This window comes from Pogoniulus pusillus, chromosome 3, assembly GCF_015220805.1.
Source record: "Pogoniulus pusillus isolate bPogPus1 chromosome 3, bPogPus1.pri, whole genome shotgun sequence".
Lineage (NCBI taxonomy): Eukaryota > Metazoa > Chordata > Aves > Piciformes > Lybiidae > Pogoniulus > Pogoniulus pusillus.
In genome coordinates this window covers 30,087,767-30,221,664 of record NC_087266.1, presented here as the reverse complement: position 1 = coordinate 30,221,664, position 133,898 = coordinate 30,087,767, and the positions used below count along the sequence as shown (strand labels likewise).

The 133,898-nt window shown below is 44.0% G+C and overlaps 4 protein-coding genes across 14 annotated transcripts; 2 read left to right on the top strand and 2 right to left on the bottom strand.

The window, feature by feature from the left end:
- Positions 1–18,402: 18,402 nt before the first annotated feature.
- On the top strand, positions 18,403–53,411 carry THSD1 (thrombospondin type 1 domain containing 1). The gene is made up of 5 exons (XM_064173702.1): positions 18,403–18,605; positions 25,556–25,696; positions 30,489–31,454; positions 43,475–43,633; positions 48,882–53,411. The coding sequence occupies exons 2-5, from the start codon at positions 25,639–25,641 to the stop codon at positions 50,249–50,251; spliced, it is 2,553 nt and encodes an 850-aa protein (XP_064029772.1). The 5' UTR covers positions 18,403–18,605; positions 25,556–25,638; the 3' UTR covers positions 50,252–53,411.
- Positions 49,208–86,043, bottom strand: LOC135191419 (fibrinogen-like protein 1). 3 transcript variants are annotated; one of them, XM_064173722.1, is made up of 8 exons: positions 62,874–63,002; positions 61,583–61,670; positions 60,098–60,308; positions 58,899–59,058; positions 56,936–57,033; positions 56,767–56,855; positions 55,770–55,960; positions 51,043–54,747 (listed from the first exon to the last, which is right to left on the bottom strand). In XM_064173722.1, the coding sequence occupies exons 2-8, from the start codon at positions 61,652–61,654 to the stop codon at positions 54,525–54,527; spliced, it is 1,044 nt and encodes a 347-aa protein (XP_064029792.1). In that variant the 5' UTR covers positions 61,655–61,670; positions 62,874–63,002; the 3' UTR covers positions 51,043–54,524. The 3 variants fall into 3 exon arrangements, with proteins under 3 accessions (XP_064029799.1, XP_064029792.1, XP_064029782.1); XM_064173729.1 differs by lacking the exons at positions 51,043–54,747; positions 61,583–61,670; positions 62,874–63,002 and adding exons at positions 49,208–49,291; positions 85,903–86,043; XM_064173712.1 differs by lacking the exons at positions 61,583–61,670; positions 62,874–63,002 and adding an exon at positions 85,903–86,043.
- Positions 86,044–86,808: 765 nt separating this feature from the next.
- Positions 86,809–105,796, top strand: LOC135191402 (phosphatidylinositol 3,4,5-trisphosphate 3-phosphatase TPTE2-like). 3 transcript variants are annotated; one of them, XM_064173681.1, is made up of 19 exons: positions 86,809–86,880; positions 87,690–87,763; positions 90,056–90,133; positions 92,095–92,142; positions 92,519–92,680; positions 93,045–93,158; positions 95,901–96,000; positions 96,730–96,793; positions 97,303–97,367; positions 97,934–97,994; positions 98,848–98,929; positions 99,016–99,104; positions 100,250–100,311; positions 101,231–101,311; positions 102,316–102,421; positions 102,977–103,074; positions 103,413–103,508; positions 103,973–104,043; positions 105,543–105,796. In XM_064173681.1, the coding sequence occupies exons 2-19, from the start codon at positions 87,714–87,716 to the stop codon at positions 105,643–105,645; spliced, it is 1,530 nt and encodes a 509-aa protein (XP_064029751.1). In that variant the 5' UTR covers positions 86,809–86,880; positions 87,690–87,713; the 3' UTR covers positions 105,646–105,796. The 3 variants fall into 3 exon arrangements, with proteins under 3 accessions (XP_064029751.1, XP_064029740.1, XP_064029760.1); XM_064173670.1 differs by having other exon boundaries at positions 93,039–93,158; XM_064173690.1 differs by lacking the exons at positions 92,519–92,680; positions 93,045–93,158.
- A 7,414-nt stretch (positions 105,797–113,210) lies between these two features.
- SLC25A15 (solute carrier family 25 member 15) lies at positions 113,211–132,110 on the bottom strand. Of its 7 annotated transcripts, none has more exons than XM_064173608.1 (8): positions 131,579–132,110; positions 130,926–131,035; positions 129,010–129,137; positions 121,378–121,636; positions 116,668–116,805; positions 115,254–115,423; positions 114,106–114,263; positions 113,211–113,252 (listed from the first exon to the last, which is right to left on the bottom strand). In XM_064173608.1, the coding sequence occupies exons 3-8, from the start codon at positions 129,062–129,064 to the stop codon at positions 113,211–113,213; spliced, it is 822 nt and encodes a 273-aa protein (XP_064029678.1). In that variant the 5' UTR covers positions 129,065–129,137; positions 130,926–131,035; positions 131,579–132,110. The 7 variants fall into 7 exon arrangements, with proteins under 7 accessions (XP_064029678.1, XP_064029696.1, XP_064029700.1 ...); XM_064173626.1 differs by having other exon boundaries at positions 131,698–132,110; XM_064173630.1 differs by having other exon boundaries at positions 131,941–132,110.
- Between the last annotated feature and the right edge of the window lie 1,788 nt (positions 132,111–133,898).

The following is a 133,898-nucleotide window of genomic DNA, read 5'->3' as shown; positions in this document are numbered from 1 at the left end:
TGGAGGGTGAGGTTAGAGAGATGCATCTCAGACAGCAGCCCCAGCGAGAGTGGTGCTGAGTGTTTATCTAATGCTCTTATTTCTTGTTCCTATCCTTCTCAGCAAGACTGCAAGCAAAGTAGACATCACCATTGTTTTCCTTTTACAGCCTATAATCTAGTTCTTCTCATCAAAACATTCTAGCCTGCTTCAAACTGGCACATAGTGACAGATGAACTTCACTTGATCATCTCTTTATTTTGGGACATCAATGGTGACTACTCTCTGCCCATTTTTTTTCCTATAAGTTTTGTGTTTCCTGATAATAATTTGACTGGTGTCATAGTTCCTGCACTTGGTCATAATACTTCTGGGTGGGACAGTAAGACTTGTAAAAGTAAGATGACATCTTTCTCTGCTCAAAACATGTAGGCAGGAGCACCAACTAACTGAATGTGACAGTGGGAGCTCAAGAATAGTTAAGCACTCAGTATGATCACCAGATCTTTGTAAAGTGATGAGTGCCAAGGAGGGAGCTGCACATCCTGTGAAGCATGTCCTACAGTCTTTATTCCTAGCTAGGTAATTTTATGGGAGCTACATTAAAACACGAATCATTTGCTAAAGGCCAGCTTACTCAGAGATTGCTCAGTGGTAATGGCCTGTCTTCAGGCTTGAAGTACTCTCAATTTGTGTGTTATCTGAAAGTTTGAGCAGTGATAATGTAATGTACTCTTTTAGGTCTCTCACATAAGTTGTAAAGCCTAAACCATCCTTAAATATTTAGGTAAATACATCCTGTATGAAGACGATACATTAAAAAGCCACTGTGAGACCACATTTTGAGTCAACATTTAATCTCTTTAGTGTATGCTGTGCTAATTTTGCAGAAGTCTCCTGAGTGGAAACATGAAGGGTCATCAAACCAAATGTTTTATGGAAATGTTAAGTGTTATTATAACACTGCTTCCTTACTCAACAAACTTGAAACTTTAATACATTTTTCACCAGCCTTGGTTAAATAGCATTGGTGATAGTACTCTCCCTTTTTATTACCAACTTTTCCGTCCTTGTGGCTGTAATTGAGGTAAGGCTGACTGGTTTCTATCAGCTGGGGCTGCTCTTACTCTACAAACCAACCAACCAAATAAACTCCCACACATGAGTATTCATTCTGAGACCTCCACAGCATCTCCAGACTGACTGGAAAAATAACACTATCACAGAATTTTAGAGGTTGAATGCAAGTTTTTCTAGAACCAATGATTTTAAGTTGTTTAACTGGAGCTGTCCTTATTTTGTATTCTCAGACTTGCATTGGGGCAGGAAGGGTTTTTGTTAACATCCCAGAAGAGGGCTCCATCATCTGTTTTCCACTCCAAAACAAGAGAAATATTTATTGAACACTCATGTTTCTTTTGCACTCCAATTGACAAGTCAGTGTTTTCACATAGCAGTAGGTCAGTAGAATTGCTACCATTCTTTTGTTTCCAGTGTTTTAAAATCAGAAAAATCTTAAATCACTCAACCCTGCTGGCTGCAGATCTCATTTTCTTTGAAGTTCTTTACAAGTTTTATGATTCTGATTCCTCTAATTCCTAATGATTTTACCGTTTCTCTACTTACTGAATTAAAATGGTTTCTGTAGCATGCTAGTTTGAAAGTAGATAGAATGTTTTGGTGAGAAGAACTAGATTACAGGCTGTGAAAGGAAAACAGTGGTGATGTCTACTTTGCTCACAGTCTTGCTGAACAAGAAATAAAAACATTACATAACACTCTCGCCATTTTTTTTTTCTCTCACTTGAGCTAATGGCTGAGCAACATCTTACTCTCTAACTTCACCCTCCATTTGGGCTAACCCCCCTTGCTTCATAACCTCTTGGCCAAACCTCTAATCTTCCTTGGGACTGGGGTAAGGTAGAGAGGGGTAGGGGGAAGGTGAAGGGGTGGTTGAGAGCCCCTCCTGGGGACTCAGGTTTCTGGGAGGGGAGCTGTGTTTCTGTATTACCTTTTACCTTGTATATTTCTGTATATAACTGTATATACTGTAAATATCTGCTTGTACATTGTGCTAGCTGTAAATAAATAGCTTCATTCATATTTCCAGAGCTGGCTGAGTCTAGTCTGGGTGATTTCTAAAGTGTGTGGGGGGTGGGGAGCACCCAAACAGTCACATATTTTTATTTGGCACTCCAATGAGGGGCAAATTTATTTTGAGTGATTGTTAATTAATTCTGGGAATCAGAATTAAGCTAATGAAGCAGATGTTTTACTTAGTGGGGGCTATTGTGTGGCCTATTTTCTGTTTTCTTGTGTACAATTGGATCAAAGCCCAGATTGGTTATTTCTTGCTTAATGTAATTTCTAAGAAGGTCAAAGCTAAACTTATATATGTCTTCTGGACCTAGAGGGATTTCATTCTTGGGTATGCTGGTTTTAATGTCCCTGGAAATTTTACTAGTAACATTACAGGGGTATTTTCCAATAATATTACAGGCAATGAAAGTACTTCTACTGCTTTATCTACAGCACTCATGAGAGTTATTCTATCTAAAACTGAGATGCCAGACCCTTATTCAGAATTTAATTCATGTCAGACTGTGGTATTTCTGTCAGGTATGAATTTATGTCTTGTAATTTTGATTTTCATATTAATTCTGGCCTTATGTAAGAAAAAATTGAGTGTGATGCCTGTAAGAGCTAGGAAGCTGTCTGTGTCCAAAACGAAAGGGGCAGTGTCACATAAACAATATACCACTGGAAACCAAAACAATGATAACTCAGGAGCACAGCAAGGAACTACACCACCCTCTCCAGATTCTGGGAAAGCTGGCAATGTTCCTAGTGGGAATGATAACATGGCAGGATTGGCAGGATTCCCAGGAACACAGGTGACTACTCAAAGCCAGGATGTTCCATCTACTAATAACACTAACTCAGCCAGTTTGAATCCCCATCCAGCAGACGACAAGAACCCTTCTACCTCTAAGGCAGATCTGAACTCACAGGCCTCAGGCCAGACCCCCAGTGATTCAAACCCTCCAGTAGACATGTCAAAGTCTTTTGCTGCGCAGCACGCCCTTTTGGTGCCTGCTAAGGCAAAAGCTAAGACGCCACATTTGACAAAGTGTGATTCAAAAGAGGATGTAAGAGAGGGGACCTCTGGTGAGCAAGAGGAGGAAGAGGAGACAGAATCATAGAATCAACCAGGTTGGAAGAGACCTCTAAGATCATCCAGTCCAACCTATCCCCCAGCCCTATCCAATCAACTAGACCATGGCACTAAGTGCCTCATCAAGTCTTTTCTTGAACACCTCCAGGGACGGTGCCTCCACCACCTCCCTGGGCAGCCCATTCCAATGGCAAATCACTCTCTCCATCAAAAACTTCCTCCTAACATCCAGCCTATACCTCCCCTGGCACAACTTGAGACTGTGTCCCCTTGTTCTGTTGCTGGGTGCCTGGCAGAAGAGACCAACCCCCACCTGGCTACAGCCTCCCTTCAGGTAGTTGTAGACAGCAATGAGGTCACCCCTGAGCTGCCTCTTCTCCAGGCTAAACAGGCCCAGCTCCCTCAGCCTCTCCTCATAGGATTTGTGTTCCAGGCCTTTCACCAGCTTTGTCACCCTTCTCTGGACACGTTCCAGTACCTCAACATCTCTCCTGAATTGTGGGGCCCAGAACTGGACACAGTACTCGAGGTGTGGCCTGACCAGTCTTGAGTACAGGGGAAGAATAACCTCCCTTGTCCTACTGGCCACACTGTTCCTGATTCAGGCCAAGATGACATTGGCTCTCTTGGCCACCTGGGCACACTGCTGCCTCATCTTCAGCCTACTATCAGTACCCCCAGGTCCCTTTCCTCCTGGCTGCTTTCCAGCCACTCAGTCCCCAGCCTGTAGCGCTCTTGGGGTTGTTGTGGCCAAAGTGCAGAACCCTGCACTTGGCCTTGTTAAATGTCATCCTGTTGGCCTCTGCCCACTTATCCAGCCTGTCTAGGTCCCTCTGCAGGGCTCTCCTACCTTCCAACATATCAACACCTGCTCCTAGCTTGGTGCCATCTGCAAACTTACTGATGCTGGACTCAATCCCCTCGTCCAGATCATCAATAAAGATATTGAACAGGACTGAGCCCAGCACTGATCCCTGGGGAACACCACTAGAGACAGGCTGCCAACTGGATGTGGCACCATTCACCACCACTCTCTGGGCTCTGCCATCCAGCCAGTTCCTGACCCAGCACAGAGTGAATCTGTCCAAACCATGAGCTGCCAGTTTGGCTAGCAGCTTGTTGTGGCAGACAATGTCAAAGGCTCTGCTGAAGTCCTGGTAGACTACATCCACAGCCTTCCCTACATTCACCAGGCAGGTAACCTGATCATAAAAGGAGTTCAGGTTGGTGAGACAGGACCTGCCCTTCCTAAACCCATGCTGACTGGGCCTGATCCCTTGGCCATGCTGTAGGTGCTTTGTGATGGCACTCAAGATGACCTGTTCCATCACCTTGCCTGGCACTGAGGTCAGGCTGACAGGTCTGTAGTTTTCTGGCTCCTCCTTACGACCCTTCTTGTGAATGGGTATCACATTGGCCAGCTTCCAGTCTTCAGGAACCTCTCCAGTGAGCCAGGACTGTTGACAGATGATGGAGAGTGGCTTGGCCGGCTCAGCTGCCAGCTCTCTTAGCAACCTAGGATGGATCCCATCTGGTCCCATGTACTTGTGAGGATCCAAGTGTCTCAGCAGGTCCCTTACTTCTTCCTCATCGATTAGAGGGGGACTATACTGGACCCTGACTCCATCCACCACTTCAGGAGTCCAGCTGTCCTGGAAACAACCTGTCCCACTATTGAAGATTGAGGCAAAGAAGGTGTTAAGCACCTCTGCCTTTTCCTCATCCTTTGTCACTATATTCCCCTCTCTATCTAATAAAGACTAGAGGTTGTCCTTGGCCCTTCTCTTGCCATTCACATATTTAAAGAAACATTTTTTATTTTCCTTGACAGCCGTGGCCAGCCTGAGCTCCAAGTGGGCTTTTGCCTTTCTAATTTTTTTTCTACAAGACCTAGCAACTTCCTTGAACTTTTCCTGGGACACTTCCCCTCTTTTCCAAAGGTGATATACTCACTTTTTAATCTTTAATTCCTTCAGCAGCTCCCTGCCCATCCAGTCTGGCTGCTTCCCTTGTCGGCTCATCTTCCGGCTCAATGGCACAGCCTGCTCCTTCATCTTATGCTAACATCTTGGCTAGCAGGTTTCTATCAAGGAGTGATAATGGAAGGTCTTTCACTGTTGGTGAATTTACTGACCAGCTCAGGCAGATAGAGGACAGCTTATCACATTCTGCCCTAGTCTCTGCCATAAACACTATGACTACAGAGATGAAGGGGATGAAAGACAGCATGAAAGAACTGAAGGAGGATCTTAAAACCTCAATTTCCAATCTGGCAAAGGATACCGTCCCTGCATCATCTGAATGGGTGCATGTTTCTGCGCCCACCTCCTGCAAGGCAGTTCCAGCCCAGGAGGAGACAAATTCCACCTAGACATCAGCAATCACGTACGTCACTGTGGATAATTCTGCGTGACCAATACGGTGAGAACATGAACAAGTGGGATGGTCAACCTACTTCAGCTCCTTCAAAGAGAGTCACGGAACTGCAGAGTGGCAGAAACAGAGGCAGCAATGCCAGAAAAGTAGCTGTCACTTCTTCAGCTCCCCAGAGCAACTGCAATTATTCCAACAATTGCAATTTCTCTCACAACAACACCAATCATTGTGTACACCCCACATGCCATGTTCAGCATTAGGGGTGCCCTGCCTCCAGCCAGGAGGAGGAAAGGGATAGTGGAGAGAATCGAATCTATTGGAATGTATTCATTAGGTGGCCTGGCAGTTCAAAAGTTCGGAAATACAGGGCTTTAGTTGACACAGGTGCTCAGTGTACTTTATTGCCATCCAATTGCAAAGGGACAGAGTCTGTCACTTTAATTAACTTTAATTTGCTTAAGAAACTTATTTCCAAAGTCCCCCAGGCAGCAGTCCTTAAGAACAAGGGGGTCCAGGATGGTTGGACCTACTTTAAACAGGAGCTCTTGAAGGCACAGGAACTGGCAGTTCCCATGTGCTGAAAGATGAGCCAGCGGGGAAGGCAACCAGCCTGGATGAACAAACAGCTCCTGAAGGAATTGGGGGAAAAAAAGAGGCTGTATCACCTCTGGAAGGAGGGGAAGGCTTCTCCTGACGTGTTTAAGGAGGTAGCCAGATTATGCAGGAGAAAAATTAGAGAGGCTAAGGCCCAGCTAGAACTTAGGCTGGCCACTTCCATGAAAGATAACAAAAAGCACTTTTATAAATTTATCAATGCTAAAAAGAAGGGCAAGAAGAGCCTCCACTCCTTACTGGACCTTACTGGAGGGGAACACTATAACTGATGACGAAGAAAAGGCTGAGGTCCTGAATGCCTTCTTCGCCTCAGTTTTCAACAGCAAGGAGGGAGGAGGAGGCAAGTGGCCTCTTGAACTGGGGGATGGGGTCGGGGAGCGGTGTGTTCCCCTGGAAATTCATGAAGAATTAGTTCAGGACCTGCTGAGCCATCTGGACACCCACAAGTCCATGGGACCAGATGGGATCCATCCCAGGGTGCTGAGAGAGCTGGCAGCTGAGCTGGCCAAGCCGCTCTCCATCATTTTCCAGCAGTCCTGGCTCATCGGAGAGGTCCCAGGAGACTGGAAAATGGCCAAGGTGATCCCCATCCACAAGAAGGGTCGGATGGAGGAACCTGGGAACTACAGACCCATCAGCCTGACCTCAGTGCCAGGGAAACTGATGGAGCAGGTTATCTTGGGGGTGATAAGAGCGCACCTGAGGGATGGCAAAGGGCTCAGATCCAGCCAGCATGGGTTTAGGAAGGGCAGATCCTGCCTTTCTAACCTGATCTCCTTCTATGATCAGGTGACCCGCTTGGTGGATGTGGGGAGGCCTGTGGATGTGGTCTATCTGGACTTCAGCAAGGCCTTTGACACTGTCCCCAACAGCAAACTGCTGGCTAAGCTATCAGCCCATGGCTTGGATGGCAACACTCTATGCTGGGTTAGGAACTGGCTGGAGGGCCGGACCCAGAGAGTGGTGGTGAATGGTGCCACATCCAGCTGGCGGCCAGTCACTAGTGGTGTCCCTCAGGGATCAGTGGACCTTTGGAATAGCAACTGTAGAAGCTGTTGGAGACAAATTGAAGTTGTCTGCTAGGCCTGAGCTCTCAGATGAGTCTGCAGTTGTTGGGCAGCATAATGTAGAGGATGTGAAGTTGCCAGTTGCCACCCAAATTGTACACCACAAGCAATATAGAACAAACCGTGACTCTTTGGTGCCCATACATGATCTGATTCGTCGTCTGGAGTGCCAGGACGTCATTAAAAAGACCCATTCACCTTTCAATAGTCCCATATGGCCTGTGCGAAAGGCAAATGGAGAGTGGCGACTTACAGTTGATTTCCGCGGCCTAAATGAAGTGACTCCGCCCATGAGTTCTGCTGTGCCGGACATGTTAGAACTCCAATATGAGCTGGAATCCAAGGAGGCCAAATGGTATGCAACCATAGATGTTGCTAATGCTTTCTTTTCTGGGCCCCATCCTCTTTAACATCTTCATAGATGATCTGGATGAGGGCATGGAGTCAGTCACCAGCAAGTTTGCAGATGACACTAAGCTGGGGGCAGATGTGGCCGAGTTGGAGGGCAGAAGGGCTCTGCAGCGGGACCTTGACCTCCTGGACAGATGGGCAGAGTCCAATGGGATGGCGTTCAATAGCTCGAAGTGCCGGGTGCTGCACTTTGGCTACAACAACCCCATGCAGAGATACAAGCTGGGGTCGGAGTGGCTGGAGAGCAGCCAAACAGAGAGGGATCTGGGGGTGCTGATTGATACCCACCTGAACAAGAGCCAGCAGTGTGCCCAGGTGGCCAAGAGAGCCAATGGCATACTGGCCTGCATCAGAAATGGTGTGGTCAGCAGGAGCAGGGAGGTCATTCTGCCCCTGTACTCTGCACTGGTTAGACCACACCTTGAGTACTGTGTTCAGTTCTGGGCCCCCCAGTTTAAGAGGGACATCGAGATGCTTGAGCGTGTCCAGAGAAGGGTGACAAGGCTGGTGAGAGACCTCAAGAACAAGCCCTACGAGGAGAGGCTGAGGGAGCTGGGATTGTTTAGCCTGGAGAAGAGGAGGCTCAGGGGTGACCTTATTGCTGTCTACAACTACCTGAAGGGTGGTTGTGGCCAGGAGGAGGTTGCTCTCTTCTCTCGGGTGGCCAGCGCCAGAACGAGAGGACACAGCCTCAGGCTGTGCCAGGGGAGATTCAGGCTCAAGGTGTGGAGAAAGTTCTTCACTGAGAGAGTCACTAGATACTGGAATGGGCTGCTCGGGGAGGTGGTGGAGTCGCTGTCCCTGGGGCTGTTCAAGGCAAGATTGGACGTGGCACTTGGTGCCATGGTCTAGCCTTGAGCTCTGTGGTGAAGGGTTGGACTTGATGATCTGTGAGGTCTCTTCCAACCCTGATAATACTGTGATACTGTGATACTACTTCCGGAATCACTGGTGGATCTCAAGAGTTAACTAAGTTGCAGGCTGAGATAAGTTTAACTGGCGAAGAGTGGAAGAAACATACTATTGTAACTGGTCCTGATGTGCCTTGCATTCTGGGAATTGACTTTTTGAGACAAGGTTGTTTCAAAGATCCTAAGGGTCACAAATGGGCTTTTGGAATAGCATCTGTAGAGATTGAGGATGGTAAATGGAAATTGTCCATTAGACCTGAACTTTCAGATGAATCTGCAGTTGTGGGACATCATGACATAGAGGATCTGGAGATGCCAATTGCTACCCAGACTGTGCACCACAGGCAGTACAGAACTCTTTGTTGCCCGTTCATCAGCTGATTCGTCAACTGGAGAGTCAGGCTGTCATCAAGAAAGCTCATTCAGCTTTCAACAGTCCCATCTGGCCTGTGCGTAAGCCTAATGGAGACTGGAGGCTGACAGTTGATTTTCATGCCCTCAACGAGGTGACTCCACCCATGAGCGCAGCTGTGCCGGAACTCGAGTACGAGCTGGAATTGAAGGAGGCTAACTACCATAGACATTGTTAATGCTTTCTTCTCTATTCCCATAGCAAAGGAGTGCAGGCCTCAGTTTGCATTCACCTGGAGAGGAATCCAGTACCAGTTCAACTGTTTGCCTCAGGGGTGGAAACACAGCTCAACGATCTGTCACTGAGTCATCCAAAATGTACTGGAGAAAGGTAAAGCTACAGAGCACATACAATTCATTGACAACATCATTGTGTGGGGCCAAACCACTGAGGAATTCTTTGAGAAAGTTAACAAAATCATTGACAGTCTGTTGCAAGCAGGTTTTGCCATTAAGAGAGACAAGGTCAAAGGACCTGCCAGAGAAATTCAGTTTCTGGGAGTGCGGTGGCAGGATGGTCGCCATCACATTCCACAGGATGTGATCAACAAAGTCTCCACCATGGCAGTTCCCACCAATAAGAAGGACACTCTGTCTTTCCTGGGTTTAGTGGGATTTTGGAGACTACACATTCCTGGATTCAGTCAAATTGTCAAACCTCTGCATAATGTGACTCATAAGAGAAACAATTTTGAGTGGGGACCCGAACAACAAGCAGCCTTTGATCAGGTCAAGCGAGAAGTAGTTCATGAAGTGGGCCTGGGACCTCTGTGATCTGGTCTGGACATTAAAAACATTCTGTATACAGCTGCCAGTGACAATGATCCAACTTGGAGCCTTTGGCAGAGAGCTCCAAATGAGACACGCGGTCGTCCACTTGGTTTCTGGGGTCGTAGCTACAGAGGTTCAGAGGCAAATTACACCTCAACAGAGAGAGATACTAGCAGCCTATGAAGGAGTGAAAGCAGCTTCTGAAGTGATTGGAACTGAGTCCTAATTGCTTTTAGCTCCCAGATTGCCAGTTCTAAACTGGATGTTCAAGGGCAAGGGTTCATCACCGCATCATGCCACAGATGCAACCTGGTCTAAATGGATGGCTTTGATAACCCAACGAGCACGAATGGGGAATCTTGATCAACCTGGTCTGGTGGAGGTGATCACCAACTGTCTGGAAGGCACAGACTGTACCAAACCTCCAGAGGAGAAAATAACCGGTGCCGAAGAAGCTCCTCCCTATAGTGATCTCTCTGATCAGGAGAAGAACTATGCTTTGTTCACAGATGGCTCCTGTCATCTTGTTGGGAACAAGCGAAGATGCTCTTGATGTGGCTGAACGTGAAAATTGGCCTATCCTTTACCTCTACACCGATTCATGGATGGTAGCCAATGCCCTGTGGGGTTGTCTAAGGGACTGGAAGAAGAATGGCTGGCAGAGGAAAGGAAAGCCTATTTGGTGTGCTGATCTATGGCAGGACATTGGTGCACGGCTGGAGAGAATTCCAGTGAAGGTGCGACACGTAGACACATGCCCAAGAGCAGAGCCACTGAGGAACACCAACACAACCAGCAGGCAGACCAAGCTGCTAAAATTTCTCAAGTTGATGTAAACTCTGATCTTGACCTTGATTGGAAACACTGAGGTGAACTGTTCTTAGCTCAGTGGGCCCATGACTCATCTGGACATCAAGACAGAGATGCAACATACCGATGGGCATGTGATAGGTCAATTGACTTGTCCATGGATGCTATCACCCAAGTCATCCATGACTGTGACACTTGTGCTGCTATTAAGCAGGCTACGCAAATCAAACCCTTATGGTATGGTGGGAGATGGTCAAATTACAAGTATGGAGAAGCCTGGCAGATTGACTACATCACCTTACCTCAATCTCGTTCTGGCAAGCAGTATGTGCTAACGATGGTAGAAGCCAGCACTGGATGGTTGGAAACGTATCCAGTTCCACATGCTACTGCACGTAACACCATTCTTGGCTTGGAGAGAGAAATCATGTGGAGACATGGAACTCCAGAGAGAATCGAGTCATACAATGGCACTCATTTCAAGAACAATCTTGTGAAAAACTAGGCCAAAGAGCACGGAATTGAGTGGATCTATCACATACCCTACTATGCACCAGGTTCAGGGAAGATTGAGTGCTAGAACGGTTTGCTGAAAACCACCCTAAAAGCCATGGGGGGTGGAACTCTGAAAAACTGGGGCAAACATTTAGCACAAGCTACCTGGTTGGTAAATAGTAGAGGTTCAGTAAACAGAGCAGGACCTGCACAATCAGATTTGGTCCAAACAGTAGACGGTGATAAAGTTCCTGTTGTATGTGAAAAGAATCTGTTAGGGAAAACTGGATATTTTCTCCTTTGGGCAAAGGGAAACCTGTCTGAGGGGTGGTGTCTGCTGAAAGTCCTGGTCATAGCTACTGGGTAGTGCAGGAGAATGGTGAAATCCAGTGTATTCCACAGAGAAATCTAACCTTAGCTGAGAGAGTTTGAACTCAGAGTGTATAATACAAGCTGTTAGGAGTTTTCTGTTCTGGGTACCATTGGCATCCAACAATGAAAGAATCTACAAGAGAATCTACTGTACATGAGCACGAACCCAATGTCACCTGGGAGTCCCTGTTCTCATCTCATCTGTGAGGAGACAAACTGTTCTGAGCTTTTGAATCACCTACATCTGAGATAGCTGGAATGAAGTGTGAACTGAACTTGTAATATTCATTAGTGTAAATATTGGTTTAGATTAGATCAGATCTCAGCAATATTCTGAGTGAAGTAGACAGGAGTGGATTGTGTTAGTTTGAAAGTAGATAGAATGTTTTGGTGAGAAGAACTAGATTACAGGCTGTGAAAGGAAAACAATGGTAATGTCTACTTTGCTCACAGTCTTGCTGAACAAGAAATGAAAACATTACATAACACTCTCGCCATTTTTTTTTCTCTCACTCTCACTTGGGCTGCTGGCTGAGCAACATCTTACTCTCTAACCTCACCCTCCATTTGGGCTAACCCCCCTTGCTTCATAACCTCTTGGCCAAACCTCTAATCTTCCTTGGGACTGGGGTAAGGTAGAGCGGGGTAGGGGGAAGGTGAAGGGGTGGTTGAGAGCCCCTCCTGGGGACTCAGGTTTCTGGGAGGGGAGCTGTGTTTCTGTATTACCTTTTACCTTGTATATTTCTGTATATAACTGTATATACTGTAAATATCTGCTTGTACATTGTGCTAGCTGTAAATAAATAGCTTCATTCATATTTCCAGAGCTGGCTGAGTCTAGTCTGGGTGATTTCTAAAGTGGAGGGGGGGGGGGGGGGGGGGGCGAGCACCCAAACCATCACATGTAGTTAAATTATTAGTATTCTTGTCAGTTCTCCAGTCAAGACTGTCATCTTTTCAGTAAGTATAATTCTTTTCTTAATTTCCAAAAGGACATGTTTCTCCTTGTTTCCATCTTTCTGAAGTTTCCTCCTAACCCACCAAATATCTGTATTATTGTTTTGGCCCTCACCTTGTTCATCCACAACAGATGACTAGCTTGTATCCCAGCCAGCATTATTCTGGGGGTTTCATAATTAATTCTGCTTTGCCAGTGCAAATGAGGACAAATATGAATGTCTTGGGTTCACATGCAGGTTCCCAGAGACTCTAATAAATTTAATAGACCCAATGACAATTTATAGAATTTATAGAGTGCTCTCCCCTCTTCCCCCTCCTTTTCCCAAAGATAGGGAGAGAGAAAGAGGTAAGCACACCCAAATAAATCAATCTCACTCGATTTGGAAGTTAAAAAGGAAAAGCTTAACAATAACTTAGAAAAGGTATTGGAGGTAGGGGAGTTTACAAAGGATAAGGAAGGGAAAACAGCAAAATACAAAAAGGGATGGATACAACCCGAGCAATGTGATGGTGTCTCTGCCTCATGGCTGCCACATGGTGTGCTGGTATGCAGTGTGTGTGGGGGGGTCCAGAGAGAGCAAAGAAAAAGAGGAAGAGGAGCAGGAAGCTCCTCTGTTTTATAGGACAGGAAGTGGGGGGAGTGGGATAACCATCACCTGGAGTATTGCCCACCCCTGGGGAGGGGCCAAGACCCCTAGGGTCAGGTTCAGGGTTACTCCCCCTGGAGTGTTAACCCTATACAATGAATTTCTCTTTCTGAGTCAAGACATTATTACTCCCTTTATTATGAAGCTTGAGGTCATTTTTAATAGCAGCAAGAGGAGACTTATCACATGTTTTTCACAGACAGAAATCACACAAAATGGCACATTTCTTCCCCCTACGTAGAGCAGAGAGGTTATTTGGTATTCAGCCATTCTGCTTTCACACCTGGTGGTCTGTAGACAGTATGTGCTACTACATGATCTTGGATTCATGCCAACAGAAGAAAAAGACATTTTGTTCCTAACCTAACTGCGCTGGCAGGGGGGAAGAGACACAAACTAACACACACCTTACGCCCACTGAAAACCACCAACACAGCTCATGTGGTGGTGGTGCCCTTCATTAGAAATACTCTTTTGTCTGGATAAAATCAGCCACATTAGTTGGTTTCAGCTCATGACTGGAGTCAATATGGTTGCTCTGGTCTAGCTAAAAGCAGCGGGCAGCTTCCCTCAGTCCCTGACACTGCCTGTCACTACCCATGCAAGTATTTTCTGCACAGCTGCCAACGATTAGAAAACAGGTTATTCCAATTGTGTGGCCCAGGATGCTTTTCTCTTCCTGATCTTCCCATCAAGTCTGACTTTCGTGTTCAGCCATGTGGGCCACTTCAGCACAGCAGCAGCTAGCTGGGATCTGTGCTCAGGTGGCATCCATCTTCACACACCTTGCTTGTTTATCACACCAGTGGCTAGTATTACAGGTCAGCAATTAAAGGTCAGTCTGTCTGTATAGGGTTAACACTCCAGGGGGAGTAACCCTGAACCTGACCCTAGGGGTCTTGGCCCCTCCCCAGGGGTGGGCCACACTCCAGGTGATGGTTAGCCCACTCCCTGTCCTATAAAGGAGAGGGGCTTCCTGCTCCTCGTGCTCTGCTCTTGGTTTCTTCGCTCCCTCTTGCCACATGCACGCTACACACAGCTCTGCCTGCATACCAGCGCACCACGTGGCAGCCAGGAAGCAGACAAAACCACCATCGCACCACTCGGGCTGTATTTATCCCCTTTTGTGTTTTGCTGTTTTCCCTTCCCTATCCTTTGTAAACTTCTCTATCTCCAATACCTTTCTAAGTTATTGTTAAACTTTTCCTTTTAACTTCCAAACCGAGTGAGATTGATTTATTTGGGTGTGCTTACCTCTCTCTCCCTATATCTAATCCCTATCTTTAGGAAAGGAGGGGGAAGAGGGGAGGGCACTCTGTAAATTGTTATTGGGTCTATCAAATTTCTTAGAGTCTCTGGGAACCTGCATTAGAACCCAAGACAATTTATTGATATAGGGAGAGAGAGAGGTAAGCACACCCAAATAAATCAATCTCACTCGATTTGGAAGTTAAAAGGAAAAGTTTAACAATAACTTGTAAACTTCCCTACCTCCAATACCTTTCTAAAGGATAGGGAAGGGAAAACAGCAAAATACAAAAAGGGATAAATACAACCTGAGTGGTGCGATGGTGGTTTTGTCTGCCTCCTGGCTGCCACGTGGTGTGCTGGTATGCAGGCAGAGCTGTGTGTAGCGTGCGTGTGGCAAGAGGGAGCGAAGAAACCAAGAGCAGAGCACGAGGAGCAGGAAGCCCCTCTCCTTTATAGGACAGGAAGTGGGGGGGAGTGGGCTAACCATCACCTGGAGTGTGGCCCACCCCTGGGGAGGGGCCAAGACCCCTAGGGTCAGGTTCAGGGTTACTCCCCCTGGAGTGTTAACCCTATACACTGTCTTTGCATCTTCTGCTCTCTCCATTAATTTGTTCTCGACATCATGGTTGTGGGCTAAATGACTATTTGTCTGTTCCCTCTTTCTCCCATCCCTTCTGTCATTAGCTTTTCACTCTCCAGGGAGACCAGCTCTAATGGCACAGAAGCCAGTAGTTCATCCACTCCTAGCCAGATGCCTCAGAGACCAGCTTTGCTGAAGTATTTGAATGAAAAATATGTTCCTGATGAAATTTGTATGGCACATTAACAAAGACAGATCTTAGTTCTTACCATCACAGCAGGTGTATTATGTGCTAACATAATCCAGTGTTCTTCAAAGGGCTTAATAATGTAGCCTGTGTGTTTATCCTGTGCTTATCCTCCCATTATCTGGGGGCTTTACAATTTTCTATCATGTAATCATAGGAGTGACTTGGGGTTTTTAAATTGCTATTTTTTTGTGTTCTGTCCCCTTTTGGAAATGTTGACACACAGGGTCCAAAAGAAGGCACAAAGTGGGGGTGCAATGATTAGAGCTGCAGTTTTGAATTTGTTTCTGGCTTTAGAATTAGAGCATCATCTCAGCAAATCAGTTTACTCTGGCAGAAGAATGAAGACAAAGCTTTTTCTCATCAGGAATGGGAAACAAATAACCCAAAGCTCACTCATAAAATGCACCAAAGCCATTGGACCAAAGGCACTGTAATAAGTGCAAAATACTGCCTTATGAGTAAAACACCTTGCCACATGTTGCAGACGCTTTCCTGCTGTGTGGATTTTACTTTCTCTTCTGCACTGTGACAGAGGAATGACATTACATTTTTAAGAAGCTGTGTTCATAGAAGTAAAAAAAAAAATAGGCAAAACAATCACCAGTATAAGATCTTTCAGATGTTAATCGTAGGCAGCAAGAGAGTCTGGAGTTTCAATCCTGGGACTTCAGCAGACATTTTGGAGCAGGAAGAGCCAGTCACTGCATGTTTGTTCTCCTCTGAACTTCCCCACCACCTGTAATCTCCTTACAGCATTATTTTCTGTATTACCATATGTGATTTGTTACCTGTTTTGTTCAAACCAAATCCAGTACCACGGTGCATCCACTTGAGTCAACTGGTACCTTATGTAATCAATATGAAGAGATCCTGGCATGTCTGTGCACCTTAGGCCCTCCACAGTGGCAGTGCCTGGAGAAAAATTCTTGCCGACAGATAATTTGCACACACCAGGACTGGGCACGGGAAAGCTCCTCAGCATTTATAGGAATCACAAAATGGTTTAGGTTGAAGGGATTTTAAAGGTCATCTAGTCCAACCTCTCTGCCATAGGCAGGGACACCTTCCACCCTATCCAACCTGACCTTGAACACTTCCAGTGACTGGGCATTCACAGAATGGATGGGGCACAGGTTGTTCTCTGTGCAACCCGTTAACAAAGTCTTACCATTCTCACTGTAAAAAATGTCTTCCTTGTGCCCAATCTAAACCCCTCTTCTTTCATTTTGAGATTGGTGCCCCTTGTCCTATCACTACAGGCCTGGTAAAAAGTGTGCCCCTGTCTCTCCTATAAGCCACCTTTATATATTGAAAGAAAGGGTTGAGACACAGAAGGATTTGTGCAGACACATCTTCTATGGTAAAGTGTCTGATGGACAAATGTAGTGGCCTTCACTTAGAAAACTGGACATGTGCATCCCTTCTCTCATAAAACATCAAACACTGAACAAAATCTTACAGACACTAAAAAGTTTGGTTAGGAAACACTGTGCACCCCTCTGTTAAAAAGGGAGAATGTAGGAATTTGGACAAGTTAAAATGTTTAAAAACAACCTGGAAAATCTTTACTATATGAATAGCTCACTTTTTGCTGTCTGAGTTCCTCAGCAAGTGCTTTCCCAAAGGTTTTGACAGCACTCCAGGTGGCAGTGCACCTGTGAAGCATTAACCGCTGCATGGACCAGCTAGCACATGGAAAAGGCAATTAGCGCAGGTTGATCAGAGACCAGTAGCAATGGAAAGGCAGACTATGACCAGGACTATAGCAACCCTATCGTCTGCTCCAGCTTAGCATTCAAATGGGGTAGGGATAGTATAGACTGGGGAAAGTATAGGCTGGATGTTAGGAGGAAGTTCTTCACAGAGAGAGTGATTTGCCATTGGAATGGGCTGCCCAGGGAGGTGGTGGAGGCACCGTCCCTGGAGGTCTTCAAGAAAAGACTTGATGAGGCACTTAGTGCCATTGTCTAGTTGACTGGTTAGGGCTGGGGGATAGGTTGGACTGGATGATCTTCGAGGTCTCTTCCAACCTGGTTGATTCTATACTCATGTTGCACAGAACTTGTATTTTCTTGGTCATACATGTGACAGAAATTAATTAGGAGCAGTGTTTTGTTTCATTTTTCATTTTGGGCACCAAAAGTTTTGTCCAACCAAAAGCTGGACAGCATAATTACTTCCTCTTGAGTTTTTATGTCATGCTTATGCTTATTGTAGCTGAAAATGGGAAAGATTCATTACATGTCTCACCAGCTGATTTAAGAGCCCCTTTGAAATCCTTTTGTACCATTGTGGGCAAGCAGGTATCCACCAGTTGGTATTTAAAAACACACACTCCATGACAGGGAAATAAATTTAACCATACTTTGAAGAAGTGGATGAGTCTGTTGCATAAAAACAGATGGAGAGTTCTTTTTAAAAGAAGACTCTTTTCAGGATAGTTGTATCCTGTCATAACAGTCCTGGAGTATTACACATAAACACTGGCACAATAAATACCCATGCATACATGACCTTTGCCTGCGGGTGGGCACGGTGAGGAGATGGAGCTGCTCTTTGCCATTGGTGAGATTGTTTGATGGCTCATCTTTGCTACAAGTTGACTGAAAAACAGCCTCTCGTCATCTGCTCTCTTCACAAAACAACTACCAACACCAACACCTGCCTCCAGCATAGGCATGGACCAATGCTTTTACCAACGCCCATCAGGAGAAGGCTGATTTTATGGTGAGAACTCCACACTGACCATAAAGGAAAGAAGCTTTCCAAGAGTAGCAAGAAGTGGAGCCAGCCACGCATCTGTGGAGAAACTGGAGCTTGTGCAGGTTTGAAGGCCTGACCTGCCTTCTGAGTGGCGCTTCTACTCACACTGAGGCTGGCCAGCTTCATCATGACCGAAGGTAAGTTCCATGACCATTCATCCTGGAGCGATACAACCCGCCAACACGGTGTAAAAAATTGTCCAAGGACGGGATACGACAAAACCCTCAACACGACTGTCCAGCGGGGCGGCTGAGCCGAGAGCACCAATAGCGAAGCACCTTGACGCGTCCCTCCCTCGACGGGCAGCGGCATTCAAGTCCTCGCAGAGATCCCTCTCCCACAGAGGCGGCCACACCCCGGCAGCGGGCGGGAGGGCGTGTGCGGGCGGCGCGGTTCCGGCAGGGCCGGGCCGGGACGGACAGGGCAATGCCTCGCCGCCAGGGGCGCGGGCTCCCCTCGCACGGCGCCTGCTGCCGCCGCCGCCCCGGTGACAGCCGCTCTGAGTGCCGCGCCGCCATTTAACCCTCCTCCCGCCTAGGTGCTGCCTGCGCTGCCAGAGGTGAGTGTGCACGCTACCGAAGGAGGGCTCTGCCGGCGTTTCCTCAACGGGAAGGATCACGCTTCAGCCCCATCCCTACGTTCCTGTCCCCCTGGCTTTTCGTCCATGGAAAGAATCACGCTTCAGCCCTGTCTCTGCGTCCCTGTCCCGCTGGCGACGCCGGCCGCTCCGCTCGCGCAGAGCTGCGGGGAGCGGCATAGAGGTGAGCGCCGGGCGGGCAGAGGGGGAAACCGTAGTCCCCTTGCCCCGCGACCCGGCCAAAGATTCTTTAGGCAGCGGGGCGGGGGCGGAGGCCGTGCGATCCCGAGTCTCGCTGAGGCGACGTCCGCGGGATGCGAACGGGTTACCCCGCGGCTCTGTTGCCTTGCCGCGGGTGACGACAGGTTCGGCCCGTGAGGGAGTCCTGGACTGGGAGCGGGTAGAGTGGCGTCCAGCCGCACAGACTGGAGAGAGCTCGTAGGTCGCTTACGAGGGGTGCTGACAGAACTGTGCAGCGTCTGCCGCGGTGTTACGTGCGATTTTAAAACATAGGGGTGTGACTTTAGGTTTCCGATCGCGTCTCCCCTTGAGTCTCGGACCGTCCCGCCTGGGAGCCCTGGTGTTCTAGCACTCCCGAAGTGCAGGTAGCACCGACGCTGGAAAGTAGTTGTTACGTTTTTGTCACTCCGAGATTATGATAGGTGGGATTAGTTTTAGCTCTTTTCAGTATGTTTAGTGATTTCTGCTTTATAGGAGTCGCTATACAAAGTGGAACTGTATAGTTATGTGACAAAATCAGTGTAAAGCACTGGAGGCAGCTTCCCAAGTCTCATTTTAATACTGATGCTTCATGGCATTTCAGATCTGCTTCTCAAATATATTTATGATTATTTCAGCTGTTTTGTATATATATATATATATATCTATATATCTATATCTATATATATATATATATATATATATATATATATATATATATATTCTCTGTAGTATGATCTTTAAGATAAACTCAACTAAAAGAAGTGTTCCAGAAAGAGTGAACAATATATGTTTGTGTGTATGTACATATATATATATATATATGTATAAATCTAGAGGGGAAAGGAAAGACTGATTGACTGCATTCCATCTCTTATGCTATAAGAAATGATCTAATGTAGTTAATTCTTTACGTTCATTATTTATTATTGCCTTGACACCTTCCCAAATCTCCTTATGCTCAATAAAGTTATCTTCACTGTATGTTTTCCAGAGTAAATCTCACCCATATAGTCAATGTGCTGTAGCCCTTAGATTTCAAAGGATGGCTATCACTGGCTAGCTAGCTCTTGAATTGCTGAGTTAATATCAAAAGGAGTTGAGAAATTACAGAATTTTGTGAGATCAGAAGCCAAATATTGGTGAAAATAGGCTTTACCAGCTAATTATTGTTTTTTTTCTTTCACACAGAATCTGGTGCTGTTGGTTTCAGCCTAGTGAATTTAGATGCATAATTTTAATAAAGCCATTATCTGACAATGTAAAAGTCTCTGATGTGTACATAAGAGTGAAAGACGCCTTTGAGGATGTCAGCTCTAGCCCCCTGCTGTGGCAGACATCATACACACACTTTTCTTACTAAACTCCATATCGTCCAAGAAGTGGCATATTTTTGGCCCCAACCACTCTGACTGGTCAGCAGTGATTAGATTTTGATAAACTGTGATGCACACCTGAGGTGCTTCTCCTTTAATGTTGAAGCAGGAAGGATTATACGGGATGTTCTGAAATTCCCAGCAGGTGGTAACACTTCAAGAGCTGCCTAATCCCACTGCAATAAGCAAATGCTGGTTGAAAATAATTAATCTCTTTTCTGCCATACAGATAAAATATCTTGAATTTGCAGAAATGTTGCAGATAAGCTTTTTTTTTTTTTGCTGTTTGGTATCCTCCAAGCAAAATGTGGGGAGGATTTAGGGGCTTTCAAGGTTTTTCTATCTCTAGCCTATTTTACTGTTAACCAGAATTATGCAAACTTCAGGTTGCAAATGTGACTCAAGACTATGTATTAATGGGCATCTATTAAGGAAATTGTTTTTCATCTTTGATTCCTCCCCTTTCCCCACATACTGGCAACATTTTTCTCACTTTAAATTCCAATAAATGCTGTTACTTTTCTGACAGCGTCACTCCAAAACCCTGGCTGGTTGCTGTGTTCATTAGCATGGCTGGGGGAGGTGCAGCTGCTCGTACCACTGGTGGGGTGGGAGGAGGCAGGCTGGCTCTGAGAGTATCAGTCCTCAACCTGACTCCTTCCCTTGGCTCTTCCTGCCTTGCTGTCATGTGTGCTTTAGGTTCTGAGGGGGGTCCTGGGCCATAGCTGGGTCCATTGTCACTTGAAGACAAGGAGAGCACAGGGCTAGGCATGGAGGAGATATGAGTGAGGACAAGCTTCTTCCCAATTCCTGAAGGAGAGTGAAGCGAGGGCAGGACAGGTCCTCGTTCTTTCAGGAGATTTGCAAAGAGGAGGAGAACTAAGGGTCCATGGATGAAATGGGATCCATCAGTGGCACTCTTCTTTGCGCGAATGAGGCTCCAGAGCACAGAGGTTTTGAGTGTCATCAGTCTGTGTACTCATTAAACTCAGTATTTGGTCATGGAGCAGCTGATTCATTCCTCATGGCCCTTTCTTATCTGCAGGGCTCATTTGCTTCTCATCTCCTTTATGAAGAGGGAGTAACTGCTAAATGCTATGTTGTTACATCTGATGAAGCTGATAACTGGTTAGCTGCGCTAAATCAGCAGGTGACAGAATTTAGACAGAAGAGTTAGCTCATTTGTAAAATGTCATGTCTGCTTTGTGGCCATGGATACTGCTGCAAAAAGCTGTAAATCCACTTGGTTTGTGATCTCTTATGTCTCTGTTCTAATTTAAATTCCCAGAGACTCAAATAAATTTGATAGAACTAAATAACAATTTATAGAGTGCCCTTCCCTCTTCCCCCTTCTTTTCCAAAAGAAAGGAATTAGAGAAAAGAAAAGGTAAGCACACCCAAATAAATAATTCTCACTCAATTTGGAAGTTAAAAAGTTTAACAATAAATTTTAAAAGGTATCTGAGGTAGGGAAGTTACAAAGGTATAGGGATGGGAAAACAAATACAAAATGTATAAATACAACCCGATTTTGATGGTAATGGCTTTGTCCACCTCGTGGGTGATGGCCACGTGGTAGAAGAAAGAGAACCAGGAATAGGATGGTGATGCTGCTAAGCAGGGAGGCAGGGAGGGCAGAGAGAGTGAAACAGAAGTCCCCCTGCTTTTATGGATCTTTAGACAGGAAGGGGGAGTGAGCTAACCATCACCTGGTGGTGTTCAGACCCACCCCTGGGGAGGAGTCAAGGCCACCTAGGGTCAGGTTCAAGGTTATTCCCCCTGGATGGTTAACCATGTACATCTTATTTTGGATTTGGTGGGGATTTTTTTTTTTTGTTTATACACCAAAATGATCACAAAATACTTTGATTTTAATGATGTAGGGAAATAGTTACATTATTTGATTAGATGAATGTGCATGTCTCAAATGGCAAGTAAATATCACTTACTCTGTAACTTCTGTATTTGGAAAAGAAAAGGTAAAAATTTGTGCATAAGGTTGTACATTAAATGTTTGGTTCTCACATGGTTCCTGGCACTGTGGTGACTATCAGTTCACGGTGGATTTATTCTTGTAATACCCATACCAGGTAGTGAGGTGCTCTTTCCAGTGGAAAGCCATGACATGGGAAAACTGGGTGATGTGACCAAGATCGCATAGGAAATATGCTGCAGAACAGGAACTTGTAGTTTTCTTGTCATTTGCATTACACACAAAGCCTCTTGGTCTTCATTTCCAAAGCACTTTATGGTTTACCCCCTCCTCATCTGTCATTTCCAATTCCCTTTGGAGAGGAAGTCTTCCACTTGCAGTCAGCCCATTACACTATCTCTTGGAAGAAGAAAGCATCTTTTTATGTTGCTGTGCTTCTGCTGTGTCTCACAAAATAGAGCCTTAGTCCATGCTTGTCCACGACAGCAATAAATTAAAAAAAGCCAATTATTCAAAGTCTCATAGCTTGCTTTGTTCAGTCATTTTTTTCATCTCATTAAGCTAATGAACTTGAGGTAGAAGATCTGAGTAGAGCAGAAACCATTTAAGATGTACTGTCTGCCTTGATGAGCAAATTTTTTTTTTAGTATGAAACGTGGAAAAGTAATAGAATGGGGGACAGGAGGCAAAAAGGTGAAGAGCTTTGAAGAAGACCCAAAAATGAAAAGAAATCTGGGAAGAAATTGGCTTGCAGAAGACTGAGAGGAGAGGGAAGTCTGAACCAAGCTTAGAGGTCAGCATAAGAACTGTGCAAAACTGGAATGGCGAGAAAGGAGGGAAAACTGAAGAGAGAGGAAGAAACCTGTGAGGAAAGAGGGGAGATGAAGAGGGGCAATACTACACCAGCAATTCTAGTATTCAAAGCTGCTATTAGAACTGATCTAGCAAAGATGCAAAAACTCAGGGGGTCTTCATGGAGGCACTTAGACCAGAGCTTTGCTCAAAGCTAGGGCTATGTTGTAGCTGGCAGTCTGAAGCAGCTGTGTGTGAGGTGGGAGGGCTCCCACTGTGGTGCAGCGATGGCAGAGACTTGTAGAGGGTGAAGTAGCCCCGGGCTAGGCTTCCAGAGGTACCTATGTCATTAACAGAAAGTTAGTCTTGGTACTATTTCAAATACTCCAGTTATAGCCTGGGTGTTGCCCTCACTGCACCCTGGAGTCCTTTCCTAAGCTAGCCAAGATAACACGGAGGGAAGGGTGAGAGCATTACTGAAACACCCAAGGGCCCTGGCACTGGGCTCTGTCAGCAGGCTTGGTTAGAAAGAGTCTTTGTCCTGAAAAGTCTATGCTATAAATACAAAGCAGAAGAGACAGACTGGGAAGGAGAGGAGCAAATTAATGCTGCAGCTTGCTGGCACTGTATGCTTGGCCATGGCAGGAACAGGAGCATAAATCAGGTCTCCTGTGCCTCTTGCTGACTCCTTGATTCATGATCCACGCTGCCTTTCCCTCAGTAGGGCTGATGTGCAAATTCAGATATAAGGCAACTGTCTGGAGAGTCCTCTCCTGCACAGGCTTTTTTCTTTCTTCTCAAGGATTTATTTTCACTTCCATAGCTTCATTTCCTCTGCAGTGTGTTGCTCATTAGACTGAGATTAGGATTATTTGAATTCACCTGTCAGTGTGTGACTCTCTGAAAGAAGTATTTGTAAAATCCATTTAAAAAATACACAGCTAGGAAATCTAGAAACAGAAAAGACTTGTGAAATCATTGAACACAATCATGGTTGTGGCCCAGAAAACGCTTTTAAACCTCTTTATTTCAGAGCCGTTTACAGGAATGCTGTGCTACTTCTGACAACACTAGAAGTCAAGGCATCTATTGCAATTACTTGGTTTTTAAACAAAGCCTGCTTTTTCTTCCTTGGACCACTTTGGTTCTTTGTTTTTACTAACGATCAGCAATGACATAGGAAAGGAACGATGTCCTTGATGTGATGCTGTGCCTGCTGCCAGTAGCGGGGACAGTTACAGAGCTGCTGTGGGAGGCAGGCTGGCGCTCCACTGCCCTTTCCTAGCAGCCCGCCCCTGACTTCAGGCATGAGGTTTGTCTTCCTGTAATTTACAGCATATCAAGTGAAATTGTGGGTGGTGGTGCTATCACTGTCCCTATCTAATTTTTTCTGGATCCTTGTCAAGTTCATGAGCCAGATGATGATTATTCCCTTCAGACATGTACAGCTATTATTGAAATGGACTTTTGCTGAGCAGAGCCATGCTGTTAGTCTTTTCTTAGAAGTTATTCTCTCCAGCCACTTGGCACAGAGAACAGTTTAAAAAGCTTTCAAAAAACATGTCTGCTGTCTCTTAGTTCAACAAGTTTAGCAATGTAATTGTTGAAATATCTCATTTGTGGTTACTAAAGTCATAACTGATCTTTGCCATACCTGGTTCCTATGTTTTCCCTTTATGCTCTGCAGTTTTGTTCACTCCTAAATTCTGCCTCCTCCAGTGTTAGTTTTCTCTCATAGATTTAGATTTTTTTGCATGCTTGCGTGATGGTGAGCACGATAAGACTGGCTTGCTGGCACTCCTGTGCAATACAAAAGAACAATTCTTATGTTTTGAAAATGGTTCCTTTTTGCTTTTTGAGCTAGATTTTCTCTTTTTAGATTCTTCCCTACTTCTGTTCCTGAAGCAAACTGCTGATTTTGCTGCTGTCATTGTTCTCCCAACCTGTTTTATGTGATTGTTAAAAAACTCAGGAAGATTACTTTAAAGCATGTGAGGACAAAATTGTGAAACTTACCAGAAGAAACTCTTGAATTTTGTTGGTTTAACCAAGGCTACAGAGAATGTAAACCTCAAAAATTATGGAGGAAAAGGAGAAAGTTAGTACTTTCTCTATCTGATCATTCTGAATGACATAAAAGGCGTTTATAGATCTCTTATAAATCTAATAAGGTAACTCAATTTATCACTGAACGTGAATAACAGAACAGTTTGAGGACCAAAATGGTAGTTCTTTGCTGAGTCTTTTTCATGCTTGGAAGCAACTGATAGTAAGTGATAAGAATTGTTTTGTCATTGGAACAGGTTGCCCAGGGAGGTTGTGGATGTCCTCTCCCTGGAGGTATTCAAGCCAGGTTGTATGAGAAACAGTCTAGTGGCAGGTGTCCCTGCCACTGCCAGATGATGTTTAATGTCCCTTCCAACTTAAATCATCCTATGAATCTGTGAGTTGTGCAGCAGCAATAAATCTCTAATACTGTTATGTGCTGAGGTCAGTTACATTTTGTACAAAATACTTATTACCTGCCCTAAGTCTTGATCTTAATATGAGACATGAAGAACAGCAGTTCCTTCAGTGCAAAGGATAAATTGTTGTCTTTGTTGTTCTGCCTCAGAAGCTGATTTTTCAGGAAGGATTTTTTTTGTGTGGTGAATTGTAGTCATGATTACTCAGATTCATTGATACAGTATTAGTAGTTGTTAAGTAAATGGGAGAAGTGTTGATTAATAGTGTTCTGGGTTTTTTTACTTATAGATGGGATTTTATGTATTTTATGAAGTGAAGGCAACAAGCTGTCATTTTTTTTACTTTCAGGTGTTCTTGGAAAAAAAGTGTCTGCACTTTGGAGCTGAATAAGGACATGAGGAGTAAAAGGACCCAGGATCTCACTGGTCAGAATGAAACAGATGTTGAAAGATTTTTCCAATCTATTGTTAGTGGTGCTCTGTGACTACGGTGAGTATTAGAGCTCTCTAGGGAACACTGAAATGTATATTCACAAAGTGGTTTGGCATGTTGCTCTTTCCAGGTGATCTCTTGAAATCAGATGCCACAGAAGCTGACACTGGTAGGTACAGATTATATTCTATATCTTACACAATATTTAGGTGAAAAATGCAGCTTGCAGAAACTGGCCTTTTGGATCAGAGTGGCAGAAGCCTTTCCTGCTGTAATTTTACTCACAAAAATAAACAAGATAAATGAGCAGATTCCTGTGGGTATCGAACTGGCTGTGTTAGAAGCAGTAACTTTGACTCTGCTCCCTTGTAACACTCATTTAATAATATTTAATGAACTTCGCTGAAGGAAGACCTAGCTTAGCTATTCTTACCAGAATGGGTAGAACTCTGCCACACAACTGCTTGCTTCATTAACTATAAAAGGAACTTGTGGTGGTTGGCTGAAATGCATCTACAGTACAGGCAAATTCCCATTGAGTAAGCCTCTATCTGATGGATTTAGAGAATTTTTGAGAACAGCAATGTCCTTCCCTCTGACCATGTAAGAAGCCAAAGGGTGAAATTCATATTCATTCCATTTTAGTCGTGTAAAATTAGGCAGCTCCAACGCATCTGCAGTCTGAGATGCGTGGAATGAAAAAGCACTTCCTTCTCATCATCAGCTGCCCAGAAGGGAGGTTAGACATCTCAAGTTTGAGTTAGATAACTGTAAGATGTCTTCAAGTAAATAGAGAGTAGATGTGCAAGGGGTATTAATTTCTTACTGTGCTGTGAATTCTACATTTTGAAAATGGGGCTCTTAGTTCCTAAATAATACATAATTAAAAAAAAAAATTCATTCTTAAGTTAAAAGCAAGCATTGTTCTGTCAGCTGTAGCATGTTGCCAAACTATGCTGAAGGATTAAGTCATACACTGCTGAAATGTCTGTAGCAAGGAAAAAAGTGGAAAAGGGGTTGTATAGTCCCTGCTTACGTAATGAGCTCTGGTAGCAGATCATTCACACATCAAACAGCCGAAGATGCCTTATGAAAGAGATAAACAGACCAAAACCGTATGCCATTTACTGTCCGTGTATGAGTGAAAAAAATCTGTTCATAGTTAATGACTGAATAATAAATGTACTGTTACTTGTGCCTTTGTGCTTGCTCTGCCTCTGCTCTAGATCAAGGGATCACTGGAAGGTGTAAAGAATATAGAATTTCCTTCTTTTAAATGAACCTGATTCGAGCAGAAGTGGAGACACTTGCCTGTGGCTTTTAGTATAATTTCTTCTTTAAATAAGACAAAGTTAGCTAGCCAAGTTAGGACTACTCCATTGAGTGCAGAATGCAATGAAGACAAGTATGAAGTTCACTTAACCTAATAAGTGACGTGGGCGATTGTAGTATCCACTGGTTCTTAGTGTGCCAGTCCTTTAGACATTCACAACTAGTTGACTCAGAGGTAAAAGCTATTATTCCTGAACTTTATAGAGCATGGCACAGTAAGTAATTACAAGGTGCAGTTAAAGAGATAAAACTCTGCTGCAAACTTTAGGTGCCTTGTTTTCAGTTAAAGGATAATTCATATTTCAGAAAATGTTTTCCAAACAGTTCTGCATGTACACATCTTTGTGTATCACAGGGGCACATGATTTTTAGATAATTGTTTCACTCACATACTTCTCTGTTTCTGACTATTTTCTAATGATCCAATGTGCTCTGGAAAAATTACTGTAATGCTAAAAATAGCCCTAACATAGAGCAAACCAATATTTTAATTTCTTATCAGTTTTTTTAATATGCTTGCTCTTAACTCTTTGCTCCTGGTGGCTAATGACCCCACAGCAAAACCTAATGTGGCTTAAACACCATCAAAAATAAATTAATATCAGAACAGCACCCACAAATAATTCTTCTCACTCTTCAGTGAAAACAAGATTTTTCCTTTTGATCTTTCATAGAGTGAGTTCTTACAAAGACTCCTCTGACAGATTGTTGGCACAACATTCAGGCTCCATTCAGTGGGAGACCATTGCAATAACAACTGAAAATATACAAATGCACTGCAACTTGCCTCTGTCTGTCTGTCCAAACAAGTGGGACCAAGTTTTGATATGTGTCATGGTCATGCATGCACAGTAGACTGGAGGGCAGCTGAAGAAACTTGTGGAAGCTGGCTGCTTCTAACTGGTGCCTTTTTGAGTATTGTGAAAAAAACGCTGAATTGGTGGTACATGTGTACAAAGTTCCTGTGTTATTAACCAAAGATGGGGGAAAGGATGCTGTGAACTGGAGTGTGCCAGCCAGAGTTGTGTAGTGCTGTAACTGCATCCTTCAGTAATGCTCACTTTCCTCCCTTCCCCAGTGATCCGAGATTGATGTGAGCTACATAGATCTCCCTTGGCCTCTCTCCAATCCTTACACACACATCCACAGTGGTGTTGCATCTTCTTATCTGAGCCATTCCAAGTAAAAATGAGTGCAAGAGAGTCAGGGCAGTCATAAAAGAGAGCAAGAGCAGTAGAACAGTAGGTACAAATGTCAGTGCTTTTCATTAATGTAACTTTAATATTTTGCTGTAAGTTTAAATCTTGAAGTTGAAGTTTTTCCTTCTGGATTTTTGCCATGGTCTGGTTTCTTTTTACCCTACAGTATTTCAGCTAAGTTGAAGCTAGTCCGTTCCTTTGTAGTGAAATGTGTAATTTTGTCCATGTTCAAAGAAACAAAGCCTCAGCAACTTGCAACCATTTCACTGGAAAACTTTTAACATGCCAGTGGGAACTTCATGTTTGTTTGAATGCTGACAGTGGCCTGGGATGTGTGTGGGATGTATAGGCTGGATGTTAGGAGGAAGTTATTCAAAGAGAGAGTGATTTACCATTGGAGTGGGCTGCCCAGGGAGGTGGTGGAGTCACTGCCCTTGGAGGTGTTCAAGGAAAGACTGGATGAGGCACTTAGTGCATTCAGGGTCTGATTCCTATTCTCTGAGTGTCCAAGTTGAGATTAAGTTTGTTGGGATGCTGTGTGCTCACCACAGATTGGATCAATGAGATCCTGCTTTGGATGCCTGAAGGACCATTACATTTCAAATCAGATCTTGGGTTTCTTAGGACACCTGCAATCAGCTGATACTTGACAGTTTTCACCTTTGTGGCTGTGCCTTGATTCCCAACACACTAAACAAGAACAGTGACCTCCTCTCATCTTTCAGGAATATTTCTAATGCATAAATGAACTATAAGAGCACAATAGAAGAGTCCATGGGGGAAATGAATAATTCTGTTATCAGGATGGATTTTGGATGGTGTGCAGTCAATAATGCGTGGGACCACCCATGGAAGAATGAGAACAAAAGAGCTCTCTGATAATGAGCACCATGTATCTGCGAAAAGAAGCAGCATCTTGTGGAAATGCAAATGAAAAGCTCGATTATAGTACATATATGTAAGACTATATGTGTGATTTACACCTGTAAGGCTCTGTGTGACACTTTCATTCAGACTTTATGGATGTGATTGGAGGTGGTTATTTTAAGGACAATTTTAGACCATTCTTGTGAATACTGTACCTCACTCTGATTGTAAATTGCTATAGCTGGTCAGATTAATTTCTTCCTGAAAATTTTCCCTGCCTACAAGAAAATGAATCCAAGGTGACTGACTGAAGTTGAAGCTTAGGGTGGTAGGTGTCTAATATTAATGTGAGATGAGTCCTGCTGCTCCTGACTGCTGAGTGCTTGCCTTGGCAGTTCCAGTGTTTTTCCAGCAAAGCTTTCTTTGAGGTAATCTTAAGACATGTCTAACAGATTTAAAAAGTCAAAGTATTGTTAGTCAGTACTGCTTATGAAGGGATTGCTTTAACTGGAGTTTTAAAATTCTGTATCACCTGCCATCCAAGCCCCTGCCCAGACAATTAATTAAATAAAGATGTCTTACAGCACATTCTGTTTCTGGGATAGAGGGAAGTAGTTCTTGTTTTTCAGATAAACTTTCTATGTCTGAAATCCTTACATTTCAGGCAACACAGAAAGGCTAGCTGAGCTGAGAGTAGAAATGTGATCTTCCTAATTCATTGCTTTAGATATCATCTATCCCCACTAGTTACAGCATGTCTCAGGATAATTTGGCAACTTGTATGAACATGATCATGCAAGAAGTGTGTTTAAAAGACTCTGTCATTTGTAATGATGTCATTTAGACATGTTACACCATATCTGAGACAATAAAAGTGCTGCAGTCACCATCACTCTTATTTTCAGCTCTTTCACTCAAATGTCTCTGCGATGTAAATTAGTAAAATGAAAGATTCATAGGACAAAACAAGAGAAGAGGCTTCAAAAAACATAATGCAGAACTTCCTATTTTATTTAATTTGGGGGACATTTTTCCATGCATCTGTATTAAGGAATTACTGTCCCTTTTTGGTTGATTGGTTTTGGGTTTTGGTGGGGTTTTGTTTGTTTGTTTGGTTTGGGTTTTTGTTTGTTTGATTGGCTTGTTTTGGTTAAAATGCAGCTGAAGTAAGTGGACTTTAAGAATCTGTAAATGAACCTTCCTGAACATGTTACTGCAGTGAACTTTGAACTGCTCCCAAACCACATTCCTGCACAAAGGAGAGGTGATGAGCTTTAATTGCTACAGCTAAGATTGTTTTGATTTTTTTTTTTGTGAACTGATACACTTTAAAAGTTTGAGAGCTGCTTTTTAAATACCTTCTTCATAAATCTTTGTGTTCTTCTATAGAGTAGATAAGTAATTAGTTGTCTCTGATTCTTAATACTGATGTGATGCTGCTCTAATTTCAGTTCTTGGCGAGATGGAGTATCTCCTGTTGAAGCACCCAGGTCATGTAGCCTTCAGCAATGACACAGTAACTGTGGAATATCAGTACTACAGAGGTGGTAATGTGACAGCAGAATATCTGTCCATGCTATTGCTGGATGCCAGCACCAACAAGATAATTGCCAGAAAACAGCTTCCAGCAAATCACTCCCAAGGGAGGGTAGAGTTTGAGTGTTTCCATTTCAAGAGTGCTGGGGACTTTTTGTTCAAAATGGTCTCTCCCAGTGATGACAGCAGCACTGCCCAGTGGAGCAGAAGAAGCATTTCTAGCCTTCATGTGGAATGGCCTGTATTTCGCATTGATTTGAACAAGAGTTCAGAAGTTCTTGGAAGCTCCCTTCAGGTTGGACTTTTTACAAATGAGCAGCTATGTGCCATGAATGAGACAGTGGCTTCACTGGACGTGATATTCACCAGCACCCTTTATGAATTTGGAAGAGTAAGCTCTGATGAGACTCTGGGCATTAGAACTAGAAAAGGAATCCTGCTGTCTAGGTTCCAGTGGGTAGAATTTGATTGCCCACCTGTTGGTCAAGAAACTTACATCACTGTGATACTGAAATCATTAGAGACACAGTCCATTATTGCATCTATGGGACCCATAGATCTCCTCCACAAATTTGGATATAGGCTGGTCGTGCTACCAGAATCTACATGCAAAACATTGGTTCAGGTTTTTGTAGTTTCTCCACCATGCACTTCTATCAGTGGAAAAATTGTTGTCTATAAAGAGGCTCTCAAGCATTCTAGTCAAAGAACAACTTGGCTGTATGAAGACACTCTTCACCCAGGAGACAACAGGACAGAATTTAACTGCAGTTTGTTTGATGTGGGGAAGAACAAATACTGCTTTGACCTCCTTAATTTCTCAAACCGAAGCTTTTTCCCAACAAGAGTTAAGGAGTGTGTGATGATCCAAAGGAATATGGGTTTGTACTGATGCTGTCTTCTCTTAACCACTATCAGCACTCTTTCCAGCCAACTTGGGTAATAGTAAATAGGTTGAAGTGTGATAACCTGTACTGAGTAGCATCTTTTTAGTTCTCTTACACCAGACAAAATAGTTATATTGTCATATGCGGATGGGTACAAACTGGTGTAGACTGTTAAGTAGAGGCGTACACAGATGTTTGTTAACAAATGACACCATGGTAGCTTAAAACTTAATGCCAAGTAAAACCATTCTGGGCATCCTGAATGATATATCTGTCTAGTCTGGGTGAAACTGAAACTTGAGTTTCTCAGTGAGATAGGAAGCTATTCCAGTAGATCTGGCCCACTGGAGACACTTAAAGAGAAGATTGGTCCTACCTGCATCTAAGTGTCTAAAAGCCAAAGCCATTGTGTAGCTTTTTAGTCAAGAGAGACCAGTATCTCACAAAGGTGATTCATAGGTGTTGTGGAGGCAGGGAATTAATGTGAGTGAGTCAGGAATTTTATAAAAAAATAGAGTTATTTTATTTTCCCAAAAACCCTCCCCCAAAACTATATACAGAAATTAATTTAGTTTTAATTACCAGATTCAGTTCCTTTGAGAAGATCTACAGGATGCCATAGGTAATCTGACTATTTTGGGAGTCAGAAGTTGGAAAAGGCTTTAGCTATTAGTTAATAGCGTTTCCCATGTAATAGTAAAGCTGAGCCAAAATAACTCACGGTCAGGCTGACTTGGTCCCGCGGCCTGTGCTCTCGCTCTCTTCTGATGCCATAGAAGAGTAGTTAAGGGTCGTTAAGGTTTGCACAAAAGACGTTAATGGGTGAAGCAGGCCTTTGGAGCGTTGGACTCTTACTGTATCCAGGCCAGGCGAGAGGGGGGAGAAGTCTCAGGCAGGCACGAACACTCAGGCAGGAACGAACTCCAAGGAAGTCCCCCAATATTTATACCCTCTCTAGACAAAGAGAAGAGTTACCACTTCCTTAGGCGTGAAGAGCACAGCTAATTACCCCTCATGCCGGAAGGGCCCCTTGCTCTCCCCCTTCACGCCTGCAGGGCAAGGCGGGGTGCAGGGAAACAGGCAGCTTTTCTTCTCCCATTCAAGCCACAGAGGGAGAGGAATTTAGGGGTATACAGGACTCCAGGACAATAGGTATAGAAGATATACGAGCTGAATTTTTGCCTGAGTGTCTTTTTCTCTACACTATTTGCCACAGTGTTCAGAGTCCTCTGTTACATACACAAGTTTTGCTGAGATGTGTCAGGATTGGGCTACAACAAAAGACAACTATTACGTCACTTGGACAGCTTGTGAGTTTTTCAAGAAGCCTTTCATGACTTCTATCTCCCGCTTAAAACAGACCAGAGTGCATTTTCTGACTCATGAGACCACCTATCAGACCATTCATACAACTAAACTTTTCCTCCCAGGAAAGATTAGAATCATACAAACTGCCAACTAGGGACAGTCAGTGGTCCATATATTCCTTTGCGCCATGACTGGACATGGTCTGGGAGAGTGCTGGAAGGCAGAAGAGAAAACCAGGTCCAGTAGTATGAACAATCATGGTTAAGAAGCAATCACAGTTAAATACAACCACAAGACAGAGATTGGCCCCATTCCTCAGCTCTGTTTAAGAAATATGTATACATTCTATTTGCATCTATATGTCTTATACAGCTGCAGCTTCAGAGGTGGCAGTCTGTAGTTCATAGGTGGTAGAATCTACAAATCACAGTAGCATGTCAGGGGAAGCAGGTGAGCCAAATGATCTTGTTCCCTATTTATGGAAGGCAATCACAGTGAAGGCCAGAAGTATGGCCATCAGGTTGAGGAAGGTGATTCTCCCCCTCTACTCCTCTCTGGTAAGCCCCCACCAAGAGGGATGTGGACATGCTGGAGCATGTCCAGAGAAGGGCCATGAGGATGATCAGAGGGCTGGAGCACCTCTCCTATGAGGACAGACTGAAAGAGTTGGGGCTGTTCAGTATGGAGAAGAGGAGGCTCCAAGGTGACCTTATTGCGGCCTTCCAGTATCTGAAGGGGGCCTACAATAAGGCTGGGGAAGGACTTTTTAGGATATCAGGTAGTGACAGGACTAGGGGGATGGAGCAAAGCTGGAGGTGGGGAGATTCAGACTGGACATGAGGAGGAAGTTCTTCAGCATGAGAGTTGTGAGAGCCTGGAATGGGTTGCCCAGGGAGGTGGTTGAGGCCTCATCCCGGGAGGTGTTTAAGGCCAGGCTGGATGAGGCTGTGGCCAGACTGCTCTAGGGTAGGGTGTTCCTGCCCATGGCAGGGGAGTTGGAACTGGATGGTCCTAGTGGTCTCTTCCAACCCCGACTGATTCTATGATTCTGACTCTAAGGACGGACTGTACATGCACAAAGGGATTTGGTTTGTTTTGTGTTGTGTTGCTTACACCCTGGAATAGAAGAGTAAATGTTTTCATTGAGAGCAGGCTTGTGTCCATAGACAATTAATTAGTCTTTCCTATCTGCACACTTCAAAGAGTTTGGGTTGGAAGGTTTGAGATGTACACTATTTTCTACACCTCCCTACCCTGGTATCACTGAAAATGAAGTGCAAGAACTCAAGCCAAAAAAAAAAATCATTGTGCTTCATGGGCAGGTATGTGAATGGGTAGTCAGAAAACCAGGAATGCAGGACATATACCACAGCACCCAGTCCAGACACAGTCTAATTAGGTTCTTAATATCATTTGGTCTTACTTTGTACTGTTAAACTGTTAGCTGCTTAATTAACACTCTGTAGTAAAAATGACCTCTGTTTTCTCCACATGCCAAACTCAGTGTGTAGTTCTCTTCATCTTAACTTCCCATCTGCATTCTCTGTTGGCACTCTCTCTCTTCCTTTGGCTTTCTACTTGAAAATGAAAGGATATTATTTTCTTAATCAAGATAATTCTCAAGGAAAAAGGAAGAGAGAATTCTAACTCTTTCTGTGTGCTTGTGTGGTATGTGGTATGACATAATCTAGATAATTACCCTAACAGATGAATACCTAGGATATGACATATATATGTTTCTGTGCTCAGTATTTGACTGTTTTAATTGAGGAGAACCACCTTAAGCAATAACTCCCTGCAATCTGCTTTGTTTCCTTGAGTTCCTTGATAGCGCTATCCTTACGACAGCAGTGAAAAGAATCAGGTTATGCCTATGAAGAATGGAGTTGAGTCAATAGCTGCCAAGACAGAAGTGTCAAATCTACAAAGCTGATCAAAGTGAAACCAAACTGTGTAGCTGTAAATAAAATGTCAGCCTGAAATTAATTAGACTGCAGCATATCTGACTTTGTGCCTGTATCTGTGAGACTTCAAAGCCTGCAGGCAACATTTGAAAAGAGCAGGAGAGCAGGGCGTGCTGGGACAGACACATCAGCCTGAAGCCATGACAGGTAGAGCGAACCTGCACTGCTTGCGATGGTCATCCACTCACCAGCTGTTTCAGAAAGCCATCTCCTGAACCCACTCACCCTGCTGCAGGTCACTGTGATATAGTCTGAGCCCTGATAGCTGTCTATGTAAAACATGGGGCTGCTGCACAACAGGCACCTCTCCTCAAGTCACTCTGCTTCCTGCACTCAGTTTAAGGCAAGGAGAGGTGATAAATCCTGTAGTCTGAGCAGCATGGGCTGTCATTTTTCATCCAGTTACCGTGGTGTTAAGCCCCACAGCTAGTCATTCAACTGCCACATCCTCCAGAAAGTTCTCATCTGTTATTGAAGGCATCACAAAACAGACCTTTGGGGTAATTTCTCTCAATACTGTGCTCTGATTTTTTTTTTTTTTTGAGAGGAACTCTGTGTGTTGCTTAACTGAGTCTCATCTTGCTTCATCCTCTAGTGATTGGCTCTTACTCCACTGCTCTCTGCTAGAGAAGACAGCTGTTTCCTATTCGCTGTCTTCCCTCGAAGATGTTTGTATATCCAGATCATCTCAGTCTTTCCAAATTGCCTCAGTGTTCTTTTTACTGGAAAATAAAGAGTCTTTAATTGGAAGGCATTTTCTTCAGGATTTGATTAGTTTTCAGTTTCTTTTAGGTTCCATTTCCTTTTTTTTTAAGCAGTCCTTTTTATTTGATGACAGGGTTATCAGCTTTGAGTGCTGTGTTCAGATGTCCTCCTCACTGATGGTGCTTGAACAGTAGCACTCTCTTTATTCCTACCTCTGCTTTCATTCCACTTGTTACATTAATTCATTTTGCCATAACTTTTACCCTGTAAACATGGCTTGATCTGCTTCTGGGTATGACCTTTCAGTATGTAACCTACCATTCTGCAGTTACAACTTCTATTCCTTCTTCCTACATTTTGCATTTTACTGATTTATAACCTATTTTGCCTAACTTATACTGACTTAGCAAGTACCCTACGTTGCTCCATACAATTGTATGGATCTACTTGTCATCACAGGAGTGACATTTTCTCGGTAATGGTTTCCTATTTATTTTCATGTCAAATAAGCAAGCATTGCACAGCTCTGAGCCTCATACTAATCCCTCTGGAATCTCTCCACATGCATTCCCACTCAGTGATGAGTTTGTACTGACAATTACATATCAAATCTGTCACTCAGCCAGTTCTTACTTCATTTAGCATATTCTCTATTGTTATGAGGCAAAGATATTGTCATGTAAAAGTTCAGAGCTCCTAGATGATTAAAATAATCTTCAACCAAACCACAGAGGATGATATAAAAGAAGATAATTTTTCCATACCCATTTTCCATAGATCAAGCTTCAGTTGTATCTCTGACCCTTTGTCAGCCTTGCTCTTTACTTCTCATTCTGGATAGGTTTAGTACATCCTATGGAACAGGAATTTGGCTTGTGTCTGGAGTAGGTAGGAGAAGGCTTCTGCTGGCATGGATCATGTCAGGACAGCATCTCTTCCAGCCTGGGCCATCAGGTTCAGAGGGAGTGTTGCAAAAATCTTGTGCTGTCTAAGACTTAATATGTCTATTAAGGGTAGGCAGTATGTCTGTGAAATGTGAGCCAATACTTGTGTAGCCTTTTGTAGATTCCAGTTGAAGGACCTGTGAAGAAATAACAGCAAGATATGAGTCACTTCATCTCAGTGAGGTGCTAACTGTTTCACACAGGTGACTTTAGAGTCACACAGCTATTTTTTTTCCCTGTGTTTGACTTGTTTATTTGAATGTATAAGGTAGGAAATTTCATTAAATCATCTTGCCCAGCAACAAACATGTTGCAGGCTCATTCTTTTCAATGCTTTATCTTGTACTTTGCTTCTCTGGGTTTTAGGTATCTCCATCAGCAAGACTTCTGCTCTCCTTAGAAGAATGTTCTGTGTCCTAACCTAAATCCCACTTGAAACATTCAGGATGAGACTAATAAAATCAATAAGTAACAATACAGCATAGAAATGGGCAATTTTTTCTGTACTTCCAGTATTAATTAACTTTCCTTTGCAGTTCTTGGTTACGCTCTGGAGACCAGTTTCAGTGTGACTCTCAGTGAAGTCTCTTGCGCTTGCTGACAGCAGAGATGTATTTTGTTCATCTGACTTCTGCTAATGTCAAAAGCTATAGGGAGGTCAGCAGGCCATAAGAAGTGCAGCTTTTGTCAGCAAAGGGAAAGGGGAAGGTAGAGGAAGACCTTTAAGGAAAAAATGTCAGTAAAGGAAGAAAGGAGCAAGTGCAGTACCTAGGGGTCAAGCAGAAATGTACATTCCATTAAATACTTGCTTTTTTAGTAAGGCTGTGTGAATCAGACTTGCTTCTTATCTGTAGGAAAATCTGGGAACCAAGTAGATGTATTGTCTGAATGTATATCTGGCCTACTCACATTCGTTTAAAACCAGGCAAATGCAGAGGATCCAGGTATGCCGGGCCTGATTTGTACTCCTTTCACTTCTGCTGTATCTGTGCATGCTTCAGTTCCACCCTCCCAGCATTGCAGGATTAAATTGGGTGTTTCAAACTCACTAGGATAGCTCTTAACAGCCTAAAAAAAAATAGGCTGTGCCTTCACAGTTCTTAGAGATCCCTTTTTGTGGGGAAAACATTGTAATTTGCTTAGGTAAAGTCTGAATTTTCTTCCTTTAAAGGGATCCTTGTCCTTTTATTGTCCAAATTAGTAACCTGTTGGAGCATGCCACCACTTCAGTGTGCCCAGTCTTCATTTCCATGGAAGCAGAGAAACACAGAAAAGTTGAGAAGGGTATTTTCCCAGATCTTACCCCAACACTACTATAATGTGTGTACGCCCAGTCTCAGGACCTTGAAACTGATCTTAGCTTCCACCCATACACTGCAATCCCCAGTGCATTTATGCAGTGATGTTAACCCATAGCACTGGTTCTGTGGAAGGGCTTAGAGCTATTGTTTATGTCAGGCTGGAAGGACGATGTTGAGCATCCCTTGCTGACTGTGCTGTTGGGTAGCGCTGAATGCTCTAAGTCTTGTGAACACAGAAATTTGAGGGGAGATACTTATGCAGATGTTGTGGAGGGGGATTTCTCTATGCCTCTCTTAGTATGGGGAGGTGAGAAATTAATTTGAGGAGGTATTAATTTTTTATAAAATTATTTATTTAAATTAATATTTACAAACTCTTGCCACCCCCAACCACTATGTAATTAAGATCTATTGCATGGTTATGAGAACAATTAGGATATGATATATTTACGTACAAGGATTTTAATCAAATTATCAACTATAGACAGAGAGAAAGATTCCCTTAGGCTTAATGCCTGATTGGGAGCTATGCTGTTTGCCCAGCAGGGGCTGAAAGCTGTGTCTGCTCCAAGGCAGAGGTAACTTATTTTACAAAGGAATTAAAGCTTATTTAAATGTGTTGCCCTTAATTATTAATCATTAATCACCCTCCCGGGATTGTGTCACGGTCTGTGCCCAGTGTTCGGGTCTTTGTGAAGCTGGCTTCTTCCCGGACTGCAGGGGAATGATGAGTGTTCCCAGTCTCTGGGGTAAACAGGGTTTCTCTAACCTTCTCTCCTGGTGTGAAGCGGTCTCTGCCTCGATGCTGCTGCTTCTTCTGGATGCTGCGTGTCCAGGGATGGTCAGCGGGCAGGATTTCCAGGTGCAGGAGGAGGATTTGTCCGCGCAGCTTCTGGTACGGTCTTCTCACAGCTAGCAGGCTGTGCTTATGGGTTTGCAGACAATCTGGAAGGTCTGCTGACCTGATTCTTCAGGCCAGAGCAGTGGGCATGCAACATGTGCCAGGCTGCTGGGAGATTGATCTCCGTGGATAATTAGAGATAGCTCTAGGCTTAGGCAGGGGGCTATCAGCTCCCCATATATGTATCAAGTGCAGGCGTAAGTGTGCTCTGCATCCAAAAGGTTTGCAGACAGGTTAACTGCGAGTCGAGATCAATGCAAGAGGTCTGAGCCTCAGTGAGTATGCAAGTGAGGGCCCGATCCTGTGTCTAGGCCTTGCAAGCAGGTCAGGGCAGCCAGATTCTGCTATATGGATCAGAGAGCTGAGCTTAAACAGCAAAGTCTGAATACTCTGAACACGTGGTGCTCCTTTGCACCCCTTTTTATAGACTCTGGGCCAAGATTCGTGGCCCTTTTAGGCCATCTAAAGTGACCAATCAGGTTGGCAGTAAGCCAAACTTTACCTTAATAGGCAGGAGCTGTTTGTCTGGACCCTCCCAAATATGGGGATCACCTGGGCGGACCCCAGGGATACACGGACTGTGTGTATGTTACACAACCTGTTTACTACCATGGGTCCTGGCAGAAAAAACATGTCCAGGCATGGAGATGCATAGGGAAGCCTCAGTTTTGGGGCTGCAGCCCCTCCACCACAGCAGAACAACAATTAAGAGAGTTAATTGCATTTATCTTTGATGTTGACAAATCCGCCAACTGTCAGCTATTTCAAACAATTCATCAGTTAGATGTCTTCACATTGATAATTGATTCCTCAACTGCATGTGAAAAGCTTCACACTTATTAGAGCTAGTTTGCAGTGCCTGCCTTCTGGTTTTTCCCCTGGCAGTTTGGATCTGTTTGTCTTAAATGGAGGTTAATCATTTGGCTTCCTTGGGGGAGAATAAAATATGCTTTGTTTTCTTTAACATTCTGGTAATTGCAGGAGGTTGCGGAACAAGTTGCAGGAGTTTAAATCTCCTGTCTTTTATGGGAGTTAGAGCATTTCCTGCTCTCTTAAGGTGCATATGCTTAGCCCCAAAGATATGGATGCCAAGTGTTTTTTGCTAAGGAATTCTGTGCCCTCAGCTGAAGCTGAAGCCAGCGAAAAGTGCCCTGAAGCAATAGGCATGTCAGAGGTTTGACGTCAAAGTTAGAAAATTACCCACCTGAAATGTTCTTCTATGTTGAAGCCTGCAGACACCAATGTTGAAGCTGCCAAACACCCTTCCCTGTCACCAGTGTTAGCACTGGAGGCAAACAGAACCTTCTTGGGTCTGTCTCTTTAGCTGAGTGTAATTAACAGAAATTTCAACAAGCAGGGAATTTGAAGAGAGGGAAATGAGCCAGCTCACATACTGGAAATTATAGAAAGTACTCACCAAGCTGCTCACATAAAGTAGCTTATGAGGAGGTAGATGCTTCTCCAACTAACCAACCAACTCTGCCAGTGGTGAGTGACACTGCTGAAGTCTTTCATGATACTCATATGAAGAAATGTGTTATGAGATCCCCAAATACAGTGATACTATGTGGTATTCTGGAGGAGGCATCAGTGAGCCCCTGAAGCCCTTGACTGGCTGTTGATTATGGTCATTTTTTTCTTGCTGCCCTTAGTAAGAGCTCTGCTCACTTGCTGATGTGATTTTGCAGCTGTCCAGGGTCTGTACCTTTGAGGGATTCCTTACCTAATGGTGGTTTTGGGATCCCAGTGCCTTTAAAAAGACCACAAAGACAAAGGCCTCCAAAAAAGACAGAGTCCCAACAAACTTCCTCAGTTCACCACCTCCTTGTCATCCTCTGACTCGCTTTTCTCCTGACATCACACACCATCTGGTTTTACTCCTTTTAACACTTCAGCAGGAGTTAGCACGCAGTTTGCAAAAGATCATCCCTCTGTCTGTTGTAGCAGACTTCCAGCTGCAGAAATAGAAGGGTGAAAGCAAAGAGGTGCACAAAATCCATAAAGTGAAAGGCAGTCTGAGATCACAGATTTCACAATATTGTGGTAGAGTCAGTGGCAAACAGCTAGGGAGGTCACTTGGTGTTGCGTAGGCTTACAGCTGTAGCACCAAGGTGTCTCGCTGTGGCCATCTCTGCTCTGGATTGGGCAAGACAGATGCACTCAGCCATGCAAGCACACACGTATGTGAGTATGTGCCCACACATGCTTTACGGGCTTGGCTAACAGCACAAGCATAAGCTCAAAACTCCAGGGCCCCATCCTGCAATGCAGCTGTCTGCCTGCGTGCAGGGGAGCAGCTCTGCTGGTTCTGTTATGTTGTTCACATTCATGTTATTCAAGCAGGTGTGCTCACAAGAAAATTGTAGGACAAGATCTGAAGCAGTTGAAATTTCATGTGTATTAAAAATGCAGCTATATTTATTTTTGCTAGAGGTTTTTTAAAGTAAAACACTATGAACAATGCAGCAAACAATATAACACAAAATCTTCAAGCCATTTCCAGTCATAAAACAGAGCCATAGAATCATTGTTTGGAAAAGATGTGTAAGATCATTAACTCCTGTCATCAACCCAACACCACCATGCCCACTTAGTGCCACATCTCCACGTTTTTTGAACATCTCCGTGGATGGTGACTCCACTAGTTCCCTAGGCAGCCTGTTCCAATGTCTGACCACTCTTTCAGTAAGGAATTTTTTCCTAATAGCCAATCTAAACCTCCCCTAAGAAGGAAGAATTGGTGTGCAGATGATTGGACTTAGGGCAACAGGCCAATAGATGCCAGGTTACCAGAGATACAACCTGGGAAGAAATAGGGTCTGCAATCTCTCAAGTGATAAAACTAAGGAAAACAGAGCTTGCAAGTACCATCCCTGTAATCAGAGGCTGGAATGTGTTGTTGGCTAAACAGTATACAGAGCCAGCAGAGACCTTGAAAGGCTCCGCAGAGGACAACCATCTGAAGAGGGAGCTGAAGATGATGAAGGCTCCCCTCGCTAGGGGGTTATGCAACCACTGAAGCCAACAATGCGCATGGGCAGTAGGGAAAGTCTTTATGTAACAAACTGTGAAATAAGGGAGGAGTTTGGTTCTTCTTGGTTCGGCCTTCCAGGACATGCTGGCCACACATCACACAATTCTGAACGCATAGAAACTGAAAGCATAGGTGGCTGAGCTGTGAGCAGCACCAGTCTCACCAGAGTAACAGGTGCTGGTCCACGATGGGTATGGCTGCCTTTCAAGGTGGCAGCTGACCAGCTCTGCTATGTACATTTCTTGGGAGCTTTGCTGGCCAGTGGGATAGGGTGGGTATAGCCTACCCTTCAATTAATAGAGCTACTTGGCATTATTTGTCATATCTAATTCAGCATTGTAGTTTCTCCCATATACCCTTCCCTCTATGGCTGTAGCATGTGAGCCATAAGTATTGTGGTTTCCAGTATACCTTTGTTGTTATGGTTTTAGTGTTTAAGCTATAATAAAGTATTGAAACTGTACCTGGAGGGGGGTACTCATGTGTGAGCGTGTTCCCTGGTCCCCAGAAAGCTCACTGAAACACTGACACAACTTCAGGCTGTTTCATTTCATCCTGTCACTAGTTACTTGGGAGAAGAGACCAATCCCCACTTCACTACAGCCTCCTTTCAGGTAGTTGTAGAGAGCAATGAGGTCTCCCTTCAGCTTCCTCTTCTCCAGATTAAATGGTCTCAGTTCCATCAGCCAATCCTCATAAGACTTGTTCTCCAGGCACTTCACCAGCCTTATTGTCCTTCTCTGGACACGCTCTAGTAACTCTGTCTTTATTGTAATAAGGGAACACAGTCATGCATCTCTGTCTAGGTCTTTGGCATCAACTGATTAGGAGCTCAGGGGCATGCTAGCCATGAAACAATTGTATAACAAAGTTAAAGATCATGACCTATGTTGGCAGGACCAATACCATAAGTTATTTAAAAGACCGAATTCTAACAAACCTAATTTGCCTTCTCCACTCCCAACTTTATCTGTGGGTGCTGAAATTGAGTTTTCTTTCTAGCAGATTTCAAAACCAGGCCACCAATTCAATTGACCTATAGGAGGGTCCTCAGGGTTTTTGTCGTTTGAGATTGCACCTGGATTTGTGCTTTATTTGGGAATTTAAAGTTGTGTTCCTGCTTCATAGACACAGCTGTCAGCAGGAACGTTCTTTCTGAGTTCTCACTGCTGTAAACCTTGGGTGCTGAACACTGGATGAGGATGTTGTCTAAACCAAAAGAGGGATTTCATTACACATTAAAAAAATACTGTTTAAGGTAGCATTAGAACCTGATTCTGCCTCCACTTAAAGTAAATACATGAACACACAAAATTTTATCTTAATTGCCTAATCATAAGCAATAAAACAAGAGGGATCTGTAAGCTGTCAAATGAATGAGTCAATAATACATTTGTGTGCTGAGAAGATAATGAAGAGGTAAAAACAATATTGCTCTTTCATTAGGCCTTGTAGGTTTAGTTTCCTTTCATAGTCATATAAATCAGGAGTAACTACACTTAAGTCAATGAAGTTATCCTGCTATTTGTCAGGCAGGAATTGGATTAATATGTGAATTACATACCCATTCTAAAGATTTGTGGATTAATTTCCATTTACTGATGTTCCAGGCAGATCCTGCCAGCCTCAGTCAACTAACCTCTGTTGCTGGCTGGCGCTGCAGTGAAAAAGAAGAAACATTGCCTCGGTTTCTGATGGGAACAAGAACAGGTCTCTGAGTCTTGCTTGCTCCTTCAGTGTTGGTGTTGTTTGGTTATTTATTGTAGGTGTTGTTAAATAAGAGAAGACAAATGGCTATGTTTTTGAAGGTAAGAAGGCAGACATGTTCCTCACTGCTGTGACCTTGTGTGTTTGCAGAAACGTGGAGTCCATGGCAACCCTGGAGCCCCTGCAGCGTCACCTGCGGGGATGGTGTCCGGGAGCGTTTCCGAGAGTGCCTCACCTCCTCACCGGCAAAACCAGGCTGTGCTGGATCACCAAGAGAGACTTCCTTGTGTTCGCTGGAGGAGTGTTTGTGTATGTAGCCCTGTTGTCCTCTTCCCCGTGGTTGTGTGTCTGTCCTGTCAAAAGCAAAGGGCCTCTTATTAGAGGGGCTTTGTAAAATGGAAACATCCAATCTCTCCTTCAGTCATATTCATCTGAGTGGGTGTCACATTCCTATAGTTGATGGAATTGTATGCAAGCCTACATATGTTTGTGGGACAGTTGGAGATAGGGCTCCAAGGCTTAGGAAGACTTCTGTAATGTCATGGAAAGGGTCTGAAATTTCCAGCATGGCCAGTGTCTAGGGTTCTAATTTAAATTCCCAGAGACTCTAATAAATTTGATAGAACCAATAACAATTTGTAGAGTGCCCTCCCCTCTTCCCCTTCCTTTCCCAAGGGGAGAGATTAGATATAGGGAGAGAGAGAGGTAAGCACACCCGAATAAATCAATCTCACTCGATTTGGAAGTTAAAAGGAAAAGTTTAACAATAACTTAGAAAGGTATCTGAGATAGGGAAGTTTACAAAAGGTATAGGGAAGGGAAAAATAATAGCAAAATACAAAATGTATAAATACAAGCCAAGTTTGTGATGGTGGCTTTGTCCGCCTTGTGTCTGCCACACGGTGTGGTGGCATGCAGGGAGTAGAGAGAGGTGCAGGGCGAGAGAGAGACAAACTGGAAGCCCCCCTGCTTTTATGGCACAGGAAGAGGGGGAGTGGGCTAACCATCACCTGGTGGTGTTCAGACCCACCCCTGGGGAGGGGTCAGGACCCCTAGGGTCAGGTTCAGGGTTACTCCTCCTGGAGTGTTAACCCTATACAGCCAGGAAGTGGAGAAGCGCTGCAAGAGAGAGCTTGTGGCTGGCAGAATATGTTCTCTACCAAAAGCCAAAGACTCCAGACCGTGACAACCCATTAAAAACTGAAATTTTATTAAAAGGGGGTTGGTTGCAGCTAGGATCATAGAATCATAGAATGGTCTGGGTTGGAAGGCACCTCTGAAGGTCATCTAGTCCAACCTCCTCTGCAGTAAGCAGGGGATGATGTAGGGGTTCTCATTCTGAGAGTTTCTTCAGGTGGCAGTGGCAGTGCTAGATCTCATGTTGCTCCAGTGTGCTAGTTTGAGACTAACTGGAATATTTTCATGAGAAAAATTAGATTATAGGCTGTGAAAAGGAAACAATGGTGATGTCTACTTCACTCATGGGCGTGCTGAGATGTATAAAAACAAGAAAACAAAACACAGATAAGACAGAGCGGGAGTGTCAGAGTGTGTGGGTCTCTGTTGCAGCTGGTGCCTGTGCTTTTTCTCCATGGGCTGCTTCTTTGTAACTGGTTCTTCTGTTTCTAACTCTCCTTGCCAATCCTCCAACCTCACCTTGCACATAAGGCATACACTGTGATAAGGTAGAGGGGTGGAAAGAAGGTGGAAGGGTGGTTGGGAGCCACTCCTGGGGACTCTGGTTTCTGCAAGGGGCGTTGTGTTTCTGTATTACTTTTAACTTGTATATAGATGTAAATATTGTAAATATCTGCTTGTATCTTGCACTAAGCTGTAAATATAAAGCTTCATTCCTTAACTTCCAGATGGCTGAGTCTAGTCTGGGTGATTTTGTAAGAATGATGGGGCATCTAACTCCCAAACCATCACATCCAGCCTGCCACTGCTGTTTGCCACTGGCAGGGCAGGCTGTCTGGTTCTGGAGTGTGGCAAGTAACTGCAGATACAGTAGACTTGAGCCTCCTATAAGGCAGAAGAGGTTTACAGCAGCTGCATGGCCCCTGTGAAGCTGGATGAGTGTGCCAGCACTGGTGCTTGCAGACAGTGGTGAGGGGCAGGAGATATGGTCCCTTTTGATGGGGTGGTGGTGCTCAGTATATGCAAAATTACACTACTTGCATATTCCCTGCTGAAAAAGAGGATGCTGATGTAAAGAGGTCCATCTGCTCAGAAACTGTCTGATTACATTCTTCCAATGCCCTCCTGTCCTATGGAGCTGGAATGGGGAAAGAAAGTTGCCAGGGTCAGTGCAGGCTTCTAGGCTCCCAGACTGTTATTTAACATATAATTTAAGCTATTAAAAGGTGAGCAACAACTTACCCTTTCATTTGTCTGGTTCTATGAAGTTCCTTGTCCTGGCAAAAGTAGAATGTGGAGAACTGAAATGGAGCCAGTTGAAAAATAGACAGTTTGGGGATCTGAGGAAGTTGTTTATCACGTGATCACTGCAATGCTTGTGCCACTGAAAATGGAAGGGTAGCAGAGAGGGAGGATGTGTAGCTGGAGCAGGAAGAGAGAAGTCCTGCTTTTTTCTGGAGGTGTTGTCTTGAACTGTCTTCAAGCTGTTTGTTGAATGAATTCTTGAAAGTATACAAGCAGGACTGAAATGTATTGTGGAGCACTGTAAGAAATGGGTTTTGAATAAGAGGTTGGGTGAAAGGAAAATATTAAGAATTACATTTTGTGAAGCCAGGTACTACACTTTGTCATGTAGTCACTCAGGATGTTTTCACAGATCGTTGTTAAGGTGACAGATGTTTTCAATGACTGGGAAGTGCTGGCCCTGTGCATTTGCTTGATTTGTAAATTGTGACTGTAAGCAGAAAGGAACAGATCAGGTCTTTAGGGGGGTACCTTGAAGCTAATGCCCTGCTCTAGGGCTAGTTGTCTTCTCTATGTCAAACTCTGCCAGGCTGCTGTGGGTAGTGATGCCACCAACAAAATGCAGTGGGGTAGTTGGTGTTTTTCTAAAGCTGGTGCTGAGCTCTGCTGTTCCACACCTCTTGTTAGCTGCTGGAGGAGTATTTCCATAAACACAGTGTTTGACCTGGCTCCTTACCAACAGTTTCACCCTGCTTCTCTGGAGTTCAAAGACCAGACTCGATGCACAGAGCTCCCTGGAGGGCAGCATGTGTTGGACACAGGATTTGAATACACACCTTACTTTACATGTCTGGTGCTTCTCAGATGCACAACTGTCCAGGGCTACAATGATTTCTGGAGATGTCAGCTGCCCTCTACATGCACGATGCACATGCCCATGGCAGTCTGATTGAAATTACTGCCTGACAGCACTCAGAAGATCTGGATAGTCCTCCAGTTCCAGCAGGGTCTCTGGGGTATTAAAGAGGGTTTATGAATAGAAAACCTGGAAGCACAGGAGACCTGCGTCTGTACCCAGTGCTGTGGGATCATCTGGAGGAACTACCTCACTTCTCTCTCCTGCATGTGGTTTCTGATCCTGCTCCCATTCCAGGCAGCTTCCTTTATAGAATCTCCTCAGTGATATCATCTCTTTGAATCTTAGGTTGCTCGAAAAGTGACTTGGTGCTATGATCTTATCGTGTTCATCTGCTTTGTGATCTCGGGCTGGCAGTGTCATTCCTCCTCACCCCCCAACTATCCACACCTTTCTAAAGTAGGAAGGCTTTTTTCCAGCATAACTGCATTTGCAGTCATTAGTCCAGCAGATGGAGCAAATGCCTGAGTAAATGAAAGCAGCGAGCAGTCTAGTGACAGAGGTAGATGAGGTGGAGAAAAGCAGACCTCACTGACTAAGTCTTGTTTCAAGCCTCGCTGTTTGCTGTCTATTAACTTTCTACTCCAAATGATGCAGTACAGTGTGCAATACAGATAGGAAGTAGAGCCTTCAGAAAATAGCTGTGAGACTGAGAGAAGGATGAGCAATGAATGAATCACTCTGCTGTGGTGGTACTGACCAGCAAATGCTGGTCCTGCCTTCTCCACTGGGTTCAATGTGTTTGCTTCCCACTAAGGCCTCCAAAATGGCAAAGCTATGTGTCGCAGGCGTGATGACATTTGGTGGAATACAAGTTTTAGGGATCTTCCAAAAAAGATTCAGCAGGCAGTCGTCTTGTTATGCTGATGTTAACTGTCCATCACCTTGATGGAAGGTTCTGGGTTCTAGATAAAACTAGAGACTGGGAGAAGTTAACTGGTTCAGTTTTTGCCGACAGCTTTGTGGGCACCTCTTGTCAACTACAATGGAGCAGTGTTGTACTCCAACGCCACTTTCGCAGCCTTATGAAGTTGATATTTAGTCAGAAGAAGTTGTAAAATGAGTGCTATCTGAAACTAAAAATTAGCTGCTGAAGCAGTTCATCCATAAGCCATGCTCTTTTCTGCTTAGACCTGTCACTGAAATGCTGAGGACCTTGTCCAACAAAAGAGAGAATTCTTTATTTCTTATCGCTTCAGCCATCTATAGTGTAGTGCATTGTGCAGGTGAGAGTTTTAGGCAGTGCTGTGGAAAGCTCTGAGATGTTCACGTTATAAGTTTGCACAGTATCTTTTCTCTTTGAATGCCCATCTCTTGATCATGACAGAAGAATGTCAATACCAGAGTGCCAGTGGTACCACAGCACTGGCCTTCCCCTCAGTTAGGGGCCTACTGTGGAGGGGAAGATTTTGTCTTCTGGGGCTGCAACACTGTGCAGTGGTGGAAGAAGCACCCTCAGAGCACTACAAAAAGTTACTCTGCCCGTGCTAGAGCTGCCTGTCAACTCTTCAAACCCACTGTAGTTCTCACACCCACTTAAGCTATCCCAAAATAATTTGAAAATGATACCTGAAGCACTAACCTGGGTTGGTTTACCCCTTTCATGGCACTTTTCACCAAGGGATCTTAATGTACTTCATAAAGGAGGACAAATACTCTTATCTGGTTTTCCATGTATTTGAGATTGCCTTATGAAAATGGCAGAACAGGCAAAAGACTACCTGAAGGGAGGTTATAGTCAGGTGGAGGTTGGTCTCTTTCCGTAGGCAATCACTCACAGAGCAAGAGGACACAGTCCCAACCTGCTCCAGACCAGGTTTAGGCTGGATGTTAGGAAGAAGTTCTTCACAAAAAGAGATTGGCCATTGAACTGGGCTGCTCAGGGAGGTGGTGGAATCACCATCCCTGGAGGTATTTAAAAGGAGACTGGATGAGGCACTTAGTGCCATGGGTTAGTTAATTAGAAGGATTAGGTGATAGGTTGGACTTGATGATCTCAAAGGTCTTTTCCAACCTGGTTAATTCTGTGATGCTGTGAATTTGTGAATGATCACATTTAAAAGGTTCATGAGAGCCTTGGGTTAACATAAGTAGATATGCTTCTGCCAGCTTGAAGTCATCAGTAATAAGCCATTAACACTGATCAGATTTTAACTTCCTATTAATTGGTCATTTTAAATTTGTAGTAAAGTATCCATCCTAACATATCAAAATGCTGCTGATGCTGCACATCTGACAGATGTATGCTCTTTGTTACAGCTATCAAGCCTCCCACTCCACCTTCTGTCCAGCCAGGAGAAGACCAGAAAGCAAATAACATAGTCACTGTCACAGGTATCTCCCTATGCTTGTTCATCATCTTTGCCACCGTTCTCATCACCCTTTGGAGAAAGCTCTGCAGAGCTCAGAAGTGCAGCACTGCCGTCCACCGAAACTCCGTCCATTCCCCTGGCTTCCGCAAAAACTCTGATGAAGAGAACATTTGCCAAGGCAGCAAGCAGCGGGACAGCTTTACCGAAGGAGGGGAGGCCCCCGTTAACATTCCTCTGACCTACAGGCGAAGCCTCCAGTTTGCCCAGGAAGATGATGCCTCTGGAAGTGAGAACTTTCAGACAAACGCCCAAAAAATAATCCCTCCGATCTTCAGCTATCGTCTGGCACAGCAGCAGCTGAAAGAGATGAAGAAGAAAGGCCTGACTGAGACCACCAAGGTGTACCATGTCTCCCAGAATCCCCTCATGGACACAGTGATGGGTGCCACCACGATGTTTCCTCTGAGTGGGGAAAACCAAGAGGAGGCAGTGGCAAATAAATTTAGGATCAAATCTCCATTTCTGGACCAGCCAGCCAGTCAGCCCAAATTCCTGGGGGAAGGCTCTCATCCTAGGCTGGATTTTCCTTTCTCACAGGCCAATTCTGCAATGAGCCCTACCCAAACCTTGGTAAGAAGAGCTAATTTCAAGAACCAAGGTAGCAGAGGAGGCCTGCCTGAGAGGAGCTGTCACAGAAACCCACAGTTTAGAAGAACAGCCAGTTTCCATGAAACTAAAAAGGCCAGGCCTTTCAGAGAGAGAAGCATGTCCACCCTCACCCCTCGACAGACTCCCCTCTATAATTCCAGGACCAGAATGTGGGACCAAGAGGACAGGATATGGCCAAAATCAAGAAACATCAATCCAGTTTGTGAAAAGCTGGATCAACCTCACAGCACTGTGCTGGGTTATGAGCCACAGAACCATGGCACAAAATGTCACCAGAGGGCAGGTCCATCAGTGAAGAAGCTGGACCTGACCACTGACCGCCAGCCTGCCCATCAGGAGAGGGCAGCTGGTAAGTCTGAGCCCAGCAGAAGTAAGAGGGGCCCTTCACCTAATTCCCGAGGCACATGGAGGAAGGAAATGGGCTCAGCTGGCAAAGACAATGCCCAGAGAGGTCAAAGTGTAAGCCCTGCCCAGTACCGAAAGGGCAAGTGTCAGAGCTTCCCCTTGGACCCTGAGTTTGCCTTTTATGATAATACTACTTTTGGCTTAATGGAGGCAGAGCAGCAGATGACTGACCTCCCTGGATATTTTGGCTCTAATGAAGAGGATGAAAGCAGTACTTTGAGTGTTGAAAAGCTGGTGATTTGAGCTACTCATTGCAGCCCTGCAGAGGATCTGCAGTCTCTGTTGGTTTCTGCCGGAAGGAGCAGCAAGAATTACATTACCCCCACAGGCAGCAGAAGGGAACGATGCCCCAAGTCTGGCTTTTGGGAACACATTTCTTTCTAATTACTGGAAAGTGCTTCCTTATAATTATTTTTTGTATGTCTGTGTGTAAATAAACACAAAACAGCCTGGGAAAGTACATGTTCATGAAGGTGTGATGCAAGAATAGGCGAGAGATTTTATCTCTCAAGGCAATGATGTTTCATGCAGCGTACATCATGAATGCCACTGATCTAGCCTTTTTCACCTTGTGGACCATGTGCTAGCAGATTATGATGTCCTAAAGCATCAGTTGACCGGTATCCTCAACCATCATTCCCAATTATTGAACCATTTCTCATTTAGAAAACACGATCCTCAAGTTGCGAGTCTTTCCTCTGGATGTCATTATTGAATTCTGTCGATTTGTTGTAGTTTCTCAGATGAGTCATGGTGGTGTTCCTTTTAGCTGGTTGCATGAAAGTGCAAGTAATTGATGCTAAATACTCGGAGTGAATTTAAAACTGAGAGGATATTTTTCATCATTCAAGACTTTGATTCTTTCTGCCAATATTTATATGAAGAAAACAGTGATTTACAAATAGTTACAGGAAATGAGTAGGAAAGGGCATGCTACTGGAAGGGCAATGAAAATGAATGTTCAAATTTTAGTCCTCATAGAAGGGCTACTGCAGCTTTTAAGCACCTGTAAAAGGAGTGAGAGAACTGTTGAATCACCAAACCTTTCCATTGTCATCGTTGCCTTTATTAAACCTTATAAAAATGTAAATAATTTGACAATCACACTACTACAGCAAGCTTAAAATGAGTTATGAACAAAACCATCAAGCAACAAGTTTGTTTGGGGAATTCTTGTTTTGCCAACAAAAGGAGAAAATAAAATGTCTTGACAACATCTGCTGATTCCTGGAGAATCCTGTGGTGAAGTACAAAAGTTACACTGGGTTTTTCTGTTATGCTTTAAAGCCAGAGATCACAAACTGGCGGTTACAAGTTGCTGCAAGTGTTCAGATCTGAGTTGAAAACCTAGTTAACAACAGAGACAGAGCTCAGGACAGTGAGAAAGAGTCGGAGACTGCTTGGCATCTGTTAGAATGGCATCTCTTCAGGGAGTTTGCAAAGGCCAGGGGAATGCAGCAACAGAAGAAGATTCTGCCCTCGGAGCGAAGTGAGAGAAGGTAGGTCCAGGCAGATGACTATCAGTCTTGAAACATCTCTGCCATAAGGAGCCCAACTCTACATGCCCTTTAACATTCCTCGTGAGTTTGAAGGAAAAACTGGCACATGCTCTGTTCACTGTTAGTAGGCTGCTATCATTCTCAAAACTGAGTGGAAAGGCATATTTCCCAATCCTACACTTTATTTTTTTTTCTCCAAATCAACAGTTTTAAAGGGAGAGCAACATTGTTATGCATTAGCCAGCTACTTATGGCACCCCACTGAAGTGTCCAAAACATGCACAAGTGATTTGACTGGCACACAGTGAAAAGCTCCACTGTGACAGCATACAAAGAGCCACATGCTCTGTGCTTGACTACCAGAGTCAAACCCTGCTGTTTGAACAGCATTCTTGATGGGTAACATTTTGCAGCTGCTGCCGGAGAGCTGGATCTGATTTGCAGGGTGATGTGAGCTCCCGCTTTCCCAGGAGCTGTGCCAGCATGCCGCTGTGTCAGATCTCAGTGCAGCAGGCTCTGTGCAGCTTTCAAACTAGCTCCATGTTCCCATAAACTGTCAGCTTGAAATGCTGCTTAAAGCTTTTGAGAACATGTCCACACTTGAGGACCTGTCTAATGCTAATCAAATGTAATGAACCTTTAAATTGACTAAAATGAGCTGGAAATGAGGCCTCTGAAGCAATTGCTGCTCAGGCTACTTTACCACCTCGTGCTAGGGTAAACTCCACCGTGCAATGCGTGTTTGCACCAAAGCAGTGATCTGCCAGCATTATGCCTCTACTGCTACAGTATCTGTTTACAGCTTTTGTGAGCCTCTCAGCATGGGAGACCCAAGAGAAAAAGGAGATGGAAAGTACAGCATAGTGACATTCAGCAAGTATTTACCAAACCATCTGTGAGGGTGATTTGAGCTCCGTAATAGTCCTCAGGTCGAGTAAGTAATCTGCTAGTGACATTTTGCCCTGCTTGTTAAGATAAAAAGTGTTCTGAAATATTTCCTGGGGTTTGCTGTGGGAGTCCCAGGATCCTGCACAAATCCCTGTGACCCTTGTATCTCTGAGGGGTTTCCCTATGTCACAGGAGGTCAGAGAAGGGGGAGCCTTATTTCAAGCCAGATGTCTCAGTGTTGGGTTGTGTTCAGAACAGCTACTGTGATGCATTAGATGGACTTAAGTACATGTAAGAGAGCAAGGAAATAGTAAGTGCTGGCTATTCACAGCCTCTTTTTTCACAAGGGCAACCTCACTTCAGAAAAGTAGGTGCAAGTTTTGTTTCACATGGGTATGTGCCAACACTTGAGAAAAGAGCAGCAGTGCGGTCTTAACAAGCCACAGGCCTTAGGAGGACAGCTCATTGAACTCTGGTGTTCATGTTTGCTGTCACTGGGTTGTCTATGAAGGAGTGAGATCAGGGTTTACCTCTTGGCAAATTAGAGGAACCAAACCAAGTTTTACACTGAACCTTCACATATCTCTGTATTGTCTTCAGGACAGCTTGAGCCATGGAAATTAAACTTATCTTGCAGATCCTCCTAACTATCCACAATAGCAGGTGCTAAGGCACCAGTTCCAACAACAAAAGTATGCATTTCGTCTATTATTCTTAAGATTTTAATCCAAATTTCTCTTCAAGTTCCTACTGTTGAACAGCAGATGCAAAGTGTTAAGTCCTACTCAGATGGCTTTGTTTCATCGTTTCTGGATATATAGTACAAATTACAGTATGCATGGATCTAAAAGCAAATAAATGCAAAAGAACTACTACTTAAAAATTACTGTGCTTCACAGAAAAAGGCTCTTTCTATAACAAGGTAGTTAAATTATTTGCATCAAGTTGATAATTACTGTTCATTTAAAACTGTTGTTATTAAGAACTTGGAAATAAATTCTCAGTATTCTATTTCAGTCATTTGTGTTGCTCTTTCATTTCACTCTGAGACAATGAGAGCAGTGTGTCTTATGGGTCAATTGCTTTCCGCTTTCTGATTCTCCTGTCATCTGGTTAGTTACATAAGAACATACAAATGAGTCATGGATTTTATGCCTAATTAGATCTGTGCTCATCTTAAATTTAGGAAAATCTGCCTAATTTTTGACTAGCACCTAAGTCTGGTCAGCAGCATTGTCTTTGTCTCCATGAATGTGTTGTGTTGTTTTATGCTTATAGAAGTGGATCTGTAGTGGAAAGCTGATGGCAATGAAACCCAGTGTCTACACTGTCTGGATTGTGAAAAGTGTCATAGGATCATAGAATGGTTTGGGTTGGAAGGGACCTTAAAAATCATCTAGTTCCAACCACCCTGTCATGGACAGAGATACCTTCCACTAGACCAAGTTGTTCAAGGCCCTATTCAACTTGGCTTTGAACACCTCCATGAGGGGGGCACCCAGAGCCTCCCTGGGCAACCTGTTCCCTCTAAAATCCAACCTGTTCTTTCTAATATCCAATCTAAATCTACCCTCTTCCAGTTTAAAGCCACTCCCTCTACAAACCCTTGTAAAAAGTCCTTTCCCAAGTTTCTCGTAGCATGTCCATCCACTGGTTTAGTTTCACACACTGAGGGTGTTCTGAAGCTGAAGTGTGGCAATTGAGGACCACAGGGAGAATTGCTTTTAAATGCTCTCCTGATTCAGAATAATGCTCTAACAAAGACACACCAGATGAATTCCAGTTTCCCATCCCCTATTTGTTGTTGTAACTGAGGCATTGGCAGTTGAAATCAAGATGAGAAAGATGTAGCCCTCAAAAAGTTCAGACAGCTAAAAAAACATATTTGATTATTAAAGATGCAGGGAGCTTTTCATAAACAATTACCAATGAAGTCCTGAAAACTGATGAAAAGCAAAACTTACTCTATGACTGAGGTCAATATGTTTTCCATTCAAGTGCTGGTTGACTGTGCTTAAACAATTTGTGATCTTAGCTTAAGCTAGCAGAAGCAGGTGCAACTCCAATTATTACAGTCAAGGTCTGGCAACTGGCAACAGAGGTGGGCTAGCAATTAGCACCTTCCTTTTTCAGCCTGTGCTTTCTTTCTTTTCAAAGCAGGAGGTTTCAGCTGACCTGACCTCACCATCTCCACTCTCACTGTCAACAAAAAATGTAGCCCTGATTTTCATGGCTGAGTATTTTAGTGAGTACCACGTCCCATGCCACGTAGACCAAACCAGGCCATCATCATGGGACCCACTGTACCTTCCTGTTCTGTAGTATTTCCCATTGAGGTTTACAGCATGGCACCTTGTGAGAAGGTAGAAGAGGAAAAAAAATGGGCATGAGGTTTAGTGTGGGAAGACATTGCATCATTACAGTGAAGAAGAATTTTCAGACAATATCAGGGCAATATTCATTGACAGATTTGGAGACCCAGGTGTACCTGTCTGTACTGAACTGGTATCTAAGTCCTACAACAGCCTATGGAGATCTGATTAATGCACTTAGTGGAACTTAGACAAGTATGTGGGTCATCTTAAAGTAGACACCTGCACTGGTCAGGTAATTCAAAGTGTTGTCTCCTTCAGGTGTATTAATTAAGGACATGATTCAATTGCTTAAAGAGGGATGTAGTGGCATTTGGTAGACTCTAGCTGAAGTGTAGGCAGCTACATATTGATACCTAAAAATGCAGATGTCTTTTAGTTGAGGTAAAACCCACTATTGATGTACATTTTTGTAGCTTCCCTGATTTCAATTTGCATGTGATGAGGATGTGCACAAAGAAGAGGCTTATCCTGCTCTAAAGCAGAGAAAAACTGAGGGCAGTGTGCCCATGCTCCCACAGCTGGTGAACCTGAGTTCCTATCTGTTCACATGTAGGGTAGGCTCAAATGGCATCATCAGGGCTGCCACGGGGTAGTTTACAACAGAAGAATATTCTTCATATACACTTCACCTTGCAGTGGCTACAATTGTTTTTTTTTCCTGAGGTACAGCCCAAAGTACTTTAAGGAATTTTAATTGGGCTCTTTTTCTTCCAGGTAATTCACCCCCCAAGCATTATTCCAACCCTTTTTCTTAAAATGAAAGGAACTTATCTGTGGCCCAGTTTCCTAACATTAATGCAACTTACATCCTTTGCTTCATAATGAAAGAAGCAGATTATTTCCTTTGATGATCTGTAGTGATGTGAACATCTTAGATTTGGCTGTGTGAAATGGCAAGTGCACACAGCAACCTCCAACTGCTGTAAGGCAGGCAACTCCTCTCTGCTCTACAGCCACCCACATTCTATGCACCACAGAGGAATCGACTTTTCTCCATACCTGTTAAACCACCAACCGCCCTTGTTCTCTGATGCACAATTGCCTGTCAAGAACCGATCATGATCCTTGTCAGATGTGGTGAACTGCATGCCTCTGTGAGAGGCTGACCACTGATTTTCAAAATTGCTCCCACCAGACAGAGCGTCGCCAGCATTGCCAGAATAGGTACCAAACCATAACCTGTAATTGTCCTGCAAAAATACATGGTACATGGTATCAGCTTTTTCTGCCCTTTCTCCCATTTTTGAGATCAGATTTGCTCTGACTATTGTAACTGAGCAAATCCCAAGCACACATACAGGCTGGGTGGCAAATGGCTGGGGAGCAGCCCTGAGGACAAGGACCTGGGGGTCTGGATTGATGAAAAGCTCAGCATGAGCCAGCAGTGTGCATGTGCAGCCCAGACAGCAACCATGTCCTGGGCTGCATGAAGAGAAGTGTGGCCAGAAGGGCAAGGGAGGTGATTCTCCACCTTTACTCTGCTTTTGTCAGATCCCATCCAGAGTACTGTGTACAGTTCTGGAGCCCCCAACCAAGAATGACATCGAACTGTTAGAGTGAGTCCAGAGGAGGGCCACAAAGATGATCAGAGGGCTGGAGCACCTCTGCTATGAGGACAAGCTACAAGAGTTGGGGCTTTTCAGCCTAGAGAAGAGAAGGCTTTGAGGAGACCTTATAGTGGTCTTCCAGTATCTGAAGGGGGCCTACAGGAAGGCTGGGGAGGGACTATTCATGAGGTCTTGTAATGACAGGAAGAGGGATAGTGGGTTTAAATTGGAAGAGTGGAGGTTCAAACTAGATGTTGGGAAAGGGTTTTTAACAGGGTGGTGAAACACTGGCAGAGGTTGCCCAGGGAGGCTGTGGATGCTCCCTCTCTGGAGGTATTCAAGGCTAGGTTGAATAAGGCCTATGGAACTGCATGATCTTTGCGGTTCCTTCCAACCTAAACCATTCTATGATTCTATGGTTCTAAATCACTGCTCTCTCCATTTGTTACCTGCTCATTTGCAAGCTGGAGATGTTCATAGATGGCATAACGTCTTTCCCCATGCCAGTCCATCAGGTCAATTTTTAATGAGCTCTCTCCTAAACACAAAGCAGTGTCCTGTTAGATGAACTGTCTCATGCAAACTGGAAAGAAGTCTGTGGAGGGAAAATACATGCACCTCTAGCAAGCAGGTCGTAGATGTGGTCATTGCCCAGCCAGTATTCATCATTCTTGCCCTGGAATTTCCCAAATCCCAGTTTGTAATCATCCCATTTCCTGCAACGAGATAGAAATATCCCTTTCATCATGTGAGAGAATTAGATAGTTTGTGATGTTTGGCTACAGTAACAAAACTTCATCTCTATCTCTAGACACGGTTTTCTAAAAGTATCTGATTCATCCTAAGCTGAGCTGAGATTTGTCACTCTGCCTCAGAAGAAAATACAACTCACAGCTTACTTCTGTTAAACCTCTGCACATATATATTGGGATCAAACCTTCAAACTGCCAGATGCAGGGCTCACAGAATGAGGTTGTCAGTTAGATGGGAAGTGAAAGCAGCAACTGTCATATTGGTCTTCAGCAAAGCATCTGATACTATTCTTCGGTAAGTCGTAATTAAAATGTCCTCCTGGCTGGAGATAAAAGTTGCAGTCTGAAATATGCTGCAGTCTTGGATGTATGGTGGTATGGTGAAGAATCAGAGACTGAACAGAACTGCAAACAAAAACTCCCAGATAAAGTTAAAAGGAAATACCTGGTTTGCTTCCTGTTCCTTGTGGAAGAATTTCTCGCCAGTTGAGGACATAAAGTCATAAACATGGGTAACTGGTGCTGAGAACGTCCTTGGTTCCCAGCGAGGCTAGGAAATCGAGATGTAAACAACTGAGCACCCCACACACAGCTGCAGTGGGCAGAGACTAGATAACCAAGGGGGCTGGAGTGGGTGGTCTGGAAGGCTGACCCTTAGAATGTTGTGATAAGTTAACCTATGCACACCTTACATGTAACTCTGGACCCTCTGACTGTAACCAATCTTAAGCTGAGCCCGCCTCTTGCTAGAATGCATATAAGTCACTGTATCACGGAAATAAAGTGGATTTGACCATCTAACCATATTGGTGAACAAAGAGTCATCTTCCCATAGCGCTCCACCGAACGTGTTTCCCAACAGTTCCTGTTGCATTTAAATCTGTTCTTGATTCGTTGACCACTCTCAGCTCTTCTTTTTAGCAGGATCACTTGGGATGTGGCAACTTGGCCATTAAAGATATGCACTTGCTTTTCATCAGTGTTCTGTGACTTAATCTTTTCAAGAGAAATCTCCCAGTGTTACTTTCTTCTCATCAATTCATTCTTTTCAAGTCTTCTCTATCGTTTATGCTTTACCTTTCATATTCTCATATACTACCCATGTAACATAATTTCCAGGTTTATTAGCCCTGTGTTTATTCCCTCTCATGCTGTTATTAGGGATGTTAATTCTGCCTGACCTTCATGCTAGTCAGTGCACTGTTTCAGAATATTTTTCATTCACCTGTGCTGAGAGCTGAACTACCACAGCTCAATAGCTACCACTCTCTGGGCAAGGCAGCTTAGAGACAGTTGAGGTAGCTTTGCCATGGACTGCACTGACTTGCACCAGACGTGCCATGATATTGTGTGTGCTCTGATCATCAATTAATCTACATTTCTTCTTTACTGTGCTGCATCTCTCCTTCTGGATATTTCCAGGTGAAAGTAACCTCTCTGGGATTTCACACAGAGAAGGACAATCTTGGAGCAGCGGTTTAGCATCTTTTGAATGAAGCTGAATGTAATTCCTGGTATGAGAACACATACTGTGTTCAACGGGTCTCAGCCTGCACTGACGGCAGATACCTGACTGTCTCCAAAAATGACAAAGCAAATACGCACAGATGTGCACATCACTAACATGCAGAGAAGACATGGAAAAAATGTTATAGGATCATTTTTAAAACAGCCTTCTACTACCAATATCAAATTCTCCTAAAGCAAAGAGTTGTCATTACTACTATACAGTCTTGCATACCCTGCTTCTCAAATGTAGGTTTTTGCCAGGCAGCAGGACAGGGATGGGAATTGGAGGCCTGATGATGCAACCACAATGCAGCACCCACCTGTTGAAATTCTCCTTGCCATTACTCCGCCGCTGAATGATGGTCCAGCCCCCACCATCAGACATGTCACAGTATACCAGGAAAGGTTCTTGGTCTGCTCGGGGCCTGATCCGGTAGTAGCCATTTTTTGTCTTCTTCCGACTGTACACTGCAGAGCAATCTAGGCAAAACATTACTGATTTGTTAAACAGGGCTGGAGAAAGGCAAAGGGGTGTGTGCAGTCCAGAGAAGATATCACTGAGAGGCTATAGAGACAAGGACTCTTGACCAGCCTGCATGTAGCCCTGCAGGCCCTGCAAAGCCAAAACAGATGATTCAGTTAGGTAGTAGCACCATTGATTTACAAACTGATGGGCCTGCCAAAGAGCAGAAAGGCTTTAGAACTTTTACAGCCATGCTCTCCGAGGGAGTCATACTGAAATCTTCTGTGAGATAAAGGATGGCTGCAGCTCAGGCTGGGACTATAATATGGGAGTGATGCAGGACAGGGCCTGGTTCTATAAGCAAGATCATTTGCAGGGAATCTGATTTCCACGGGGAAGGTAACCTCAGCTGTACTTCAGATGGGATCAGGGCCCAAAATTTCTTTAAAAAGAGGCTAAGACCTTGTGACAAGCACGACAAGGACTGTATCTGAAGAGTGCCTTTCAGGATCTCAAGTGTTTCGCACTTTCAATGTAATGTCCATAAAGGATAATACCTTGGCCACCACACACAATTCCAGTTATGACCATCTTCTCAAAGTGACACCAAGGAGCAGAGACCTTGCTACTGTGCCACGGTCATGATGGAGAACTGAGGAATAGGGAGGTTGGGCTCCTTCAAACCGGTTTCAATGGTTGCAATTGAGCCAGAGACTCTGGAGTCCCCTGAGTAATTCAGGAGAAATGGGCTCTTCAGGAGCAAGACCTGTCTCTTTCTAAAGCAGATATTTAAAGCAGATCTGATGGAAAACACCTAAGACGTGCCTTTTCCTCTCTGCATCAGAGTCAACTGACTCTGGCCCCAGGGGATGTCTGCTGGTACCAGGATCATCAGTTTGCCCTTCTCTTTCCCACGTATCTGACTGCATTTTGAAACACAACCCACCGTAAAAATTCTACAACTTTTAGCATAAATAATATATTATGCATGGGACACTGCAGTGAGAAATGAACACAGTAGCAAGCTGAAATTTCATACACTATGGCAAATTGTACCTTGGTCATAGACTATCAAGTTTCCACTGGTTGTGGGTAAAAACATTTCATGCTGCATGCTCCTGTTGCCTGAGAACAGCCCACTTTTAGTTCTATGGTAAGTGTTCTCCAGGATGTCCTTCAGTTGCAGTTCATATAAGTAAAGCAAGTCTTGAAGCTGTTTTAATCTTTGTCTTAATTTATTGTTGTCTAAGAGGCAGATATCTTTTTCCTGTGGAGAGAAAAACAAAACAAACCAAAACCCCACACTTCAATCAGTGATAAGAACAGAGAGGCAGTGAGAGAAGTAGCTGTCTCCTGTTGGCTTTGACATGTCACACTGTCTCTGTGGATCAAGACAATTTGAAGGAGGTCTCTCCCTGAAATACATGAATCTTGCACAGAATGAGTTGAATTGAAACGCACGGTAAAGGGTTTGCATATGCAAAAAATTACTCTGGACAAAAAAAATTTGCCTTGATTCCCATTTAATGAACCCAAAGGGAGCGTTTGCAAGTGGGGAAACTGCTCAGGGTAATAAAAGGAGGGAAACTTGGCTCCTGCACTGCAATCAGGCAAAACTGGAGACGTTCCTGAAATGCCTTCTTGTAAAACTGGAAGATAAAAGAGCTGATATTTGGCACAAATCAGCCGAAAGCAATGAGCCTACAGTGCTCTAACTTCAGAGCTTCATTATCATAACAAAGACGAGAATCTGACCCACACTGGCTGGGATAAACATTTTCAGCAACGATCTAGTCTGTGGCTGGTGTCACTCCACTAAGAACATAACAAAGCAGGACAAAATATCTTCCAAGACAACGGATGAAACCCCTGCAATAAAAATCACATTGGCTATTTTTGCTTTGAAGAAGCTGGCCTGAGCGATTCCAGGTCAGTTACAGTTCTAGGCATAAGCAAAACAAGCAGTTGCCAATGATAGCAGACTTCCAAGCATGCATAAATGTGGTTCAAATGTGGCCTCCCAGATGCCTCCTCGTTCTCCTAGGCCTGTTGGTTTTGAAGATTTCCAGGCTGGAGGCACACAGGGACCTGCTGCAGACAGCCCCAAGGTCACCAAACTCTGCTCGTCATGCTCTGTAAGCTGTTGGGATAGTCCAGGAAATATCTGTTCATCAAAAGGCGACAGATTGCCTCAGATTACGCATACCTCTTCTCCCCTTTTAAAAGGGGAGAAGGAGATGAAGTAGAGTATTTCTTCACTGGCTATAAAATTGCCTTTTTTTAAAAAAACAGTTTTGATTGTTGCTGGTTTAAGTTCTTGGTAATGTCAGCTCAGCCACTCTGAAAGCTGCACAGCCCCTAATGCCATGAAAACTCTATTATCAGGAAAAGAAGAGTGACTTTCCTTTAGCTGCAGCTAGATGCCTTTTAGCTCTGTTCTTGAAAGTGTCTATTTTTCCTGTGGGGGAACACCTACTTGTACATGACTGGGAATGATAAATCACTGGGAGGTTGTATAGATAATAGTGAAAAAATACACACCGAAAGCCTGGGTGCAGGTGAGCTGAAGTTGACCAGGAGAAAGAACAGAAACAACCAGGGCATCATCATCATACTTATTTCTTAGCACCTGAAAAGAAGCATTGACAGACTGCACTGGAAACTTTAGTTCCCATTGCACAGCCTCATATTTAATTCCCTAGAAAAAGCTTCAGGGTTTGTTAAGGAGTTCACTTGAAATTACAGGCAGGAAAAAGTCAGGAAGAAAATGAGAAGCTGAAGCACCAGAGCAGTATGCTGACAGGGCAGTTGAGGCTTAGGTCCAAATCCCTGCTTCCCTGGAGAAATGAAGACCCAGCATGACTTTCCAGTAGCCTCTGTGCCTTCTCCTGAGTGTCCACTCAGTCAGGAGGTTAATCAGCAATAAAGCCTCCTTGGAGCACTTGTTGCCAAATGGGTTGGCCAAAATCACAGAGTCCATATTCAGTTCAAACTCCCCAAAGTTAAGAGGAATTTTGCCTCCTTGTCAAGCAAGTGCAGGCTCTCCACAGTCCATAGAGGTCAAAGGCAGAATAAGCATAGGATAGTTTTTGTGTAGATTTCAGTGGAAGAGCTCTCTGCTGCTGGCCTGCCCCAGAATACAGATGAGGCCTCAGTCAGAGTGTCTCATCTAGGAAAAACACTAAATGACCACCACTTGGAACATGTAGCTCAGCATGAATGAACAGAACAAATTGTTTGCCGTGTGTTTGCACGGTGCTTCAAAAAAATATTTTAAAAATCAGAAAGAATTTAAGAAATCTGAAAAATAGACTAAAACAAACTCCTTTGCTTCACATCTGGAAGTTGTGCAGAAACTTGGCTACCAGCTGTGCACTCAGAATGATGTACTTTGTTTCAGCTACAGCTCTATTAGCATCCCCTCAGCCTGCTTCCAGAGCCAGCAAAACCGCTGTGACAGAGAAACTGTCTGCCAAGCTGGGCAGGCAGAGTCCAAAGCAAGCTGAGAGAAGCAGTGTCCCATGGAAGTCATCCATAAAAGATAGGTGCCCCAGCAGATGGCATTTTTTTAGCTGATAGAAAGGTTCAAGATGTCAGTGAGGGGACCTCCCAGCCTATGACGGCTGCTAATGCTCATGCACACCACCCTGCAGCTGGCGGCTGCAGTGCCAGCGCTGAGGCCAGAATGCAGCCTCATGCAGTGCATGTGGGTGGAATCAGAAAGATAACAGGAAGGATGGGTTTGAGTTCCTGAAAAACAGGACAGTGCTGACTAGAGGAAAAGAAAGCAACTTTGCTTACACTTTTATCAATACACACAAAATGCACATACCTGCAACTCACCTTTCCTTCAGACCTCCTTTTGATAAGATTCTTTCTCTTAAAAGTGAGCTGTAAAAGACAGTGATTGTAGTAAACCTGGCTGCATTTCCAGAGGCTGACGAGATTTTCCTCTCCAGATGGCCTGACCAAAGGCACAGAGAAAGAACGTTTCACAGAAGTGGGCAGTTCCAGAAAAGCCATTTGGCAGCTCTTCATGTGAGTTACCCCAACCTCAGGTTACCTCTTGTTAGCCAGTAGTCATCCTGCTGCTTCCCAGTGAGGAGAGATGACAGGTATTTATCAGTGCTGCTCTTTAATGGAGAGGGGCTCTGCTGGTTGAGCACCGTTACCCACCTTATTTGACAGAGAAACTCAACCAAGTCTGAACTTCTTTAGGCGTTTATATGAATCACTCAGACTAATGTTCCCTGTGGGAGTTTTGTCTCATGTTAATACAGCCAGGCTCATTTCTTTAAGTATTACAGGGGGGGAATAACACAGCTTTTCCCTTCAGCATTCCTTTTTAGCTCCTCAATGTGGTTTACAAGTAAAAGCACAGCACAGCTGTAATGCTGAAGGAGTTGCAAATCTGAACCAAGAAGCAAACACGGGAGTATTAAGCAAGATTTGCTATTTGACTGAAATCTCAGGAGGTTTGCAGTTGTGTAACTCTCCTCTGAGTGGGATGATTAGATTTGCTAATAACACAAACAAGGACATTTGTGGAAGAGTTAAAAACAAAACAAAACAGCCAACAGATGGGTGCCTCCCTTTGCAATATGGCCAAGGAATTACAGATTAAAGAGAACAGCGGGAATGTTCTGTCTTACAGAGTTGTGTTCAGAGGACAGACCATGGAAACAAAAGATAAGTCATATAAGCCCATAAGAAACTTCTGTGTTACTTTCCAGGACTGTCCAGCTATTGCCAAGTACAGAGATGCTGTTTATTTCTTAAAAAGTGCATTCCCCCTCTCCCTCAAGAACTGCTGACCCATTACACAGACAAAGGATTATGTAAACAGTGCTTTTCCTCTCACTTGTTTCCTATCTCCAACCTGAGGCTGGTTTTGGAAGCTGTGAAACTAAGTGAAACACTTCCTCCTTAGTGGGTACTTGGCCTTTCTTCTGCTTCTTTCATTGGCAGCTGCAGCCAACAGCAGGGTGCTCAGATCCTGTGCTCCCTGGACCTTTCATTCTCAGCAGCATCACTCCTCAGCTGGAGCCAGCCAGCCAGTTGAGACATTGTGCACCAATTTAAGCTCTTGCCTAGATATCCACTGTCCTCTTCAGTCTATAAGCATCTTCCAGTCCTGCGTGGGATGGGCCGTGGGCCCAGGTCTGCAGTAGAAGTGCTGACTCATACTGCATATTGCCCATGGCTGTTTGCAGGGCCTTATGGTCATGGAGCACTGGGTTGCACATCTCTAACTCCTGCTCATCCCTGGGTAGAAGAGGCAGTGGAGCTGCACTCCTGATCAGTCTCAGATGTGCATATTATGTGACTAGAACTTCTCAAGAACAGGACTCAAACCCCAAGTCTCCTTCAGGGACCCCCAAAATGCTTCTGAAAGACAAGACACCTGGCACACTCATGCTGTCTTGAGGACTCCACCAGTGTTACCCTCACCAATGTCTGTATGTGAAAAACCCAGACAGCTGTAATGTGCTTCTTGCATGTCTGCTTCACTGTGAACTTATTTTCCCAGGCTGGATGGAGTTTTAGGAATATTCGAAGAATAAAAGAGAAGCTGTCACAAAGTTGAGTTAACATGAGGTGGGTCTAGCAGGAGGGTGTGCTCATGTACTGCTTCACTGGCCTGGAGCTAAAATAATCAAGTCATCGTAAAGAATGTGGACACTGTGTGAGCATTGATGCTGTCTCCTCATAGATATTGAAGTCCTTAGGCAATGGGACTGTGAATGCTCTTCTGGTTTGCATTTGGGGTTTTTTTTGGTGTTTTTTTTTTTTTTTTGGTAAGTTTTTTGTTTGGGGTTTTTGTTTTTTTTTGTTGTTTGTTTCTTCCCCTGGAATACACAACCTTCAGACATACTTTGCAGTCCAAATTCCTGTTTAGTTACTTGGAAGAAAATCAAATTCCCTCTTCTTAAGATATTCAGTGATCTTTTCAGCAACTATTAACAGTTTCATTAACTAAAAAGCTCCCCACCCAGCTCTTCTTCTCCCTCCTTCCAGAAAAAGGTGCTGAATAGCAGCCATAAAAAAAAAATTATTCGCACATAAATGTGCCGGTGGAGTGCTTGGGTAGAATGACTCTTTGTTCACCAATACGGTTAGATGGCCATAATCCCTTTTATTTCTGTGATGCAGAGACTTATATGCTTTCTTGCAAGAGGTGTGCACAACTAAGATTTGTTACATATAGAAGGTACAGGGTTACATGTGAGGTGTGGATAGGGTAATATACCATAACAATCTGAGGGTCAGTCTCTGGGGCTGGCTAACTCTGCCCACATGCAGCTGGCACTCCATCTCCTGCAGCTGCATGTGGGGGGTGCTACCCAGCACCTGGTATCTTAATTCCCAAGATGGGCTCCAGATCGAGATCGAGGTAAAGTGATGTAGTCAATCTGCCAGGCTTCACCATACTTGTACTTTGACCATCTCTCTCTGCCTTGATGTCCAGATGAATCATGGGCCCACTGATCTAGGAACAGTTCACCTCGGTGTTTCCAATCAAGGTCAAGATCAGAGTTGGTATCAACTTGAGAAATCTTAGCAGCTTGGTCTGCCTGCTGGTTGTGTTGGTGTTCCTCAGTAGCTCTGCTCTTGGGCATGTGTGTATCTACGTGCCGCACCTTCACTGGAATTCTCTCCAGCTGTGCATCAATGTCCTGCCATAGATCAGCACACCAAATAGGCTTTCCTTTCCTCTGCCAGCCATGCTTCTTCCAGTCCTTTAGCCAACCCCATAGAGCATTGCTATCATCCATGAGTTGGTGTACAGGTAAAGGATAGGCCAATTTTCGTGTTCAGCCACATCAAGAGCAAGTTGGACAGCTTTTATACCTCAGCAAATTGACTGGATTCTTCTTCTCCATTTCTCCCTTTGGTAACTCTCCTGGTAGGACTCCAGACTGCTGACTTCCATCTTCGCTTGTTCCCAACAAGATGACAGGAACCACCTGTGAACAAAGCATAGTTCTTCTCCTGATCACAGAGATCACCATAGGGAGGAGCTTCTTCAGCACTGGTTATTTTCTCCTCTGGAGGTTTGGTAGAGTCTGTGCCTTCCAGACAGTTGGTGATCACCTCCACCAGACCAGGTCGATCAAGATTCCCCATTTGTGCTCGTTGGGTTATCAAAGCCATCCATTTAGACCAGGTTGCATCTGTGGCATGATGCGGTGATGAACCTTTGCCTTTGAACATCCAGTTTAGAACTGGCAATCTAGGAGCTAAAAGCAATTGCGATGCAGTTCCAATCACTTCAGAAGCTGCTTTCACTCCTTCATAGGCTGCTAGTATCTCTTTCTCTGTTGGGGTGTAATTTGCCTCTGAACCGCTGTAGCTACGACCCCAGAAACCAAGTGGACGACCACATGTGTCATTTGGAGCTCTCTGCCAAAGACTCCAAGTTGGACCATTGTCACTGGCAGCCGTGTACAGAATGTTCTTAATGTCCAGACCAGATCGCACGTGTCCCAAGCCCACTGCATGGACTACTTCTTGCTTGATCTGATCAAAGGCTGCTTGTTGTTCAGGTCCCCACTCGAAATTGTTCCTCTCATGAGTTACATCATGCAGAGATTTGATAATTTGACTGAAACCTTGAATGTGTAGTCTCCAAAATTCCACTGCACCCAAGAAAGACAGAGTGTCCTTCATATTGGTGGGAACTGCCATGGTGGAGACTTTGTTGATCACATCCTGTAGAATGTGATGGCTACCATCCTGCCACCGCACTCCCAGAAACTGAATTTCTCTGGCAGGTCCTTTGACCTTGTCTCTCTTAATGGCAAAACCTGCTTGCAGCGGAATGTCAATGATTTTGTTACCTTTCTTGAAGACTTCCTCAGCAGTTTGGCCCCACACAACGATGTCGTCAATGAATTGTATGTGCTCTGGAGCTTTACCTTTCTCCAGTGCATTGTGGATGACTGAGTGACAGATGGTTGAGCTGTGTTTCCACCCCAGAGGCAAATGGTTGAACTGGTACTGGATTCCTCTCCAGGTGAATGCAAACTGAGGCCTGCACTCCTTTGCTATGGGAATAGAGAAGAAAGCATTAACAATGTCTATGGTAGCATACTATTTAGCCTCCTTCAATTCCAGCTCATACTGGAGTTCCAGCATGTCCAGCACAGCTGCGCTCATGGGTGGAGTCACCTCGTTGAGGCCACAAAAATCAACTGTCAGTCTCCAGTCTCTGTTAGTCTTATGCACAGGCCAGATGGGACTGTTGAAAGGTGAATGAGCTTTCTCAATGACAGTCTGACTCTCCAGTTGATGAATCAGCTGATGAATGGGCAGCAAAGAGTCACAGTTAGTTCTATACTGCCTGTGGTGAACAGTTTGAGTTGCAATTGGCACTTCCAGATCCTCTATGTCACGATGTCCCACAACTGCAGATTCATCTGAAAGTTCAGGTCTAATGGACAATTTCCATTTACCATCCTCAATCTCTACAGATGCTATTCCAAAATCCCATTTGTGACCTTTAGGATCTTTGAAACAACCTTGTTTCAAAAAGTCAATTCCCAGAATGCAAGGCGCATCAGGACCAGTTACAATAGTATGTTTCTTCAACTCTTTACCAGTTAAACTTATATCAGCCTGCAACTTAGTTAACTCTTGAGATCCACCAGTGATTCCAAAAATAGATATGGACTCTGTCCCCTTGCAATTGGATGGCAACAAAGAACACTGAGCACCTGTGTCAACTAAAGCCCTGTATTTCTGAACTTTTGAACTGCCAGGCCACCTGATGAGTACATTCCAATAGATTTGGTTCTCTCCACTATCCCTTTCCTCCTCCTGGCTGGAGGTGGGGCACCCCTAATGCTGAACGTGGCATGTCAGGTGTACACAATGATTGGTGTTGTTGTGAGAGAAATTGCAATTGTTGGAATAATTGCAGTTGCTCTGGGGAGCTGAAGAAGTGACAGCTACTTTTCTGGCATTGCTGCCCCTGTTTCTGTCACTCTGCAGTTTCCTGACTCTCTTTGAAAGAGCTGAAGTAGTGTGCTAGTTTGAAGCAAGCTGGAATGTTTTGGTAGAAGAACTAGATAACGGGCAGTGAAATGAAAACAATTGATGTCAACTTCTCTCACAGTCACGCTGAGAACTCTGGGAAGAAGAAAGACTTTTCTCCATTTTGTCTCTTCACTCTTGCTTTTGCCTTAGACCTGGTCACATCTCATTAACCCTGCTCCTACTAACCTTGCTCCCTAACCTCTTGGCTGCACCTCTCTTCTTCCTGAGAACTGGGGTAAGGTTGAGAGGGCCGGGGGGAGGTGTTGGGGTGGTTTGAAAGCCCCTCCCGGGGACTCAGGTTTCTGGGAGGGGAGTTGTGCTTTTGTATTGTTTATCCTTTGTATATTTCTGTATATAATTGTATATAACTGTATATATTGTAAATAGCTGCTTGTAAATTCTGCTAGCTGTAAATAAATTGCTTCATCTATATTCCCAGGGTCCGTCTGAGTTAGCTGGGGCAAATACAAAGTGTGGGGGGGGCGGGGTAACCCCCAAACCATCACAAGTAGGTTGACCATCCCACTTGTTCATGTTCTCACCGTATTGGTCACGCAGAGTTATCCACAGTGATGTATGTGATTGCTGATGTCTAGGTGGAATTTGTCTCCTCCTGGGCTGGAACTGCCTTGCAGGAGGTGGGTGTCTGTTCCTGATCGCAGAAACATGCACCCATTCAGATGATGCAGGAATGGCATCCTTTGCCTGATTGGAAATTGAGGTTTTAAGATCCTCCTTCAGTTCTTTCATGCTGACTTTCATCCTCTTTATCTTTGTAGTCTTCGTGTTTATGGCAGAGACTAGGGCAGAATGTGACAAGCTATCCTCTATCTGCCTGAGCTGGTCAGTAAATTCACCAACAGTGAAAGACCTTCCATTATCAGTCCTTGATAGGAATTTGCTTGCCGATGTTAGCATAGGATGAAGGAGCAAGCTTAATCAGCCTCTTCAAGAGACCTGTTCCAAGAGGAATATCATCAGGCTCATGTGTGCCATGATCTCCATAAAGCACTTCCTTCACAGCAAACTCCTTCAGAAGCTTAATTCCCTGCTCAATAGTGTTCCACTTCTTGGCAGCCCATGGCAGATCATCTTGGGAAGAATATCTCATAGCCACTGCCAACAGAAGGCGTGTCCACAAGCTAACCTTACCAAGAGGACCTGCTAGGTATTTGTCCACTCCACTCTCCTTGGTGAGTGGTCCCAGCTGCTTGGCAGACTTGTCTCCTACCTGCAGGGCATTAGCACCAATGCTACGGCATCTCACTAGCCAGCTTAGGATTGGCTCACCTGATTCCCTTGAGTATTCCTTTCTAATTTCCCTGACCTCTCTGAGTGGATTGTTGGAATCCTGGATGTCATCCTTCTCCTCTTCCTCTTGTTCATCTGGATGTCCCTGGCCTAGAAACAGAACTTTCCTAACAGCATTCTTAAACTCATTGGAACCATCCTCTTTCTTGGCAGCCAACCTCACAGTGCTCCTCTCTTCAGAGTACTGGGATGTGAGCATGTTTGCCAGGTCCCGAAGACTAAATGCCTCCTCTTCCTCCTCTTGCTCACCAGAGGTCCCCTCTCTTACATCCTCTTTTGAATCACACCTTGTCAAATGCTGTGTCTTGGCTTTTGCTTTAGCAGGTGCCAAAAATGTGTTATGCGCAGCTGTTGGGAATCACGTTCGGTGGAGCGCTATGGGAAGATGACTCTTTGTTCACCAATATGGTTAGATGGTCAAATCCCCTTTATTTCCGTGATACAGTGACTTATATGCATTCTAGCAAGAGGCGTGCTCAGCTTAAGATTGGTTACAGTCAGAGGGTCCAGAGTTACATGTAAGGTGTGCATAGGTTAACTTATCACAACATTCTAAGGGTCAGCCTTCCAGACCACCCACTCCAGCCCCCTTGGTTATCTAGTCTCTGCCCACTGCAGCTGTGTGTGGGGTGCTCAGTTGTTTACATCTCGGTTTCCTAGCCTCGCTGGGAACCAAGGACGTTCTCAGCACCAGTTACCCATGTTTATGACTTTATGTCCTCGACTGGTGAGAAATTCTTCCACAATTCCCTCTTTTTCTTTTTGAGCAACCCACACCTGGCTAACTACATTAGTTAAGCTCTTCTTAACGCAAGCAAAGACAATACAAGCGCATAGCAGAATTATTATGAAAATAACAAATAGCTGTAAGCCTTCTCCTAATAAGCTGCTTAACCACTCCGGGATTGTCCCAAACAGGTGCTGCAACCAGTCATCAAAAATCGATGTTTCCTTCTTGATCTTATCAATATGACCTTTCAACCAAGTTATACTCTTGTGAATGGACTCACCATGATCTGATAAATTCAAACAACACATCCCTTCGAAGTCCTGGCAGCCGTGTCCTTGGGCTAGCAAAAGAAAATCAACGGTTGCTCGATTTTGCAATAGGGCATGACGAAGGCAATTTTGATCAACCAATAGTTGTCCTAAAACCTTTGTGGTGACATTGGCTTGTTTTGCTGACCAACACGCGAGTCTCTCTAGCTGTACTAATGCTTTTCCAGCCGCTCCTCCTGGTAGAAATACAGCTAAGGCAACACGAGCAGCTGTGGATAACAATTGAACGTTGTCATTGCAATTAGGACTCAATTATAGAGATCGCTTAGACCGGTGTCGGGCTAGGTCCCTGAGCTGACTAAGATGAGGGGCAAACATTGTCAGTTTACCCAGATAACATGGACCTCCTTAACGTTCTTTGGTATGCCTTGCCAGGCTCTATCACCACAAATAAGGAACACACCAGTGGGAAGTGCCTTAGCAGTTCCTGTTGTTTCCACAACAGATGACCTTGGCCCCTTCTTGATGCTTTAACCCAAACGCCAATTGTTTACTCCAGAAGCACCTAAAGTCTAACATGGGCCTTGCTCAGTGTCGTTTGAACTGCAGTGTCCGCCCCTCATTGCTATGGAAGTTATCATAGGCTGTTTAACACAGGGGTGAATGGTGCAGCTACAAATCAACAGTGCTACAATCAAAAGGAATAAACCTGTTAGAGCTTTCATCAGTAGCATTAGTCTGGCAAGCTTAGCAACCCAAGCTTAGCTAACAATCCCCAAAAGCTATTTCTGCAAGCGATAGTAAGCCATTCGTTCAAAAACCCAAAAGTGCAGACGAACATCACAGTCACAGGAGAGTGCAGGTGTGCCACGTCTGCACTGGCTCTGTGTGGCAGTCGACGCTGCAGACTCGCAGATCACTCAGCTGTCGAGTATTCTTCTCAGACTCCCATAGTTCTGGATTCACTCGATGTTCTCATTACACTCCTTAGCTATGAGCTGTGTCTGACTATTGTGCTTAAGAACTACTAACCTCTAAACACAATACAAAGATATGCCCTAGATGTTACTATCAGTCTATTCTACTTAGGCCTTTTCCCACAGTTCTTCATCTGCTTTTAGAATTTAGGGCAGTGTCTTTTTATCTCTTGCAGGGCCCTTGCAAGAGAAAAAAGTCACATTGCCATCTTATGCCAATTTGAGTGGGCTTTGGCCTTTACAAAGCTGTCAAACTGAACCTATTCCATTAAACCACATCACTGAAAACTCATAAAAGTACCCAAATTCGTTAGCCATGGTCCAAACCTTTAAGATCCATACAAATACAATCATCATGTCAGTGCTTCTTTCAGTCCTTTCACAGTTCTGCCATCTGAGCAAAACTTCTGCTCACTTTAGGGAAAAACAGGTTGGTCATAATCAGGTTGGTCTTCATCAAGGCCTGTGAAGATAAATGGTCAAACACAAGCAGATACAAGAACAAATGCAGACACATCCATTGCCTAGGCTAGCAGATCCACTGGCCTAGTCTGTATGCTGTGGTTAGAAAAATCTCGAGAAGGAAAAGATTTCTTCTGCTATCCTACTGTCCTCTAACCCATATTCCCCTTTTCAACAATGCCTAGATATACCCAAGAAAAACATCCCATAACATCCTTATGTCCTAAGTTCCCAAAACTACAAACCCTTAGTCTTAACTTATCTTACTCTAAGAATCTATCAGGTATAGGAACTTCAAGAAAAGGCAAAGAAAATCCAAGAAGATAACAATACCATGGTATTCTCAGAAAAAGGAAAAGTCAGAATTGTCACAAGGCTCATTTCATTGCAATTAGCAGCTGTTCCAGTAAGCTTCTATACTAGTCCTGTCTTTATCTGTTATTGGGGGAAGGAGCTGACTGGCATTAGCCTACAAGCTCTATCATTCCCTGCTCCTAGTCCAGAATCTGGTTAGTGACTTGCAATGTGGATCTCAGTGCCTACACCCTCGCTGTGAGAGGCAATGCATCTGAGTTCTAGTCTGTCCTGCTTGGTGCCTTCTGTGTCTGTATAAGTTTCCACCCATGGTCAGTGGCACTGGCATCTCTGCTATGGCCTAGCAATCTCCCTCTTTTTCTTTTTGCCACTGAGCAGGGGGTGCAAAAGTCATTGCTGCCTAATCTGTAAAAGGAATTAACCAGCAAGGCGATGGTGAATAACCCCCAGCCAGGAACTATCAGCATCATCTGGAATGCAAACTGTTATCATCAGGTGACTAAAAAATACACCTGTGCGTGTCCATGCCTGTAACAGGGGCAAAAATGGTCCTAAGTCATCCTTGTCATTCTTGCTATCATTTCCATAAACTTTCTGACATCTGTCTTCAGTAGCATAGTATCACAGTACCATCAGGGTTGGAAGAGACCTCATAGGTCATCAAGTCCAACCCCTCACCACGGGGCTCAAGGTCAGACCATGGCACCAAGCGCCACGTCCAACCTTGCCTTGAACAGCTCCAGGGCACCAGGGACGGCGACTCTACCACCTCCCCGGGAAGCCCATTCCAGTATCCAATCAGTCTCCCAGTGAAGAGCTCTCTCCTCACATCTGGCAGTGTCTAAACAGCTTCGAGGCTTCGCTGCCTCCGAGCAGGGAAAAAAAAATCCGTAAAAGGAGATAACTCCGGCAGAAAAAAAATCAGTAAAAGAAACAACGGGCGGGGGGGTAATGGGGACCCGCGGGCCCTCCACAGGTGGCTAGAGGGGGGGGAGGAGGAGGGGGAGGAGGCCAGCAGCCGCAGCGCCGCTTTTGTCCTTGGCCCTCCATCTCGCCCAACCCCCAGCTGTTTCAGGTCAGCCACCACTTGCTGTTTCCGTCCGTCTCCCATCCCACTATCGATCCTTAGTACACAACATGAAATCTACTCTGAAAACTTCCCAACTGCCGTCTTCCCTCTCAGACGCTGCAAGACAGAGAGAGAGAAAAAAAAAAAAGGCAGAGGTGAAGCTGTGAGCTATCGAACTGCTAATCTCCCTGTAGCTATACAAACGCAAATTGACTAAACTCCGAAACGACTCAAGGAAAGCCACAAACTCTTCCCACCCCACCGACCCCTCAGCATCCCCCTCAGTCCCCCAGTTGTTGAAGGCTCGCGGGAGACCCCTCGGCTTTGGGATGCGGTCCGTTGGAGATGGGCGGGCATGCGGTGGTGAAGGGGGCGGATCTGAAGACTGTTCCGCCGAGCCGCGGGAAAGGGAGGGTCCCGAGCCGTCCGGTGCGGTCGCGTCTGCCGTCGGTCCATTCTCTCTTTACCGTCCGTTCCTCTGTACCTTCAGTAACGTCTTTCACCGGCTGAAAACTAAAAGTCCGTGTCCCGTATCGCATGCAGTCATCCGCGGGGACGCGCGGGCCACAGCGGCATATTCGACACAGTACACACAGCGGCAGGCAGCCGCCCTCCGCGCGGCAGGGCCGAAAACTTTTCCAAGCTGAGAAGCATTTGTAACTGGCTGCCGGCGGGTCGCTGCGGGCAGCCGCCATCATGGCTGTGTCAGTGAGTCGCTACGGGCAGCCGCCATCATGGGTGTGTCAGTGAGTCGCTATAGGCAGCCGCAACTCAGTCCCAAGCGCGTCTCTCCGACCTCCTGCTGCACTTCGATCTTAAAATCATGGGAGGCTCTTTACTCGCATGACCCTGCGCATACGCCCGGGCCAGCAGCTCTCAGAGCTCAGTGTCCGGCGAACTTCTCTCACGAGATAAATACGCCCGCAGACGCAGTGCCCCAGCAAATCCACTGTGGGCCTTACCTGCCTTACACACGGGCTGTTCACTCCGGAAATGAACGTCCAGACTACTGCCACCTCGGGGCAGCGCTACCCGGCCCAGCGGCACCGAATGACGCTTACTCTCTCCGATACGGAGAACGTCCCACAAGTTGTTCGGACCCCTCTGTCTTCGGGCCAACCCTCCGGCCCCCAACGCAGTGTCACCTGCGGCCGGCTTGTGTCCTGACTCCTCTGTTCGAGCGCCAGATGTTGGGAATCACGTTCGGTGGAGCGCTATGGGAAGATGACTCTTTGTTCACCAATATGGTTAGATGGTCAAATCCCCTTTATTTCCGTGATACAGTGACTTATATGCATTCTAGCAAGAGGCGTGCTCAGCTTAAGATTGGTTACAGTCAGAGGGTCCAGAGTTACATGTAAGGTGTGCATAGGTTAACTTATCACAACATTCTAAGGGTCAGCCTCCCAGACCACCCACTCCAGCCCCCTTGGTTATCTAGTCTCTGCCCACTGCAGCTGTGTGTGGGGTGCTCAGTTGTTTACATCTCGATTTCCTAGCCTCGCTGGGAACCAAGGACGTTCTCAGTGCCAGTTACCCATGTTTATGACTTTATGTCCTCGACTGGTGAGAAATTCTTCCACACACAGCAACAGACTTTGACGTGTCTACTGGAGGGTTTGAATCACTGGGGGTCTGGCCTGAGGTCTGTGAGTTCAGATCTGCCTTGGAGCTAACAGGGTTCTGGTCTGCTGGTGGGGATTCGAACTGGCTGAGTTAGTGTTATTATTATTGTTATTATTAGTAGTGGGAACATTCTGGCTTTGAGTATCTGCCTGTACTCCTGGGATGCCTGCCAAGCCTGCTTTGTTATTATTCCCGCTAGGAGTGTTGGCAGCATTCCCAGAATCTGGAGAGGGAGATATAGTGGTAGCTGTCCCTTGTTGGGAAGAAGGTGGTGTTCCCCCTGAGTTATCTTTGTTTTGGTTTCCACTGGTACATTGTTTTTGCAACACTGTCCCTTTCTCTTTCTTTTTAGCATTCACAGGCATTGCATTCGAATTTTTCACATAGAATGTTAAAAGTATTATAAAATATAAAATTATAAGACCCAGGATCACACACACCAAAAATGCCACAATTTGGTGTGAATAAAATTCTGAACAAGGGTCTGGCATCTCAGTTCTGGGTAAGATAACTCTCATCAATGCAGTAGATAAAGCAGTATTTTGATTGCCTGAAATATTATTGGTAAATGCCTATGTAATGTTACTGGTAAAATTTTCAGTGACATTAAAACCAGCATACCCAAGAATGAGATCACCCCAGGACCAGAAAATGGTTGTGAGGTTAGCTTTAGCCTCCTTATAAGCTACATTAAGAAAGAAATAAACAACCTGGGCTTTGATCCAATTGTACACAAGAAAACAGAAAACAGGCCACACAATAGCCCCCCACTAATAAAATAGCTGCTTCATTAGATTCATTCTGATTCCCAGAGTTAATTAACAGTCACTCAAAATGAATTTGCCCCACATTGGGTGAGAAATAAAAAATATGTGATGGTTTGGGTGTTACCTCCCCCCACACACACACTTTAGAAATCACCCAGACTAGACTCAGACGGCTCTGGAAAAATAAATGAAGCTATTTATTTACAGCTAGCACAATATACAAGCAGATATTTACAGTATATACAGTCATATACAGAAATATACAAGGTAAAAGGTAATACAGAAACACACCTCCCCTCCCAGGAATCTGAGTCCCCAGGAGGGGCTCTCAACCACCCCTGCACCTTCCCCCTGCCCCTCTCAACCTTACCCCAGTCCCAAGGAAGAATAGAGGTTCAGCCAAGGGCTTAAGAAGCAAAAGTGAGTGGAAGGTGAGGTTAGGGAGATGCAGCTCAGTCAGAAGCTCAAGGCAGAGTGCCACAAAAATGGTGAGAGTGTTATCTAATGTTTCCCTTTCTTCTTCAGCAAGACTCTGAGGGAAGGAGACATCACCATTGTTTTCCTTTCCCAGCCTATGATCTAGTTTTTCTCACCAAAACATTCTAGCCTACTTGAAACTAGCACAACAGCAAAACAAAATTCATAAGCATATATACACAATATATTTACAAGTATTTACAGTTATATACAAATCAGAAAAAATACAGAAATCCAAACTCCTTCCTGGACAAATAAAGCTGTGCAGAAGGGCTCAAAGCTACTCTCTCTCTCTTTCTTCCTTGACAGACAAACAAAACATCCAGCAAAGTTTACACTGTTATGTGTTAGCCGAGATTAGTGGAGAGATTAATTAGAGTGGAGTGAAAAGGAAACTAATAGATCCAGCATGACAGACCAGAGTGGAACAAATTGTTGACATTTTGGCTTTTTTGTCCCTCTCAGCAAACCAACGCATGATACAAACGTGAGCATTATTTTCTTTTTACAACCAATGATCTCATTTCTCTCATTAAACTACTTCAATTAGCCTCAAACCAGCACATGGTAGAGAGATCTCATTTTTTCACAGCAAGAGTCTGACTGCCTATCTTAAAATATTTCAGAGTAGTCTAGAGCCAGCCCCAAGCAAACCAGCTTCTTTGCCCTGAATCCAGCTGCTTTATGCATTTGACGTTGTTTTCATATTTTTATCTTCTCTATTATATCCCACCTTCCATGAATGTCCTGCTCACTGGGAGAGACCACAGACCATGTGCCTTTATAGGCACTGCAGGTGCAGGGGTAACTGGGCTCTTGATGTGTGAGCTGCTATACATCTCCTGTAGGAATCTGGGCTTCCAAGCCTCCTGAAACAAAGTTAATGCATGCAGTCTCCAACAAATATTTATTTATGTTTTAAATCTAACAATAAAAGGCTTCACCAAAAGTAAGATAAATTAAAAAGATCCGCATGACATCAGCCACCATAGTTTCAATCTACAAAATAGATGAAACCAACATATGTGCATTGAAAGTCTGTGGTTGCTAGCAAGGAGTAACCACAGGAATCTGTGTACAAAGAAGCTGCAGTTGTGGCAGACCATGAAACATGCTAGATCTGCCTGTTTCGATAACATTCAAAGAGCAAAGACATAATTCAGTCTAGCTAATGAGTCTGCATGCAGTCTCTGAGTATTTAATGGGTTGACACAACAAACATATTAAGTTCCTGAGGGCAAGCACAGGTCCAAGCAATCACACTGACATCAGGAATAGCTGTACCAAAGAGACTTAGTCACAAGGCCAGAGGGAGTATGTGAATTATCTGCAAGATCTTCACCCTACCTCAGGTCAGAGAACTCCCTTGACCTCATTCACTCCCATTTGAACTAGAGCATCATTCTGAGGAAAAGAAATTTTGGTGTAAAATACTCAGTGATGAAGAACCAGCCACAGAACTTAGGACTTCCAATGCTTATTTACTCACTTTGCTAATTATTATTGGGTTTTTTTGCCTTGAGTCTAAATCTGCCAAGTCTCATCCTGCAGCTTTTTATTCATATGTCTTACTCTGAGAAGCAGAAGACTCCCTCTGTTGCCAAATGTCTTTTTCTCTGCTTGAGGCTAGTTACAAGTACACAAAAAGCTGTATGTCTACCCCCGGCTAGGAACCCAAACTCCAGTTCTCCTTCAGCTGCAGGCATATATGCTCTGAGAAAGCCAGCATGGTCATGGAGTGAGGAGCTGCACGGAACTTGTCCTGGGCAAGACTGGACAAGGGTTCTACACTTTGGCCACAACAACCCCAAGCAGTGTTACAGGCTGGGGACAGAGTGGATGGAGAGCAGCCAGGCAGAAAGGGACCTGAAGGTACTGGCAGATAGTAACCTGAAAATGAGGCAGCAGTGTGCCCAGGTGGCCAAGAGAGCCAATGGCATCCTGGCCTGCATCAGGAACAGTGTGGCCAGTAGGACAAGGGAGGTTATTCTTCCCCTGTACTCAAGACTGGTCAGGCCACACCTTGAGTACTGTGTTCAGTTCTGGGCTCCTCAATTCAAGAGATGTTGAGATACTGGAACATGTCCAGAAAAGGGCGATGAAGCTGGTGAGGGGCCTGGAACACAAACCCTATGAGGAGAGGCTGAGGGAGCTGGGATTGGTTAGCCTGGAGAAGAGGAGGCTCAGGGATGACCTCATTGCTGTCTACAACTACCTAAAGAGAGGCTGTAGCCAGGTGGGGGTTGGTCTCTTCTGCTAGGCAACCAGCAACAGAACAAGGGGACACAGTCTCAAGTTGTGCCAGGGGAGGTATAGGCTGGATGTTAAGAGGAAGTTTTTGATGGAGAGAGTGATTTCCCATTGGAATGGACTGCCAAGGGAGATGGTAGAGTCACCGTCCCTGGAAGTGTTCAAGAAAAGACTGTATGAGGTACTTAGTGCCATGGCCTAGTTGATTGAATAGGGCTGGGCACTAGGTTGGACTGCAGGCTCTGGAGTGATCTCTACAGCCCAACAGTGAAGTGCCTAATCAATTTCATTGCTATTATGGTTAGACAGTTGCTGAAATACCATTCTAGATCTGAATTTTGAAGCCTTAAGTCTGCTTACACCCCTTTTGGGGGACCTAGACCTTTTTCCAGATCAAGCCCTGTCCAAATGTGATTACATCACTCTTTTCCTATCAGAGCACAGCTTTGAGCTCCTTGATCCCTGTAGGACAAGGTGTACATCACAGCCTTTTACTCTCCTCATGGCTCTTCCCTCTTTCTTCTGGACTTGTGGTTACTGGGACTGGAGACCTGAGAGCACACAGGAGCCAAGTATATTTCAAACCCAGTTTATTTTTTTCTTTTTGTGTATCCAAGGATCTTGCTAATCCTTTTGCTACAGAGCCACATTCCACAATCACCTGTAGTTGGCTACTCCCTGTCGCTGCCTCAGGACGTTTCAGAATTACCTGTTTTCATAATACAGTCACTGATGCTCCAAGTATGACCTGCCAAGGTGTTACTCACTGTTTTGCAACACACAAGAACTTAATTAAGAAATGCTTGCCAGCTTTATGACACACCTCATGCAGGTGGCAAGTGCCTCTCAGTGACAGCCTGTAGGACTGTAAGCAGACCAAGGATTTCTTTTAAAGATCTTGCATAGTCTGTCAGATATCAAGGACTAAAAAGCACCATCCTTTGTTCTGAGACTGACAGTAGATGTACGGAAATGCACATAGCTGGTTCAACTGCACTTATCATATCTTACACTTTACTGTGGAAGAATTTCTCACCAGTTGAGGACATAAAGTCATAAACATGGGTAACTGGTGCTGAGAACGTCCTTGGTTCCCAGCGAGGCTAGGAAATCGAGATGTAAACAACTGAGCACCCCACACACAGCTGCAGTGGGCAGAGACTAGATAACCAAGGGGGCTGGAGTGGGTGGTCTGGAAGGCTGACCCTTAGAATGTTGTGATAAGTTAACCTATGCACACCTTACATGTAACCCTGGACCCTCTGACTGTAACCAATCTTAAGCTGAGCACGCCTCTTGCTAGAATGCATATAAGTCACTGTATCACGGAAATAAAGGGGATTTGACCATCTAACCATATTGGTGAACAAAGAGGCATCTTCCCATAGCGCTCCACCGAACGTGTTTCCCAACATCTGGCGCTCGAACAGAGGAGTCAGGACACAAGCCGGCCGCAGGTGAGACTGCGTTGGAGGCCGGAGGGTTGGCCCGAAGACAGAGGGGTCTGATCAACTTGTGGGACGTTCTCCGTATCGGAGAGAGTAAGCGTCAATTCGGTGCCGCTGGCCGGGTAGCGCTGCCCCGAGGTGGCAGTAGTCTGGACGTTCATTTCCGGAAGGTGAACACGCCCGTGTGTAAGGCAGGTAAGGCCCACAGAGGGTTATGCTGGGGCACTGCGTCTGCTGGCGTATTTATCTCGTGAGAGAAGTTCGCGGACACTGAGCTCTGAGAGCTGCTGGCCCGGGCGGTGTGCGCAGGGTCATGCGAGGTAAAGAGCCTCCCGTGATTTTAAGATCGAAAGTGCAGCGGGAGGTCAGAGACGCACTGTGGGACGCGGTTCTTAGCAATGGAACAGACTCTGAGTCGACCCGCCAGCTAAGTCCCGCCCCGGCGGAGGTTGCTCCGCGCGTTACTAAGATGAAAGCCGAGAGAGAGAACACGGCGGGCGGTGGTTCTCCTGGTACTTATAGCCCTGCCGGCCGTTGAAAACAGCTCTGACGCGTTGCGCGGCGCCAGGTTTCTCCTCCGCCCCCGCCCCCCGAGCGTCCCGAAGAAAGAAAGCTCCGTGGTTCGGTTTTTCGGTCTCGGCAGAGCTGCTTCTGTTTAAAGGCGTGGCTGGGAAGGTTGCCAGTCTGTGGCGAGTTGAAATGGGCGACATCACGCTCCTGCGGGCACCCATGTCGCCCGCCGCCCGCCCCGCTCCGCGCCCGGTAACCCGATTTAGCCACGTATGACCCGCAGGAGCGGTACTCGGTTCGCAACAAGGTTGCCGGCGAGTTGCCTTTATAGTAACCATCTGTGACTGAAGCTAGGCCTGCGAGCCGCTCGGAGTACACAACTTTGCTGCGAGGCATGCAGACCACACCAACTCTCTGCTGATTGTTCGTTGCAAAGCATTGCAAGACCCCCGAAAAGAACTGGGCGTGTGCAATTGTTTATCACTATGTGAATGACTTTGTTTTCTGTCCCTGCTGACGAGTCTTAGTCTCCGAGAGACATCTCGTCGTGTTTCAGCTCTGTGGGCTGCGCGTAGGAAGCTAAGGACTTTTTGATCGGTCTAGCCGGAGCGCTAGGAGAGACGCGCTTGGGACTGAGTTGTTGCGGCTGCCTATAGCGACTCACTGACACACCCATGATGGCGACTGCCCGTAGCGACTCACTGACACATCCATGATGGCGGCTGCCCGTAGCGACCCGCCGGCAGCCAGTTACAATCGCTTCTCAGCTTGGAAAAGTTTTCGGACCTGCCGCGCGGAGGGCGGCTGCCTGCCGCTGTGTGTACTGTGTCGAATCTGCCGCTGTGGCCCGCGCGTCCCCGCGGATGACTGCATGCGATACGGGACACGGACTTTTAGTTTTCAGTCGGTAAAAGACGTTACTGAAGGTACAGAGGAACGGACGGTAAAGAGAGAATGGACCGACAGCAGACGCGACCGCACCGGACGGCTCGGACCCTCCCCTTTCCCGCGCGGCTCGGCGGAACAGTCTTCAGATCCGCCCCCCTTCACCACCGCATGCCCGCCCATCTCCGACGGACCGCAATCCCAAAGCCGAGGGGTCTCCCGCGAGTCTTCAACAGCTGGGGGACTGAGGGGATGCTGAGGGGTCGGTGGGGTGGAAGAGTTTGTGGGTTTCCTTGGGTCGTTTCGGAGTTTAGTCAATTTGCGTTTGTATGGCTACAGGGAGATTAGCAGTTCGATAGCTCACAGCTTCACCTCTGCCTTTTTTCTCTGTCTTGAAGGAGTCTGAGAGGACAGACGGCAGTTTGGAAGTTTTCAGGGTAGATTTCATGTTGTGTACCTAAGGATTGGTAGTGGGATGGGAGGAAGGACGAAAACCCAAGTGGTGGCTGACCTGAAACAGCTGGGGGGTTGGGCCGAGATGGAGGGCCAAGGGACCAACAGCGGCGCTTGCGGCTGCTGGCCTCCTCCCCCCTCCTCCCTCCCCCCCTCTAGCCACCCTGTGAGGGCGCCGCGGGGCCTCGTCCCCCCCCGACCCGTTGATTTCTTTTACTGATTTTTTTTCTGCCGGAGTATCTACTCTTACGGAATTTTTTTTTTCCCATGCTAGGAGGCAGCGAAGCCTTCGAAGCGTTTAGACACTGCCAGATGTAGGAAGGAGCTCTTCACATGGGAGACTGATTGGATACTGAAAGGGCTTCCCGGGGAGGTGGTAGAGTCGCCGTCCCTGGTTGGCTCCTGGAGCTGTTCAAGGCAAGGTTGGACGTGGCGCTTGGTGCCATGGTCTGACTTGAGCCCCGAGGTGAGGGGGTTGGACTGATGACCTATGAGGTCTCTTCCAACCACTGATAGGTACGGTGATACTATGCTACTGAAGACAGAGTCAGAAGTTTATGGAAATGATAGCAAGAATGACAAGGATGACTTAGGACCATTTTTGCCCCTGTTACAGGCATGGACACGCACAGGTGTATTTTTTAGTCACCTGATGATAACAGTTTGCATTCCAGATGATGGCTGATAGTTCCTGGCTGGGGTATTCACCATCGCCTTGCTGGTTAATTCCTTTTACAGATTAGGCAGCAATGACTTTTGCACCCCCTGCTCAGTGGCAAAAAGAAAAAGAGGGAGATTGCTAGGCCATAGCAGAGATGCCAGTGCCACTGACCATGGGTGGAAACTTATACAGACACAGAAGGCACCAAGCAGGACAGACTAGAACTCAGATGCATTGCCTCTCACAGCGAGGGTGTAGGCACTGAGATCCACATTGCAAGTCACTAACCAGATTCTGGACTAGGAGCAGGGAATGATAGAGCTTGTAGGCTAATGCCAGTCAGCTCCTTCCCCCAATAACAGATAAAGACAGGACTAGTATAGAAGCTTACTGGAACAGCTGCTAATTGCAATGAAATGAGCCTTGTGACAATTCTGACTTTTCCTTTTTCTGAGAATACCATGGTATTGTTATCTTCTTGGATTTTCTTTGCCTTTTCTTGAAGTTCCTATAGCTGATAGATTCTTAGAGTAAGATAAGGTAAGACTAAGGGTTTGTAGTTTTGGGAACTTAGGACATAGGATGTTATGGGATGTTTTTCTTGGGTACATCTAGGCATTGTGAAAAGGGGAATATGGGTTAGAGGACAGTAGGATAGCAGAAGAAATCTTTTCCTTTCTCGAGATTTTTCTAACCACAAAGCATACAGACTAGGCCAGTGGATCTGCTAGCCTAGGCAATGGATGTGTCTGCATTTGTTCTTGTATATGCCTTGTGTTTGACCATTTATCTTCACAGGCCTTGATGAAGACCAACCTGATTATGACCAACCTGTTTTTCCCTAAAGTGAGCAGAAGTTTGCTCAGATGGCAGAACTGTGAAAAGGACTTGAAAGAAGCACTGACATGATGATTGTATTTTGTATGGATCTTTAAGGTTTGGACCATGGCTAACGAATTTGGGTACTTTTTATGAGTTTTCAGTGATGTGGTTTAATGGAATGGTTCAGTTTGACAGCTTTGTAAAGGCCAAAGCCCACTCAAAATGGACATAAGATGGCAATGTGACTTTTTTCTTTGCAAGGGCCCTGCAAGAGATAAAAAAACCTGCCCTAAATTCTAAAAGCGCTGACGAACTGTGGGAAAAGGCTAAGTAGAATAGACTGATAGTAACATATCGGGCATATCTTTGTATTGTATTAGAGGTAAGTAGTTCTTAAGCACACTAGTCAGACACAGCTCTAGCTAAGGAGTGTAATGAGAACATCGAGTGAATCCAGAACTATGGGGTCTGAGAAGAATACTCGACAGCTGAGTGATCTGCGAGTCTGCAGCATCGACTGCCACACAGAGCCAGCGAAGACGAGGCACACCTGCACTTCTGTGACTGTGATGTTCGTCTGCACTTTTGGGTTTTGAACGAATGGCTTACTATCGCTTGCAGAAATAGCTTTTGGGATTGTTAGCTAAGCTTGGGTTGTTAGCTTGCCAGACTAATGTTACTGATGAAAGCTCTAACAGGTTTATTCCTTTGATTTTAGCACTGTTGATTTGTAGCTGCACCATTCACCCCTGTGTTTAACTTCCTTAGCAATGAGGGCGGACACTGCGGTTCAAACGACAGTGACAAGGCCCATATTAGACCCTTAGGTGCTTCTGGAGTAAACAATTGGCGTTACGGTGTTAAAGCATCAAGAAGGGGCCAAGGTCATCTGTTGTGGAACAACAGAACTGCTAAGGCACTTCCCACTGGTGTGTTCCTTATTTGTGGTGATAGAGCCTGGCAAGGCATACCAAAGAACATTTATGGAGGTCCATGTTATCTGGGTAAACTGACAATGTTTGCCCCTCATCTTAGTCAGCTCAGGGACCTAGCCCGACACCGGTCTAAGCGATCTCTATAATTGAGTCCTAATTGCAATGACAACATTCAATTATTATCTACAGCTGCTCGTGTTGCCTTAGCTGTATTTCTACCAGGAGGAGCAGCTGGAAAAGCATTAGTACAGCTAGAGAGACTCGCGTGTTGGTCAGCAAAACAAGCCAACGTCACCACAAAGGTTTTAGGACAACTATTGGTTGATCAAAATTGCCTTCGTCATGCCCTATTGCAAAATCGAGCAACCGTTGATTTTCTTTTGCTAGCCCAAGGACACGGCTGCCAGGACTTCGAAGGGATGTGTTGTTTGAATTTATCAGATCATGGTGAGTCCATTCACAAGAGTATAACCTGGTAGAAAGGCCGTATTGACAAGATCGAAAAGGAAACATCGACTTTTGATGACTGGTTGCAGAACCTGTTTGGGACAATCCAGGGGTGGTTAAGCAGCTTATTAGGAGAAGGCTTACGGCTATTTGTTATTTTCATAATAATTCTGCTATGCGCTTGTATTGTCTTTGCTTGCATTAAGAAGAGCTTAACTAAGGTAGTTAGCCAGGTGTGGGTTGCTCAAAAAGAAAAAGAGGGAATTGTGGAAGAATTTCTCACCAGTCGAGGACATAAAGTCATAAACATGGGTAACTGGCGCTGAGAACGTCCTTGGTTCCCAGCGAGGCTAGGAAATCGAGATGTAAACAACTGAGCACCCCACACACAGCTGCAGTGGGCAGAGACTAGATAACCAAGGGGGCTGGAGTGGGTGGTCTGGAAGGCTGACCCTTAGAATGTTGTGATAAGTTAACCTATGCACACCTTACATGTAACCCTGGACCCTCTGACTGTAACCAATCTTAAGCTGAGCACGCCTCTTGCTAGAATGCATATAAGTCACTGTATCACGGAAATAAAGGGGATTTGACCATCTAACCATATTGGTGAACAAAGAGGCATCTTCCCATAGCGCTCCACCGAACCTGTTTCCCAACACTTTACTCTTCTTCCTAAGTTTTTTCCACTACCAGAGAGCTAATATTTTTTAGTCATCAGACTCTAGAATTGGTTTTTAAACAAAAATAGATCAACTTCCAGGAAACTCACGGTGACACATCAAGACAAACAAATATTCTACATCACTAGTGCTGTTAACAACACTGAAAGGAACAGTTATGGTGCTTTCACTGGCAACGTGGGGTCTACCTGTCTGGTGAAAAATTGATTATTTATTTTTCTTTTAAAGTGAATCTGCAATCTCTAGCAAGCTAGTTCATTCACAGCCCCGTCATTCAGTCTGAGTGCCAAACTGGAAGACTCCCACCTCTTGCCTATCCTTTGGTTGTTACAGGTTTTCTGTGAAAAATTTGCTTGAATAACCAAACTGCCTTCACATTGTGGTACTTTCAGGGCCCAGGACAGGGGAATCCAGGTTTCTGTATTTCTAAACTCTTGTCTAATCTGGACCTTCTCTGAAGGTAGCCCAGAAGCATAAACTCCTGCTGAGAGTAACTTAACAGGATATACACACAGTCCACAGGATGAAGTCTGTAGTAAATAACCTGCACACGTAACCTTTTTTTCACAACTATGAGTGCTATGAGTGTATTAATCAAACTGTTCTTCTCATCAGCCAGCTTAGTTTTCATCTATGTTTAGATCCTTCTCGAATCCATAATTATCTGAACATACCAAATATATTTAGCTCAGTATTTACTACCATTGTTTGTACCAGCTACTTACCAATGTATTTATACATATGATAAACTTGAGACTCCTTGTTGAATCTGCTGCCTCACGGTGCTCCCTATTCCCAGCATTCAGCTCGAAGATTTCCTTTAGGCAAGGCGCATCCGGAAAGGCTCCTGCCATCAGTTAACCGCATCTACCCCTGACCAAGTTCCAGCAGCCCTGGGAGCAGCCCCCAAAAGTTCTCTTTGAGCTCCCTCTGCTGCCGACCGTCCTGCAGAAAGCCTTGGCAGTGCAGCCCTGCTCTCACCAGCAGCAGTATTTAATCGTAAAATAGATGCTGATGCCCAGGGGCTATTACTTGGCTGTTACTCGGCCATAGGCTAGGCGTGAAGCCTCTGCAGAGCACAAGGTCTGAACGGGAGTCCGCAGGCTCCGATTCTGCAAAAACATAGGCGGTCCACGTTACGCAGAAAACAAGTGCTCGGTGTGGCGTGTCTCAGCCCTGGTTGGAGGCAGTCGCTGTCACAGGCCGCAGGGGCCTGCACTGCCTGCAGTCTGCAGCTTGCCTGCAACAGCTCCTATCACGGATCCGCAGCCCCTAAGCTCCCCCTGCAACGGGAAATGCTTTAAGAGGCATCAAAGCCGAGCCGGGCAGCTTACGAGGCCCGAGAGAAGGCAGCAGAGCCTGCTAGGGGCGGCTGGTTGGCAGTCTCCTCGTTTCTTAAGGCCTGTGCGGTCCTGGCACGGCGTGACCCCGGGGGGCACGAGCAGACCTTGGCCAGGCTGCCGGCGAAGCAGGCCGCACTGGATTCATTCTCCACCTGCTGCCACCCCACTACCCTCTAGCAGCTGACTGCGAGGTACCGGGCGGGGCCGGGAGTAGCAGCGAGGCCGTCGCCATGGCAGCGGGCGGTCCCGTCCGGCCCGGCCTCAGTCCAGGTGCAGCCGGCGGCGCTGCGGACTACTTAGCTGCAGCCCGGGGAGGGCGGAGCTGTGTTCTTGTTCTGCAGCTCGGTGTTCTCTCGGCGGGTGAGTGGGGCTCTGCGGTCCGGCCGTCGGTTAGGGAAGGGACGGGAGGGTCGGAGACGGCAGGAAGTTTTAACGCAACTTCTTGCTGAGTCTGCGAGGCGCCGAGGCGGGTGTCCGGGCTTGACTTTGAGCCTGATGTGGGCAGTTGCGCTGAGGTGAGAGCAGTGGGGGCTGAACGTACACCGGGGGGGGGGGCTGGAGCCACCGTGCGCCGTCCACGATGGGGCCTGCGGAGCTGCAGGCTGCTTGTGGCGGTCACCGGAATTCTCGACTTGCGGGGCCTCCGCTGGGAAGGAGTACGGCGGCGTACCGATGCTGGCCATTCTCGGGGGCAGTGGAAGGCCACTGGCGGAGTCGTACCCGCCGCTGTGTAAGCCGCTTGCCTCCCTGGGACTGCAAAGGCTGAGGGTCGGCTCTTGCATGGTGGAGGGTTAGGGTTTAAGGGGGTGAAGTTGCGGTGGTCCAACTGCAGGTTTCCTGTCGACGGGTCTGGTGTGCGCCAGGGGTCTGCACCTGTCGGAGCAGCTGGCGGTGCACCTCTCACAGGAGGGCCGTACTCGGTTCTTCTGTTACACAACTTGAAGCAGGAGAAAAGCCTCATCGTAAAATAGAGGCACTTTGAACGCTTCTCCTCCTGTGGCATATTAGGTGTAGACAACTTTCACCACGCTGCTGAGTGTGCTTACTTTCACTAGTTTTCTAAAGACTGTACTTTGTCACGTGAGGGGGGGGAAAATATTTGAGGTTGCTGCAACGTGCTTCTATTCAGTGTTGTACTGATATTTTTAACTAACTATGCTTGTCTTAAGACGAGCAGAGCAACACCAGACAAAATGACAACTGTGAAGTATGAACAAGGGGCCGAACCAACAGAAGCATCAGGGTGAGTGTAATGAACTGCACTGCCATATGGGTTTGGAACAAGTATGCTGTGTGTGGTCTCCTGTCTAGAGTTTCCTAGTGCTTTTAGTATAATAATGAGAATGATGGAGTATTTGAAATGGTGTGTCTGAGGGGAGTGATATCTTTGAGAGAAATATGCTGTTGTGGCTGATTCCTTACTGTGATGGTTTGGGTGTAACCTGCCCACCACACTTTAGAAGTACCCAACTAGACTCAGCTGGGCTCTGGGAATATAAATGAAGCATTTATTTACAGCTAGCACAATGTACAAGCAGCTATTTACAATATATATACAGTTATATAAAAAAATATACAAGGTAAAAGTAATACAGAAAACACAACTCCCCTCCCAGAAACCTGAGTCCCCAGGACGGGCTCTCAACCATCCCTGCACCTTCCCCCTGCCCCTCTCAACCTTACCCCAGTCCTAAGGAAGAATAGAGGTTCAGCCAACAGGTTAAGAAGCAAAGGTGAGTGGCAGGTGAGGTTAGGGAGATGCAGCTCAATCAAAGCCCAGCCCTAGAGTGAAGACAAAATGGCGAAAGTGTTATCTAATGTTTACATTCTTCTTGTTCAGCAAGACTCTGAGGGAAGCAGACATCACCATTGTTTTCCTTTCACAGCCTATAATCTGCTTTTTCTGACCAAAACGTTCTAGCCTGCTTCAAACTAGCACACTTACAAAGAGTTAAGAACCACATGCAGAGTACTCAGTAGTGGTATAAAAAGATCACAGCGGTAAAGTTTGCTCTCATGTATCCTCCAGAAACACTGTCAAGGTCTCTTGTAGAACAAGATGATTTCGTTCTGCTCTTCTAAAAGCATGAAGTCTGGCATTCCTTTTAGCTGTGAGCAGTCAGAAGAAGATTTTGTTTTTATGGAGAGTGTGTGTGAGAAATGGTTTCTTGAAATGTCTCCTCATTTTATTATTCACCCTAGTAGTCAAAGACTAGATGTAGTAGAGGACTTGCTTCAGCAGGACAACAAGTAGATATTGAGTGCTCAGCAAAACAAACTCCCTCTGTGGAAAGCACTATCTAGGTGTTTTTTTAATGCTGGTGAGAGTGCAGTGGAAATTATATGCTTAGACTTGGCTTTTCTTTTAAAGAGTAGCTTCTTAAGGAGCAACATTAGTGTTAGGTTCTTATTTTGGCTTATTTTAATTACAGTAGAGGATGGGAAGGTGATATATAGTGTACTTAAAGTGTCTACAAGTATAAGCAAGTGGTCTGCAGCAAAACTGCTGTAGCAGCAGAAACTTAGTTTAATGAGTAAAGTATTTCAGCTGTATATTGAGACTCCCATAGGACTATTGGGGAAGTACAGCTGAATGGCCACACATCCCTAGAGCTTTGCTTTCAGTTGTAGGAGCCAAGCCAGGTACCAGTTGGTCTAGTAAGCAGTGCTGCTACAGGGGTCTGTTTGTGGAGAATCAAGAATATGTGGATTCTCTGAGTTGTTACAGACATGCTTCAAAATTGAGAAATGGCTCCAGAACATCATGGAAACATCAACACTGAATATGTGTAGTTGCTTCTGCCTAAGAAGCAGACTCATAGCAAACACCATGGCTGTGTTATTATGCAGCACAGTATTTCTGTGAAGGGGGCTGAATTAAACTCCTGGATTTGGGTGTCACACATATTTGCAGTTAATGATGTAACATTCAGAACTTCTCAGGTGGCTGAACAAATACTTAATCCAAAGAGACTCTTTCAAGGAAGCATGTCAAGCAGCCACTACCCTCAAAAGTGTTGTTTTAGCACTAGCTCAGCTGCTACTGCTCTGGTCTTAAAGCTTCTGGTCTGGTATCCTGCTCTGCACAAAAACATCCCTGCGCTATGGTTTTTCCTGCTGAAAGCATTTGTTCTCTGAACAAGTAGGTTACTGTTGTAGCATTAATGTAATTAAATAATTTTTTCATATGTGTGTTTCCAGCACCCAGAGTCTGGACTGTTAAGTCTTCAACAGATTCTTGGATGCCTTAGTTCAAAGCCCTTTATCATGTTGCTGAACACATCTGTTCCCTTCCTCCTCCAAAAGATAGAGCTTTGAAGGATGTATTGTTGATGGGAACTAGATCAGTACAAGCTAAGGGGTTCTTCTGTGCCAATGTATGGGAGAGTTTTCCTCCTCTGGTGTTATGCCTGTGGTCTGTCCCAGGCTGCTGCTTATTGCTAAGCTAACAGCACTTTCTCTGGAACAATGTAGGGTAGCAATGTATGAAGTTGATGTCTGTATCAGCATGTGACTTCTGTAATTTCTTTGCCAGCTTTCCAACAACAGAAGAGCCCACAGTAAAGATTGATGATGGTTGTGAAGAGGATAATGAACCAGACAGTTGTTTCAAGTAAGATGATACACTAAATGCTTTGTTTACCCCTGAAAGTGGAATTTAAGCCAAAATAAGGAATGCAGATGGCTTGCTGTAGTGGAGATAAGTCAAGCAAATCAGTTGTTCTTGACATTTGTACATAATCAAGACAAGGAACTTTCTTATGCCCTTGGAGGTGAAAGCTTAACTTGGGAACTAGCTCCAAGTCTCCAGGTATGGAAAATGGATTATCCAAGCTGAATTGATTCAGTTTTCCTGAAGGAATAGGTTTGGGAGAGCATAAGACAAATACTAGTGAGAAAATTAAGTGAATGATTATCTGGGGCAAATTATAAGCATCAAGCCCTTATGGAGACTAAACTATCTGAACTTGACAGCAATTAAATCTGGTCTTGAAGTAGCACTTTTCCAAGAGTGTTTTAGCTCATCACCAGATTACTGACTGTTCTAGCATACTTAGTCAAGTCAGTGACAAATGAACAGACTTGTTCTTGAGCTATCAGAACAGAGGAACATGAGGCCTGTTACCTCTGGTCTCCTGTGTGACAAAATGTCTCTAGAGTTCAAACTGGTATTTACAAATGCCTTTCATGAAGGCTTTAAGCTAAACCATGTGATCAAATATACTGTGTTCTTAACTAAGATACTGGCAGGCCAAATTGGAGTGATGTGTATGTATTTCAGTCTTTTCTGCATCTAATGTACTTGCCCTTGGACTGTGGAAGCTGAAGTCTTGATTTACTGTGTATGCATTGTGGGATTGACAGAGCAGAGACAGAAACAAACTGTTGGTGCAGTTATTGCAATGCTTTCTTAAGTACTAAGCATGCATAAATGCAAGGAGAACCTCCTACATACTAGGCCATCTTCAAGAAAAGACTTGTTACTATATCCTTGACTTTCATGGGAGAAGTGGTGCACAACCTAAATACTACTTTCCTGCTTAAGGATACAGATGTTTGGTGCTTAGCCCTTGTTCCTTAAAGCAGGGACCTTTATAGATTAATTCAGTAAGCCCAGGAAGATGCTTCCTTGTTGCTTCAGACATACCTAGCCTTCTCTTAAACTGAGTTATTGAAATGTTAGAGACATTCACCGAAGGAAATGCAATGCTCCAGTTGCTCTTGAGGAAAATATAGTCCCAAGGTTACTTAACAGACTGGCAATTTGTTTTCAAACTGTTGGATCTTGGTCAATTATGCAGATTGTTGCTTCTACCTTCATTCTTGGTGTAGCCTAAAGAGGCCTTCAGTAGTGAGAGAGTTACACAAAGGTCTAACTTTAACCAGAAGGCTTAAAGCATGGCAATCAACAAATAATGTTGTGTAGCTGAAAACAGGAGCTGGAACCTTGCTAAGGCTGCAGATGACTCTAACAAGTGAGACAACTTAGCTTCAGTAACTTGTGTTCTTAAGAGGTACTTGAGTCTTCAATCTGAAAGCCAAATCAATATTTTCTTTCAAAGGTGGTGAAGGGATTAATCTTCCAAATACACAGAAGCAGTATTTGAGCTACTAAGTGCAGTGTTTTCCAGGCCTGGATTGAAAAAAGTAAACCAAAACAACCTCTGATACAATAAATGTCTTGAGCGTGATACTTTGAGGTGTTTATCCTTTTTTCTTCTTGACCTGTAATTACTATATAAACTCATTTTCCAGAGCTTATTACTGGACATTAAGCCAGACTTCTAATGACACTGGAATTGTGACACTGAATAGCGTAATGCATAAGTACATACAGCTGTACTTTTAGGGTCACTAGCCAATGCATGCTTTTTCTGACAAGTGGTCAAAGCATTGCTTTCAAGTACTGTCTTAACCTATATACTTCATGACTGTAACTGAATAATCTCCTCTTAAAGAAATTACTGCTATTCAACATTTTAAAACAAGAGTGTAAACAAAAAAAACATTGCTCTTGTGTATCCTATCAGTAGTAAAATGTCAGTTCTTGATGCCAGTTCTCTTCTCTTGCAGTGCAATTAGGAGAAAAATTTCCCCATTTGTGATGTCTTTTGGATTCAGGTAAAAAATAATGCTTGTAATGTTATGGGCAGGGTAGAAATAGTCCTTATTTCTGATGTTACAACTTGGAGAGTTCCATGAACAACAGTGACTTCTACCTGCTATCTGGGAAGTACTGAATCTCCTATCACCCCCAAAAGTGGTGACTTGAAAGTGCTTTGAGAAGGAAGTCTTAAACTGATATTCTGTATCTGTGGAATTATAGGCTAATAACTACAGCTCAATCTGAGGTAGTTGGATGATGTACTCTGTTTAGATCACTTAGAAATAATAAACTGAATCCTTTACTTGCAGGCCCAAAAGTCTGGCCTTGTAGTCTTGGTAGTTTGTCAGTTAATGTCTACCTTAAGCTGACTTGTATTTTCCTCTTTTGCAGAGTATTTGGAGTTGCACTTATTGTTGTGGACATTATAGTTGTTATAGTGGATCTGGCTATCAGTGAGAAAAAGAAGGGTGTTGGAGAGATTCTTGAAGGTGTTTCATTGGCAATAGCACTCTTCTTTCTCATTGATGTTCTCCTGAGGGTGTTTGTACAAGGGTAAGATACAGGCAAAAAATTAAGTCAGTGTGGCAAGTCTTCAAGCTAGTAAGGAAGCACTGCTTCAGGCTTGGACTATGAATGTGGGTGCACTACAGGCTTGGGTTGTGTATTGGCTGTTAGCCTCCTATAGTCTAATCTGTAAAGTGTTTTGGGTATAAGTGAGCACCTGATGTCAACTTTTATGGTGTGTGTGGACTAGGTGTAAGGTTATTGTCTTGATGAGTGTTTGGTGCTTAGGATTAAGAACTACTTCAGCTTGCCTGTAGCTGCATAGATGATCTGTTCTTGAAGATGTATCTTGACCTTTGCTATCTCTATGGGCATCTGTCCAAAACTATCCTTTTTTTTTTTTCAGCTTCAGGAGCTATTTCTGCTCTAAACTGAATATTTTAGATGCAGTCATAGTGGTGGGCACTCTGTTAATTAACATGACATACTCCTTCTCAGACCTTACTGCGGCAAATCAGATACCAAGGTAAGAATGGTGTGGCAGCTGTTAAATTTGAGCTCTCTTTTCTTGATAGTTTTCCAAGAACTTTCCTGGGTACCTTTAGGCTAGATGTGTTTATTTGATCCCAATCAAGGTTGCGATGGTACTTTAATATTACAGACAACAAAGGAAAGGCACATTTAACTTTAGTCTACAGCTACACTGTAGAGCTGTGTGTATCTCCAAGGCAGAGATGTACTAAACATATCAGTTGAGGTAATGAAAAGTGAGGCAAGAAAATGCTCCGATTCAGATGTTGTTGGGCAGAAGGTGTGAAGCCCCTCTGGTAGAGCGCAGAGTCTGAAGAAGGTCAGAAGGAATAGTTGGATTATAATAAGTGGATCAGAGCTGAGCAAGGATCTCCATCTCATGGACCTTGGCATAAAGGCTGCCACATTGTCTTTATTTCCTCAGTTTTGATTTCCCAGAAGCCCTGTGGAATAACACGTTGGATTTTTTTCAGACATAGGACTGAAATTCATTTATGCGTCTAACTTGGTCAGATGGTAACCTGTGAGAAGAATCTCTTCGTGATAGAGACAGAAATGCAAGTCCAAAACTAGTTTTATTTGCACTAAATTTGAATTAGTGAATTTTGCTTGCATTGGCCAGAGAGAAATTAAACTTATTAAAAAAAAAGAAACCAATTGAAAATTCCCCCCTTACTATTCAACAGGCTATAAGGGTGGGGGTCATTCTGGCAGAGTCTAATTGTTTGAGAATCCGTGCCTGGACTAACACCTGGAAGTACCAGTTGTCTCTTCAAATGGTAGCTAAACTGGGGCTTCAAAAAGCAGAACAGTTAAAGGAATAACTTCTGCAGCCTCAGAACGATAAAAGGCTGTTTCCTTCTAGGTCTTTAAATATTAATCTGAGTTTAATGATTACTTCTCATGTCTGGCTACTTCTTTTTGCAGCAGTTTTCATTGTCTGGCAGCATCTAGGTAAAGGTAGAAATAATAGCTCTGTGACAGGGTAATCTGCACTGCTATCTTTACTAAGCTGTTTTGGTAGTAAGCTTAATCATTTGCTGACCCATCCTGTTACAGGTAAGTGTGTGCAAGTTTCTTGTGTTCTGACTTGCTGAAGGTGATGGCCTTTTAAAATATGCGTTTGGGTCACAGGAGTTCATGCTGATCTCAGAAGATACTTTTGGGAGCACTGTGGCCTGTCATCTGAGTCACAGAATGTATCTGGTTGGAAGAGACTCCAACTCCCACTAGAGGGGTTGACACTTAACCTCCAGGTCCACTTGAACACCTCCAGGGACAGTGACTAGCCTGGGCAGACCATTCCAGTATCTGATAACACTTCAATGAAGTATTTCCTAATATATAGATGTACAATTCTTGAGGCACTCTGTAAGGCTCCTCTTTGTCCTGTTTTGACCAAAATATTACTGCTTGGCACTAGATGACACCTCAAACTTGGCCAAATTTCAAATATTGAGATGTCATGCCTACATAATACTACAATAGCATCCATATATTTCAACTAATTTCAGCAGCCTGTCTAGGTTTTATCACTTTCCTCAAGAAGAGCAGTCTTGTATCAGTACCTGATAAGTCTCAGAAAAATTAATCTGAGCAGCTTGCTGTGACAAACACATATGAGTAACATGCTCTGGAGTAGTAAGAACTATTTCTAATCTAGTGTAGATGGGTGTGCATTGGGATAAGTTAGCCACTTTCTTCAAGATGGACTTGAAAAAGTACATTGAGAAATGAGATGTGTATCAGTCTGACTTAACTGGCTAACTTCTTGAAGGGCAGAATGCAAGCTGCTTTCATTTTAAGCAGTTGCTTCTGACAGTTGTGGGCCAGGCTGAGGAGAGGGGCTTTAGAGCTCCCTTGGCTTCCAGCTGTTTGGCTGTTATCTCCAAGGGAATTCTGTTTTGAAAACAGCAGGGTGATCTGGACTAGGAGGTGGGGAAAAAGCTAAGGCTTTCTCTAAGTGTCAAGAACAACATTGTCTTGCTGACTTTAGGTTCCACATCAGTGGATAGCAGACTGTCTTCAACTGGAGGTAATACGATAATGTTTCCATAGTATATCTCACTTCAGGTTTACTTTAGGTTTCTTACTGAAGTTTATCAGGACCTGAAATGTATGCTTCTTAAATGTATATGTTCACATATCTCCTTAGGGACTAGGGCAAATTAACATTCATTAAAGGTTTGCATAATACAGCTGCCTCTGTAGAACCACAGTGCATGAGCATCTTGGTCTGCTTCAAGGTTCAGCAGCAGTTCAAAGTTCCTCAAACCAAATCATCTGCTCAAGTTGCTGAATGATTAAGCACAGGGCGTACACTGATCTCAGGTTTCCTAAGGCATAATTTAGCCTGTGTAGCTTCTCAGCTGTTTTTAATGTGACTACTTAAAAGCTTGCTGTCAAGTATACATTTAAGGAACAAGAATTTGGTGATAACAGCATAGGCAGTGTTGAGGGAATTTGTTTGCTGGACAGAAGTGCCTGTGAAAATTGGAGTACGGCATTTCCTAGTTCTGTTAGCTGTTCATAGCATATGCTCCCAAACAAACCTCAAAACCATACTTTTCTTCAGGCGTAGTATTTTTTTCTCCAAAATCAGATGGAGAAGTCATAGAGTACATGAAACAAAGCTTTAAACTGTCTCTAAACCAGCTTTTAATCAGCCTTAAGCTTTGCTTCTGAGGTGTAAGGGTTTTTTTAATTTTATTTCATGGTGAATCTGACTCTTCCCTAGAATGGTTACTCTCCTCCGAGTTCTGAGAATTGTCATCTTAATAAGAATATTTCGCCTGGCTTCACAGAAGAAGCAACTTGAAGTGGTGACCCGGAGAATGGTAAGTTTACCTCTTAATAATATTGCCTTGGCTGCGCTTACTGCCCACAGCCTATTTGTCTGCAAGTGATAATACTGCCTTGGCAACATGTTTGTTCTGTGTCCCTAATAGGGTACAGCTTTACTTCCAACTTCAGTATAGCTAATATTCTTAACTTTACTCAAGTAAGCAGCAACTTCCCCTGGAAGATCAGCATATCAAAGTGATTACAACACAGTGTCTCAGTTTCTAGTTTGTGTGGTACATAAACTTTTCTCTTACATGGCAGAGGATAGGGATTTTAATGTTTCTTCTTATTCTGAATGAAAACAAAGAACCTGTTGAAGCCCTACCCATTGTAAACACATTTTATTTTCACCAGGTGCACTGAAGTGGTTCTGGAAGCTTTTGCTCAGGAATAAGCTGTCTTGGTTATGCTGCCCTTTGTTTTTCTTCCCTCAGCCCCCAAACACTCAAGCTGCAATGCCAGATTAATACTGTAGTCTGCTAAGAATCTGATGTATTCTTTCCACTAGAATAAACTTTGATACATCAAAGACAAAATTGTGTATGGAGCGTCTGCCTAAAAGCTAACATGATAATCATCCTTGGCTAGTGCTGTGAAGCTTGCTATAGGAAAATGAGTCTCTGTTACTCAAGACTTAATGTTAGAGTCTAGAGGGTGGGGCTTTCCTAGTAACAGGCAATACTTTGTTGGTCTTCAGCATTTCTCTACTCTTTTTTTGGCAGGTCTCTGAAAACAAAAGGCGCTATATGAAAGATGGCTTTGATCTGGATCTCACTTACGTTACTGGTTTGTAGAAACAAATGACACTGCGTCATGTTAAATATTGCTAACACTACTTATTCAGTTAAGTGCTTGATGTGAAATACAGGCAATGTTTTAGACTAATGAAACCTGTATCCAAAGTCAAACCAGACTTATGCCTGTTCTGTAGAGCTTTGAAATACAAATTCCTAACTCTGACATGGGTATCAAGGTTTAGCCTCTGGAAGAGAGGGTATGTGTGTGCTGTGTAGGACACACATTCTCCTCAGCCTAGGGAAACCAGGGCTGAGAAACTGACTAAGACATAGGCATTTTTAACTGTGATTCTATGGAGACTGACACTTAATGCTACACAATTCATTATTCTTCAGTTCTAGCTATACTAAATGCAGAAGAAAATCTCTTAGAAATGGGTAGGTGGTTGTCATAATTAATATAGAAACAAGGTGTTTAACAAAGTTGCTCTCAATCCTGTAATTTCTGTGTGTGGGGAGGGTTCCCTTTGTTAATTCTGATTGCTGTGTTGTCCATAGATCGCATTATTGCAATGTCATTTCCATCTTCTGGGAAGCAGTCTTTCTATAGAAACCCTATAGAGGTAAGAATCTCCCACCTACCAAGTCAGTAATTCTAAATGCTGTTTCACTTTCAGCCTTCTGTTAACTTGCATGTGGACTATATTGTCAAGTCAGTCTTAATCCTGCTGTCTTGGCTAGTTGAATTGCCTAAATTATAGTTGTCTGTGTGCTGCACTACTTGTGTTGTAAACTAAGCCTAGTGGGATGTATCTCAGTGTGCATACATGGGTGATCTGGTGTTCTTGTTCCTTGGGCATGTTTTATAGAACCAACTCCAGTTCTGTTGCAGGCTAGCTGTAGTCTGAGTAGTGAGAGCTGTATAATTCATCTAAAGATGCTTGAAAGTTCTGCATTAGTGCCCTTTAGAGCTATGCTTCTTGATACTGTGGAAACAAATATGTAGGACATGTTTGTAGTACTTCTATTCCAGATGAGAACCAGAGCTGTTGGGCTGGAAAGGCCTGATGTCCAAGGGCTGTTTCTGTGTGCAATTGCTGACACCATTTGAAGGGTGGGAAGTGAAGCACCAGTGGAGATGAGTAGAGCACCTACTACTCTGAACTTGTGTATTGTTTTATTGCTTTAGGAAGTTGCAAGATTTCTGGACAGCAAGCATGCAGACCACTATAAAGTTTACAATCTCTGCAGTAAGTATGTTTAGCTGCTGACTTTACTGAAATACTGCTAAACAGAAAAACATCTTTTCAGGGTACGATGCTGGCAATACCATGCCTCCAAGAACTTAAAATCTGTCCAAAGCTCATGTGGCCATTGACTTGGAGCATCTAATATATTGTATTGAAGCTTGCAGAGAAGATACTTGATGCCTTGTTCCTGAACAGTTGCTTTAGTGTTTCAGAGCACTGTGGAAAACAAAATCTGGGCTGAAACTCGGTGATGTTTGAGGATTTTTCTAATCAAGGCTTAGAAGAATGTGGTGAATGCATAGCTCAAACTTTTCATTTAGAGGTGGCTAAAACAAGGCAAAATACTTCAGCTCTGGTTTATGCTGTCGTAGTAGAGCATTAGAGTTGGAAGTATACATAGTGTGGTATAGAGAAATTGATACTGAAATCCTGAAAAGTCTTGTCCTCTTGCCAGCACAACGATAGATGAGGTGTTACAGATCAGTGTGGTCTTAGCAGCTCCTTACCACTTCATATGTGGTTGTTACTATGGTGGACCCTGACAGTACATCAGAACATTCAACTTTCAGATCCCTAAATAACTTATGTGGAAGAAAATGGCAACCTGGGCCTGGAAATGAGTTTTCACTTAAAAGTGAGATGTGAAACTAGAACCTAGGAAGTAGAATTAGAAACTAGAAAGTGCAGCTTTGGCCAAATTACCTCATAGCTTTTTATCTTCTTTGACCTATATATTTTTACTGCTGTACTCCAAACAATAATATATGCCCAGAGCAGCAGTTTTGGGTCACAAGCCACTTCTTGTTGCAAGTCTGTACCCTTTTCTGGCATAAATCCAGATTTTTCCTTGTAGGTGAAAAAGGCTATGACCCCAAGTACTTCCATTACAGGGTGGAAAGGATCTTTATTGATGACCACAATGTCCCAGCATTACAGTGAGTCTTGTCAAGAAATGTGTATGTCATATGTGGTAGTTCTATGTGGCCATCTGCTGTGATCCACTAACTTTCTTTTTACTTAGGGACATGCTGAAATTCACTGCCAGTGTCCGTGAATGGATGAGTCAAGATGAGAAGAACGTCATAGCCATTCACTGTAAAGGAGGCAAAGGTGGGACTTCTCACTTGTGACTTGTGTGTGCTGTAAATGCCACCTTCTTATAATGGCTTCTTTGTTAGTAAGGCCTTAAGCTCTAGCATGAGATTAGTATAACCTGACAGAATCTGCAGTCCGTGACTAGCAACAGTGTAGAACTGCATGCTTAGTATTACACAACTCTAGCCCAAAACTGTTCTTAATCTAATCTGGCCTCTGATCTCTTAAAATAATCCTCAATAACTTCCTGCTGTCCTGGCTGCTGGGACAGCAGTGCTGCAGGAAAAGATGGTGCCTAGATTGCTACTGAAACAACTGTTGCTTTGACTTCCTGGCAGCCATTGCCTATGCTGAATATCCTGTACTATAATGTTTCTCAAGTGTTACTACTGGAAGTTAAATGGAGGTACACAAGGCACGATGTGATAGTGCAATGTAGACTTATGGGAACAGGCTAGTCAAAGGTAGAGCACATGAGATGACCTGTGGGTGCTGTCTGTAGCCTCTTGTAGTGTAGGACCTGTTGAAGTGTATAGATAGCTGTGTAAATAAACTTAGTTTCCCTGCAAAGACCTGACACATCTTTAGCTGTCTGCTGTTAGTGCTGCAAACAGGAAGTTTAAAGTAAAGCTCACTCCTGGGTTTGGAACCATATCTTTAAAGATTTTGCAAAGCTGATCATTGAAGCTACCTGCAGGCCAGACACAGCATGAAGACCAAGTGTAGGGAGCAGTAGTATGATCTGGTTTTAAATTGAAAACAGACTATACTGGAGCTTTTGTGCTAGCAGTCTTGATGACTTCTTAGTAAGGTTAGGAGGAAAAAAGTTGGAGCAGAGGAGCAACTCTTGATGCATAGAGCACTGGCAAGTGCCAGTCCATAACCTTAAACTAATAGTGTGTGTGATTCTGTCCCCTGCCAAATAGAAATTTGCCAGTATCTTCATTCTCTAAAGTGTCTCTAGGAATACCACAAAGAAATGTGAGGACTCCTTTTGAGGGAAAAGTTAATGAACTGTCTTTAACTCCTTCTTCCCAGAAACGTAGGTGCTTGAGTACTATGACTTATCTCCCATTAACCCTTTTGTTGCAAAAGTTGTAACTTTATAAGAACCTGAATCACATTTGAACCTCTGTAATTCAACCTGTCTCTCAATACAGGCAGGACTGGAACAATGGTCTGTATCTGGCTCATAGACAGTGACCAGTTTGAGAGTGCAAAGGTAAAAACTTTTTTTTGACTGAGTATTCAGAATGCCTCATTAGAACCTCCTTAATGCATTTCACTCAATACTCTGCAAAAAAAGTCTACTCTAAAAGGATATCATGAACAATTTATTTAACAAAAGTTCTTACAAATCTTGCTGCTACATAAATACCTTTCTGATGAAGACAATTCTTGATCAGGAAGACCTGGGAAGGTAGGCTTTAACAGGATACCAACTTGGAAGTGCTTTTTGAGGCACTAGAGACCTAGAATGTGATCGGTCTTTTCTTAAAACTGTAGATGGCTTCTGAGCATGCTCTACTAAAGACTGTTACTGCTTAAGTAACAGTTTCTCTTCCCTCCAAGTAGTATGAAGCATCAAAAATTGTCTCAACTACCAGCATTACAGCAGGAAAATCTTCTGGGAAAAGGGAGAATAATCAGCAAGTCCCAGCCAGGACAGATGCATGTGCTGCTTTAGTATCCTGGGTCTGGTTTATCAGTTTGAAGATGTGGGTTACAGATAGCCCAGGCTGCTGAAGGTAGCCTGGCCAGAGTGTATTTAATCACGTCTTGCTCTAAGTTTGGTCTGAATATCCAAACTAATGCTCAGCTTGGTCTGCCACAGACCACTTGAAAAATGCAGGTGGTTCTAATAGTAGTTGTGTAGAAAATATTGCTCCTCTCATTCAGTGAGCTTTATTAGCACTGTCATGGATTACAAACTTAATGTATCTGACTTCCTGTTACCATTTATTTTCTGGCTAAAAGCCTACTTTTTAGAAGGTTCCCAAACACCTATTGTGTGTTTTCACTTGTGTTCTCTTGTTGAATTTGGCTAGTGTCATTCTTGTTTATTATGCACTTCTGGTGAGAAGGGTGGTGGTAGAATGAGTAATCCTTCTCTTAACCTTTGAAATTATCCTCTTACATAGGAAAGTTTGGACTACTTTGGGGAGAGAAGAACTGATAGAAGCACAAGTACCAAGTTTCAAGGAGTCGAAACTCCATCCCAGGTACTCTTGAGCAGGTCCAGTAATAGTAGCCAAACCAGAAGCATTGTCAGCACTTATACATCCCACCTACCCTGCCTTATTTTGGCGATACAGGTTCCTACTACTGCTTAGCTCCTGAACTTTCAATGCTCTTTAAGGTTTGGAAGACTAGCAACTGCTAAGGTTGTTTATTCCTCCCTCCATTCCAGCCAAATATGTTCTTTATGCCTTTATGTAATGTCATGTCTGAGTTATGGTATGTAAGAGAACAGAATTGTTGAGCCTGTGAGAGCTTTAAGTCCACCCCTGCTGCTCAAGTAGGGTGTGCTACAGCAGGTTGCCTAGGGTTATGTCCAGACAGGTCTAGAATATCTGCACAGATGGAGACTCCACAACCTCCCTGGCAGCCTGTTGCAGTGTTTGCCCAACCTCAAAGGAACATGTACCCATAAAACAACTGGGCGGTTAGCAAGGATGCACTTGAAGCCTGTAGCTTTGCCTGTGAAGGGCCTTAGCATTGCTGTGCTGGGGTGGAGAGATGTAAAGACTTCACAAGAAAACACTAAATTATTGCCTCAGACCAGTTTGGGGCTGTGCTCATCTTGATTCACTGTGTACTAAGATTCAAAAGTGTGAGATGAAACTGATCACAGATCAGTTGCTTGTATAAAATACAAAGGAAGTTCATCTGTCCTCCAGAATGTCCTTTTGTAAAACAAAAGTATCCTATATGCTTCAATGTTTTCTCTTAAAAAGCCACACTATAAAAGCTCCTCACTTGTTGCTGATTTCAAAGGCACAGAATTCCTCTTGGAATGTAAACTTCTTATGGAGTTTACCTTTTAAAGCAGTATTCACATGTTTAATTTGTCTAGAGAATTGTTTGAACAGGAGAACAAGTAGCTACTTTCTTTGGTTTGGACTTAAATGTTCAATCAAGTTCTTAGCTTTAACTCTGCTTTTGCCTAGAATTAGTGTGTGGGGTTCAGAAACTGCATAACATGTCTGGGTTTTTTGCATTACAGAGTAGGTATGTTGGATATTATGAGATCCTGAAAAACAAGTATAACTTGAAACTCCCACCAGAGAGACAACTCAAAATTAAAAACCTCAAAATCCACTCTATACATGGTAAGAACTCTTGAACTGGGGCATTCCTATACCTGGTTGTGGTTTTCTGATGCAGGCAGCTGATATCTTCTGTTTCTCTTGCTAAACCCACGAGAGGAACAACTTAGTGGGATTTGAGAAATCAGATAGCACACTTAAAATACAATGGGTGCTTTGGTGTGCAGTTGCCCAGGTGTTTTGTCACGTTGAGTGTCTGGTAATGGTGGCTCACATGCAACCTGCTGCTTTAGGAGGGGAAACAGTGTTTCTTAATTTGATATACACACCTGTTTTTGTATGTATGTACTGGTAATGTTGATAAGACTGGAAGTTCAGCACTGCTTTTTCAAGGGGATCTTTAATTGCTGTTGTTCACTCAATGGACTTGGACTCTACATAGCCTGGCCCTGCTGCACTAGTAGTATTCACTGCTACTTCAAAATCCAGTTTTCAGCTGTGGAACCTTGGGCTACCTTCTTCAAAGTCTATTTCTATTATTGCATTTGGTTTTCATGACCAGTTATATACTTCCAGCTAATGTATTTACTAGAGTATAATGCATCTCTTTTTTTCTAGGAGTTGGGAAAGGCAATGGAACTGATATGAAGGTGCAGATAATAGTGAGGAAGCAAGTTGTACTAGAATGTGTATGTGCCAGTCAAAAAAACTGCAAGGTGAGAGTACTGTGAAATTGAGTCACAGAAGCTGAAAGCTGACTTACATGTTAAAAGTGTCATCCTGTCAAGTTGAACACTAACCATGAAACTATCTGAATGGATGTATTCATTCCTAGGAGAATAAAAATAAAGCTAAGGTCTGCTAAATCACGGGCAAAGTAGTGGTAAGATGGTGAAAGATTTCTCTAGAGGTCAGTTAAATGCATTAACTCACTCTGATGTGAGCAGCTTAAATTGTTAGCTGTTTCATTGTATCTGTGTACTGTGAGCAAGTAACTGTGTGTTGTCATAAACTGCTTGTCTCCACAGTAACCTTTCATTAATACTTTTTCCAGGTCTTCTTTGATTCTGAAAGTGACTCTGTAGTCGTTGGCTTAGAAGACAGCCCTGTTATAAGTGGTGATGTGAAAGTCAGATTTGAATCATGTTCTGTAAGTAGAACAGCATGAAGATGTTCACTCAAGTATGCAGAGATGCTGCAGTGCGAATTGCAACTGAGGCACAATCTGCTCTTCCTCAGTGACCTCTGTGTGGGATGGCCACATAGTAGCAAGCTGCTATTTCATGCCTGTGCTGTAAGTGCTGCAACAAAAGTTGCTACAACAGGCTGTGCAGACGGGAGGTGTCTGACTTTCAGAGTATAACCAAGACATCTTTAGTAACTGCTGCTTCTAACATGGGGCCCTTAATACAATGAAATAAGTTCAGGTGACCTAGTCCTGGTGTAACTTCAGAGAAAACAATGAATAAAGCTTTAGCAATTAAGGCTTGTCAAGTGTACTAAACCTGGTACTGTAGCATTGTAAATCAAACAAATGAGGAAAGATACTCATGCTCTGCAAAAAATGAGTCTTATTATCTAACAGAGTACTTAAACAAGGTCTTTGTGTTTTAGGATCTTCCAAAAGGGTATGATGACTGCCCGTTCTTCTTCTGGTTCAACACTTCCTTTATTGAAAACAACAAGTGAGTGATCAGTGACTGCCTTTAAATACTCAGTTTTAGTATCTGAACAGAGCTAAAAGTTCATAAATGTAAAGCTCTGATTAAACCAGGCTTGATCAGCCAGCTATCTTTTGTGTTGGTAGTGGTCTCTGACTCAATTTCAGCTTGCAGTCAGGCAGCTGGCACATGCTTACTCTGTGCCAAGTGTTTTTAAAATATGTGAACTTTTTAGCTTAGCTTACTCCATTGGACTCCTTTCCTTAGCTCTCTTAAGTATTTTTAATGAACTTGAGTTTAAAAAAGTGATGCCAACTGTTCAAACATAAGACAGCTTTGCTATTCTCTACACCGTGGCTTATTGTGAGGCTAGAACTTGTCCAGCAGCTTAGCAGGCAAACATCCGAACCAGAGTTAGAGGTACTGATGCTTGGGCTCCCAGACAAAGGCTCTTTAACTTACTGCTTCTTGTGCATTAATTCAAGTTAGAAATTACGGTAGCTTGTTCTTGCTGATACTAGAACTCCTGGTTGAGCTCCAGCTGGCAAAAGTTTGACTTATATGTCTCTTTTGGTGAGTGAAACAGAAGTGTAAGGCCTGAGATCTGAGTGTTTACCAAACTTGATGCATTTAGAGGAATACTGAACTTGACACATGGGTGATAATTACTGTTATCTCCACGACTGGAGTGGGAAAGGAGCAGTTTATGCAGTTGATCCCATCAGAGTATGTGGAGAGGTAGCAGTGATTTATATTAATAAATCTGAACTTAATATGCTGAGTTAGCAATGCACCTTGTAGTCTTGGTGCAGACACCTAGTCAGACCAAGCTAGTGGCAGGAGATGTATATGCTTTGTGTGACAGCCCTGTAACATTGTCATCTCAAAGGTTTCATCCAAGTGCTTTGTTTCCTGCAGGGCAAAGGAGGATGCTCCACCAGACCTTCTCTTAAACAGAATTTGGTAGAGATTATATTCCTGCTCAGAATTCTGGTGGATCCCAGGTGTACTAGGTCTGATAAGCAGTAAAACAGGTGCTAAGGCAGTCCTAGTCTTGTAGCTCTAATTCAGCCATAGCTAATATGTGATGTCTGTTAAGTGATAAATCAACATGAATTTGGTAGACATTAAAAGTTGAGAATGTGCCTCAGTTTGAGTACTGGATCAACTCTTTGCCATTAGCAAGGTTTTGCTACCTGCATCCCATCAGGAGGCTTTAAGATGACAGTAATGCTGAATTTTAATCTAACAATAGTGTATGATGGGGGTCTGGGAGCTGAAAACTCCGAACTAAACAACCAACAAGAAAACACCAACCAAAAAAACCCACTCCACAAATACACCAGGTTGATTCAGTTTCTCTGACTTCAGATCCAAAGCCCTGTGTGGGCATGGCTAATGACTGTCTAAATTCAACATTTAGAGCTATATTTAATATTACAGAGCTAAGCTTGAAGTTCTTATGTAGCTGAAAACAAAAGCCTGCTGTAGGCTGTAAAATACTACTGAATTTTGTTTTTCAGGCTCTATCTTCCCAGGAATGAGCTGGATAACCCTCACAAGTCTAAAATGTGGAAAGTCTATAGTGAGGCATTTGCTGTGGAGGTGAACTTCATTGAACCATAAGGGAAATATGTAAAATTGATCTCTTTCTGGAAAATGTCTTGCTGCTTCAGTATAATGTGAAGCAGTCACACTTCCATGTGATGAATGTATTTCTGTGTAGATACAACTTCTTAAATAAACTTACATGAAGTTCTGTTGTGCAGAGCAATAATCCTCTGAGGAGCTACTTAGTGCCAGCTGACTCATTTCATGTTAATGAGCTGTTTGGCTCATTTGGAGCTCCAATGTCCCTACATATGGGTAATCCCTTAATTTAAGACAACTGTCTGTCCTGAAGCAAGAGCTTTAACCTGATGGTGGTTGGAGACTAGCAGTCTGCTGGAAGAATGACATACCTTCTGTCAGCATCAGGTTTTGTCAAAGGTCAGTAGAGTATGGGAATTTGTCTGTGCCAGATTAGTATTCCTCCCAAGACTTCTTGAGCATAAGTCTTGATATTGAATCACTGTTCATCAGAAGTATGTAGTTTTTTGAGCAACATTATAACCTGAGGGCTGAGTGGGGGTTGGAAACTGCATAGGTGCTTCTCCACCACTACGTCCCCACAAAGAACTGAAATGGCACACAAGCATGCTAAATGCCTGGGACCAGTTAACCAAACTTGCCTTTATACTTGTGTGAAGGGTTTGATTTGTGCACTTGTTGATTTAAGCTTACACTACAAATGCTCACCTGATCACTCTTGAGCTATGCTAAGACCTGTGATGCAAAAACACTTATTCTGCTTTCCAACAGTTCTCAGCAGTGCAGCTCTTTGGTAGTGACAGATCAAGCCTTTGATGTGCAACTTGTGAGGTTAGTTTCTTGGTTCTTGAAACTATTGGCCAGAAAGGGTAATAGCACTGTGACTTGTAGCAAGAAATAGTGTGGGGCAACAGGACTAGGGAAGCAGTCCTTCTCCTCTATTTCAGCATAGAAGAGGGGGCATCTTGAACATTGTACTGAGTTTTGGGCCACTCATTACAAGAATGTTGAGGTGCTAGTGTCAAAACATGACAGTTAATGAAGGGACTAGAGCACAAGCTTTATGAGGAGCAGCTGACTGAGCTGGGGTTGTTGAGCCTCCTTTTCTCTAGGCTAAAGGAAGACTATTCTGCTCTCTACCACTCCCTGAGAAGACATTATGGTAACAAACAATAGGACATGTGGAAATAGTTTCAAATTGTCTCATGGGAGGGATGTTTAGATTGCTGTCATAGATTGAAGCTTTAAAGCTGTCACAATCAGATATCAAGAAATTACATCACCAAAAGAGTTGTCAGGCATTAGCACAGGTTTCCCAGTGAAGTAGTGCATTCAGTGTCACTGGAGGTATTTAAAATGTGTAGATGTGGCACTTGGGGCATGGTTTAGTGGGTGTTGATAATGTTAGGTTAACATTTGGACCTGCTTTTAAAGATCTTTTTCAACCTAATTGATTGCTACTTCAGATGTTTATTATTAGGAACCAAGAGCAGAAGACTGACATAGCTTTCCATAACTAATGAAGTAGGCAGATACCATAACTGCCAGGTGGCTACTTGAGGGTGGTGTCATACTTATGAAGTACATATGTGGACTCAAGTTTTGCTATTACTGTGTAACTAATTAGGATCACAGAATGGTCTGGGGTTGGAAGTGACCTCCAAAGGTCCTCTGGTCTAACCTCTTTTGCAGTAAGCAGGGGCATCCTGAGCCTATGACGCCTGAGGCACCAGAGGAGGAGTTTTCCTTAGCTGAGGGCTGGGTTTAAGGAACAGTTAATCTGGACATTTGGAAGTCTATGGGTCTTGATGGCATGCACTCATGGGTGCTGAGGGTGCATAGGTCATTGCCAGACTACTCTCCAGTAAGTCATGGCAGACAGGAGAGATGCCTGGGGACTGGAGGAGGGCAGATGTCACTCCTCTCCTCAAAGGTTAAAGACATCTCAGATAACTAGACCAGTTGCCTTGCCTTTGTGCCTGAAAAGGTACTGGAGTAACTTAATCCTTGATACTGTCCTTAGGCATATTAAGGACAAGGGGATCATTAGGAGCCATCAACATGGCCTTACCAAAGGGAGGTCATGTTTGACCAACCTGATAGCCTTTTATGAGGACATATCCAGGTGGATGGATGATGGTAGAGCAGTGGATGTGGTTTATCTGGATTTCAGTGAAGCATTTGACACTGTCTCCCACAGCATCCTCACAACTAAACTGAGGCAGTGTGATCTGGATGATCAGCTAGTGAGGTGGACTGCAAATTGGTTGAAGGAAAAGTAGTTGTGGTCAGTGGGACAGTCTGTAGCTATTCGAGCTCCAGATAGTCATCAATGACCTGGATGAAGGCACAGAGTGCACTGTCAGCAGGTTTGACACCAAACTGGATGCAGTGGCTGATGCAGCTGGAGCATTGTGCTGCCATTCAGCAACACCTGGACAGGCTGGAGAGTTGGGCAGAGAGAAACTCAGTGAAATTCAACAGGGGCAAATGTAGAGTCCTGCACCTGCCCAGGTACCAGTATAGGTTGGGGACTGGCCTGTTGAAGAGCAGTGAAGGGGAATAGGATCTGGGGGCCCTACTAGATGGGAGATTGACCATGAGCTAGCAGTATGCTTTTGTGGCCAGGAGGGCCAGTGTTGTTATAGGGTGTATTAGAAAGGCTGTGGCTAGTAGGTTGAGAGAGGCTCTGCCCTGGTGAGGCCACATCTGGAATATTGTGTCTGGTTCTAGTGCTCTCAGATAAAGAGGGAGGCCACAAAGATGAAGAGACTGAAGGAGCTGGGGCTCTTCAGCTTGGAGACAAGACTGAGGGGTGGACCTCATCTATGTTTATGTAAAGGGTGAGTAGCAGGAGAATGGAACCAGGCTCTTCTTGGTGATGCCCAGCAAGAGGCAATGGGTGGAAGTTGAGGCATAGGAAGCTCTGTGTAAACATGAGGAGGAACTTTTTCACTGTGAGGGTGGCAGAACACTGGAGAAGGCTAGCCAGGGGGCTTGTGAAGTTTCCCTCTCTGGAGATATTCAAAACCTGCCTGGACATGTTCCTGTGTGATCTGGTGTAGGTGCTCCTGCTGTGGCATGGAGGTTGGACTAGATAATATTTTGAGATCCTTTTCAGCCTCTGACATTCTGTGATCCTCAACTAGATCAGGTTGCCCAGGACCTTGTCGAGCCTCACATCTAGTATTTAGGAGCTGGGCTGTTGTAAACTCCCACAGAGTTGAAAGTTAATGACCTCCACAGTTGATATACTGTGATTTAAAAACCCCATCTTGAATGGCTTGAGTGTTCCCATAATTGTTTGCAGTTCTAGACTCAGGATAGTGAGCAAGAATAATTGGGTGAGTATTGTGAGTTGAAGTAGCTGCAGGTTATGTAAATCCTAATTCCTGTGCAAAACAGGCCTAACTTGAACAGGCTCACACAACCTACTTCAGTTTGATAAACTGACAAGGATTTCATGTATGTCTTAATCTTCTAAGTACTCTTTCTTCCAGGGTCAAATCTCCCATGTTTCAAGTTGTGTTGCAACTTGTCCTGCCTCTGTTTCTCTGAGCCTGGCTCTATCATGTGCCTTGAAAGAAGGAATTGTATGCAGCAGTTTAAGAACTCGTCAGCTTTGTTACAAATGAGCCAATCCAATTTTCTCCATCATACGTTCTGGCAGCCCCTCTGCTTGACTTGTTCCAGTATGTCATTGCCTTTCTTGTATTGGGGAACAGAAGACTATCATGTTGCTTCACAGGCTACACATGTTAGGCACATGAATATGGTAAACCACTGCTCCAGGTTAGAGTACTGGAAGTTTAATGTGACTGGGAGTAGCAGAAACAAACTAGCCTCAGTAAAGAAATAGCCATGCACATAGGAGTGACACCACAGCTGCATCCCTAGAGGGTGGTGGAGCAGGAAGGCAGTTAAGGTCTGTCCCTACACTGCTGGAAGAGGTCGTCATTCTGCTGCAGATATAAGTGGTTGACAGCTCTTTTGGCTTAGCTCAGGCAACTGGATATCACTGTCCTAAAATGCCCTTTCCACTAGCTTGCAGGGTAGTTGAGGTGAAATAGCTTCCTGTGTACAGAGTAAGAGAAACTCAGCAGAGGCTCCAACAGCAAGTGTCATGTTTTCTTTCCTAGGTGAAGCTTGCATTTAATGTACAAGCAGAAATCGGTAAACAGCTGTACAAGGAAGATACTACATTTATTTTAAATGCAAGCACTACTGCTCAAAGATCCAAGTACTTAATCTTCTTGCAGCACTGACCCTTTCTGCTCCAGGGTAGTGAACACTCACCTTTTACCATACATGGACCTTAGCTGACTGTGCTGCACTCCTGGCAGGAACCTTACAGCATCTAAGTAATCAGCAATCTAGCAAACTTGGAACTTGAGCTGAGCCCTAAAATTAGAACTGAGTTTGACACTGACAAAGGCACAAGCCATAGACTACTTCTTCTCCTAGATTACATAAACCTTCAGCTCTTTTCACAGCACCTTCTTGTAGTTGGCACTTCCCATTACTATTGCGAGAATTTATACCTCTTTGACTGCAAAAGGCCGCTCATTTAATTCTGGAGGGGTGGGTGACACTTTATCTCTTTGCATAACAGCAGCCAGATACTCAGTTGTTGTGGAGGCAGGGAATTAATGTGTCTGAGTCAGAATATATACAAAAAATAGAATTATTTTATTTCCTGAAACCTGTCCCCAAATCTATATGCAGAAATTAGTTTAATTAGCAGATTGAGTTCGAGAAGATCATACAAGAACACTATAGGTAATTTGACGTATTTTGGGAAGTCAGGAGATGGAAAAGGCTAACTACGAAACAAAGCATGCCCTACTATTAGTCTGAGCCAAAAGGTGAGTCAGGCTCGGCTGAGAGAAAGGTGGTCCCAGATGCTTGGCTGCTTGTTCTCTTTCAAAACATGCAGATGCTCATTAAGGCCTATCAAGCGGCATAAAGGCGGTGCTTATGGTGGGAAGCTGTCCAAAGCAGGGATGGGTCCTGTCCCTCAGGAGCTTGTCCTTTGGGAGCATCAAAGGCCTCTTTCTGCAGGAACTATCCAGGGCAGGGGAGATCTCTAAGGTTGGGAGACCCCAAGGTGGGAAGACCCCCAGTATATTATAATCTTCCTAGACGAAGAGTCAAGTTACCACTTCCTAGGTGCAAAGACCACAGCAAATCCCCAGCCCCATTCCAGCGTGAGCATCTGCATGGGGCACCCCTTGTGCCTGAAGAGCCCTTTGCTCTCCCCCTTCATGCCTGCAGAGGGGAGGAAACAGGCTTTTTGTGCCTTTTCCTCTCCCATTCAAACCAGAGAGGGAGAGGGATTTTGGGGTATACTGGACTCCAGGACATCAGTCAAACTGAACTTTATTCCCATGAATTTCTGTGCCAACATTGTAAAGTTCTTAGCTGAACAAGTTATATCTACAGTTTAAGCAGCTGTAAATGGGAGAAGTGCTGCTTACATCAACATCAGAAGGTAAACTCTTACTATGTGTCTAGTTCAGCCACCAGCTTCTTCCTGTAGGTTCAGTTTTAAATATCCTGCCTCTCTTGAAGCTTCAACTTTAATAAAAACTGCAACCATGAGCTTTAAAAAATGAAAGCAATGACAAATCTAAGAAACAGATTGAAGTAGTCCACTGCAGTGGAGTCAGTCTTCATCTTTTCATAACTATTAAACACATACAATATACTAACTTCTCTTGGCTAGACACTTTTGAAAAGGGGAAGTCTAACAACTCAGCCTCACCCTTCTACCTGAATTGTTTAAATATTTGGTATAAATTCCTTTTAAAGTACTAATGATGCACACTATTGCTGCCTCTAGTGTACTGGTCAATAAAGGTAAACTAGTGTAGTAGGCAATGAAGATTCTTTTAGCTGTGCCCTGAGGTTTGAATTCCTCTTCTCATAGGTGTATGAAAGGGAGGCAGACAGTTGTTGCTGCACATTACAAGTAGGGAAGCAAGATGCAGCAACTGCTTTTCATCACAGAGGCTGTAACAGTGCAGTGGAGTAGCCATGGCTGCACTGCAAGAGGCAGTAGAGAGATACTTTCATATATGCTTAAAGCTTTTTTGCTTTGGGATCTGACAGAGAAGCTGTAACATGTAAACCACCACTCTTCCAGCTGTAATGTGCCAATTACCAGTAAGCTGTTGCTGTGACAAGCTACTACTATATTTCTAGATCCTGGTGGGTTAAAGAGCTGTCACTGCCCTCACAAAGTGATACTGTTACAGCACTTGGACAACATCCCATTTGCCAACTCCAGGCCTGGAGTCATGAATTTACACTGCTCTGAGACTTCCTTTGTCTTCTCTGAGGATATGCAGTAGCTGCTTTTCACAAGGCAAAGCATGCTTGTATAAGGAACACCCTGCTTCAAGAATGGAACCTAAAATATGTTATTCTATCATTTTAGGTAGTAATAACTGCATGTTTAGTAACCAAGCAGGCCTAATCTCCAGGCCTGAAGGAGATTCATAACCATATTGTCCATGCTGCTGCCACTGGCAGCAGTGTTACCAGATGAGTGGAAAGAGTCCAAAAAGTAGAGATCAAGGTGTCAGCTGTTTCTAAGCTCTCAGTTCTGGCTCTCTGCTCTTCATCTTCCTGTCCTTCAAGCACATACAGTCATTTATGATAAGGTGACCGAGAAAGGAGCCTGAACTAAGTTATGATTCTAGCCGTGGACCCAGCAGCTATTTCCAGCAATTGATCTCTGTCACATGTTTAATTCAGTGATGTTTGGTATGCTCTAGTACTTCTTGAGAAAATTTAGAAAATAATAAAATGCTGCACGGACTCCTTAAACAAAAGTAACTATGTTTTTCGTGGAATCAAGTAGGTTGGAAGAGACCTTTACGATCATCCAGTCCAAACTATCACACAGCATTTTCTCTCACATGCAGGAATATCTGAGGCTACTTGTATAAGCCCATTTACTGGGACAGAGTACACAAGTCAGAGACCAATTGCCATGACCTTGGAAAGTCACAGAGCAGAAGAGAGCTGGAGTCTAGTGAAGGGTTGTCAGTCACACTCAGCAAGATGAGCCAGAACTAGCATACTGAGTAAGAGATGAGCCAGCAACAGCTGGGAAAGCTGCTCACCACAGAACAGATTTTTAAGAGTACTTTACCTCAAACAAATAGTCAGTCCTACTGCTGCAATGTTACATTAAACCTACCAGGTCAACACAAGTCATCTTAGCACCATTACATCCTGGGAAAATACATTTATGAAATGCAGTGTACCTAGGGCAGAATCTGGCAAGATGGAGATAGTGCTGCGAATCTAATTCAAGCTAGCACGCACATATCTCTATCAAATCACCTGAATTTAAAGATTAAAAAAAAACTTCACTGGAGTTCAGTTTCTAAAATGAGGGCACTAATTGGGGCCCTGCTCAGTCCATGATTTGATCTGCAAAGTTTTTAATTTTTATTTGATGATCCTTAACCTATTGTTTCTCCGTATCTTAGAAGGTTATCAGTAAGGAATCTATCTGTTTCATCATAAGTTTCCGCTTGTACTCATAGGCAACAGCGCAACAGTGCCCCATTGGCCAGGAATGGCACGGATCATAGTGAGGCTCTCAGTCCAGAATACAAGGCAAGTACACCCTCGGAAATGATATCAGATCCAGTTAGTAACTTACCTGTCTGTCTGCGGTCAACCTACGTGCTTTTATCTTTGAAGGATACTGAAGTAATGCTGCTGCTTAAAGGGGCATATACAGAGCAAGTACTGGCTGGTGTAGCTGCTAACTGCAGCATTCCTGGGTATTAATACAGGAGTATCTCAAGTTGTAACATTAGCCATTGAAGTGCTCTACTCTAGACAGTACCTCAAGTATGATAAGGTCTTTCACAGGCTACCTTAGTCACCTGAGGATACAGTTCACAGCAGCTGCATGACAGGTGGCAATGAGACAAAGTTCTGTTGTTTTGTGTCCCAAGTCAGACTCCTCCTCTGAGTATCTTCCCTACCAACAGGGCCAGGATTTATATTTCCTGGCACAGGCCTTTTCAAGAGAAGAAATGCTGGGCTAAGTCCTCAAGTTGCCAGGCTAGATAGAATTGATTTACCAAACACCTCTTAATAAGCCATACATTAATTTTTTTTTCCACTTCTAAAGTCTTGTACTGAATTTAACCATTTCCTTTAATTTTTATTTATTTTAGATTGTCATGGGTAGTGGAACTCCTTCCTTTATTCGCTTGTAATGCATACTGAGCTTTTGGTAGCCTTCAGTGAATTGTCTCCTGAATCAAGAGACATCACCAAGTAAGTAGGTCTCAAGTCCTAGATTCCAAGCTTCAGACTATATGAGCCATCAATATTTCTCTTTTAGACATACTTATTGTCTGTCTCTAACACAAGGCTGGTGAATGAGATTTAAGCCATTGTGCTACTAGAAAATAGAGATTTCCATCTGCAGCCCTATATAGTCAGTTGATAAGCTGCACACTTACCTTCAGTTCTCACAACAGTTGCAAATGTTCCTATAAAGCCCATCTGTTTTCCAGCCATTGAAAGAACCTGAATTCTAGATTTGACACAGTCCACAGGATACACAGCAAGCCACAGACAGCTGCCTCCAAAACCTCCACTTATTAGCAGAGGAATGGGACCTAAAATTGAGAAATGAGCTTTTAATACACACCACAAAATACCCACTAACATAAATACCATGTTGTTTAATCACATTATTTAATCTACAGAAATCAGAGAACACAGGGGAACCTGCTTATGGCAAAAGAGTAGCTTCTGCTCCCCCCAAAAAATTATAAGCCACTAAGCTGCTGGTCTAACCAGAAGCTCAAAGGTTATAAGGAGTGTCTCTCTGTTTATTTGCCATGCTAAAAAAGCACAACTTGAAATTCAGTTTTGCCTGTATTTAATAAAGCTAGCTCTGTAACTGTAAAATGGTTTAGAAGCATGTCACGGTGTCACTTATTATACATATAGATTTGGTACAGTTACATTATGATCAGTTATTTTTCATGATGCAACCTTATTTTGTCTCAGATCATGTGTTTACAAACATTTTGCAACAAAAGAACAAAATGTGTACAGCTGAAACGCTAACTCCCAGTGAGACAGTATTATCACATAGTCTTTCAGTGGCAGACAAGCAATCTGTATTCTGGCATCTCATTTTTTCACGTTTAGTTTTCTATGTCAGTGTTCTCTTGCTATCATTATGATTGCATCTAATGGTCAGCATGCATTTCAGTGTGCACTTGAACATGCTGTTCAAGATGATTACAGCTAAAGACTTCAAAATCACTCTAAATGGCTGCTGAAATGGAATAGTTCAGAATTGTGTTACACTGTAGGGTCAAATATTTAAGTAGTTTTGTAGCATTACTATTAGCTTACTGTATTCTCCATGTATACATCCTTCTCCATTGCAAAGTGCTTACTTCCATGTTTCATTACTATATAAACACAAAATGCAGGCCTCCATATTTTTTCGGTCCACTTTTTCCTTCATTTTACCTGTACTTTACAACTGCTATGTGTTATTAGTATACCTTAAAGGAAGAATGAGCTCCCTCTGTCCCTTATTTTTCATACAACAGCATGCTGAAATCCACCTGGGAAAAGAAGCACCATACCTAATTCTTCTTTTGGTCTTCCAGAAGCAAAAAATGTCCGGCTCAGTTCATACCCTCCAAAGAAGAAGAAATAGCCTGGGACTTCCCGCAGCAAAGTGCTTGACCAGCCACGATAAAATCCAAGGGGACCATCTTTTTGAATGACACCCTTCACTACTGACCAAACTGTACTGATAGAGAGGTTCATCCAGTTAATGAAGTGTAATTGCCAGATAATGAAAAGCTTACAGAACAACAGGGGATTGCAGCAACAAGCAAGGGTTAGACCCACTATGCAGACACCAGAATTCAAGGCTTGGAATAAGATCCTGCTGAGTGGCCTGCACTGGCATCCAGCTTAACTGAAACCCTCCCAGCGGCAACTCTTCTTCTTTAGAAGTCTGTAGCTAATGGAGTCCCTCAGAGGTCAGTGCTGGGACCAGTTCTGTTCCATATATTCATCAATGACCTGGATGAGGGCACAGAGTCAGCAAGTTTGCTGATGACACCAAACTGGGTGAGGTGGCTGACACACCAGAGGTTGTGCTGCCATCTGGAGAGTCTTAGGCTGGAGGGTTGGGCATTCAACAAAGGCAAGTGTAGAGTCTTGCACCTGGGAAAGAACAACCCCAGGCATCAGTATAGGTTGGGGACTGAGAGCAGTGAAGAGGAAAAGGACCTGGGGATCCTACTGGATGGGAGGTTGGCCATAAGCCACCAGTGTGCCCTTGTGACCAGGGAGGACAGTGCCATTCTAGAGTGTGTTAAAAGGGCTGTGGCTAGTTGGTCAAGAGAGGTGCTCCTGCTCCTCTACTCTGCCCTGGTGAGGCTGCATCTGGAGCACTGTGTCCAGTTCTGAGCCCTCGAGTTCAAGGACATGGAGATGCTTGAGAGAGTGTAGTGCAGAGCCACAAAGAAGATTAAGAGGATGGAACATCTCTGTTATGAGGAGAGACTGAGGGAGCTGGGGCTCTTCATCTTGGAGAGGAAGAGACTGAGAGGTGACCTCATTAATGTTTACAAATATGTAAAAGGTGAGTGCCAGGAGGATGGAGCCAGGCTCTTCTCGGTGATGCTGAGTGCCAGGACAAGGGGTAATGGGTGGAATTGAGGCATAGGAAGCTCCATATGAGGAGGAATGTTTTTTCACTGTGAGGGTGGCAGAACACTGGAGCAGGCTAGCCAGGGGCCTTGTGGAGTCTCCCTCTCTGGAGATATTCAAGACCTACCTGGACATGTTCTTGTGTGATCCAGTATAGGTGATATTGCTGTGGCAGAGAGATTGGACTATATAATCTTTTGCGGTTCTTTTCAGCCTCTGACATTCTGTGATTCTTCTCTGGCTAACAGTGCACTCCAAATGTGAGACTGAGCCAACACACAATACTAAATACATGCAAAAGTTTCAGAGATACTGGGCAAGATGTACACTTACTTGTGTCCCTGAATTATCTTTCCTGACAACTCCATCTCATGCATGGCCTGCAGCCGGCACTTCACCAGCTCTGTTGGACAGAGGACAAGGGTGGCAAAGGCAGAGGCGAAGGAGCCTGCAGCAGCATTCTGCAAATCACTGCAAGAAAGAAACTGCAGAAGATATTTGGGCATTGACCTTTAGTGCAGTAGAGCCACTGCAACAGCAATCAGTTCCTTGACTGTGTACCATCAAGAAACCGATACAGAGTCCTGGGGGCAAGAGTCTCAAGGAAAAAGAGCAGACAGTTACTTGAACTAGGGATGTGAAAATCCTAGCTCATCTCATCTTCATATAAAACGCAAATACATCTTTTTGACACTCAAGAAACTACATTGCAACCATTACTCTTTTTGCTATACTTTAGTGGCTGCAGCTGAATAAATACAGTCTTCCCCTTCTTGGCTCTTAGGAAGATTTTCATAGATCGCTTTTACTGGGCAACTTTTGGGTACTAGTGACTCCCTCAAAGATTACAGAAGCAATAATTGCTTCGTAAATGCCAGTGTTTTCAAATTCACCTTACCAGTATTGGTACAGATTTTCAATGGAAGTTGCTAGAAATCTGAAAGCAGGGCAAAATGCACCCCTGTACCATTTTTATAGATGGGCTACTGTGAATGCAACCATGTGAACTGGAGATAGCACAGATTTAAATCACACCCTGAACAAAGCAGTACTGTAATCTGCATTGACTCAGGGGTTTACTCTGCTGATTTTACACACATTGCGAAGTCTGGGCTGCCAAACTGCCAGGACTGGTATTCCGGGGTTATACTGCTTTATGATACGTTTTAAACAGATGCCTGCAGGGACTGGTGTGTTGGACAGGAGTTACAAAATAGCACGCAACTGGAGTTTATTCTTTCAGCACTTGGGAGTCAGCACAGCTTAGACTCACCTTGCTGCTGCACAGAAATACTTGTCATACACTGGAGACATCCTCCCTATCCCCAGCAGTTATATATAACTATAGTATTAGAGATTAAAGCTACAACTTTTCATCTTACAGAAGCATCACGGAACTGAAGTTGTTACATAAAGCAAAGAAGAAATGGCAGCACTGACTGCATAACCTTCTTGGACCACACAAAGCTCGGCATATGGGGATCTGGAACGCAATCTACTAAAGCTCAAGCCAGATTGAGGCAGAATTAAAAACAGAGTGTATGACTGAGCCCTGCAGTCACTGAGATATGAACTAGAGCAAGGCAAAAAAGTTACACACTGAAGAATAAGAAAATATAGAAGAGGTGCCTTCTAACGATGCACTAGAAAATTAATAAGATCATTCCTTCTTCAGGAGAGAAGACCCCAGATGCTATTAGACAAAGAATTCTGACACATGTACACAAAGGACTAGATTTAGCCATAACTCAGATCTTTTCTACTCTTTTCTGTTGATATTGAATTCTACACGTAAAAATTCAAGTAGAGACCCTGTTTAGGTTTTGTTGTTTAATACACTGAACTTCACTGCAAAAGTGGTAAGTCTTGAATCCTGTTCAATTTCCTTCTCAACTCAAAATGCCTAATTCAGTGTTTCTTCCTCCAAGGGAGAGTTTTGATCACACATCACCACAGCAAGAATCTTCTACATTGTTGCTTCTTGTTCCATAAAGGCATTTATCTTGTTTTCTCAAAAGAAAACCTGCTGAAGATGACTAGTCATGTACTGAGAAAGTCAAACTGAGGTGAACAAGGCTAATAGTGCTCTCAGTTTAGACTATGGCACAGAATGAAATAGTTTGGTTGGACTAAATGGGTGTTAAAAGATAAAGGAAATTGAGTATTTATCTCTGTTTTCTTTCTGACTTGTCCATCAGTGGCATGAGTCTGAAAGAAAGTGTCATGCTGTAATTGTCCTTCTGTTTTGCAAGGCCTCACAACTCAGCCAAGGTATCCATAAACACAGGCAGGCTGGGAAAGCTTATTTCCAAACCATTTAGAGGTACAACTGAAAAGCAAACTTTAAAGGAAACCCAGATTACCACAGCTGGTTTTGAGAAATTTCAAACATTATAAAATAATGAAAAAGTGAGAAGCAGCTTAGGTTCATCTCTAGTGCTGACTTAATGCATTTCCTTCTTCGGGCTAAGACAGTGTGTCAGTTCTTAAGCAGCAGAGGCAAAAAATGGTAACTATAGTTCTTGTCATGTCTGAAGGTTAGTCTCCTCTTCAAAGGTTTTTTACTCCTCTGCAGCACATGTAAAAGGCTCTTGACAACATGAATGTGTGAAGACATCTGGACAGACCACATGTACACAGAGCACCACTGCAGACCACATCAATTCTCTCACGCATTCATCTTGTAAGGTGCCCCCACAATGACCCAGATGAGATCAAAGGAGTAGCACCATGGGACAAATTTTCAAGTAAACTTAAATCGTTTAGTATTTTGCCCTAGCACTGCCATGCAGTAACACTATTTTGCTATTCAGTCAACAATATATTAAATGTCCATCTGGGAGCTGAAAAGTGCTATTACTTGACCAAAGAAAGAAGGGTCAGATGTCAGATACAGCAGCTGTTACATATTCAAACTACATTCTCATTCTGTATCCTGCTCCAAATGAACTGTTTGAAAGTTTCCTGCACCATCTTCCCTATATTCACTGTAAACATGCTGCCTCAATCATGTGAAAAGATGATCCTAGAACCTTTGCGAGTCTGTGGTCTGCCTCCTGGGAGGATCAAAAAAAGACAGTTAAGCAAAGTGTGATGTTGGTAGGCCAACCTCTTACATTTTAGTGGGCAGGAAAAGACAAGGAGCCTGTGAACTGAATAACCTCCTGATATGTGAAAGCCATTAAAAAGAAACAAAGGAAAAAAAGAGTTCTGTCTCATCCGACAGGTCTCAGCTTAATGCCACTTGTCTTGCACTTAGGTAGCTACGTGTGTGTATAGGGTTAACCCTCCAGGGGGAGTAACCTTGAACCTGACCCTAGGTGGTCTTGACCCCTCCTCAGGGGTGGGTCTGAACACTACCAGGTGATGGTTAGCCCATTCCCCCTTCCTGTCTAAAGATCCATAAAAGCAGGGGGACTTCCTGTTTCACTCTCTCTCTGCCCTCCCTGCCTCCCTGCTTAGCAGCATCACCATCCTGTTCCTGTTTTGCTTTGTTTTACCACATGGCCATCACCATCAAAATCAGGTTGTATTTATACATTTCATATTTCTTTTTTCCCTTCCCTATACCTTTGTAACTTCCCTACCTCAGATACCTTTTTAATTTATTGTTAAACTTTTTAACTTTCAAATCGAGTGAGATTTATTTTATTTGGGTGTGCTTACCTTTTCTCTCTCTCCATCTAATTCCTTTCTTTTGGGAAAGAAGGGGGAAGAGAGAACAGCACTCTATAAAAATTGTTATTGGTTCTATCAAATTTATTTGTGTCCCTGGAAATTTAAATTAGAACTGAGACAGTGTGTCATGTCAGAGATGTCAAATGCAGTCATGCCCTTCCCAGCTACTGCCATTTGCAGACAGGCATGACAGAGGCAGGAAAAAGCTACTAATGAAAAGCTGCATGTGGTTAACATGGCATGTCCTTGAACAGACGGAGTTAGGACAGTGGGAGAAGTCTCTTAAACACTGTCGGGCAGCACAAGGAGAAGGCACAGCTAGCCTCAGTTGCCACACAAAAGACATACCTTGAGAAATGTGTAATAGTAAGGCACTCAGACTGCTGGACCACTGACAGGTCTAACTGATGCACCTGAAGAAAAACCATCCTAGCTAGAAAGAGATTATGATCACTATGCCAGTGCATAAATCCTTTACTTGTTCACACCTTGAATACTCCACACAGCTCTAGTCTCAAACTAAAAACCCAGACATATTAGAATTACAAGAGTTTCAGACAAAGACAGCACAGACAGATAAAGAAACAGCTTCAGAGTGCTCACTGACCACTAGGAAGGCTTGGAATCTTCCATCTAGGTAAAGACATAGCTGGGGAAGAGGGGCATGGAGGAATGGGTACAGCTCTACAAAATCCCAGGTAGCAGGGAGACAGTGGCTAAAGATCAGCTGCTTCTTCCAGTTACAGAACGAAAGACTATCTATCACCTGCAGAAGTCCCAAAAGTGTACTGCAGATGAAAGACACTTAAAAAGAATTTAAGAGGAGACCAAAAAAGTGCTTCAACAGAGATCCAAATGCAGTGACTATATGGCTCACAACATTCTTTAGGCAAACACTTATTGCCAGTGCTGTAGACACACTGAGCAAAATGAGACTTTTGGTCTAACTACCATTATAAGCTTTTGAAATGTATAGAAATAGATTTTCTAAAGCAAGGTAATATTAGAAAAGTGTCCTTTCCCCTTAGCATGCCTCCCTGTAAGAAGAACCATTACCTACCCTGCAAAATCAGAACAACTTAAGAGATCAAGGGAATACTACCTTGCAGGCATTGCCATGCTCCATCCTTTTGGTGAAAATATTCCAGGTCTTGAATATTCCAGTTAAGTTATGATTAGCTAAACCAGCCAGCTGCAGTAAGAAGCAGATGGTTCCGCTGTAGTTAAAGGTCTATACTCCAAAACTTAACTGTACTGCATAGGGGGCCTGGGACATGAGTTGCACCCTGACTATACAATATTTCCAAGTAGCAGTTGCATGACTGATTTATTATTTTAATATACAAAAGAGTTCCTGTTACTCACCTGAGCTTTGTCTTCCTGTCTACTCCAACAATTCTTCTCACAATTTGTTGGCAAAATCCATAGCACATGAACAGAACAGAGTTCTCAGCAATGTTGGCTACCAGCGCTGGTGTGGTTCCATTGTAGAAGCCTCGCAACCCGACTTGTTTGTAGGTTTTCACAAAACAGTCAACGACGCCTTTATACATGTCAGGGAATGTCTGCATCTTCACCTTCGCTGTGTCAAAGGGCTGGCCGGTCACCACACATGCTGTCCCACCTAAGCAAGCAGTGGCAGTTAGAAGGTTGGAAGGTGATCACAACTGAAACACTCAGGTGAAAAGAGCACTATTAGGAAAATCACACAGAAAGCAGAGATTAAGTAGCTCTCTACGGGAAAAGACAAGTGCCTTGACTTTAGCACAATGGCATCAATTGTCAGATGAATTTAGTTAACTAAAGGAAAAAAAAAAAATCAGGCATCAGAGCAGCAACAGCTTGATTCTAATTACACATTTCTTTACCTTACAAAAGTAATAGATTCACTTACATAAATGGGAATGGAATTAAAGGCATTGTTCTGCAATCAAGCCACTCATGTTAATGAGTTAAGCAACAATGCTTCAGAAGCCATCTGATTTTACACTCTGACAATAACACAAAAAGAAGAAAAAAGATTTATAATCAGAGACAAGGATTCTGTCAGGACAAGAAGAATGCTGCTGAAAGTGCTAAAACTGCTAATGCATTATAAATGGATAACAAAAGAATCCAGCTCTTTACTGCAAAACTCCAGATGATTCTTATTTACATCGATTCCCACATTCTGGAAGAAAGCGTCCAGGACAAGCTGAAAAAGGGCAAAAAGGCAAAGTTTCTCAACGTGTTATCTTTTGTAAAGTGAACTGCAAGGTCAATACCCTACAAACTTGTGAGATATTTCCATCAGTGTCATCAATAATCATTTTGCCCACAGTGCAGTTTTCCCCACGATCTAACTCAACGCAATAGTCTGCTGACAGACTAGATGTTACACTTTTCGAGTAAGAAATACTAGCGTACCCTGACAGCAATCTATTAGAAAAGAATCCCTAACAGAAGTCTGTGATAGGTGTACCTTATATAAACTGTATTGTTTTGCCTTTTTATCAAGGGAGGACCATCATAAACAAGACACTGATCTTTAACCAAAACAAAGTTGACATGTAAGTTAACAAAGTATTGTTTCAGCTATGAAACTGAAATTACTATCTGTAAATGCAAATAATGCAAAGAAACTTGTGATGGTTTGGGTGTTAAACCCCCCCCCCCCCCATTTTTTAAATCCCCCAGACTAGACTCAGCTGGCTCTGGAAATTTGAATTAAGCTTATTATTTACAGCTAGCACAATATACAAGCAGATATTTACAGTATACATACAGAAATATACAAGGTAAGAAAGGTAATACAGGAACACAACTTCCCTCCCAGAAACTTGAGTCCCCAGGAGGGGCTCTCAACTGCCCCTGCACCTTCTCCCTACCCCTCTCAACCTTACCCCAGTCCCAAGGAAGAATGGAGGTTCAGCCAGGGGGGTTAGGAAGCAAAGTTGATTAGAAAAGAAATGGAGGGTGAGGTTAGAAATGCAGCTCAGCCAGTTTCCCTATGAGTGAAGCAGACATCACCATTGTTTTCCTTCCACAGCCTGTAATCCTTTCTTCTCACCAAAACATTCTAGCTAGGCTCAAACTAGAACAATCGACCCCTGTCTACTTCACTCAGAGTATTGCTGAGAACTATCTGATTTAAAATAATATTTACACTAATGAATATTACAAGTTCAGTTCACACTTCATTCTGGCTATCTCAGATGTAGGTGATTCAAAAGCTCAGAACAGTTTGTCTCCTCACAGATGAGATGAGAACAGGGACTCTGTGCTAGTTTGAAGCAGGGTAGAATGTTTTGGTGAGAAGAACTAGATTATAGGCTGTGAAAGGAAAACAATGGTGATGTCTACTTCCCTCAGAAGTCTCGCTAAGGAGTTTGGGAAGAAGAAATGAAAACATTAGATAACATTCTCGCCATTCTGTCTCGCTCTGGCTGGGCTTCTGACTGAGCTGCATCTCTCTAACACACCCTCCACTCACCTTTGCTTCTTAACCTCTTGGCTGAACCTCTACTCTTCCTTGGGACTGGGGTAAGGTTGAGAGGGGCAGGGGGAAGGTGCAGGGGTGGTTGAGAGCCCCTCCTGGGGACTCAGGTTTCTGGGAGGGGAGGTATGTTCCTGTATTACCTTTTACCTTGTATATTTCTGTATATAACTGTATATACTGTAAATATCTGCTTGTATGTTGTGCTAGCTGTAAATAAATAGCTTCATTTATGTTCCCAGAGCTGGCTGAGTCTAGCCTGGGTGCTTCATAAATAGTGGGGGGGGTGGGGAACACCCAAACCATCACATATTTTTATTTGGTGCCCAACATAGGGCAAATTCATTTTAAGTGACTGTTAACTAACTCTGGGAATCAGAATGAAGCTAATGAAGCAGCTATTTTACTTAGTAGAGGCTATCGTGTGGCCTGTTTTCTGTTTTCTTTTTTACAACTGGATCAAAGCCCACATTGTTTATTTTTTTCTTAATGTAGCTTATAAGAAGGTCAAAGCTAAACTTACAAGCATTTTCTGGTCATGGGGCAATCTCATTCTTGGGTATGCTGGTTTTAATGTCACTGAAAATCTTACCAGTAACATTACAGGGGTATTTACCAATAATTTTACAAGCAATCAAAGCACTGCCTTATCTAGAGCACTGCTGAGAGTTATCTTACCCAGAACTGAGATGCCAGACCCTTGTTCAGAATTTTATTCATGTCAAACTGTGGCATTTTTGGTGTGTGTGATCCTAGGTCTTATAATTTTTGATTTTATAATATTTCTAACATTCTGTGTGAAAAATTCGAGAGCAATGCCTGTAAGAGCTAGGAAACTGTCTGTGTCAAAGAAGAAAGATAAACAATTCAGTGGAAACCAAAACAAAGATAACTGAGGGACAGTTACTACACTTCCTTCTCCAGATTCTAAGAAAGCTGCCAATACTCCTAGTGGGAAAGATAACACAGCAGGATTAGCAGGCATCCCAGGAGTACAGGGAAATAATCAAAGCCAAGATGTTCCCTCTACTAATAACACTAGTAACACTAACTCAGCCAGTTCGAATCCCCAGCCAGCAGACAACCAGAACCCTTCTAGCTCTAAGGTAGATATGAACTCACAGGCCTCAGGTCAGACCCCAAATAATTCCATCCCTCCAGTAGACACGTCAAAGTCTGTTGCTGTGCAGGCCTTTTTGGCGCCTGCTAAAGTGAAAGCCAAGACACAGCATTTGACAAAGTGTGAGTCAAAAGGGGATGTAAGAGAGGGGACCTCTGGTGAGCAAAAGGAGGAGGAGGAGACATATAGTCTTCGGGACCAGCTGAACATGCTCAGACCCCAATACTCTGATGAGAGGAGCGCTGTGAGGTTGGCTGCCAAGAAAGAGGATGGTTCCAATGAGTTTAAGAGAGCTCCTAGGAAAGTTCTGTTTCTAGGCCAGGGACATTCAGATCAGCAAGAGGAAGAGGAGAAGGATGACATCCAGGATTCCAACGATCCCCTCAGAGAGGTCAGAGAAGTTAGAAAGGAATACTCAAAGGAATCAGGAGAGCAAATCTGGAAGTGCCAATTGCTACTCAAACTGTTCACCACAGGCAGTACAGAACTAACCGTGACTCTTTGTTGCCCATTCATCAGCTGATTCGTCAACTGGAGAGTCAGGCTGTCATCGAGAAAGCTCATTCACCTTTCAACAGTCCCATCTGGCCTGTGCGTAAGCCTAACAGAGACTGGAGACTGACAGTTGATTTTTGTGGCCTCAACGAGGTGACTCCACCCATGAGCGCAGCTGTGCCGGAACTCCAGTACGAGCTGGAATCGAAGGAGGCTAAATGGTATGCTACCATAGACATTGCTAATGCTTTCTTCTCTATTCCCATAGCAAAGGAGTGCAGGCCTCAGTTTGCATTCACCTGGAGAGGAATCCAGTACCAGTTCAACCGTTTGCCTCAGGGGTGGAAACACAGCTCAACCATCTGTCACTCAGTCATCCACAATGCACTGGAGAAAGGTAAAGCTCCAGAGCACATACAATTCATTGACGACATCGTTGTGTGGGGCCAAACTGCTGAGGAAGTCTTCGAGAAAGGTAACAAAATCATTGACATTCTGTTGCAAGCAGGTTTTGCCATTAAGAGAGACAAGGTCAATTTGCCCCACGCTGGAGTGCCAAAATAAAGGATGTGATGGTTTGGGTGTTACCCCCTCCACACAAGCACTTTTGAAATCACCCAGAATAGACTCAGCCAGCTCTGGAAATTTGAATTAAGCTTGTTATTTACAGCTAGCACAATATACAAGCAGATATTTACAGTATACATACAGTTATATACAGAAATATACATGGTAAAAAGGTAATACTGAAACAACTCCCCTCCCAGAAACCCGAGTCCCCAGGAGGGGCTCTCAACTGCCCCTTCACCCTCCCCCTACTCTCAACCTTACCCCAGTCCCAAGGAAGAATGGAGGTTTGGCCAGGGGGGTTAGGAAGCAAAGTTGATTAGAAAAGAAATGGAGGGTGAGGTTAGAAATTCAGCTCAGCCAGTTCCCCAGAAGAAAAGTGACTATCTATGTTTTTATTTCTTGTTCTTCTATCTTTCAGTAAGCCTATGAGTGAAGTAGACATCACCATTGTTTTCCTTCCACAGCCTGTAATCTAGTTCTTCTCACCAAAATATTCTAGCTAGGCTCAAACTAGCACAAAACTGCAATCGAAACAGAAGTTTGAATCCAGTTAAGATCAGCTATGTTTACTCTAAGTGTTAAAAAGAGGAGAAAGCAAGTGTTTAATCAGGGTGATTTTCAATTGATTTTACTCTTTGCAAGCATATGTGTGTTCATGTTGTTGTACTTCAAGAGTTACTTTAGGCCTTTAAGAGGAACTCAAGATCCTATCTCACATAAAAACTTATTCTTAACCAGATGGATCATGAGAAGCTTCAGACCAAATCACACATAGGAACATGAAAGAGCTTCTTGCTCTGGGAAGGCTAACCAAGGAAAGAAGTAGCTGGCTCAGCCCAGTAACATCCATGTAAGCCTCAGATGAAAAGCAGAGCTATAAAGGCTCAGGCAATGCTACTTGCAGGCAAGTCAGGTAGATATGAATCAGTAGAACAAACACCATGTTCCAGTGTAAAGACAGATCTAAAACATCCACATGCAGTATAATAATGGCTGTTGGAAGAAGCTCAGGAAAGCCAAGAATTGTCTTGGTAATGCAAAATTGAAAAATTGGGCCATTCCAAAAAGGGAAAGGGTCCTCCTTATGCTGTCATTGGACGTGGCACAGGAAGATCAATACTACAGCAATAAACTTGGTAAGCCTCAAAGACCAAGAGTCTCAGTTAAAACCAGAAATGTTTACGTAAAATCAAAATCTTCCCAACAGCAGCACAGGATCTAAAAAAACCAACAAACACTAAACAAACTAGGAAAAAAACAAAACCAAAACCCAACAAAAAAGTCAACCCTGCTTGAAGGTTTAGGTAATTGTCCTAATCATCTGAGAATGACAGGGAGAAAAAAAGTCCTAATCACTTTTTTAATTAGAGGTTGCTCAGATCCCAAGCAAAAGACTGTGGCCCACAGGCTGCTAAATGACTTGTTTATTCCTGTTCAAAATGTACTTGTTCCTATATGTCATTACTCATCAGCTAGTCAAGACTGTGGAGAGGAAGGTAAAACCAGGTTACACATTTATTGGAGGAACTAGTTGTCTGAATCGTTCACTTTCTAGAGAGGACAGAGACATAACACAGAAACAAGCACTACCATATTCACAGCACTAATGCCATCACAAAAGGACTGAGTGTAATAACCACTGTATGGGAAAGAAAAATGTGAATGTTTAAACTGGTTACAACAGTACATTAGCAAATCTTTCCTTCTACCTTTCAACTCTTTCAACACATAAATGTCAAAAAAACCCCACTTTTCCCTGGCAGAGTTTAAAATCAATTCATTCCTCACAGACATTTCCTACATGGTACTGTCAGTGAGAATGTAACTCTTTCATGTTTGTGACTCACAACTGGTCCAGTAAAATTTTACAGTACAGACTAGTCTGAAGTGGAAGTTAGTCAAGTGAATTGGATGAGGCCTTGAGCAACTTGTTCTAGTGTGAGGTGTCTCTGCCTATGGCAGGGGGTTGGAACTGTATGACCTTTGAGGTGCCTTCCAACCTAAACCATTCTATGATTCTACTGAGTTTCCCAGTTTTTAACGATTCACACCAGGATGTTGCCAAAGCAAATAACCCTTCAGGCAGCCTCTTGTCCATTTCAGTTACAAAGGGCTTCTGTGACAAAAGCATCACCTCAAATCACTCATGAACTGACTTGAGTTCATTCCAAAACTCTGCTTGTGACTGATTCTTAAGACACAAGCCCTATGAGGAGTGGCTGAGGGAGGTGGAGTTGTTTAGCTTGGAGAAGAGGTTCAGAGGGGACCTTATTACTGTCTACAACTACCTGAAAGGAGTTTGCAGCCAGGTGAGGGTTGGTCTCTTCTCTCAGGCAACTAGTGACAGAACAAGGGGACACAGTCTCAAGCTGTGCCAGGGAAAAGTTCAGGCTGGATGCTAGGGAGAAGCTCTTTGCAGAAGGAGTGACTGGCCATTAGAATGGGCTGCCCAGGGAGGGGGTGGAATCGCCGTCCCTGGAAGTGTTTAAAAAGAGACTAGATGTGGAGATTCAGAGTGGTCTACTGTTGAAAAATGGCTTAAAGAAAGGGGACACAGCTCTAAGGAAGCATTGTACAACCCAGGCTTTGGAGACAATCATGATTGTATTGCTATGCATTAGACTTTTGACAACAATGCAGACTTTAATTGACATAGGCACGCTCTGCAAGTACGCATTATCAGCATGATTTGCAATGTCTCAAGGACCATAGTCCATGAGAACTTGCTAAACAACTTTAGTGAAACTAAGATCCAAATAGAATAGGGAAGTAACCGCTTACTGTAACCACAAATAGGATGAACATGCAAATGTAATTTTCTAGGCTTCAGCCAGTTAGCATTGTACAAGTGTGCATATCTTAATCAAATTGTATAAGAACACTGCGCTGCCTGAATAAACTAGTACTCGCCTGGTAACTCATATTGAGTCTGCGGTGTCTTTTATTCCTTTTGCCCGCACTCTACAACAGCACTGGATGGTTTAATTGATTAGATGGTGTTGCATGATAGGTTGGACGTTATGATCGCAAAGGTCTTTTCCAACCTGATTAATTCTGTCATTCTGTAAGCATGAGAATTAACACAAATTTAAACCTCCTTCTAGAAAACGGTTAGTCTGAAATAAGAGTCACACCTTTACTGTGATCCTGTGATTTCACCAGGGAGAAGTGACAGTGATGTAGTTATGAAGTTGGTTGAAATCTGCTACTTCACCTCTGTATTATTATAATACAGAAGGTGAGTTTTTTTATTGCAACTGGAAACTGCTTTTAATTTTGTCCAAGGTACTAAAACAGTCTCAGAAGTTTTACACAATTAAGTTTTCTCCTGCATTACCTGCAGCTCCTGCTGTGAGATCAATAGCAGCCTGAACAGCAGAGTTGATCCTCATGCTTCCCACTTGTTTATCAATTACTATAGAGTGAAGCTTTCTGTTTCCTGGCAGGTATCAAGGTACTTGTCTCCTGAAGGAAGAGAAGGATGAAGCTTACAGAATTTGTAACAGTAATTCTGACAGGCAGAAGTATCCCATAAATATTTTCACTTCCACTCTTCCATTAAGCTCTTTCTAAACCATTTAGAGACACAAAATGCTTGTTCCTAGGACTGAGACATAGCATATTAGTGTTTTGGCTTATTAATTTTGCTGCATTAGGCAAGTCCTCAGAGTATTATTGCTAAACTTCAAATTACTTGGGCTTTCCAGCTTCTGGTCTCTCTGGATCTCAAAGGAAAGCAAAGAGTACCTCCAGGGAACAGTATTGAGCACTACCTTTCTATTACTTAGAGAAGCATAATCTCCATCAGGTGTATAAGGCAGGAATATTTCCCTCCCCTGTCCCAGCTCACCACCTACAAAGCAAAATAGAGAATTGCTGGTGGTGAACAGCAGCTATGAGAACTGTACTCATGGTGATACAGACACATTATGTATTTCTGTGTAGCTCTCCAAAAATATGAGTAGAAAGGGAATGAATATGAACATCTAGGATTGTGTCTGGCTGTCATGTTTCTATTGCAAGTCCCACACCCACCAGTATATTATAAATAAGAATTGCACCTCATGTCTCATGAAGGTGGCCAGAAAACAGAAATACAAAGGTGACACTTTGAAATAAAGCATTCAAATTAATTCAGTTCTCAAGCTTGCAGCAAGGTAATTTCAGTGGGCAAGCAGCTAAAACAAGCATGCTTATTTGCAGTAAAAATCACTGAGCCAAAGGTTTCCCCTTGTTTCAGAATCATGTTGCTGGGCAGGATTTGGCTGCTAGTGCTGTCAAAAAATTGCCTGAGTCTTGAAAAAAAACACAAACACACACATGAATTGGCCCCTCATTGACCATTAAACTTGTCTTTAAGCAGAATACATCAGCAAACTGAATGTTTTTTGTTCTTCTACCTACTGTAAGGGTTCTTTCGAAGCCTGTTGACTAGCAAAATATATTTTGGGGTAATAAAACATATTTTGGGGTAATATGAATGTGAAACAACTTCCAGTAGGCTACACTGAAAGAATTAAGGGGAAAAAAAAACCAACCCCACACTGTATGAACCACTTCCTTCATACAATTTATACATTGCAAGCACAAATGCTTACATAGAAGTAATGCTTTAAGAAAGCCTATCTTGAAATAATTTGTTATTCCTGAAGCTTGAAAGAAACCAACCCACAGTATGCAATATATTGTCACTGAGTAGCTTTACATGATTAATGGATTTTTAAAAAATTGGTCACTACTCTTGTAATAAATAACTAATACTTACTACTTCCAAATCGTGATTGCAGATTAAAAAACATTTCACTACTAAGAGCATTGTACACTTGGTGTTACTTGAAAATAGAGGCTCTAAGGCCAAGTCACACTTTATCACCTTATATACCTTATTAGTGCTTACACAGCACTTGGTAGTTTTGCTTCTCATTTAGAGAGGGAAAGATGCAGATCAGCGAGGCGGCTTCTGAATGACTGGAATGACTACAGTGCAACTGCCTGCCTTCAGTAAAATGTACACTGTTTACACGTCAGTGCTGAGTACTTATCAACTTGTGCCAGCCCACAAAAAAGGAGCACATGCCAAATCACCCACAGATACCCACTGAAGGATTGGTGACAGAAGAAAGACATGCCTATAAAAAAATTGATGTTTTAAGAGCAAAGGAAGGTTAGCTTCATGATCTGTAAGACCATATTGCCACTTCCAGAGAATTTAAGACTCAGTCAAAACGCCATTGGTGTTATTTATGTACATACCTTCCTTCCTATTTTGTTCCTATTTATAATAACACCAGCACTTTAAAACAGGCTGTAGATAGAGACAGACAACTGCTCTCTTACTTCCAAAGTGAATCCGAGCCTCAAACCTGTAAACACAGAACCATTAGTTAGTGTAACAGGTTCCTCAGAGTTCTCCTCTCGCAGACCTATATGTTATTCCCTGCCGATGCAACCTCCAAACACTATGTAAACCTAAAAGGTAGAGCCGTTCCTCCCACGATCCGGCAAGGGCAGGCCGTAACTCCTTCCCAAGGTCACAGCAGGCCGGCATCCCACCAGCAGCTGCACGGCGCTGGACTACCCCTGTCAGTCACACGTGCTTACCGCCGGTGAGCCGACAGATTCTTTAGTCGCCAGAGCGCCCGCCCCTAGGTAGGCAAAGCTGAGGGGCAGGTTTCCTTACGAAAGGGAACACGCAGGGTGCGGTTGTGGTAACCCGGTTCCCTTAACACCACCCGTTTAGAGCAGCAAATCTCTGGCCCGAGTTTGGCGCGGCGGCGTGGGAGTGAGCGGAAGCCGGCCGGGGCAACGAACCCGCCTAACCCCAGCACCGTCCAGCTTCTCGAGGGGCCGCGGCACATCCCAAGCCCTCCCGCCATGCCCACAGTCTCTGGGGCATCCCGACTTACGCCCTGGATCCCCTCAGCTGCACACCGAGCCGAGCCAGTGCCCGAGCCTGCCCGATTCGCTCGTCCGCCAGCCAACGGAGAGACCAAGGCCACTGCGGCCGCGCGCCGCCACCACTCACCACAACACGCAGCCCAGGCGAACCTCAGTGCCGCCGCTGCCTCTATATAGGCACGGCCGAGGGAGGCGGCGCGGTGCCCCCGGGGTACTCGGGAAGGCGCCTTGGCCGTGTGGCGGCCTGCGGTGCCTCACGGCGGCAAGAGACGGTTCCTGAGCGGGCTGGCAGAGAAACGCCCAGTGGCCGGCTCGGCTGCGGGGCGGGGGATCAGAGATGGGGAGACGGCATTGGGGTCCCCATAAATACCAGTTGCAGCACTGTGCCGTCTCCGAAACCGTGCGGCCTGGCGGGGGCCGCGGAGCCTTCGGCTGAGGCGACTCTGAAGGGCCCTGCCTGGCCCTGAGGTTCGCTACGGCCGGGCCCGCAGGAAAGCGTGGGATGCGGTGCTGGCTGTGAGAGCAAGACTCGGGAGGTAGCCGCTGCTGGGGTCGAATAGCAGTTCTTCAACCCCCTTGTGATTGATGGACAGTGTTTAAGCTTATTGAGCAGGATTTAACTGGGTTAATGAACTAGAACCAAAATCTTTTCGTTTGGTTGGGGCTTTTTAAAATTTGTTTATTTATTTTTTTAATTGAAAGATTTCTTTAGGAATTAAGTACCCTGAAATAACAACGGTGTCTGCATACAGGGGAACTATAGCAGCACTGCCGTAGCTCCTGAGAAGCACTCACCCGCCGGCCACAGTCCAACTAGAGGGGATTTTGCCTTCTGCTAGTTTGCAGTATTTGACAAAATTTAAAATGTCATTCCACAAGGAATATTAATTAGTGTTTGTTTGGGATTTTTTTGTTTGGGTTTTTTTGGTGCTATGTGACTGGATAACAGTTACATGAAAGGAAAATGACTATTCCCCTTCTTCCCAAATACAAAATTCCCCATTAAATTTGAAGTATGTTTTAGAGGACTAAGCTGTACAAATCTGGAGGTATCTTATCCTTAAAGATACAGCAGTCAACAATTTTACCTCTTTAGTTGGCTTGAATAGTCAATCAGTTGTGGAGATAAAATAAAACCCATGTTTGTGTTCTACTGTCTTTTAAAACCTCTAGTTCTACTTCTGCATAAATGGTGACCCGTGGAGAGATTTTTGCTAACAGGACATGAAATGATAAACATGAGCAACCCGTGTTGGGAAGTGTCCTTGAGTCCATCTTGGGACTTAAGATACCAGGCGCTGGGTAGCACCCGCCACATGCAGCTGCAAGGGGTGGAGTATCAGCTGCATGTGGGCAAAGTTAGCCAGCCCAAGGGGGCTGGGTTAGCCGGCCTAGGGGCTGACCCTCAGATTGTTATGGTTAAATCAGCCTATGTATGCCTCACATGTAACCCTGTACCCTCCACATGTAACCAATCCTAAACTAACTTAGTTGTGCTCCACCAGCAGTGACCCGTAGCACATTAAGCTGGAGAGGGAAAAAGATTTACAAGCAATTTGCTGCAGACCAACAAATGACCTTTAAGCTGAGGTATCCCTTTAGCTTTTCAGGAATACAAAGGGCCATACCATGGCTTATATCACTCTGATGGGAGCTAATACCACTTTCCTCAGCTGAATATAAACTGCACAGTTTTATTTCCCCTTTCTCCCCTTTCCCCGCATTCTTTTGATTAGCAATTAGCTGAGGTGTTTGCAATAAAGCTCATCAGAAGCAATGTCCAGCTGCAAGCAGAAGGACACTGTGCAGCCTGTTGAAAGATAAAGGAGCAGTAGCTATTTTGTGTATCAGCGATCAGTAATACACAAGATACTCTGCCAAACCAGGAAGTGTTTCTGGGAAATGCCTTACGCCTGCTGTTTCCATTGAGCTGCACACGTGTTTGTGTGAATTGAGACATGAAGAGCTTAGATCCATGGTGTTTCCCTCCTAATAAGACTGACTTTCTCTTACTTTCTAAGCCTCAACTATGGAAAAAAACATTGTAAATGCTAGAAAGTTAAACATACTTTTCTTTTTTCCATCACCCTTAATTAATTGCAGGATTTAGATATGATTTTTCTATATGTCTGCATTTTCTATATATTTTTTCTATATGGTTATTTTCTTGAAACATTCCCTTTAAATGGTTTGGAGCAGTTAAATGGTTTGGAGCAATTCTTCAAAATACAAAAGAGCAGGCTGTTCTAAATAGCTTTTGAAATAATAAATTGAATTGTTAATTACTTTAATGTGAAAATAATTACTGAGTCTGCAATAACCAGGTAG

What these genes read in the sequence shown, in the direction of transcription:
- SLC25A15 (XM_064173608.1), bottom strand. Translation starts at nt 129,064, where the DNA reads ATGAGGATCAACTCTGCTGTTCAGGCTGCTATTGATCTCACAGCAGGA. An exon ending in TCTCACAGCAGGAGCTGCAG is followed by an intron (nt 121,637 to 129,009) that starts GTAATGCAGGAG and finishes CTGCTTGCTTAG; the next exon opens with GTGGGACAGCATGTGTGGTG. An exon ending in GACAGGAAGACAAAGCTCAG is followed by an intron (nt 116,806 to 121,377) that starts GTGAGTAACAGG and finishes TCTTTCTTGCAG; the next exon opens with TGATTTGCAGAATGCTGCTG.
- LOC135191419 (XM_064173712.1), bottom strand. Translation starts at nt 86,031, where the DNA reads ATGGCAGGAGCCTTTCCGGATGCGCCTTGCCTAAAGGAAATCTTCGAG. An exon ending in GGCAAGGAGAATTTCAACAG is followed by an intron (nt 57,034 to 58,898) that starts GTGGGTGCTGCA and finishes ATCTCGTTGCAG; the next exon opens with GAAATGGGATGATTACAAAC. An exon ending in GGCGGTTGGTGGTTTAACAG is followed by an intron (nt 54,748 to 55,769) that starts GTATGGAGAAAA and finishes CCTTCTCACAAG; the next exon opens with GTGCCATGCTGTAAACCTCA.
- THSD1 (XM_064173702.1), top strand. Translation starts at nt 25,639, where the DNA reads ATGAAACAGATGTTGAAAGATTTTTCCAATCTATTGTTAGTGGTGCTC. An exon ending in AGTGGTGCTCTGTGACTACG is followed by an intron (nt 25,697 to 30,488) that starts GTGAGTATTAGA and finishes CTCTAATTTCAG; the next exon opens with TTCTTGGCGAGATGGAGTAT. An exon ending in GATGATCCAAAGGAATATGG is followed by an intron (nt 31,455 to 43,474) that starts GTTTGTACTGAT and finishes GTGTGTTTGCAG; the next exon opens with AAACGTGGAGTCCATGGCAA.
- LOC135191402 (XM_064173670.1), top strand. Translation starts at nt 87,714, where the DNA reads ATGACAACTGTGAAGTATGAACAAGGGGCCGAACCAACAGAAGCATCA. An exon ending in AAGTGGTGACCCGGAGAATG is followed by an intron (nt 96,001 to 96,729) that starts GTAAGTTTACCT and finishes TTTTTTTGGCAG; the next exon opens with GTCTCTGAAAACAAAAGGCG. An exon ending in TCCTTTATTGAAAACAACAA is followed by an intron (nt 104,044 to 105,542) that starts GTGAGTGATCAG and finishes TTTGTTTTTCAG; the next exon opens with GCTCTATCTTCCCAGGAATG.